At 39.6% G+C, this 144,179-nt stretch overlaps 1 long non-coding RNA gene across 3 annotated transcripts; it reads left to right on the top strand.

The window, feature by feature from the left end:
* Nucleotides 74,139-142,892, top strand: LOC110395300. Of its 3 annotated transcripts, none has more exons than XR_002436318.1 (4): nt 119,528-121,548; nt 121,925-121,978; nt 124,742-124,913; nt 133,479-142,892. It is a non-coding gene; the product is annotated as an uncharacterized LOC110395300 (long non-coding RNA). The 3 variants fall into 3 exon arrangements; XR_002436317.1 differs by having other exon boundaries at nt 119,528-121,580; XR_002436319.1 differs by lacking the exons at nt 119,528-121,548; nt 121,925-121,978 and adding an exon at nt 74,139-74,978.

Here is a 144,179-nt window from a genome sequence, read left to right as displayed (position 1 = left end):
GAAATCTTTGTTGCACTGGCAGTTTTTGACTTGTATGCCCCACCCACAAGACCATAGCCAGTGAACTGACCATAACACAGTTGCTTCAGCAAGCAGCCAGATGTCATCTAAAACCAAAGTGTTTAGCTGTATTTTTTTTTATGTCCAGAGAAGATGCAGTCCTTCAGAGAGTATCATCCGAAGCTCCCAGTCTCTCCGTGGACTAGGTAGAGCTACTGACTGGAAGTGTTTGCTTGGTTAAACTGCTATAGTTGAGAGAAATATGTTCAAAACATACTTAAATAACTGGCATCCCATAACAAGAATAAAAACAAATTTAAAAAGGTCTTAAGTGGCACCAAACTCAAGCATGTTTACTTTAGCACAAGCATTGTGTTCCTTTGTGGGCTTCACATTAACAGAGGATGTATTCAATGTCAAAGGAATCCTTATAGGAATCAGACAGGGGTTGCAAGTATCACAATGGCGCAAAAGAGAAAGACCAACTGACACTGTGTGGCAGCTCAAAAAACAATTTTCCATGTTAAAAATTGAAAGTAGAATGATACATTACTCTGTGTATAATACAGAAAGATTAACGAGCATGGACTTTTCCATTCCTTTCTCAGCTAAGCATTTTTTTTCAGTGTAACCTTTTGTTTTCCTGTGGTTCTCTGGCCTTTTTCCTACTGGGCCCTGCATAATCAATTGCTACACAACCCTTTCTCCAGATGGACAGGTCAACTTCTAACAACATGTATGTTCTTCAGAATGGAAATGAGAAATATATTTTAGTGTAAGAACGTGAAACAAAGGAGCTCTTTTTAAAGAGTTGATGGAGTGCACACTTTTTTTTTTTTCCCCTGAATACTTCACATCAAAAAGCATCTGCTGGTGGTGTCTCAGGGAACATACTTGGTTTCTCACTATCCTGTTCCATCTGGTTAAACTGCTGTGTTGTAACTGCAGGCTGTCCTTACACTGGAAAAAAAACATGGCCAGGAGGCTTCATGAGAGTTAGTTTTTTTTTTTACTATGAAATTACTTCAGAAATTGCTCTGAGTAATTTCTGAAGCATTCTCTGGAGATGTCCATCTCTTTCCATTGCCTATAGTAGGAATTAGAAGAGGATGATGCTTCTAACTTAGGCCCCACAATTAGGTGTACAGTCTTAGACAAGCTGCATTGAAGCGTGTACTAGGCTCTCAACACAGCTTCTTTGGTGTTTTTTTACTTATATTTTTGTATCACTTTCCCCCTCTTGGTCTTTCCTATGGCCCTTTCTGTCGTCTGGTGTTGTCTCACTCATTGACTTCTTTTTCTCTTGTTAGTCTAGCCCAAGTAAGATTTCTTAAAAGGTCAGAAGTACGTATGAAGGTGTGGAGAAGATGGTGATGTTCAACAACTCTCATAATAATATGAGCATATTGTGCGCTTGGAGTGTGCTTTCTCTCCAGAGCTGAGAGCAGAAAAAGGCAAAAGGTGCATGCCAAAGAGGGAAATCTGTGTGTAAAATGGGTACCTATTTCCTCACCAAAAAATGAAAGTCCAAGAGATGTGTAACAAAATTTTGTAATCAAACATTGCGCCATAAATTTCCACCAGAACAAGACTCCAGGCTTGAAGTCACAGGGAGTATTTCCATGTGGTGTGGCACCAACTTCAAATTTCAGTTTTTGTTCCACTGCTGTGTAATGAAAAATGAAATCTGTTTCTTCCTAAGACAGTTTTGGGGGACAAGCATTTGATTTTTCTGGAACTTCATGACTGCTATTGTTGCCCTGCCTAGATTCCGTCTGAGAAACTCACCTTTCTCTCTTCCCCACTGTGTCTACAAACAATTCAGGCAAATATTCTTCATACATGTTCCTCTTTTCTACTGATTATACAAAATGTATCATGGCCCATAACAATTACAAGATGCCACTGATTGAATGTTGAATTGTTTCAGACTCACCTTCAACAGGATATAAGGCATTTGAGGAGGTGACTCAGTCTTTGTATTTCCTTTCACCTTCCTGCTCTTTCTAGCTATCTTCAGTTGGAAAAGCGATAAGGTTTGGGGTACAGTACAAAACACAGAATGGTGTGGGTCAAGAGATTTCCTGGTAAGTGAGAATTTTATTTTGTTTTTAGGAGAGAGAGAACAAATTTACTTGAACTGCCCTGGCTCCAGGATGAAAATTACACACATTTCAGTTTAGGAGGAGCTTTTACAAGCAGCAAACAAATACAAGACACATTTTTTTGGTAAATAGGGAGTCCAAAGAACTACAATCGCAAAATAGGGTTCCTTTTCTTAAAATGTATTCATGCTCACGCTACAGATGCTGCTCTCTTGTCATTTCTTCGGTTCACCTGTAAAGTTGTAGAAATGTGGACTTAAAGCAGCATTTACACAATTCATCATAAAAGAGAGCCTCAGTTAATTTATCTCACAAACATCTTTGTCTGCCAGGACCTGTCAGCTTCATAGCAATAGCATTAATTGTAATTCTCAGCCCAGTGTGTAAAAGTAAATTGTAGATTTATCTGTGTGTATTGCTGCTGCTGGATCCGTTCTTGAGAGAGAAAAAAACCCTAATCCTTTGCTCTCTCTGCTTCTGCAGGTTTTGGGCAAGGGTCTGAGCTTTCTGCAAGCACTGGAGGTATCATCTCTCAAAGGGCCTAGGGAAAGATTTATAAAAATCGAGAGATGGAGGGGAAAACTCTTTCTCTCCCTCTCATCTACAGGGCACTTGTCCACTTGTGTGCCAGGAATGAAATGATTTTCTGTTTGCTCTGCCTATACAATCTCATCTGCTGAGCGTATCTGTGCCCAGATCCTTAGCTTGATTGGCACAGCTCATCTTAAGTCAATGGAACTACTCCACTTGGGACCAAGAAGCTGCAGATACAGCCTTTAGTTTAATTCATAGGCTCTCTGGCATGCTGAATGCAGGCAGAAACACTGTGCTGATCTGTGCACTATTTGACTAGGTAAGTTGAGCACACAGCTATGAAGCTGGAGAAGGGATGCCCTATTTTTATGTGATCCAAATCCTAGCTATTGTTCTGCATTCACTTCAAGGATGGAAATCTAGGCTACTGAGAAAGAGTTAAATCAGATTTTAGGAGTATGATAGTCTGAGTTTGCACACTCTCTTAATTTGTTTAACCCTTTCTTCTCTCTCCTGATGGAAGTTAATCTCAAATCTGGATTTTTCTTTTCATTTGTACATTTGTGCCAGAGTTTCTGCCAGATTACACCCCATGGGGACTTGAATCTTTAGCCACATAATTGAGGAGTGGGCTTAAGAATGTATACAATTTCTGCACCTTAATCGTTCTAAGGACCACAAAATTACATCCAATACATTTGTAAACCAGTCACAAGGGAGGGAAGGTCTGGAACTATTGAGCAAACTGAAATCACTTGCTGAGTGTTTGGAGAAATTCTTCCACTTTTTAGGTGGAATGTGGCAACTGTTAAACAGTACATGGCAACCACAGAGACAGTCTGGGACAGGATGGGAAGCAGGAATACAATATTCTTGTGGGAACTGCGGGGGAAATAGAGACAGAATGCCCTGTAACATACTCCAGGATCTGTTTGTGCAGAGGAATGCACAATTGGAGAGGTGGGGGATGGAAGAGAAAAGAGGAATATGAAAAATAGACTTCCCCTCCATGAAATGGATATTATTTAAAAACAATAGCTGAGAATTTCTCAAATTACAGAGAAATATGATGCAGAAGAATACAGAGACAAACACAAAAGTGAAGAGGAAGAAAGAGAGAGCAAGAGAGAGCTCTCAAAATCAGCTGGATAGTTCTTGTAATTTCAAGACTACAGGAAAAATGCTTATTCTAATCTGTAAGGCTTCTTGATACTGTCTAATTAAAAAGTACATGGAAGAGAATTTTGTGAAAATTGTTATCACAGAACATAAAACAGTGGGGTTTTCCACATGGGGACTTCCTAAGCTGAACTTTAATTAGGACCTTTTTTTTTTCCCTCTTTTTGAGACTGTTGCTTTGCACTTGTAGTTATTTTCAAGGGTAAATATTACTTTTGAGCCTACAAGCACATAACTAGAGGCAAGTTCAAAAGAATTGTCCTCCTACTTTTATCCAAGGATATGTGACAACATTTCAAAATCTTTCAGTGTACCTTTTAAAAAAAGTGGAGCCCTAAGTGTCTGGCCTTAAGTTTTCGGTATTGAACACTTACAAAAAATCAGAGCCTTTTTTATCTGCTAAATTAGGCACCACTTGTGAGTAGCAGAGCATGTGAAAAATTGCTATTTGCTCCAAGTGTCCAAAAGATGCCACACAGCCTCTTTTATATGCTCTAGGTAACACTTCATCTGAGACTGTACATCACAGATATGGTTCGTTGCTGCTTAATTTTCTGATTTGCTTTGTTCCTAAGGGCTCAACCTGTGAGTTTATGAGTACTATTGACAGGTGCTGAAATCCTTCCAGTTTAACTGGAGGGTACTCTGTGAGTCATCAGCCCAGATCTGGTGGCGGTGTCCTGTCATGTGTTTGTCCTTCTTTCTGGTACCGCTGGAGTATTTTTGTTGTTTTAATTTGGAAATGAATTTAAATTCTGTTTAATGGATTTAACATTAATAAATTTAAGTTCTGGAATGACTTTAACATGAGGTTTAACTCAAGATTTTTGGAAGTGCTGCTCTTGCTGGTGAGAGGCTACATTTGAAGAATCTAGATCCATGTGGCTGAACTTCTGAGTCCCTGTCTACTTCAGTGAGCACAGGAATCTGCTCATACAGCTCAGGCCCTAATTTCGCAACCAGGACTCTGTTTCATTTTTCCATAATACAGCATGTCAGCAGAAACATGACAGAGCTAAGGAATTCTGGCTCCCAGGCTCCTGCACTTTCTCTGGACAATAGTTTTCCCTTAGAAACCAATAAGTTATAGACTAGAGACTGCTCCATTTAAAGTTATCTTTGTCTTTTGCCTAGAAGCGTTTAATATAAGAGGAGAGATTACTAAAGCTTGTTACTGATGAGGAAGGGAGTGAGGACAGTTAAAACTTACAAGAAGGCTTTGCTTGCAGCAGAAAAGCATAGTAGCCACTTAAAAATATCTTTGCTAGTGTTTTTATTTTAAAAATGGAAAAAGTGAGTCAGCACTGAAGGCTCTGCATTCACTGCTATGTCCAAACTCAGCTGCTCTGGAGACTCTTGGTGTTCCCTCCCCCCATCTATGCTGTTGGCACAACAAAATATAGCTACTCCCAATTTAGCAGTGTGCAGTCACTACCTTTGCATGGGCTCTAACAATGATCCTGAGGGGTTTGCTGCTGCAGGATTATTTTTTTTCCTGGGCTTCAAGAAATGGTGACCTCTGGGTGCAAATAGAGGGAAAAAAAAAAGGCTGGAATCCTTTTCAGGTGATGAATGTTATCTGCAAGATTGCCTCCAGACCACTGGGACAAGAGAGCAATGCTGTTGGAGTATGGTTCCACGCCAAGAAACCCAATGGATTTTCATGTACGCTTGTCCTCTGGAGGGTAATGCACTGTAATGGTAGCTTTGGCCATACCTACAGAGAGAAATCTTTCCAAATTTTGTAACTCCCTCTGAATGTTATTATTACTAGTTCTGTGCTGTATGATACACTGTGGTAAGAGGAAGAATTAGGTGTGTTAGAAGGTCTAGCAGTGATTGGGTCCATAGGAAATAAGTAAGAGTAAATTGTTTCCTAAGATAAGTAGACACTGTACAAATGTACGTGTGGGCGCGTGTGGAACCTACTGTCTTCTGTCTGCTCATGCAGAAAGTTTCCTGACTGGCATGAAACTTTTTTTTTTCCTAAGGAAAAGCTATATTGAATATTTTTTTCTTTGATATCTCTGGTGGGTCCCAGCCTGATGGGGTTTTCAGCGCACACTGCAAGCCTAAGCAAAATACACTTGTGCAGTGAAAGAGGTGCATTGCATAAGAGGCCTTTGAGGCTTGCACAGCATGGGGCTGCAGTGCAAACTGTCTGCGGGGTGGATAAAAACCATCTCACAGCCCAGGATTAGCGCTGATTCTTGTCAGGGGCTCTTGATTCGAGAGAAGAGAAGGAAATTTGTTTTAGCGACTTTTACCAGCTATATAAACCACAGTTAGAAAGTCTGATGTGTATCTAGTCATCGGCATGCCTGATCTGTGTAGGATAAAAGGGCGATGAGCTCCAGTTATGCGGCCCTCACTCCGTTCTGTGCTGTGGCTTGCTGCTTCTCTGCAGCCAGAAAGCAAGCAGGGCTATTTGCATATAAATCCCGAGCACTTGGCAACTTCTGCTGCAACGTGAGAGAAAGGGAAAGAAATGCAGATTCCCCAGAAGTTAGTTTGTGTTTCAGCCACACTATAGAAGATTTAGCTTATCCGTTCCATGGCAAACAATCACAGCAAGTCTGCTTTCTGGCTGGAGCTTCTCTACTGTGGCCAGAGCCCACTGCCTGGAAGACTCTGAAGTTTCTGGAGTGAGGAAGGTGGTTGCAGTTTTAACTGCTCAGATACAGAGAGGTTCACTTTGTGCAGAGCATGAGAGAGCTTTCCTGGAGGTCAATCTGGAGCTCCTGAATGCTGCAAGTCCAGTTTCAAAGCACAAAGGAGAATTAAAAAGGGAATTTACAAGGAAGAAGGTAAAATAGAATAATAGAATCATTTGATTTGGAAGGGAACCTTAAAGGTCATCTGGTCCAACTCCCCTGCAGTGATCAGGAGCACTTACAGCTAGATCAGGTTGCTCAGAGCCTTGTCCAACCTGACCTCAAATGTCTCCAGGGATGGAGCAACATCTTACAGTGCTTGACTGTAAAAAGCTTCCTCCTTATACCCAGTCTAAATCTTCCCTCTTTTAGTTTGAAACCATTTTCCCTTGTCCTGTCACAACAGACCCTGCTAAAAAGTCTGTCCACTTCTCTCTTACAGCTCCCCTTTCAGATACTGAAAGGCTGCTCTCAGGTCTCCCCAGCGCCATCCGTTCTCCAGGCTGAACAGCCCCAGCTCTCTCTGCCTGTCCTCGTAGGAGAGGTGTTCCATCCCTTGGATCATTTTTGAGGCTCTTCTCTGGACACACTCCAACAGGTCCATGTCTCTCCTGTACTGAGGACTCTACATCTGGATGCAGTACTCTGGGTGAGGCCTCACCAGCACAGAGCAGAGGGGAAGGATCACTTCTCTCAACCTTCATGATCACCATACCATATTTTTTCTTCAAATTTTGTACCTCTGATGTGCAGAAAGCTGTTACATAAAGACATTAGTAGGGAAATATGAATGTCACCTCCTGATACACAGTGGATGCTTTTAGAAAGTCTATAAGCTGGCTAGAAAGTGTTGCAAAGCATTGCCTACTGTGTATCACAGCCTCACCTCTCAAACTTACTGGCCACTTCTGGACTACTGTTTTTTATAAACACATCTCAAGTAGAAATATTTCTTTCTCTGTAGGTTTATCAAACTGTGGTTTGCTTAGAGTTGCAGTTAGAATTTCCAAAATTTTATCAGCCTAACCATCTTCAAAATATGTTTTCTTTCCAAAAGAAAGGCCTACACACTAGCCTTTTATGCCATGGTGTACTTGTAGCTTTACAGTTTGTACCATGAATGAACTGATGACAAAACACTTTGCAGAGGCATTTGATGAGAGTGAGAGCCCACTGGGTGCGGAGACAGGTGCTGAGAACCTGCCTTGTTTTCTGTTCTTGCACAAGAGAGGGAAGAGAAAGGCTTCTCTGAGTTTGGGAATGTGTCACCTCAGGGAAAGGCTTTCCCTCCACTGCTGCAGAGCTCTGACCCACATACTGGGCCTCGAGCAGCCCCCTGCGGAGAGGTGGGACAGCAGTGGGACAAGGGCTGAGCTGCGCTGTGGCAAATGGCCACTTGAAGCTTTCCAAAGACTGGTGGGCCTACTGGTGCTCCAAGGCAAAACATGTACAAGCCTCACTGGTGCTCCAGCAGCCAGCAAGCTTGCTGTCTTCTACTTCCACTTGCACTGCAGATGGCATATGTCCAGAGTGGTTGGGGGCCACTGTGTAAATCCTGTCTTTGTCATCCAAGGACATAATAACATATTTTGCACCTTTGTCTGCCCCTCCTGCACTTGGTTCACAACTATGTACCCTGGGGCTCTTTCTAACATTGGAAACTCACTATGGCCATGGTCAGCAACTGCTCTTTTCTGAATCCATCTGGTTTATTGAACTCCAGTGCCTGGAGGAACATCTGGACCAATAGTAGAAATAAGGCTGTTATCTCACAAATATGAACGATTAGGAAAGATTGCATATTTTGCTAGTAAAAAGGCAGATAAAAATAATTATTAATGGAAACTATGACACAGAATATTTCAGTAAATCAAGCGTACTCAAAATAATGTTCTTTATAGAAAGTTGTTACAAGAGGAATATTTAGGGTGTAAAAACCTAGTAATTGATTCTTTACAGCTTTGATATTCTTTTATTTAGAACTCAAAACATTTCTAACACTGCATGACTCTTATTTATTTGATGTGTGCAGAGCACGTGGAACAATGCTTTGCAAAAGTTGCTGGCAATGGAATGACGTGCCCAAGCTATTAGGGACAAACTAATTCATCAAAGATCTCTTCCCCACCTTCAGGTATCTATCTCATCTGCCATACAAGCATGTGTATCAGTCGGAGTTTGAGTGCATTTTCAGGATTCTGTTCCCATTTTTATAGGCAGATTTTCAAAAGTCTGTATCCAAGTAGCTGTGATAGTAAAGGCAAGAACTTTAGAAGCTCTTCTTTAGAAGAACTACTGACAGCAGTCAGTAGTTGTTTCCTGTGCAGCTGTGAAAACCTGGTATGTAGACAGTATCAGCCTGTACTCAGAAGCATCCTCCCAGTGAATGCCTTGTAAAGGTGGCCTTGAAGCCATCTCTGGAAGTGACTCCTGCATGTTGCCTATGCCACTTTCATCTGGCAACTTGCTCTTAATTACTGTCTAACAACAACAGGGGGAAGCAAGATCTATGTCCCAGTTTCTGTCACACTGAGCATAAATCCCATCAATGAAGAACCTGGAGGACAAGTTCCCTCTCTAGTGGGGGCATGTTGCAGTTGTCAAGTTATGGAAAGCTTGCCTAATTTGTGTTGTTTCTATAAAGCAAAGCTTTACATATTGTACTTGCAGGGTTCTCTCCCAGAGAAGAAGAATTCCAGCTCCTTTCAGATGGAGGAAGGCTTTGAATGGTTATCTCTTGGGAATATGATTGAGAGAAAAAGGCAAAATCTTGGGAAGAAAATGTGCAGAAGAACCTCTGCAAAGTGGGCCCTAAAGATGTCTAGACTCTGGAGTAAAATTACAGGTTTCTGTTTTAATTTTCCAGTACTTTTAGCAAATACTAGCAAAACAAAGTATTCAAATAATCTCAACCCATTAAACTGCCACCCATACTGAGGATAACACTGTCCTACTGTTGCTAGTGGGACAAAGCAATCTTAAAGATATTTGAAAAACCAAGATTTTTTAAAGCAGGATTTTATTTACAAAATATCTCACAAAACTATATTATCATGACTGTGAAATCAAGCACCTTTTTTTGAAAGAATGATAGAATAAAGGTTATCCTAAAAGAGCCACAAGAAAGCATGCATCTCTAGATAAGGGAGTTTGATTACTTTGCATATGCAGGCAGATCTGCAGGCTGCTGTTGGTAGGGGGGTATAAATGACGCAAACTGTAAGCCATAAATGTCTGTTGCCGTGAAAGAGTGGGTGCAGTTTTCGGTGAGCTGCGGTGTGATATTTCCATCAGATACTTAGAGCCAGCCAATAGCAGGAGGTGATTGGAGGCCAAAGAGCACAACATGTTCCAGCAGCACCTGAGGCTTGTTCTCGGTGGCACAGTTACTGTGTGCTGCACAGCGAGCCTTTCATTGCTTCATTGCTGAATTTGGTGCATTCAAACCAAAAGAACCTCCCTTTTGTCCTGATCTTCAGCAAGGAGGGACTGGTTCCTGAGAGGGATGATCCACAGCACCAAGAAATAGTTCTCAGATGTGTCAGCATTGATTCTTCCTTACCAATTATGTACATGTGTCTTTTTCATTTGCTTTCAGGAGTTGTGCTCTCTGTCAGATTTCACTCCCTGCCCTCTGCAATAATTACCACAGATGGCCATTTCCATACTTTGCCACTCTATGTTTTTCACTGTACAATTTAGAAAATCACATCTTCCTTGATCAGGCAATGAGTAATATGTCTTGTGCTACATGGAATGCCAAGATGTTTCTCTTCCCTTTGTGGAAAAAGAGAAAGTGTGAGCAATGTTGTCTCAGGAACAGGATATGCACCTACCCACATTGTTTTATTGCTTTTAGTAAGATATACTCTGAAGCGCTTGGGTCATCCTCAGAATGTGCTTTGGTTTAGGAATGAAACTTCGTTGCTGCAAATAAAAGGACCATATATCTAATGGTCCAGTTTTTTGTTGTGTTCATTGTCCGTGTTTGAGAAACTGGACTGAACTGTTTTAACAAAGGTGATGTTATAGTTTGGCCTCAGGGTGCATGGTGCTGGGGTGCACTGCTTACCTCACAGGGGCCCCAAAGGCAGTGGGAAGCACAGAGGTTGTTTTACATGTGTACCTGGAAATCCCAAGGGAACTTTCGGTGACAGCTTTCTGTATACTGAGTAGTCTGGAAAGGAGTCACTTGCCACTAAGTCCAAGCAGAAGTGGTTCAGGAATTTCAGGTGGTGAAAACTGCACTGTAAATAAGAGTTTTCCATCCCCAAGAGGCAGACAACAAATAGAAAAAAAAGCCTATCAGTAGGAAGAAACGTGGCCTATGTGGTTGTATCTCAATTTTGCAGAACCATAAATATGAATAAGAAACTGGTTAGGATTTGTACTTAGATTTATTTTAGGACTAGTTGCTGCCCACTGTACCATGCAGTCAAAACCTCCTCACCTCTATGAGGCTGCATTCCTCTAGGCTGTAGGTGCTCATAAGATGCAGCAAGTATGACCCATTTCTTCAGGAATTTCTCATCTAGATGGCTATAAGATCCTCTGGATTTTGAGGGTTTCACTTTCTTTTCAGTTTTAGCGGTTATGTTGGTTTGTTATGAAGTTCTTCTCCCAGTAATGCTGAATTCTTCTACAAACTGTGAGCAACAAGAGAATATAATGTCTGTATTTAATTTATACTGCCTAATTCTATGTTGATATACACACCTTTAAATCTAGACCGTACGTCAGAACAACTGAGTGAGGAAACCTAACTGCAACTCTCATCTTCTGACACACTGTAAGAATTATTTCATCTGTGATATATCTGTGATCTAAGGAATCTAACCATCTTTCTGTAGTTAATACCCAGTTTTGGACTCCAAAGTAGATCAAGGTTGTGCCCCAAATACCTCAGATGTAGGTGTTACTATAATTAGGATATAATTTGATATAATTTCTTTTGGGTGGAAGTTCTTTTTTTATTTTTGTTTTTGATGTCATCATGTATCAGCAGAATTTGGATCCACATTTTGTTTGCACAGTACGAACAAATTATAAGTAATTAAAGACAATCTTTTTTAATTGGCATAGAAAAGGAAAGTATATATATATTTCAAGTGCTTTCCCTAAATAGAATTTTGTGACTCACAAAGAGAAAATGAAAATTGATTATAGATGAAAAAGCAATTTGATATACTTCTAATGTATGAAATCTTCTGACTTGTGCCAAGAGAAGAGAATGTAAAACTTAGCAGGAGGGTGCAAAGCTGAAATGAGCTTTGTGTCTTAACTTGCACACACTTCTGTGCCATTGTCAGTTGGTTTTAACTCCTCTGTATTTTTCTGGCATGTTAGTCTATTATGTACAGGGAAGCTTAACTAAAGAAAACCTGTAAGATTTTAGGTCAGGCCAAGGCTGACAGTTATGTGAGTGTGAAAGATTAAGGACAGAATGGAGTTGCTGTGATTTGTTGCTATGTCTCTTCCTTGAAATGCTGTGTGTGCTGATGAGCTGCTTATACTGAGCATCTTTTCCATAGGGAGTCCAGCCTGCTCCGTGAGATATGCCAGTACCTGAAAGCCCTTTGGAAGATCTGCTCCTTTATGCTCAGAAGAAAAGGCCCAGGGCCCTTGTGTAAGTGGCTCTGGGCAGTGGAAAGTAATTCCTGCTAATCTGGTTATGCTGTGAAACCACATAAAGGCCAGTTTGTTGCCTTGTCCTGGACTGCTGTAACTGTATGTTATGACCAGTTGTGAAGAGGATCAGCTTGCACCAATGTCATGCAGCATCCAACTTTTACATTGCTTTAGGAACCGAACTTCTCACCTTACTACTTAACCCTTAGCACAGAGGTAGATGGCTTAGGAATTTAAGACCAGGGAGGCACAGTTTTCCACAATCTTGCTCTGCATATATTGAGTTAACACTGCAGGAGTAACTTGCTTCTGAGTTATATGTCTTTTCAGTTCATATCATCTTTGATTTCAGAAAAGTCATGTTTTCTGTGTTCTTCTACTGGAGGAATCCAAATTTGTGGAAACAGAGTGGAAGACAAAGCACTGAAAATTAGAAACTAAAACTCAAGTCTATTTATAGCTGAACAAAAGTAGAAAATATTTAGTGTATTTACCGTATGGTGTTACTGTAGCTGTCAGAAGAGTTTCAATCATTACTCCAAGGTAGATAACTAATGTTGCTGTATCTGTCAGATTCTTACAGCTAATGCCTGTGGAATAAGTGAGTAACGAAATACCCGGAACAGAAGAGAGAATGTTCTGTTCATGAAACATTAGAGGATTGGTGGGACAATACTCTTTCAGTGGAAATGACTCAGGAAAAGTAGTTCCTTGATTTCTTACTGTTTGATTAATAGTGTAGGCCAGTAAAAGTGATTGGAGAAAAAGAAATTTGTGGATGATAGATACCTTAGGATGTCTTAGAAGCTAGTAGATACAAAACAAAACCTTGTTCTTCTGGAGGGGCAGCTGGAATCCTGGTGGAGTCCAGGCAGCTGGATCCTTCCCTAGATAACTAAAAGACAAAACCTGTGGTGTTTTGAAATAAGGCACGCTTGGAAAGTGGGCACACTTTATGGAGATACCAGTAATCTCCCATTTTTCTTCTGATAACTTCCAAGAGGACAGATGAGCTCCTTGGAGTCTGTTTACTGATTCTATAAGGTTAAATTCAAATTCTCTTATTAATTGTACTGAAAGAGGCTTTGAAGTGAGACTTTGATATTTAGTGCATAAATAGAAATTGCTGATTTGTGAGGTATGCAAAGTTGTCTTTATAATATATTTTATGACAACTGGATAATGATTGTCTACCACTCTCCATATATCTCCAGTTAAAAAGGTTAAGATTTGTTTTGAGGATGTTACTATTGATAGGGATAGAAATTTTAGTTTTATTTGCTTGTAAATATTGATTTTTAAAAAGAATAAAGCATTACATATTTACCGATTGTAATGTTTTAAAAATGAAATCCAAACCGTGAAATCTATAGTTGTTAATGAAATCTAGGTTAAAGCAGGAAAATGATTTAAGATGCTTCAATAAGTTGAGTTTGTAATATGAAAATAACATTCCTTTCATTGTTGCTAGACAGTTTGTTCCTTATCAACAGGAAAATACTTTTTGAAGTTCCTTGGTAAAAGTAAGGGAGAGAATATATGTGTTTCCATCCTTACTTGTATCATATTTAAAATGGTTACAAATCGGAGTTGCATGGTATTACTTTTAATAGGTAGTTCTTGTCTTACCTGGACAACAGCAGTCATGAATGATCTTGGTTAGATACTGCTTGTGAATTCATTATGATCATGCATTAAATGTGTTAGGCACTCTAGTTATGATGTGTTCAGGACATCCTTCCCTTCACTACAGCTATAGTGATCTGTAAGGCAGAGCCTAAGAGGGCCTGCTTTCATAAACGGGAGTTCGCGTTAGTCAAAGCAGACCTACTCTGCCCATACTTGAGTTAATAAACTGTCTGCTGGTCAAGGCATGCCCAGGAGTTTGGTTCTGTCACTTGTGCTGATCGCACTTCCAGACCAACACTGGGGCCTCAAGGAGTTGTGACTGAATGTATAGCAGAGATCTTTTTCTCAACCTCCTATGTAATGGTGGAGCCATGCTAACAACCCTCTGCTAAACATCATGGTAAAAATGCTGCTGGCATCCTGGTTATATCTGCAGCAAAACTGCCCACATCTTTCAAAAAAAAAAACCCTATTATCTCCTGAGTTACAATCTTCCATATCACTTTCTGAACTAGTCTATTGGTTGGCCTAGATTAAATTACCTCCTACTGCAATATAGCACAATGCATCTGAGTATGCATATCCTTAATTTCCTACAAGTTGATGAGAACTCCCATTACACAGTAGTTCTGGTGGAAATCCAGAGCTCTCATCACATGGCAGCCAATAAGTTAAGAGCTTTTGGGGCTACTCTGCTTGATAGTTTTTCAGATGTCCTATATATTTATAGCACTGTGTAAATAATAACCCTTACTCTGGCAATATTGCCCCATTATAACTATAAACATATAACAAGAAACCAGACTCAACAGCGAGGAATATCTTTAAGAGAGTTTTCCCACAGCATCAGGAAGATACATATTGATTCGCTGTTGAAAGGAGACTGCTTGTGAACATGTGAGTAGTTTCCTCAATATTAGAATTTAAAGTTTATAGTGGATTTTTGGGCTAGCAAAATATTTCTGTAAAGCAGAAAGCCCCACATTAATAACTGAAGTAAAAGCAAATGATGTTATCCGTCGACTTTAAACCTCACTGCTAGTGATCTAGCACTGAGTGTGTGGCAGTAGTGAAGCAGACTGGATGCAGCTCAGCTGGTCCCCGTTCCCACATCCAGTGATGGCACCACAACTCTCACTGTGCACCTCCCTTGGAGGACAGCCAGACAGGAGTGAAGAGGAGTGAGGAAAGTGGTGTGCAGACTGGTCCCATCCAAGGACAAGGTCAGGATGTGGTGAAAGGGTGTGCCCTACCCTGTGGGAACTGCTGTGCCCTCCTCCGTCCTGCTGCCTAGCTGCAGCTTTTGAATTTCTTTCTCCAAAGAAGGGGGAATACGAACTCTGAAGGACTGGGGTAGCAACAGGAAAATTATATTTTAATTAATTTCTACTGACAAAAGCAAAGTTTGTGTTTATAATGTGCAACATATTTTTTAGTGTCTCAGGAACTGGGATGATAAATTCTTTTCTCTTTGAGAGGTAATATGTTCTGCTTTGAGACTCCTTTGAGCTGAAGACTTCATTGTGTGGCTTTACTTCTACATGGTATATAACTCAGATCTGAGAAGAAAAACCACAATTTGACAGGGTTCTGTAGCTGAACTATGAAACGAGCTTTTCTAGACCTTCCTGTGGGTGTTTAGGAAGCTATAATGCAGTGACTCCAAACTTTGCACTTAAATTGCAGTGCATATTCCTGCCTGAGAACCATTTTCTATTGGGGTTGTGCACAAATGCAAGATGAGAGCCAGCTGATTTTGGTGTAGAACTGTGCAGATGCAGCATGTTGTCTTTTCACAAGACGTTTGGAGCCAAATGGGTTCTGTGCCGGGTGTTCCTAACAGTATGGCGGACACAACACACCTTGTGTCTTACAGTCATAGCTTGTCCTTTTTCAAGAGTGGGGAGGTTTTTGTCCCCATTCACCAGTAGCTTGTTGAAGCTCTAGAAAAATTATACAACTTGCTGCAGAGTTTGTGGCTGAGCTTGGAACTGACCCAGCATCTTTGTGTCCCAGTCTATTGTACCAGTCACTCTCTGTTCTTCAGGGTCTGAGTCAGCTCTTCTCAAGCATCCTTTTTGCCATTTTTCATTTTTTTTCTGATTTTGTGTTCTTCCCCCTAAGCAAAATTCTGCTCCCCCTTCTATTTTTCCCTTCTGCCACTCTTCATTATTCAATCTTTAAATATTCAGAAAACTCAATCAATGGCAATGTAACACTGCGGAAAAACAGTTACAGTTGGACGATGCTACATAATCTCATTGCTTATTGTGTTACAGATAATTTATTCTGTTTTATCTTATTGCAAATATGTTACTCTTTTCCAAAATAAGGATTTTTTTTTTTTAAGGTCATGATTGATTCTGTAAGTTCAGTAGTATTTACTTTCATTTATTAAAGTTAGTTACCTTTTCAGGGGGAAAGTAGAGGATACTGAGTTCTCTCTGGGTAAATGTTTAGGTTTTGTCAATGTGCGTACTGTCCAAGTTCAGACTGGAAAAAATGTGGTAATGATAAAATGTCCTCCATGATAGACAAAGAACTGAGAGATTCCCTTTAAACATGATCATAAGAAGCAGAAGTCTTTTTAAAAGATGGTCTACCCAGTTCTATGTTTTTGGTGGAGGTCTTATTAACGTAGAAGTAACGCTCCAATTGTAAACTACTGGTGAGACCAACTTTGGAAAGAAGGAATTTGCCTTGGAGGGTGATTTTAGGCTCAAAGGCATTATTCTCAGAGCACACTATATTACTAGTGGAAGGAAATATTACACCTCAATTGACATCATTTCATTGTTTCATGAACTGTGCTTTTGTTTTATCACTGCACTGGTTTGGGAACATCTCTTCTCTGAAGCTTAAAATTATGACGTGTTGGCATTCAGCTGGCATCTTGATTACTTTGTTAAAAAACATGGTCAGAACAACTTTCGTTGAAGGAAAAAATTGATTTAATGATTCTGGCACTAATATTGTACATGAATGTATTAGCAGCTTTTATGCTGTATGGCTACATTCAGCTTGGTGAGAATTGTCCCAGCTCATTTTTCCATGTGTTCTCATTCAAACATTGCTACAGAGACATGTGTGGTGCTGTGCATATATTGTGGATGGGAGTGGGAAGAAGAGTCTCAACTTCTCTGCTTTTTTTGTTGTCTCTTTTATAGACAACATACTGATTTTACTGCAGTGATATCAGCTTTCAATTTTTCTTTCTTTCTGTCCCATTTTGTCTCCATGCAAGTTGGACATAGGAAGCAGACATTTATGTCTGTCATTTTTTTACTCATTATTCCCTTCTAGATTTGATGGGGAGCTGCAGTGTTAGTGCTTGCTAGCAATAGTAAAATCTTAATAAGGTATTTGGGAAATCCCAGTGGAGGACCTGACACATGTAAAGAAAATATAGAATAAATGCAGGAAATATACAGGCCAATGCTTAACTTTATGGATTGTCCTGTCATGCATCACACAGAATGCCATTTAGTCATTTGTATGACTGTCCTTGATGAATGTTTTTCACATAATTACACCTTTCCTCGCAGAAAAGTAGTAGGTGGTTTCATCCGGGCACCTGATTGGTGTAGCCCAGCCTTTTGAGAAAATCCAGATCCATTTCGGAGATTTATGCCAACATCCAGCTGAACAGATTGTGGAGTACCTTTTGTGTTAAGAGTTTTGAAGAAACCTGTTCTTTCAGAAGACACCACTTCTGCTGCTGTTGCTTTGATTGGCTCCTCAGACTGACAGCATGGAAGAGGCAGGACATGAAGCCCCCTTGTTCCCCATCATCTTGTCTCCACACTTTTCTGATGCTAATTTCTGGACTTTGGCAATGGCAGTGCTGTCAGCAAATCAATGCATGTTAGCACCGCCAAAACAAGAAAAGCGAAGCTAACTTATGCAGCAGTAGTGCTTCAGGCAGTCTGAACAGTGACTTACTTTCTGTATCAGGGTTATGCTCACACTGCTGTCTACAAACTGCGAAGGTAAACGCCCAAAGAGGGAAGGCAGTAGCTGTAGGGTGAGCTGTAAATACAACAGTCTGTGAATCAAACCACTCTCTCTCTCCCACCCTTTCTAGAAATCTATCAAGCTGGCAGGCTGCCCTGCTTGAAATAAATGTGGAAAATATTATGTAACTTTGCCCTCTGCGCTACGCCAGCAGCGTAGGCACAGGTTTTAGTTACACTATCTGCTGTGGCTATTTTTGGTGACCAAAGGCTCCTCTCATTAAATTTATGTCTCTATTTCCTTTCCTTCCCCCACTCTCTCGTTTCTGTGTGCTTTTGTTTTTTTCAATGACAGCAGAAAGCAACTCAACATCTGCAAATGGGAAAACAGCATCACCAAAGATGTTCGAGGGCAGACTATTCCATGTTTTTTATTTATTTTTATTTTTTTTAATTGCCAGAGGAGGAATATGCAGCTTCTAACTGTAGCCAAGTACTGAAACAGTCTCTCCCCGCTCCCCTCCCCTGAAGTTATATGCTGTGTCAATACCTCCCTCTACTGAAAGCTCTACATTCTTTCATTCTCTCTTGACTACTTTTTCCCTGTGGCAGGACTTGCATAGATGAGGAGCAATTCATGATCTATAATGGAGCAGCCTGCTTGCTGCAACACAGCCTCCCTACCAAGATTATATGCTATAGAGAGTGCATAATTGTAAATTGTTTGTCTTTCCCCAGCATGACTGCTTGCAGATGAGGATTTGAGACTAGGAAAAGATGAAAATTCAGAGTCAGACAACTTTTAAGAATACTTTATAAGGAATCCTTGTTCTGGAATTTAGCTATTGTCAAGGGCAATCCTGTTCAAAGACAGTTTTACATGTGCTTCTGCCTTTAACTTTAATTATTTTTTTTTCCATCAGTTTTATTCAGTTAATAAGTTTTTGTTTTAGAAATAGTAAAATTACTTTGTGGTTTGTGATCTATTGTGCTGCATGAAATACCACGTAAGATTTTCAGTGTTGTGCTTCTCAGAGAGATTGAATTGTCTTAATGGCTGGAAAATCTGTGAATCATCTCAACTACAGCTGGTACGGTTATTAGGGGGCTCAAAGTCAAGAACTCTGTTTTTCAGAGGCTGCAGGATTAGTGACCCAAACCAATCATTTCTCATCTCAGAAAAAAGAATTTGAAGTGGCCAACAGATATGATTTTCCTTAGCTTTAGGTATTTCAAACAGAGGATAGTGATTTTGTTAAAAGAGGTGACTAATTGAACTTAGTGGAGAAATGGATAACTTCAAAGCTAAGTCTTGAGTTAAGCCTTCAATTTTCTTGAATGACTAGAGGCAAAAAGACCTGGTTCAAAAAGGGTATTTTCCTTTATCTCTGCCTATCCCTCTAGAAATTTTGAAATTGTTTCAGGAACGGTTAATATGCTGCAAAGCAATAGCTAAGCTGCAGCATTTCACAGCTTGCTTTCATTAACAGTTCTTAATATTTCCTCCTGAAGTTCAGCAGACTCAGGGCAGTTGAGTTTTCCCTCTCTTTGGTAGCAGATGGCAACAACCATGTTACAACAACCTTGTTTTGGGAGAAGTACAAATCAGGCCATTCCTGTTAACTCTTTCAACAGCAGTTTCTAATGTCTTTGGGGACTCTTGGGGTGTTAGGGATGAGAAGTAAGTCACACAATCAAATAAATATCATAAGGAAAAACAATAAATTCTGTGTACAGACAAGTAGTCTTGATTGGTTAAGAAAAACACTCACAGGCAGAGAAAGGGTCAAAAACAGACAATAGGGTGCAGGAAGGAGCACAGCTGTAGGGAATAATAACACTCAGGGAAGGTTGTATAAGGAGGTGGAATTGTTACATGGGTGAAGTTTTCAGGAAGGTGCTATTGTGTGGAGACTTGTGACAAGATCTGACCTTATAAAGGAAGAAATAAAGAACTACTTTTCACAAAAATGAGGGTAGGAATAAAGCACTGGAGAAAGAAATGGTGTGTGGCTGTAAGTGTGGTAGTGGGGCTGAAGCTTCATGGGAAGATGTCTTCTCCTAGCAGGAGGGGCAGCCAAGGAGGTATGGCATGGAGAATACTACCCTGTGTTAGTAGATAGATGCGAAAGAATTGTCAAAGATATCTTAGTGATCCATTAATTATTAGGATGAAGCCCTGTTTTTTTTTGGTGATTTGATCGTGTTTAATTACTGTTCATAATATTGTACCTTTTGGGCCTTATTTCTTCAATATTTTAAATTGATAGAAAAAATACTAGCAAAATTACCGGGTGTGTGGAATGAAAATATTGGCTTGTGTTTATGCTTGATCTTTCCTCAAAGTATGATGCAATTCAAAGTTTATTTGGCTATCAAGCTTCTGATATGCCATTTCTATTGGATAGTGAATGTAAATGTGGCCTGTTGAGCTTAACCTGATAAGTACTTTTGCATCTCTCCATAAAGGGACCTGGGAGAAGGGATCCTTACCAATGCCTTTGTGCCCTTGAATGGTTTTTGGATAATGACTAGATTTCTACTATTTGATTGTATGCTATTTCTGAAGAAAAATGTTTTTTTTTTTTATTTGGAATATTTTTTTAAACGGAGGTGCTCAAGGGTGAGTATAAATAGAGACATGCAGTTTTGTGATAGAATTATGCAGTAATTAATAACCTATACATGTTGCTGAACTTCTTGTCAGCTTGTGCTCTGAGTTGGTCTAAGATGGATGTGGTTAGGAGACAAGGTTCCATTCTGTGCTTTGCAGTTTACGTACATACTGTGAGCACACAGTTAAATGTCTCTTCTAAACAGAGCTTGATTTAGATTGGCGTGGAGGGGAATGGACAACAAAACGCGCATCCTGGATATAATAGGATAGCAGAAACACATCTGTAATGCTGTGGGTATGCAGTTGTTCATACTCGGCTCTGTGACAAAGTCTAAAGCAGTGTCTCAATGGGAATATACTGCTGGCTTTGGGTATCCAGAGCCAACTCAGTTCTTGACTCAGTTCTGTGAGCTCTGGAAAGCTCTCCAAGACTCCTCAGGGATGAAAGTCCTTAATGGAAGAAAGATGAAACGAGGATGTGAAAGGGTCTGTACTTATAGCATAATTGCAGCTTGATTATTTTTATCACTATTTCGGATAACAAGGTACGTATTTCTGTTGGCTTTTTTTGGCCAGCACACTGGCACTAATCTAAGATGCCCCCAAGTGAAACTATGTTTGAAGTACCAAAATTGTCTGAACAATGTTTACAGTATGTTTATGTGCATTGTGCTCCTCAGAATCTGTTCTCGAACCCTGCATTTTCTGAAGGATTTCTATACAAATGTCTTCTGGTGAAGTGCATAACAATACTGAGAAGGAACGTGCTCTCTGTCCTTGAAGATTGTTCCTTTTCTTTTCCCCTTCAAAACAAAAAGAGAGCTAAGAGAAATACAAAGTTTTTCTGGTTGGTACTGAGTGGTTGATCTTCCCATGAATGAAGAAAATTAACTGCTTATAAATGGTGACTTTATTACTAGATGCAGAAGGGACCATAATTCTGTAGTATATGTCCAAACCTTATGTAATTCTATTTCTACTGGATAGTTATTCCTGATTTATGCTGCTAGGAAACATCAGCCCCTTGCTTGGTTGGGTCTAGCTTTATATGGCATTATTTGTTCTTCACTGGGGAACTAGCGTGTCTGACAGCCATGTCTCTGAAAGGACCTTTTTATTTCTTTCCAACTCTGTGTATGAAAATAGCATCTTGAAAGTCGCTGAAGAAACAGCCAACAGTGAATCCGCATTAAATTCCAGTGGAAGAATGTTTTTTTATCCTCCTTTTTTTTTTTTTGAGGATCTTGAAGAGAAAAAATAGTTTGATGGAAGAAGTGAGGGATTTTTTTTCCTCATCTAGTTTGTCATGTATATTTATCTGGCATAACTTGAAAAGATGCAGATGAAATCTGTGATGCAATGTCACGCTGTTACCCTGATGCATTCTAATACTAACAGAGGTACTGATATTGTTATTTCATGCCTCAAGTTCTCTGTAAGCGTGTCCTCCATCTTGCTGAGTATACATTTTCTTGCTTCCAAGTGGGAATGTGGCAATAGATAAAGCTGTCAGGAGGGACTGTGAGGTAACAACATCTCTCTGTAAAAGATTCTCCTAAGTTAGCATGCACTTAAGCTAGCCTGACTGCTCGGTAACTGACCAAAATTGTTCGTAGAATCATAAAACGGCTTGAGTTGGAAGTGACATCAAAGATCATCTAGTTCCAACCCTCCATGCTGTGGGCAGGCTTGTCACCCATTAGATCAGGAACCCGTCAAGTCTGGCCTTGAATGCCTCCAGGGATGGGCATCCACAGCTTCTCTGGGCAGCCTATGCCAGTACCTCACCACCCTCTGTTTGTCCAGGAAATGAACTCCAGCAGGGGGGCTGCTATTGAAAGTATCTACCTAGTCTTCTGTAACAATGTGAACTTTCTGTGACTGTATTGTTAATAGCACTTATTTTGGTCCTGTGGTAGCTACAGCTGTTCTGTTCTTGATTCCATGGACTTGCTCTTCATTAGGTTGGAAAGGCTGAGTTTAGCTGTGCCTAGGATTTGGTAGTGAATTGCTACCAAAGTGTTTATAAATCTTGCCTGAACATCTTCTGAGAGGATGAAGGGGAGGTTGCCAAAACATAAGTTGGGAGCTCATATGCTTTTGTTTTCTAAATAGAATTGTCGCTATTGTATACAATATAAATGTGTAAAATGTCTAGAGCAACTTGCTACTGACTTCTTGCAGAGGCCGAGTGTCACGTGTTTATGTTGCCCAGCCATTGTAAAGTAAACGAAAAAACTCAAGGAAATGGAACATAAATCTGAAGGGATCATTATCAGTTATGCTCAGTGAAAACTGAGACGAGTCAAATCTCAACTGGTTTCACGTTTTCTTACAGTCGAAACTCAGATCAGGTTCCTTGAGAGTTCACAAATTTCTGAGCAAACCTAGACCTGCTGAATACTTAGAACTTGAATAGCAGTTGTGCTATACATTTTCAAAGCACTTTTAATAAACATGTATAAATTCCCTGAGCACCCATGTGATTTAGGGTGTTTAATTTGCCTCCTCTTCGAATTCAGCCCAAAGACAAAAAAAGAGGCAGATGCATTAAGGGTTTTAGAGTGTAACACATCAGTTCATTATTTCCATTGGTTGACTAGGTTTCTACCTGATTTTTAAGGACCCGACATGTAAACTTTTAAAAACGTTTTTTTCTGAGCAGGTTATCCAAGACATCTTGGTTAAGTCTAGCTACAGTGAGAGCTAGGTGAGTTATTTGCAATAAATTCTTTGTGACAACAACTTAGGTCCTTTTCTGGTTTATGAATTGTTTTCTATTTTAGAACACTTGGCCATTATGCAGACTGTTAGGTGACAAATTACGGAAGCATTTTTGGATACACTGATTTGCCCTGTAAAGGCTATGATTTGATGCTATTGTTGCTGTCTCTTAATCCAATGGCTGCAAAGCTCTCTGAGAACTCTTGAGAGATGTGGAGTGTTTAGATGTGAATATTTTAGTGAACACATACTAATGTACATCTTCTGCCAATTTTTTCTTTTTTGGCAGGGTTCCTATAGAGAAATGTTCTGCGTTATTGCATAGAGTAGTTCATTATGATGCATGTGAGTCTGTGCGCATGCACATCTCCTCTCCGCTTAGTCCCCAAAGGGATTGTACAATGTACATGTGCAAAAGACAGGATGGCCTCTTCATTAAGTTACTGATCAGGAAACCAGCAGAGTTAACTCCTGTTCCTGGCTCTGTAAGAGTTTCTGCCGGCAAATCTGGGAAATTCACTTAGGAAATCTAGGACAAGTTAAATTTATCAGTGAAATGGGAGACCAGAGTACTTTTGCTGTTATATGTGAATGCTTCAAACTGGTGTGAAAAAAACATACAAGTGTTTAAATAATACTGTAAGAGCTGATTTTGATACCTTCAAACACATGTGCCCAAGTGTATATATAAGAAAAAATAATTAAAACTAAAGCAAAACAAAAAAACACCAGGTACAAAAAAGCCCCATAGACGTACTTGCATTTCAGCATTACAGATCAATTTTAAATGTGTTCCCTCCACTCCCTGCCCTCCCTCCCCCCAAATAATTAAAAGAAAGAAATAACCTCGACCACTTTTCAGTAACAAAAGAAAACTAGCAACATCAAAAGACTGATCTGTATCAATTCTGTTAATTGTTCTTAAAATGTTTGCAGACCTCTCTGTCAAAATGTAACATTTTTTCTTGAAATGTCCCTTTTTGTAATGTGCGGCAAATGAAAAATGCTGTTTGTCCTCTGGCCTTTCAATGACTTCTTAATTTGTTTACAGTCTTAGCATTCTGCCAACGCAAAATATGTGTGTCCAAAACCACCAAAGAACTGAAAGTCCTCTTATCCTTTGTTCTGATTAGTTATATGGTCATGCTTTTACTGCCTGCAAATGCTTTGGATACTGCATTCTGGCTTTCGTGTCAGTGCTTTACCAAGTCTCTACTTGTTTCATGGAGTCAGATTATATTCAAGTATGTATTCCTATGAGTGCTGAGACTAATGAAACCTAAAGTCCTATGGTTATGGCTTGTGCAGTTTATGTGCATAAACTTTATCTCTTTTCTATACAGATTTCTTACAACATGTCATCTTGCTGTTGTTTTTCCATTAAAATGCTGATCAGGAAGCGTCCTGGTTTCCTAAAGGGAATGTCCCACATATAAAAGGACAATCTTGTGCTAAGTCACTTCTCCTGGTTTCTTGTTTGTTGCTCTAACAAAAAGGTAGGATGTTTAGCAGATCTATTTGCTCTACCAAGCTGCTCATTTTAAAAATAAGCTTTGGAGTCACCAGAGTCAGTTTTGGCAGTGGGAAATCTTCCTTAAAACAAAACAGATCAAAACAGAACTGTTGGATTTTTTTTTTTTTTAAATTTTATTTCCTTTTTCCTGAGACACAGAGAGAAAATATTATAAAATATGTGTATAAATTCTTACTCAGCATTTCAGGAAACCAGTTGCTTCTTCTAAATGAGAAATCAGGATAGGTATGTAATGGATGACATCTCACACCATTTAAATTCTAATTGCACCTGATATACTTTCCTTCTCCAGAGCTTCTTCCAGCTGTGCAATGTCACCATGTTGGTCCTTTAGCAACCAGGGCTTTGGGTGCCTATTTCTGTGCATCTGCTTCTCTCAATCTCATGACAAATCCAGCTCTGCTCTGGCCAGCACTGAGTGCTACAGGGTGAAGCAATCAGTACCCACCTAGCCAACACCAGTGTGTCTGTTCTGTCCAGGACGAAGAGCTGGGCTGCCTTTGTGTTTGAAAACCTTGACTGATAACTGCACCTGTGCATCTGCCAAGGTCAGGCTGTCTTTGGAAGAATGTTAGATCACTGTGGGCACCTGGCTCGGTGTAAGATTTAGGGACGTGGCCCTAAATCTGATGACAATGTTCTGGCAGGCTGAAAAGACTTTGTTATGAGTTGTTGGCTTGTGAAGTCTATCCAGGAGAAAGTTTTGCTTTTGGACAACTATCAGGAACATGGAAGAATGTCTAAACATCGCTTAGCGCATCAGTAATTGATGTTATTACCTGATAAATGATAATGACTTGTATCCACTGATGATATGCTGCTGCCGAGGGCGAGTGGTAGAGAGGTTAGAGATTTCTGCACTGTTGTTATTTTATAAAGCAATACCTACAGACAGTACCCTTGCAGGTCATTATGCTTTGATTTGAGGGAAGGGGGATGGCTGTGAATTCAGACCAGCCTTCATTCAGACAGGTATTCAAAACTGGTATGGACAAAGAGTGTAAAGATACTTTTGGGCAGCCTGCTTCACTGTCCTCATGGGGGAGGCTGTTTATTGTATCTAGTCTGAACTTGTCTTGTTTCAATTTATGCCCACCATTTTTATCATCCCAACACACACCATTGTGCCTGGCCTCTCTCCAGCTGCTCTGTAACCTCCCCACAGGCACCAGAAGACAGCTGTTGGTTGTCCTTCCTCGAAGCCACCTCAGTCGCAGGCAGAGCAAGGCATGGTTCCTCAGTTTGTTCTTGCTGGGCAAGAGCCCAGCCACTGTGGCCCTCTTGTTTGTATCATCAGGGAAGAACTTGAGAACAGAGGATTTGAACCCATAAAAGTGAAACTGCAAGTAAGAATAGGGTAGCTGGAAGGAAAAGAAAATACTCTTTCGCTCTCAGAGACTCTGTTAGTATCCTCTCACTCATGGGGAAAGTGGAAAGATTATTTGTGTAGAGAGACTGAACTGGCTGAAGCTTAATGCATTGATTGCAGGTGGTCTAGCTAGGAGGTGGAGCTATGAAAGATAAGCAGGAGGGAAAATGCTCACTGTGCTTCTTGGTAGGATGAAAGGCAAAGTGAAGAAAGCTATGGGATGGATGGGTGCGGTTGTCGCTCTTCAGGACTTTGTAAGACTGAGCTAACACAATGACTTCATCATAGTTGATAATCTATTTGAGATCTGGTATATTTTTAAAGCAGATATTTACCTTACAGTTCTTTGAGATATTTATTATCCTTAGCTGTTGCTTATTGAGACTAACGCTGCATAAGTTTACATGCTTTCTCTCAATTTTTTTGGGTACAGAACTCTTCAGTGAGTGCTGAACTCTAGTCTTTCTCCTAATCCTACAAGTTGGAGTTCCAAGGCACTGACATAACTTAAAATAAGAGACTTGCTGAGATTGTCTCTCAACTGTTCTAGGGTATGTCATGTCTCTGCAGTGACAGTGATATGTTGAATTCAGTGTTCTGCTTTTCCTACTGAGGACTATTTCAGTTAGAATGCTCTGACCTACAGTAATACAAATCAGTATGGTTCCTAAATGCTACGTTGCATCAATCTGTCTTGCAGTACTTTGAGTTATGCTTATGCTGAGGGTAACCATTTCAGAACAGAACATTTTATTGCTAACTCTGGTTAAAGTAGGAGTTACATATGTTAGGTTACGTGGTATGTTTGAATTTTTTGTGGTTGTTTATGGTCCCTTGATATCTATAAAACCACTGCTTGTACTTGTGACAGGACTGCAAACGTACATAAATAATGTGTGGTGCTCCTTTTTCACTTCCTGATGAGTAATTGGTGTATTGCCCAAAAGTCCAACTCCAGCAGAAGCAGTACATGAGGAAATCTTCCTAGTGATTTGGGTAATAAAAGTGTCAATCAGGCTTAGGCAATGATGCAAAATCTCTTCTATAGAAGCTTGTGTCATAGAATAAATATGAGTGTTGGTTTTAACCCACACTGTTTCAAAGAGTTCCTTTGGCTGGTTTAGAGGAATAGCAAACTATATTTGGCCTCCATGTATGGATTTGGGCAGGAAAAGGATGCTGAGGCATCTTTATTCCATAGATTTACAGATTGTGTGTTTTAAGGCGAAATGCAGGAAAGTTTTAGTTCAGGTTTCAGACATTGTTAAAAGGTCTTTAGCAATCTCTTGTTACAGTGTCTGGATTCAAACATGTGGACAAACAAATTTCCTTTTGGCATACCTGACTGTAAGCACAAAATGTACTGCCATGTCTAGAATTTTCATCTATATTATTCAGAACGAGACATAATTGGGAGTGAATACCCTTTTGCCACCTGTTTTTCTTCAAACTGTGCAATCTGTTTCGTCCCCTGCTGCTCAGTCTCCCATTTGGCTATTATTTCTCTCTGGAAAAACATGTTGGCTCTGTAAACTTCCTTACTCCCTCGACTGTATGCTTTTGTGTGTGCTTTTGCATCTTGATTATTTGTGTATTAGAACAGTCTTATATTTTGTCTGGTTGTGGAGGTGATGAGAACTGCATGGGGATTAATCTGACAAAAGCAGTTCTCAAGCTTTGATGGGAAGCTTCGTGACATTCTGAAGGCCAAATTCTATTCAAATTGCTGATCTGAAGCCCTAACTGCAAAGATTTCAAGAAGCATAGAGGACTTTGGATAAAGCATTTGAATTCTGAATTTTATGTTAGGTCTTTGACTTCACTGAAATTGCTACTCTTCCCTTCGTAATGTAAAATGAGTTGTATCAGTACAGCTGATTAATTTTATTCCTATGCTGTAAAATCTGGTTCTTCACCACATGCTAACAATATTTATTAATATATGTGTCAAATATTTTATTCTTTTTCCAGATAGGAACACTGCAAGATGGTATACAAAAGAATGACAGTATTGATGGACCGTACAAAGACTGAGTCCCCATCCTAGCCAGTCTTTGGGTATGACAGCCTGCTGTTGTCAAGCATTTTTAGATGCACAATAGCTAATCTTGCTAACAGACACTTTGTAGTTTCAGAGCACACAGCTGCAAATTTGCAATCTGTCCTCCCTTCAGACAAAGTGAGGATGTCTCAAAAGCTCAACTGAAAAGAAATTGGAACAGGAAGTAAAAAATGAGAACTAATGCCCTGGTGTCATCTTCAGTCTGCTTTACATCTAATAGACCTGAGTATGTTTCCACTGAAGCTGATGGAAAAACTGTTTTTTGCTTCATGGAATATATGTCTTAATTACATCCTTGTTTTAATGATAAGTTCTGAAGCAATTATCACCTACTTGTAGAAATCCTGAAGCTGGTGAGACATTTTATGTGCTGTTTACTGGAGAAAAAAAAAAAAGATAACAAAAGCAGGACAGTACCGCAGGCTGCTCATACTTTCAGCACTGTCATTTAATAAGAGGATGAACTGGAGGGAACAGTCACCTCCCATGTTCCTCATCAGTTCTCTGGTTTTGAGGGGGGAAAGAATTAAGAGCCTGGACCAGCTGCCTACTTCCGCTGTGTTCTAACATTCATATTACATGCTTGCCACCAACTGGTGTAGTTGTAATTTGTATCACCTGTTTTGGCGGAGACTGAAAGAAACAGTGTGCACCTTCACAGTGTTGTCCATAGCTCTTCAAGAGTGACTGTGCTGTGAATAGCAAGGTGTAAGTATGCTGCATTTTAACATCAGCCCATTACATCAGAAGCGCAAAACCGCATACGGAAACCAAATGGGTACCAGGTTCAGAATGTGCCTTCCTGTTTTTCTAGTACGCTCTGAATTGAGATTAGTGTGTAAACAGACTTTGTTTTCATTCCTTTTGCTTAGCGCATGTCTCTATATGGCTGCTTTCTCCACTCAGCTATCAGCAGGGAAGAAAGTCTTCTTTCCTTGAACAACTCTGTAAATGTCGTAGGTTTCTGTCCTTTAAAAAATGTGGTCCAGCCTCAAGCTCTTTAAGGAAAAATTGACAGACCTCAAGTAGGAGTTTCGAGTAAAAGAATGCTTTTTTTTCATTCCAGTGATTATTTGAAGCATATTAAATTGTTTATTCTTCTGCTATCGTGCTGCAAAATGATAACTTAAATTTTGATCTGACACCCCAACTCAACATCTAAGTGCTAGGGAATCAAAGAAAGTCTATTTAAAAAAAAAAAAACTCACTTTATGAAATGTGCATTTTTCAAGTACTTAAAAGTAGAAACAAGCCTGTGATGCTCACCAAAAGGAAACTGCATCATATAAAAGCTCTTCCTATGGAGCTGTCTGCTGTTATTCATAGAAATATAATATTTTTAGATAATGCTAGATACATCCTATCTAGCTATATCATACCTATGCTAGTTTTCACTAACTGGCTTTGTATTCATTAACACTGGAGAACTTTGGCAAGAAAAACCAGAAGCTGGATGAGTTTGTTCTACAGTATGAAATGCAAAATTGCAGTGAAAATATGGTTTGGTCTAAAAGCAGTTCAGATAATGATGCATAGGATCTGTCATCGGTTGAAGGCTTAATTTGTGTTGGTTCCCTTTCTGAAAAATATGCTTAGTTTAGTTGTATGTTTTGGACTCGCAGCAGGATTTTCTGGGTAAAATTCTTCTCAGTTTATGCAGAATGTCAGCCCAAGTGTTTGCTGCACTACCATCAGTGTGTTGTCAGCATGAACTGAAAGAGGAGTGCTGTCTTTGTTCTGCAGATGAGATCTGTAGGAGAGACTTTCCTGAACTTCCTGTCTCTTTCATAGTTAATATTCTTTTAATGCAGATAATTGTTTTCTCAATAGTGGGACTTTGGAGATACCTTGGACTAACTGGTAATTGGAACAGATTATTACTCTGTGTGGACAAGTACAAGGGTGGACTGAAATCTGGACCATGCTAGTCAGTTCCACCAATAGTGGTGGATGTGGAAAGAAGGGGGAATCTGTATATTCAGAGACATATTTCAAGCTTTGGAGGAGACCAAACTTAATTCAGCAAGTCCAAACTCTTTTGCACAATTTAGACATAAGATTTCTCTTGTCTTTAGTTTATTCTTAACTTGCTCCTAACTTTGTGTGTCAGCCCATGGCCACCCACTTGTTGGTTAACCTGGCTGCTGGGCTCCTTGTACAACTCACCTTCTTGTTTTTCATTGATGCTTGCTCTCAGATCACAGATCCTTTCTTGGATCTCCTCTTCAGATAATAGGTTTGTGTCCTTTCACTATGTGCTTCCCAGCCAGGTCTAGTGTTATTTATTCCTTCCCTTGAATCTGTTATAGTCCTCACTCTCTTTATTTCCTTGTCCACTTTCCCTCTCCTGTATATTTTTTTTTCCTCTTTTCCCTGCTGGTCCTTAGACTGTGCTCAGTCCCCACCTGTCTTAACCAGCAGAATCCTCTGCTACTTTAAAACCTGAAAAACATCCTTTCTCCAGACCAGAAAATCCTAGCTCTTTGGTTGCGTCCTTCTGTCCTCACCTCAAAACCTCTTTCTTTAAATGTCAAGGGAGTATTCTTCAGGCATTATTTAAATCTCTCAGGAATTCACTGGTTTACCAAGAGCAGGCAAGGTCCCTGTTTTCACCTTCCTAGCCAAGGGAAACCAAAAGAAGTATTACATAAATAAATAATAAATCTTTATTCACTGTTTCTTCTCAAGCTGGAATGAATTCTGATTTTCTGTGGCGAAAGTTGTAAATGTATGGTGCATGTTAAAATTTCCTGTTTTGAGTAGTATGTGCAAAACTTGAAATCATGAGAGAAGGAAGTTTGCTAAATGAAGAGAGACAAGGAAATACTAATTTATAAAATATCTGTAGGTAGAAGTAGAGACTTCATTTATTTTTTTTTATTTGCAAATGCTTAGCCTGGCAAAATTTAGATGTGTGTATCCATGAATCAGAAAGGCCAATCCTTGATGCAAAGGTTTCTCTTACAGAATTTAACTTCTCTAGTCTTAAATCTAGAAACTTTAGGTATGTTTAAGGAAAAAGCCCATAGAATTTGAACTTCACAAAACAAATTTATTTTTGCCTCAATTCTTAGAAATAGTTGGACTGTTGACTGAATGTTTTCTTCTTCCTTGCTTTCTCCTTCCTCTTTCCTCCCTGATTTGGTTTAGTCAAACACAGGGCATCGAGAAACTTCAGCTTGGTAGTCTGACAAGTTCCTTTATTTATTTATTTCATGAAATGTTGATCCATGACTCCTCTTGACCTTAGATTTGGCACCCAGCAAACTCCTGGTGACTTTAAAGGTTGTTCTTTTGGACAACTTCAAGATGAAGAAAACAAAGACTTCCTGGCAAGTCACTAACACTTTTGGTGATATTCATACAATGGAATGTTTTTTTCACTGCTGTGCAAGATTCAAATAGACAGCATCAGTAAACAGCAAATGAAGTGTCATTTCTTTTCCCCAGAAAACTGCAGTGCTGTACGGTCAGGAGATTTAATGGCATGTGGTCTCTCAGAGTTCAGCATTGTTTTATTGTGAATGACACTCTTGGATATGAAGAAAATATATATTATCTGTTGTTTCAGGTTTTCTTTCTCTTCATGCTGCTTCCTTTGGTGTTGATTAATTTAACGGGATTTCTAGAAAGTTAAGAATGTGTTTCCAGGGAATGCTGGCGAAACTTTGACAATAATAATTTTAAATATAAAGAGCAGCTGATTTAAATGTTCCGCAGTAATCACTGTTAAATTGCAATTCTAACACCTGTGGATATTGATTCTTCAGAGACAGACCATAAAAATGGATTGACTGTCAGTCATTTATGACCCTTTCCCCTTATTTAGGACCACTTAAAAAGACAAGAAAAGCCATTATAGCTGAAGTCTTTCGGGATAAAAGGATGGGAAGACACTATAACTGAACTGTTTGGAGAGTACAATGTTACTGTTACAGTTTTGCTGTAATTGATCGCAGTTGAGAAATGCCACGTGTTAATATCAGCATCTGTAAGTTTACATCAACAGCCACATTTTCTTGTGTTCTTGGATTTCAGTTTGACAGACAGCCTATGGTCTGGACTGATACTTTGCTAATTAGACTGCAGTCCATGAAACTGAGAATTTATCTTAGTTCAGTTACAAACCCTAAGGGAAAAGGGCAATTTGATCTTGCAGAATGGAGGGGCAGCAAGCTCCTGTGGCCCCTTGGCCAGAAACATGACTGTTACCTTATTGGTACTTGCTTCCAATGTTTGTACTTGAAAACATTGCCTCTTTCTTTCTTTTTTTTTTTTTTTTAATTAGCTTTCTTTTTGAGTTTCTCACTTATTGAGATGCTATTCTGAAAACCACTGCTTTCAAATGGAATAAGTTATAAGAATACTTGTAATTATTCCCTCTGAGCCATTGCACTGCATGGGCAATAACAGCTATTTCTATTAATATGGGGGAGTTTCCCCAAGGCAGCTATTCATACCTCTGCACAAATGTTTTTAGAAAGTCCTGCACTTTATGCTACAGTAAAAGTTTGTGGTTTAAACCTCTTAGTGGATGCTTATAGAGAACTAGACTGAAAATCCCCTTATATGAATGCTGTTAGTGGCCAGACAAGTTATTCGTATTTTTATTGTGAAGTTAGAGAACTGCAATGAGGTGCTATTTGGCAGAGATGCTAGTTAAGAAAAAGGTTTATAACGCGTTATGTAATCCATTCAGAAGCAATGCTTCCCTAAATGTCTTCTCTGGATCTAGGAGTAAAAGTCTGTTTCAACAGCTTAAGTTGAATTCATGAACTGTTGAACTGAGGTGCTACTCTATTTAACTATATAATCTAGAAATGAACTGTTTGTTCTAGATTAACACAACTGAATTTTGTCTGTGAGAGACCAAAAAATAGACTCTGGGAGTAAATTTCAGTAGATCATTATCTTGTGAAATGGCTTCTCAGGAGATAAAACTAGCACTAAACCGTAGTTCTTCTAACACTTGTTACAACACGTTGCTCTGATTTCAGCAGATGTGATCTTGATTTTTTTGTTGTTGTTTGAGATACAGGGGAGTTGCCATCCCTGTAGACGGGAAAGGATTTAACAGTGGTAAGACCAAGAAGGTCCCAAAAACATTAGCTGTGACAGAGAAAGACCAGGATGAATCATGAATTCTAGCTACAGCTTTGCTACTGATTGTCTGTGAACTCAGTGAGAAGCTTTAACTCTTATCCCTTTCGTGTCTGTTAGCTGGCTTATATGTATTGGCCTTGTCTCCAAGATTAAAATGTACCAAAGTGAGCAAAATGGGTTTAATTAAAAGTGGTAAGCTAAGTGCATACTAAATATGTTTCTGTTTATACATATCTAACCTCCATTTCCTTGTTTTTGTTTTTTTTTCCTCCTCTCATCTCTTTTCAGTTTTACCAAAGGTCTCAGCAAGAGTGAAAAGCTGAGCTGAAGCCTATGGATTGCCCTTGTGTAGTGGCGCCTTTCCTCTGAAGAGGGAAAGTTGCCCTGAGATTTATGCAGCTAATCTCCTGGGCTATGTGTCAGTCTGACCTCTGAAGTAAAGGCTGGGTAAACTTGCAAAGATTTCAGAAAAACAAGAGCAGGATTGCTAGGTCTGTTAGGGCCAATGATAATAACCTGAGCCAAAAAATGCCGTCCAGTTCAGTTATGTTACACTCATAATCCCAGCTGTGCTTGCCTCCTTGAGCTATATCTAGTTTCCTTGCGCCTTGCCTCCTTATGGGAGGTGACTGGCAGGCACATTTTGGATAGTGTCACCAGATCCTACTGTAATTCCAAATTATCTGAGCAATGTTGTGTGTTGTAGAAACATGCTTGAGAAAGTGAAAGAATGGTTGTTTCAGTTGCCAGTGGCTATTGTGTGAGTGTTGAGAGAGGGTGTATCTATGCTCTGGCCTCTGTGTCTACCTGAGGAATAAGGAGACTGCCCAAGTGCTACCTGTCAACAAGTACCAGCTGGTTGAAAATAACTCCTTCACAGAATATTCTCAGAAAAAAATTGTGTTCTTTTCAGTTCTTTCAAGTGCATTTATCCAAAGATGTTTTTTTTCTGGGCTTAGAAACAATATATCATTACGAACCATTTTGTTTTGTGGAAAATGTTCTTTTTTTTCCCTCTTTCTGTGGATCCCACTCCTGTTAAAATTAAGGTGGCTTAATTTTGAAACTAGTTTTTACTCTAGAATTATTGTTCAGCTTGTGGGGCGGGGGGAGGGGGTTTATGTGGGGGTTTATTTGGATTGTTACTTGCAACAGTGAGAGGTAAGTGAGCTTTCTGAGGCTATTCCAAATTTAATTTTTACGTAAGCCCCTCAAACCCATAGCAGCCGACTCCCATCTCACATTTTCCACTCAAAGTATTGCTAATATTCTATGTGCCCCATTAATAGCTGTTTATTGTGAAATCAGGCTCAGCATTGCTCTTTACTGGATATGTAACTACTGAATCAAAATGCTAACACTGTAAAATACTGTAGAGTGACAAGAAGGACAGTAGAAAAGTTTATATTGATTTTCACTTAATATGCCTCACTAGAGGATTTGGCAACTTCTCTTAGCCTTCACAGCAACAGCAGTGAGAAAGCATTTGCCTCTAGTAGTGATATGATCTCACAACATCAGACAGGAATATAGAGCGAAGAGGCAAAACACCCTGTACTAATTTTAGGCTCCATTTCAATCTGTTACAAGTCTTTAAACTCATCTTTGCAGCATCCTATCCTGGGTTGAATCTCTTCAACACCATCTCGTTTGAACAGATCCCCAGTGAACAGCACAGCTTTTTGGTGCTGCTTCGCTTCCTGTTTGGTAGTGGAACGCTTTTAGATTTCCTTCAGTGATTTCCTCTGCTGACTTTTTGCAACAGTATCAGCCAGAGCAGAGCATCACTCAGACTTTGCATGTAGAGAGCCACATGTCTGAGCTGCCAAAGACCAGGTGACGTTTCAAGTGGGTCCATCCTACTGTTTCAATGCCGTGTTTTAAAAAAAAAAAATGCAAAGACATAAATGTACACTTTTAAAATGATACTTATATAGATTAGCAGTTTGAGTCTACACTTTGTCTTTAAAGGTTACTTCCAGGTGATTCGTAAAAAGTGAATGCAGGATTCTGTAGCTTATTTTGTAATAGTGTTGGGTGGAAATTCTGAGCCACCTCAATACTGCAGCTGTACCCAAAGCTGATCTAGCACCTCTGCTGCTCTGGTAGCTCAGAGAACTGTGGCTGACTGATTTCCCGCACTGGGGATTCCCCAGGCACAGGGACTCTGCAGCTGCTGCTTGCTGTGCATCACTGTCCTACAGGAGCTCCCAGCTGCAGCTGCTCATTGAGGAGCTGTCAGGACCAACCTCCAGAGAAGGGGGAAAAAAAAAAAAAAAAGAGAACTCAGATGCTTACTCAAGAGTTGTGATTTCTGTAGTCTGTCTGAAGCCCAAATGCATTAAAAACCCTGCTTGAAAAAGGAAGGTGGTGGGGAGGGAACAACCACGCATTTTTGACTGCAGCACAGGTGGTTTGGATTACTTGTATATAATCTGAACTGTTTGAGTTATACAAGAAATATCTCTCTCTCATTCTGTACAGAATAAGCCAAACATAAAAGCTGAGATTTTCAGAAGGACTTAGGATGTTAGGCACATAAATCCCATTGGATTTTAATGGAATTTAGGGTATTATTTGGTCTCTCTTGAAAAATTATTTCCAAATCTGTGCAGGATTAGAGAAAACTCCCACTGCGAACAAAACTTCTTTCCAATAATGTACACCTTTTCCTGAAGCTTCTAGCTGCTGTTACAGTGCTCAAAATACCGCTTCGTGCCTGAGGAGCCTGGTAGAAATCTTTTAAAGTTCCCCTCACTTCAATATCCCGCACGCTGTTTTAATTTACAGCAGCAATTCCTATTGCCCCATGAAACTGGACGTGCCTTTCATTTAGGTTAATAGAATGAGAATTTATGTAACTGTATTAACAGTTGCTTGAGGCAAAGAATACATGAGATAAAGGCTACAACAGTGAGTTTTCCCCTTCCTAAAAAAAAAAAAAAAGCTCTTTCCTGATATTGTTTAAATTGGCGTACTATAAAATGTATGGTTTTGTTAAAAAGTGTACATCTTCCCTGTTTGTGACAACACTTCAGGCTTCCCAAATCCTGGGAGTTACAATAGTAGTCTTAGGCAACGTCAACTATATTTCTTCATCTGAAGGCCGCGTTGCTCCACCCAAACAACTATCAGATGTTCTGCCCTGCAAAGCCTGCCTTGGGCCTCTGTGACAGCCTCCCCTGCCTCTTCCTTTGGAGGTGGGGCAGATGGTAGGTAGAGTGCTGCAAGAGTCAGTTGCCAGCTATCTTTCAGCTGCAGAAAAGTGCTCTGTTCCAGAGCCGCCTTCTGTTCCCTTTCGCTGTCTGCTTTTAGCTTGCAGCTCTCCCCATGCATTCTCATCTCTGAGAGGAAGAATCTCCTGGTGCTATTTGGCTTCCAAACTGTTTACACTGAAACATCCTTGTAGAAATGGAAAGAAGCAAAGGTCACGTTAACAGCCCTGTGTTAAAGGTCAGCAATACCATGGTAACATTAGAAATCCATCCAGCTGCCTGTAGAAAAGTCGAAATCCTTCTGAATAGGAAATAGCCCAAATAAACAGGGAGGTAGATAAAAAGCAGTATCTTAGCCTTGAGCCACGTGTCAAGTGGAAACCTAAGATTTGGGAGCTTGTGGGGTATTTCCTCTCTTTAACGTTGAGCTCTGTTGCTCAAAATACAAAATTGTAGCAAAAACCCAGAAAAATAACTGCCTCGTAAATGCTCTGCCTCTCAACCTGAGGCACTTTTTTTTTTTTTTTTTACTGCGAGAATGTAATGCAGCCAAGTGTTGTTTAGTATCCTTCCTGTGCCTTCAAGTGTGACTTTTATGGGTGACGTTATGTTTATGGGTCTTTGTTCATCCTCGGCCTCGTGTACCCCACCGCTGCTTCCTCTGAGGCCTTGCCGCCACACCGCAGGGTGTTAATTTCCTGTTTTGAGTCTGTCACAGACAAATTCAGGGCCTCGATTAAAACGCAGCACACACAGATACATGCTGCTGACAAAGGCACTAATAAAACTCTAAAGTTTAAAGGTGACCACGGTGTTTCCTCACTGAGTAGCACAGGGACCTTTCACCTCTCGGAGACACGCTGTTTGCAAAGGTTTCTTTTCTTTTTAATTAGGGCTTGCCCTGAATGAGTTTTAGCAAGTTAGCCTAGCATTTGGCATGTTTGCTTTAAGGATGGATTGATTATAAAACATGCACAGCTCACTTGAGCTTTAGGGGAAAAAAAAGTATAAGTCAGCCTTATGAAACTTACAGGAACTGCAAGGGAGGAAAAAGGGCTTAAACAGAAAATGTGTTGGTAATAGTGAGGGGCCTGGTATGTATGGACTCAGTGAGGCATGCATATGGGCATCTGAGTTTCCTGACCTCCTCTCTTCACTGAACAGACAAGGGTATGTGGCTGGGGCTAAGCCAGACTTTCTCGCTTTTGTAAAATCCCTCCTTCTGTGCTCACATCCAGAAGTGCAAGGCTTGCAAAAGTCATCCCCTAGGCATGAATTTCTGCAGCTTCTCCCCCCTTGTTTGTGTAGTGCAGTTTCTAATGTCTCAGCTCATGTGTTTTGAGACTACAGAGTTTCAGATCTAACAAGCAAAAAAGCTTCCTATTACTCAGTGCATGCTTTTTCTCTATAGTTTGTTGCAGTGTTTCTAGCATTTGTAAAAGCCTTTGCCCCTTTACTGTATGCATGTTTACAGGAGTAAAGCTTGGATTTCTTCTAATGGAGGCCTTGCTATTTTCATGCAGTGCTGGAACCCTTTTTTTCCTTTTTTCCTCCCAGTAAAATTCTCTTTGTTTCTCTATCCTAATGAACTTTAAGAAGTATGTCTGAAACCTGAATTTTCTTACCTAGTCATTCTGATGAGTTTCACTAGTTTGCGTGTCTGCTAGAGCTACTTAGAAAGCCAAATAACTCCTCACATCCTCCTCACAATTAGGAGGAAAGCTCTCAAGTTTCTCCAGTGATCTTCTTCTTTCTGAAGAAATCTCTCTTTCGATATGCCTGAAATTTAAATACACTTGAGCTAATTATATCTGCAGAACAAATTTTGCAGCCTGATTTCTTGCAAGTTCAGCTGCATGCCTTTCCTTCATAGCAAAGGAAATATTAGCCATGTGCCTCTCCATAGTTGGCAGGTAGAAGTTATCATTAAAGTATTGTATCTGACTACTCCTCAATGGCCATCTCTGAGTCTGAAGTACTTTCCTTCCCCCTCATCTTCCATTGCATGTGCCTGCCCTGAAGCCTTTTTTCTTGTATGTCCTGTATGCCCCCACCTCAGGGGTGCCCTGTGCCCTGCACCCACTTTTCCTGTCCTCAAAGCAATTCCCACCACAGATGTGTCACATTAGACTTGATGCACGGAGATAGCTCCAGGCCTGGCAGTGTGAGAGTTCACATGCTGCCGAAGCTGCGTGTGACCTTGTACACATCACTTGCTAGGGTCAAGAAAGTTAGTCTCAAACTGCACGCTTCTGCCTTTCTCCTGTGATGTTTCCACAGATCAGGTCCATTGCCTTATGTTATGCCTGATGGGTGCCTGGACACTGTGCATATGCTACATCTCAGTGGAAGAAATTACAGCTGCAACTTGCTAATCCCTATTATCTGCTCAGTCAGGTCATAGTACGTTGCTGGGGGAGGCAGGAAAGGTGGTCTGAGTCACACCTCAGTGGTAGGACAAGCAACACTGGTGCATGTAAGGACAGTCACCTTGCCAGACCCTGTGTGCCAAGGCCAAGGACGTTATTTAAGCACTGACCTGGGCCAAGCATACAGTTGGAGTCCGCAGGTTTTTATCTGGATCTGAATGAATCTTGATCTAATCTCTTTGAACTGCTTTAACTTGATGTTCTCCTTCCTTTTCTCTTCTACAGCTATAGAAAAAAACTTATTCCCCAAGATTTTGCCTCTTCATCTCTGCCCAACTTGCAGTTTGTTAGCATCGATTGTCTGCATGTTCAACGGAAAGGAGCACAGTTCTATTTTTCCAGTGCTCAGGGCTTAGCTGTTGAAACAAACTTTGAATTCTGGTTCTGAAACTCAATTTCCAGCTTCAAAAATTTTGTCTTACAAGTAAGACTAATATTTTGCTTAAGGGGAGGAAGGCTTCGGTGCTGCTAGCTCTCTACAAAACACTGCAAAAAGTGGCATGCTGTAATATGTAGACATTCTCGTTGTGTAAAGAGAATCTCAAAGATGAATTTTGATGTAACAGCTCTGTGCTCCACAAGCTGTAACTTGGGGTAGGGGAATGAATCTCCTTAGGGCTAAATTAGAGCATTCATAAGGCATCCTTAACACTCTTCCTGGGGGTGGGTTCAGTGCACTTTAAAACTCTTGTCTTTACTTTTACAGGAGTCCGTTTCTACTTTCAGGATACGACATTGTTGCTTGCTATGGCTGAGCTGACATAAGAACTGGTTGGAGAATTAAGCTGTAAGTCTTAAGTGAGGTGGCAATTCATTGTTTGCCTCTGCACTGTATAAACATCACTATGGGTGGCAGTTCATAAATGAGATCTAGGCATGTGTCCTATATGCATGATACAAGTGTTACATGAATGTTCTGCATTGCTTAGTCTTTTCTGTTCAGAAATCCTACATTTTTCATCAGTCACACCTTCAAATCTTCAACTGTGGGGAACAGTACTCTGCAGCGATAGGTTTTTTTATTATTATTTTTAAAGCTGGATGTTAACTTTGCAATAGCAACTGCTATATATCTGGGATGAGCTGTGCAAAAATGAGAAATGTGAATCATGTTTTAAGTGAGTTAAATGTGATGCATTCCATATGTAGTACTGTATATTCTTCTCTGTGCATTATGAGTAAGGCACAGATCTCATGCAAGTCATGAGTTCTGTGTATTAGCAAAACATCTGTGACTTCTGACCTTCCCAGGCTTGTGTGCATATGACTGTGTGCACTGGTATGATCCCAAACTGTGGAACAAACTTCATTGAGAATAACTGAATAAATCTTGGAATGCACGAGGAAGCTAATGGAGAGCTGGAGGCCAGTGGCAATGCTGGGGGACACAGAAGACCACACCAATTTCCCAAGGCATTGGGTTGTATAGCTAGACAGACTGAAATGGATGCACTGTGAGGGTTTCTCAGTTTTCCAAGTTGTGCAGCTGACTTTACTAAAGTAATTAAAGTACAAGAATGGTATGAAAGTGATGCTCTGAGACTGTTACAAATTGTTCTACACTAAAATTATACCTACAGAAGCTGTCTGCAGTGTATATGCTCTTGACTAACCCATGAAACAGACTTGAGAGTGTTGGCTGTCAGTGCAAGAGATGCAAAATGAAACAGCATTGTTCAAATCCTCTAATTTTGCTCCCTGTAGTGAGGCATTAACAAATTCCATAAGTGTCAAAGGTGTTTCTCTATCCTTATATTCCTAATTTTAACTGCTCTTTGCTCTTGGATCCTTGCCTTGCTTGTCTCCTAGGTGCTCAGAGCTGCACTTTTTCTCTTGCTGCCCAAGACTGCACATTCTTTTAGAGTCCCTTCCCCGTCTTGCTATTTTTTTCACAGTTAAAGCTCCTTTAATTTTTCTCTGTTTCTGCTCTCCTCTCACTTATTTTTTTAACTAAACCCAGCCACCTCTTTTACAGCTTGTCTTTATGTTTCTATTTGTAGCTCTCTACCTATTCCAGCCTGTGGTGATCATGCTTTCCTACTAAATTCTTTCCTGATGTTCTTTTTTTTTTCTGCCCAAGAGCCTCCAGCCTATTGAAGGGAGATTGCTACCATGTTCTTGGTGTAAAACAAAAACACAAAACCCCACCAAAATCTGAACAAAAACAGAGCAGGAAAAAAAAAAAAACAAAAATAAAAAACAACAACCAAAAACTCTTCACATGGTAATTCCCTCATATCGCTTCTACAGAGACCTTAGCACTAAACACCCCAGTGAAAGGAAGTGTTTTCTGTGGTGTATAAACAAAAGCACTAAATGCTTCAGAATTCGTCACAGCTCTGCCATATTTGCATTAGGAGAGGTGCAGTCTTGACCTACTGTATTTGCAATGGGTCAGTTGACAGGTTGAGGTTTTTGTCATTCAAGAGGTGAATGATTTGTAGTATATCTTAAAGCTTGACTAATATAGTGGAGATGTAGCAAAGCTGCAAGGATTGTTTTGTATGTACACTACAAGAGTGTTGCTGGATATATTTCAATCCATTAACACCTTGCAAGCTGAATTTAACAAAATATTGTTTTGTAACATCCTAAATAATGGTACAAGATAACAGCCAGGTGCCAGGAAAATCATTGAACTTACAAAATAAATCTGTTGAGAGGTAGGTTTTCATGGTTCCTTGCTTTGATCAAAAGCAGGCTGTAGAATGGTTGCAACTGCTGTTCTAGAAGCTAGAGGAAAAGAGATCCTAAAATGATTTGACTTTTTTTTTTAAATAGATTTTCTATTGTAATATGGTATGATATAGAAAAGGTTGCAGCCCCAAGATTCACGCACTCCATCTGCCTGATTGGAGAAAACAATATGGCTGTTTAGGATACTTGATAAAGCCCAATAAAATCTTGCCAATATTGCTATGGCAGGAGTCACTAGATGGCAACATTACCTGTACTCTTACAAATCCATGTGTCTGAGCATTGTTCAGCCTTTTGAAGAAACATGTCTTGTTCTGTGGAGCTCTCACATGGGAGCTTGGCAGCTATCGGGGTGAGGCTTTCTCTCCTTCCAAACTGTCTAAATGGGTGGATTTCTTGAATGTTGTTAGCTGCATGTTGTTCTGGCTGCATGCAGAATGTCAAATAAGTAGCTCTAATGGTATATCCACCAATTGTTTATGTTACTGTGCCAGAGGTAAATGGTGATTTAAGTGTGTATGAATCCTACTCAGCTGTGCCCGCTGTCAGCTGGGATGTTGTAGTGGGAAGTGGTTGGGAGGGAGCAGTCAGTTGGAGGTGTTTCTGTGGTGCACACTTAAATCTGCCAGCAAATGTGAACCAAGACCCCTTTTAGTGCTCTGCCTGGAAGTTGTACAGCCGGGGCTCCACATCTGCTACCACTCAGAGAAGCTGAGAGAGTCTCTTTTCATTTTGGACTCTGCAGAGTTTGCGCATGGCTCCAATTTTGTGTGAAGTTGTTTCTAGGTATGCACCATGCAGTTAATGTTAATCAAACAGCAACAACAAAAAAAGCGAAAAGATCCTTTAGGGTTTTAATACCTTTGTGACAAATGTGCTTAGGAATGATGCTTGAGATTTAGCTGCTAAGTGGTTGACTGAGAAATTGGCTGGTTAGATCATTTGATATTAATAAATGAGAGCGCCTGACTTAGCTCACTTAACCTCAGTTTCTCTGCAGCAATATTTTAACAAATAGTTTTAAACGTCGCAAATTTTAACTGACAAAGTTTTGACAGTTTCACACTGCTTATCTGGAAATCACAGAACTCTTCAAGTATGCAAAGAAGTCCTGCCTTATTTTTTGAGGGGGGAGGTACAGATGTCTTTTCTATTCTTACCAAGTGTTTGAATGAGAAATATCATGAAAAAAATCCAAGGGGGACCCCAATTCACAAAAGTCTTGATGCAGTAAATAGTTTCCTCTTAATTTACACATGAAAGTAAAATAACAAATATCAGACTTCTGAGAGTAAATGTAAGATGAGCCACAACTTCCCCCAATGACCTTGTATTAAAATATCACAATCGGGGGATTTTTTTGTTTAAGTGAAACTTCTAGCAACTAAAAAGAATATTATTTGGAATTGATTAGTAATTTTCCTTTTATCCATGCTGTTGAATATTCCCTACTGCCATGAAAACATCGTAGTTTTTGTTCTTGGAGCTACATATCCTAACACAGGACAGCCCATCCCAGTCTTACATTTTGGACAGTCTTTTCTCAACTTGATCTGCAGAAAAGTGTGAGAGATGAACTTTCCATCACCTGCTTCATGATTTTTGTGAACTGATTCTTCTAGGAGTAAATTGAAAGACCTATTCTAAGTATCATACACTTGAAGAGCAGAATAAGAGTAAGCAATAGAAATGCAGATTTTTTTCCTCACTGAGGAGGAAAATAATGTGCAACTCCTTTGGTGATGGTTGCATTTTATCCCGTTATCCTGAAGCAAAGGAAACTGTTGTAAAATGTGAGCTATAAAGTAATACAGATTGATAAGCACACAGCTGTGCTCCTTTCTCCTTCCACCCCCTTAAGCTCATATCTTGTTCATCTCTACAGGCTCCACATATAGACCTTTGAATGCCAATGACATTATTCGAAAGTATTTTCTACTGTAAAAGATGTGTCAAAGCAGGATAACCGATGGCGATGAGAAGTATTGATTAGTATGCTTTTTATAGCAAGTGGTAACACAGGGGAAAATTGGTTGCCTGATTTATTACAGCTTTTTTGGAGGGGTAATCTTTTCTTGAAGAGAGCAGAAGACATTTTCACATTCATTAGCAACAGCACAAGTATGGGCTACATGCCCTGTACTTTGTGAGGTCTGACTGAGTGCCCATGCTGGGGACTGCCAGGACAGCTTGCTTTGCAGAGTACTGGGTTTCTTCTTGACTCTTGTTTGCACTTGACAAGGGCCCCCGGTGAGCAATAGTGCTGCTGCTCCTCATATTGAGTGAGGAAATTGAAATGTACTCGAATTAGAAACAGATGACTGGAATTTAGAGATGAGTTAAAACTGCTCTAAGCAAAGGGCAAGAGTGATATAATTAGTCTGGCTTGCAACTTGTTTGCTTATGGTATGTATTAGAGCACACTTTTATAGCTTTAAAAAGTAACAAAAGAAAACTGAAATGGGTGTGAATCCAAACTTTCAGATTTGAGCTTTGCAGTTCACTTTTAGATCTAAAATGCCCCAAAGAGAAATGCCAGAGCCTGATTCTCTGCTAGTCCAAGTCTTACACATGGACAATTTCACTGGAACCAGTAGTGATTCTGAACTGAGATGGGCATTGAAGGGCAGCAGTAAAATGGCTACCTCTCTGCCTGCTGAAAATTTGGATAGCCTTCATGCTTTAATAATCAGGGAAGCAAAATATTTAACAAACCATGGATCTTCTTCCTTAGTTTTGAGAAGTCTGAAGAACTGTGTAAGCCACAGGGCTTGGATACATCTGTTTTAAGAGTTTGAATATGATGATGGACTTCTTTGTTTCTGCAGAGACCTCTTAGCTTTATTACTGGCTCTCTTAAAGAATATTAAAATGGAAAAACTCCTGAAGAGGTGGGTGGTCACAGTGCTTTTTGCATGCTTTGTCTGGGGCTGGCTATGTTCCAGGAGCGTGGTGCTACTGACATCCACCATACTGAAGTGCTGGTAGGTGCAGCGCTGCTGAATGAATCAAAGAGTGCCTTGGTTTTCAGAAGGCATATAAACAATTAAGACCAAGAGAGAAACAAATCCAGTAACAATTTAGTTCAGGTGCTAAAGGCACCCTCTCACCATGGCAGGGAATTTGGAACTAGATTATCTTTAAGGTCCTTTCCAACCCAAACTATTATTCAGGCAAGAATTTTTGTACCCAGTGCTTGGTTTTTACCTTGTCCTGCAGGGTCTCTAGCTGTTGGCTGAGATGGTTTCTGTCCAAGAGTTTTAAATAATATCAGTATGAGTGAGTCCAATAGGGCATCCCCACTCATACTCAAATGAATGCAAGCCTGTAGGCAATTAAATCCTGTTACTCCTGCAGGAGTTGAAGAATAATTTGTGCTTGAGTATAGCAGAAAGGCAGAGTAGTTATATTGCTGGAAACACCAAAATGTTTAGCATGTTCAGGCTCCTTGCTTCAAAAAAGCCTAATAGAAAAAGATAATGGCAGCATAACAGCACAACTGTAATATGCTCCTGAGTGTGCCACAGGGACAATTTGTTTGGCCAAAGTCAATCAGTGGAGAGAATGTAGACCTCAGAAGTGACTATGATGGAAGAGAAGCATGTTTCTTTCTATTGTATATCGTTTATTTTAAGACATGGATACCATAGGTAAGAAAATAGCTCCAGAATTTAATGGATTTCATTCTATAGGGGCTATTTTGACACACAAGTCATGAGGGACTGTTACTCCTTAGAACTTTTTCTTATGTATGTAAAACATCAGGACATGTTTAAAACAGGTTGGAAAAAATGTATAAAATAATTCATAAAAATCAAACTTTCTTTGCTTTCCAGGACTACAAAAAGAGCTGCTTGAGTTTTAATTTAAAAGAAAAAAAAAACACCCAAAAAACCAAAACAGGTGTTTTTGAAGATCTATTTACCAAAAATAGTTGTCTGTTAATGGACTGTTTTGCAGCTATTTATTTTGAACTTGTTTTCGTAAATTGTGGGAATTTTTTACATGGTGGAAAAAAAGTTGAACTTACCAAAATTTATGAAAAGCTTTGTCTTCAGAAGATCAGATAGACTTTGTAAGAAAACCTGTAGTGCAAAGCAGAAAGATGATACTCTCTCATGTCCTGTTTCCCGAAGTGGTCAAATAGTTATGTGCAGTAAGATGTGAGGTTATCAGAGGATTTCTGGTTAAAAAACAAAACATGCAAACGTGGAAGCTTGAGAGTGTAATTTTAGAACCGACTCTAGGTCTAAGCTTTAGGACTTTTTCTGTTGCTGTACTGTGTTCTTCACAGATTTTAGTCTAGAGCACCTAGATGTTACTTTATTAGCTCCAACAGTTCATTACAGTGAAAAAATATTCATTTGAAGTATTTCTTTGAGAAGTGAGGTTTTGTTGAATTTGCCATCTTTCATAGACACATAGAAATGTCCCAAGCTTGTCAGTGTTCAAGAGGCATTTGGATAATGCCCACAATAATATGCTTTAACTTTTGCTTAGCCCTGAAGTGCTCAGGACTAAAAGATCCTTGAAGGTCCCTTCCAAATGAACTGTTCCTTTTTAAGTCTTGAACATTTTATTTTTTTGCTAGAGGAAAACTTATTCCTCTCCATTCATTGAAATGTCTTTATTATTTAGTACTGGGATATGATTTATGATTATGACTTTTGTTTCAGATCTTCCTAGAATGCTTAAGCACTTTAGCTTCTTGATTGGAATCTGTTATTTGTTTCTCCTATTGGAAAATAAATTCTTATTTCTGACCATCTTTCTGTATAGCAAAAGAGGGCACCCAGTCTCTGTGTTCTAAGAGGGCTGTGTGTCTACATAGTGAGTGGAAATATTTACTTCTGCCCTTGAATGTATAGGGGTTTTCGATAATTTATGACAAGACAACTTTGTGTTGACAAATGGGTTACCGCACAATGTGGCACCACTGACTGGTGGCAGCTACTCAGGAACATCTGGACTACCTGCTTGTTTCTAGGAGTAATAAGGAGTTTGTGTTTCAGCTTTGCTGGGAGGGAGAGGGACGATTCTGCCTAGGGAAGGGTGGGGGTAAAGTGAAGACCAGAAGCCTGTCCATGATGGATGGTTTGGCTATCTGGCTGCCACTGAGCTCACTGGCAAAAGGCTTTTAGTTTGAATACCTGGAAGTCAAACAACCACATTATTTGTAAAAAATCTTTTTGCGTTGCTGAGGCTTTCAACAATATCAGAACTCTTCAGTTTCCTTCAAGAAGTGGCTTTCATCAGAATCCAGGTGGAATTTCAGTAGTATCCCCACCTGCACAAAATCAACAAATGCACTGAGCCTTCAAAAATGTTTCTGCTTGTGTGAGGGGGACGGAGGGGACAAGTTACAGCTTGTTCCTGCTGCTAACGTAGAGTTTGCAGTCTCAATGTTAAGCTGCCCAGAAAAAAGGTGTTTGGGTTGCATGGCAGCAGTGCTTAGTGAGATTGCTTGCATTTCCCCTCTACCTTTCTGACTGTTTTCTGTCCCCAGTTAATCAGAGGTGCTACCAGGTTATCTTCACCCTGCAGCAATAGCGTCTGTTAGAAAGAGTCACTGAATTTCTTCTCTATTTTTCCCTGCCTGGACTAGAGCACAGGGCAGCTGCTATGGCCTGTTGCAGCTAAACTTTCCCTGCCCTCTGCTAGGAGCTGGAGGCACTATCAGCTTTAGGACAGATTCAAGTTTCTGCTGTACAGATGACGTGAAAAACAGCATTAAAAATGCTGAAGATCTGTATGCTTGGCTATTATGATTTTTCTAAGTAATTACTAATGTTTGACATGCACAAACTGCCAGGTTTTGAACTGCTTTGTTGTTACAAAATTATAATAAGAAATGACTTTGTCTCCATAACATTCTCTACAATTGAAAGTACAATTAACAAAAAATCAGATTTTCCAGTTTGATGCAGTGAAGCATCTGCAGAAATACTCTAGAGGACATGATGATAACCACAGACTGCAGCTGTTTTATTGAGAGCTGATCTCAGATCTGTGGTCAACACTGATTTCAATTTTTTACTTCATGTAGAGATTCAACTTTTACTTACTAAGTGTTATTCCAAAACTTTGTATCTGCTCTTTGAATGTGGAATGAACATGAGAGTCTAGAAATAAACTTGTTATAAAATAGGTCATTTACTGAACAACTCTTAATTAAAAATTTCATCACCATGATGCTGCTTTCTTGCCTTCAGGATCTCAAAACCAGAACAGCAGTTCAGATAGTATTACACTGTGATTTGAAGTATGATTACAGCTCAGGGGCAGGCTGTGCTTGAAGAAATGTTTTTAGAAGTAGTGGTTACTTCTTACCATTACTTATCAGACTGGAACGTGGTGGTGAGGTGTTTTCCACCTGAGAGATTACATTCTTCAGTCTTTCATAAGTATTTTGTAATGATGGAGTTCAGACTTAAGGATTCCAAAACAGAGAGAGCTTTAACTCATCCTTGTACAATTTAGTGTCTGGGTTTGTAGCATTGCTAATGATGATTACAGTGTTACAGACTACCATGGAAGGGCACCCACCAGTCATTTGGCTCCTTTTGAGAATCTCAATCCTTGTGCATAGCTTTCCACTAGGAAACATCTGCTCCTCAGTGGTCTGACTTTGAACCTCAGCTTCCTATTGCATCCAATGCAAAGATGTCTCCTGCTGGGGCTTATTAAAGAGAAGGAAAAAAGCTTGGTACATTAATAATGCCATGCTTTGAGGATTTCAGTTGTCATCTGTGGGGTCATGAAAAGGAAAACTTCCCTGTGATAAGTTATAATGCCTTGTGTTTTTTTGGGGGCTCTCTGGTCTTTCTCTGAAGCACAGGAGACTGACCACAGTAAAAGATGGGATTTAGGCTGGCTACATTCTTTCTTTGAGTGGCATTACATTTTCAGTGATCTGGTTCATGGTGTTTTTTTTTTTTTTTTTTTTTTTTTTTGCAAACATGTTTGGGGGTCTATGGCTGTCATTTTCTGAGTCAGATCTCTATTGACTGTCAGGGTTTGCTGGATTTTTTGTTTTCTATGCAGATGCACTGGACTTAATTCCTTGAGTAGGTAGAATGCCACTCCTATTCAAACAGATGAATTAGGTGTCTGACTGCAACTCAAATACAAAAATTTGATCCACAGCTTTTAATCTGATGTTGAAAATGAATAAAACACTTTGCTACAACATATGTATACTGCAGCTCATGAAGTCTGACAAGTTCTTTTTCGTTCTGAAAAAATGATGTGAAAAATACCTCCATGGCAATTCTGATTTCACTGCCAACCACATGCAATGTTGGTTCAAGCCTCCAGGATGACTCCCTTAACGTGGTCTGAAAACCCCATGAGTTACAAGTGAAATAGTGATTAAAATATTTTGCTACTCTAGAAGGAAAAAAAACACCAATAGTAAAACAGGAAAAAAAAATCCCAGAAGAAATGATGTTATGATTTGTCAAGATTCCATGAAAATGCCAACTACGAGGTGATAGTTACTTCTGAAATTCTGGTCATATAGGTACAGAAACAAAATTCCACTGCAGGGGTGATATTGTAGCACAGTTTGCAGGAACTGAGAGAAAGCAAAAAAAGCTACAGTTAATGTTTTTGTGTCATTGTATACTTTTGTTCCCCTACAATAAAACTTTCCAACTTCCTGTTGGAAGTTCAATAAAGAGAATCACAGACTCGCAGGGGTTGGAGAGGACCTCTGGAGATCACCTAGGCCAACCTGCTGCTAAAGCAGGTTCCTTACAGTAGGTTGCACAGGGAAGTGTCTAGGTGGGCTCTGAATATCTCCAGAGAAGGGGACTGCACAGCCTCTCCGGGAAGCCTGTTCTGGTGCTCTGTCACCCTCAAAGTAAAGAAGTTTTTTCTCATGTTTGTGTGGAACTTCCCGTGTTGCCCACAGCTTGAACGTGCCTTATGTAAAGTGTAAAATAGAATAGAGATTAGCGCTATAATTCTAGTCTCTAGAAGCCTCCATGTAACCACTTATATGAGAAATAGTGCTGTCCCTTTGTTTCAAAGCATGGTGAATAAGTGAGCCTAATGAGTGTATTTATTTCTGAGGATGTCAAGAATCTGCAAGATTGATTCAAGATTCTTTGATGGAGTTAGATGAGTGTATTTTAAAGTAGTTAGTGCTGATTCACCTGTTTCTAAAGTCTGTGAAACTTTTGCCTTATTTAGAAAACCATCATTCATGTTTCATATCTCTTCAGTAAGAATTTGCTTCTGCTGTCAGTGTGATGTTTTTCCTACCATAGTATCTCATGAGCTGCTATTGATGCTTGAAGTATAAGTTACTTGGGAGTATTAAATCTGTTGCAAAATGGTGGACTTTAAATCTGCCTGAAAGCTTCCACCTACCTCTAGATACCTCACTCTTCTAACATCCAGCCTTGTGAGTGAGCTGCATAACTGTTATAGAGAAAGACTAGAATAGAGAAGATGTGAAACACAGTGAACTGAACAATAGTGAACACCAGAGTTATTAGTTAATGCATTTGAGTTGTTTGAATTGATGATCAATTATGCAGCATAGTAGGGTTAAAAGTTTTTTCTTTTTTTTTTTTTCTTCCAGATATAATCATAGAATGGTTCGAGTTGGAAGGGATCTTTAAGATCATCTAATTCCAAACCCCCTGCTATAGGCAGGGACACCCCCCTCTAGACCTGGTTGCTTAAAGTCCCATCCAGCCTGGCCTTGATTGCCTCCAGGGAGGGGGTATCCACAATCTCTGTGGGCAACCTGTTCCAGTGTCTCACTACCCGCACAGTAGAGATTTTCTTCCTAATATCTAGTCTAAATCTATTCTCTTCTCATTTAAAGCCATTTTCCTTTGTCCTGTCACTACATGCCCTCATAAAATTCCCTCCACATCTTTTCTGTAGGCCCTCTTCAGGTACTGGAAAGCCACTATAAGGTTCCCCTGGAGCCTTCTCTTCTCTAGACTGAAAAGCCCCAACTCTCTCAGCCTTTCCCCATAGGGTAGATTCTCCAGCCCTCTGATCATCTTCATGGTCCTCTTCTGGACCTGCTCCAGCAGCTCGATTTCCTTCTTGTGTTGGGGAGTCCCAGAACTGGTTGCTGTACTCCAGATGGTATCTCACTAGAGTTTTCTCCTAGTGTAGTTCTCTCCTTTGCTTTGTACTCAAAGTTGTGCTGTACCAGTATGCCTGAGATATTACATGAAACAGGGAAAGACAAAGCTTGCGTTTAACTTTTGCTCTTGTTGAACATGTTAGTCTCAAATGACTAAACATCCTTGCCTTGATCATAGGGGGGTCAAATCCTGGAGCAGCCCTTGCTTAAGGAAGAAAAATAATCTTAGGTCATTGAGCTGAACTCTGGGTTTCGTGAGAGAAGACTCTTGTTTTGGTTCATAGGACTGTGCTGGAATCAAAAAGACTCTTGGTGCAGTATAGGGTTCAATAACAACTTTGAGATTTGGCCCCTAGGAATTTCCTGTTTAATGAATGCTGGGCTTGGCCATGAACTTCGTTAGATGCAGCACACGCAAGGCCAGATGCATGTTTTTGCTCTTACAAATCTGAAAGAACTGAAGACAACCCTTGATTTTAGCAGGATCTGTAGAAGCTCTGATATCTAATTGATGTGTGTCCATACATTGTGAGTTGCCACAATAACCTGTATAGTACTGTATAACAATCAAGCTTAATCTATGGCTTTATTAGGAGAGATGGAGCTTAAATCTTATTTTTTTCTTTTTATGTCTGTTTTAAGTTTCTCTTTTTTGGTTTATTTCTGATGAACACAATTTGTGGATGTGGAGCAGAAAAGCCTCATCTTAAAATGTTAATTTAGAAATTGATGTGCAAGCTTTCTGTGACTTTTTTTAAAATAAAGGAAAAAGAGTTACTTTCTGCAGTATAATGCTTAGCCATCTAAACAGGTTGGTCCTGAGACGTTGCAGAAGACACTTCATGCTCATGACTTGGGTATCTAATTCTGCCTAAAACAAAACTTTGATCCAGTTATGAAGAATATTCCAGGTATTTTAATGCACAGCTGCCATAGCTCTGAATCCAACAAAAATTTAGACCGAATCTGCAAAAGATAAAGTCCAGGAGATATCATTACCCACTGGAATGCTTTGGCCCCGGGACAGGAGGAGATGATGGCCAAAAGCTCAACATCCAGAGGGACTCAGGCCTTGAGGTGCTCATCTTGTGCTTCTTGCAAATGCCTGAATGTGGAACATCACAACCTTTCCAGTCTACGTGGAGGTATTAGGTGCGTGAACTTCCCTCAACATATATGTGACGTGCACTGTTTTCCAAGAATCACAGAATTGTACGGTCTGGAAGGGACCTCTAGAAATCATCTAGTCCAACCCCCTTGCCAAAGCAGGCTCCCTAACCAGGTTGCACTGGTAGGCATCCCAGTGCGTTTTGCATCTACGTTAGCTTATTCTAAGATAGAGACGCTGTTGCTGTGGGATTATCCAGGGCCAATAGTCAGTGAATAGTTGGGGTTGGGCTGAACAGTCTCTCTGTAACTTGGTCTGGTTCACATTTCTAATGCTTGTGGCTTTCTTTAAAAAGCTTTGCATCTGTCTTGTAATTATTAATGGGCTGAAGTAAAATCTTACAAGAGCTAGTGTTTGTGTGTGTATGTGCAAGGCACATGCATACAGTGTTGTTGTCTTATGGATGTATCTCATTACCCAACCAACAGAGGAATTTAGAGTAATGTTACTTGGCTTATTCTTGGAAAAACTGTACCAATGTTCCCTAACCCACATCAATCACTCCTTAGGCCTGTGGTGTCTGCCAGTGTTCTGTGTGGACATTTCTGAGTAGTCCACAGCTGTTCTGTCTGACTAGGTGGAAGTAAAACTTTAGGAACTGGTCTGACATGTAGGATTGTATGACTTTCACCATTGCTGGTAACCTTTTCTCTTTAAGACCTGGGAAATGAGCATTTTAGATCTCCTCACACATTGTTTCATTGCCTGTATGAAATACAGATGGATACTAATCAGGCCATAGTTCTTGGTGCCCTCCTGTGCTGTCTCTTCTCTAGTTTTGGATCTTTCATGTTTCTTACCTAAGGGCCTCTTTCTTCTCCTTTGTGCTCTTGGAGCCATTTGAAATTGCTGAAGCTATCTGTGGAAAACTGAATTGGTCCCTGCAGGCTGGAATTAATTTATCTTGTCTAAATATTTCAAGTGTTCTGGCAGGTATTTCTGCTCCCCTTTAAGTATTTTAACAGTTTCAATCATATTTTCTACTGCTACCCCTTTGTAGAAGGAGGAAGAAAGCTTTGTCTTTGCGGGACAGTGATAATAACACAGTCAGCTCTAGTCTAGGCAGATGTAATTTCCTTCTGGCTGGAGGTGTTTCAGGGCTGTGAATCCAATTTACAGATAATCTTCCTCAGTCCACCTTCTCTGCAGCATTTCCTCATGGCTAACTTCTGACTTTCTGCCTCGCACTTTGTCTGAATAGCCATATTTGACACCATGTTCCTCTGATGTGCTCCACAGAGAGTGCAGGGGCCTGAATGAGGTATTTGAATTTCACTAGATGCTGATTCATTTTTAAGCACAGAACTGAGGATGAGCTCACTTACTGTTGAGTCAGGCAGCCCAGAAAACTATGCCACCATTGGATTAGAAGTCTTATCCACTCTATTCTTAAAATTGGCAAAACTTCATGACTGTTAGAAAAGAAACAAGTAAACAACAACAAGTCCACAAAATCTCTCATCCAATTGTAGGATGATGAAACACTATAACCTGTTTGGACCAAACTGGGTTTCCTTTTCCTTACGTGGAATGACCAGCATCTAATTACCAAGATTTCCCATTGTCTTGTCCTTGCTTACAAACTTTGCCAGCATTGACCGAGAGCTTTAAAATATGTTTATAACAATTAAATAAATAAAATCCAGGAGCTACGTTGGGAAAACTGAGACTAAAAGATGATGGCTGAAAGTCCATTTGCCACCGCTGCATATTTTGTTCAAACAGTGATGTATGTGTAGAAGGGGTCCTTTTAGAATGTGTCAGCTTTATCGCCATGTAAAGGATTGGAGTGGACAGACAGAAACTCTGCTTAAACTATATGAACGTGAAGTATGGATTATGCAATGCTTCAAAAGGGCTGCACTAACTTGGCTGAGAAGGGCCCCCTTCCTCTCCTTATGAGTGTGCATTCCAGGTTTGATTACAGATAATGAAATAATGGCACTGCACTAAATGTAATGCAGCACACAGAACTCTTATGCATTCCATAAGCAAAACCAATTTAAAGCAGTGGCATAGTTAAAAATAAATAAATAACATTTGTAAAGGGGGCTGGGGTGAAGACAGAATTCAGTTCCATGGCTTCTACTGCACCTTCAGGTGATTTTTGTAGTATATGGGAATATGGGCTCAGGCCTCCTTGTTCCTATAGTGATCATCAAATACACAGGGATGCGCAAGAAATGAAAAACTGGGTCAATTTCATTTATCCTGCTAAAATCTGAAAAGAAAAAGAAATCAAGGAGGAACAGAGCTAAAGAAGGGAAGTTAGGAACAAATATAAAATTGCAGAAAACATACAGGATAAATGTCAGTAAAAGGACGAGAATGTTAGAGATGGATAGGATGAATGGATGAGAATATCCACATTAGTATTTTATAAATCCTTAAAGGTGATTGATGGTATTCATTAAGGATGGCACCCTCTTTCAGAGATGTATGCCAGTAAGTACTATAATTCTCTCAATCCCTACCCCCTTACAGGAGAAAAGTAGTGAAGTACAAACTTCTGGAAAAATCTTGAGTATGGCTCTGAATTTATACTCAGTTTTGTTTGCTTTTTTTTCTTTTTTCCTCTTCAAATTTTAGCAACATGAGACCTCTCTGCTGTGAATGTGAGATATGGGTAGCTGAGTCATACTGAAAAAAAAAGGAAGTAGACTTGACCTGTCATTGTTAATGTAATTGTAATGCCCTCATTACAGCTGTTTTTGTTACCCACATGAGATCTTTTCTTCTTTATGCCACACTATCCCTGCCTAGATCTGCAGGCTAAATTGTGTTGAAAGTTGGTCCGCTTCTGTAAACCATCTCAGCATTCACAGTACAGAAAACTACAAGCAGACTAAAAGCCTAGATGCAGATCTAAAAAGTACTAAATATACTTATGTACTTATGTCCTACTAATGTAAGTGACACTGGGGATCAGAGCCCTGTTGTGAACAGCAAAAGTAGAATCAGTGAAATTGAGCTGACATTATCCTACACCTGAATAATCCTGAGGGCAATGATAAATGCGTTTTCCTACCTCTTTTCTGCCCCTTCGCACAATCCCAGGTCTTGAGGACGAATCAGTCTCACATTGGGATCCAAAGAGGAAAGGGTAGTGGTGATCTTCAGAGATAGATTCCTCCCAGTGTTGCCTACAGTTCTTACAGTTACTGCTGCTAATAATTCTGGAGAGACATGCCAGTGCTTAGAGGTGTCTGTCCCTCAAAAAGTACTGTGTTAATGGTAAGGAGTGTTGAATAGGTGGAACTATCTAGTTCAGCTGCGTGTACAGTGTCTGAAGAAACAAAACTTTGCTTTTTTGTTTGATGCCTGTGCATTTCTGAGGACTTGAGCACCTACCCTATGGGGACAGGCTGAGAGAGTTGGGGCTCTTCAGCCTGGAGAAGAGAAGGCTCCAGGGGAACCTTATAGTGGCTTTCCAGTACCTGAAGAGGGCCTACAGAAAAGATGTGGAGGGAATTTTATGAGGGCATGTAGTGACAGGACAAAGAGAAATGGCTTTAAATGAGAAGAGAATAGATTTAGACTAGATATCAGGAAGAAAATCTTTACTGTGAGGGTAGTGAGAAACTGGAACAGGTTGCCCACAGAGATTGTGGATGCCCCCTCCCTGGAGGCAATCAAGGCCAGGCTGGATGGGACTTTAAGCAACCAGGTCTAGAGGGGGGTGTCCCTGCCTATAGCAGAGGGACTGGAACTAGATGATCTTAAAGATCCATTCCAATCCATTCTATGATTCTTTGTGCAATCTATGTTCAGATCTGTCTTTAGATGGGAGGAGCTGGGAAAGACCACAGACAACACCAACCCTAGTTTTACTGCTGCTTGTGTGCAATTCGCCATGTATCAGTGACTGCAAAATATCAGGTAGTCAAACTGACCCCTTGAGAGAAGAAAAGAGGATGATGAAGAAGATGAGTCATGTTATTGCTACACAATAATATTCAGCTAGCTTCCCTCAAACTGATAAATGGAGATTTGGTCTGAAACGCAAAAAGTGCTGTGAGAGATTAAAACAAGATCTTACATAAATATAAGAATGATTACAATGATATTTTTGACATAACAATTTTATCTTTCTTTTGGATGCTTTGCAACAAAGGGTAATGAATATAATTGCTGATTCAATTTTTTTAAAGCTTTTTGTTCATGCTTTGTAAGTGATTTAATTCCCTTTTGCATTTCTATCTTTTTGAAAGACTTTAAGGGTGAAAATGGTGTAAAATTAGCTGCTGAACCTTTGGAAGGAAGCTCCAGGAAACAGATGATATGCTTTCAGGCTAGACTTTCAAAACACTTCCTCAGCAGATCAGATTTATTCAGTATTGGATATTCAAAAGGGAAATAGTAAATTATGTTGCTGTGTCCCTTGGCTGAGGAACAAACCATTTTGAACTGAATGCATTATGCTTGAGCAGAGAATGAAGCATTTCTCTGGGGTGGGCTGTAGATGAAACTGTTCACTTTGTCCTAGATTTTGGAGCGAGCGTGCAGAGGGATGATTTCACATAGCTCTATTGTAATGAATGACATTTGGAAGAAGCTCCTTTAGGAATGCTAAGAATATCTTGCACTTCAGCCTTTTTTATTTTTCCTCTCTCTGTTCTGAAGAGGTCAGATTTCATGACAAGGAAGAATTTTGAGGTAAAAAAAAATAAAATAAAAAAAGAAGAGATGCGTACTCTTGCATCTATATTAACGATTTAGGAAAATACTGCCTAGAAGAATACCTTTACTTTTACTTTACACCTTTAGCTGTAGTGGCATCTTCATTGCTGTATTAAGAGCACCTTTGTTCTTTCCTTAAGTAGGTATGCTAAGGACAAGGTTTTTCCCTGTCTCATGTTTTTCCATGCATTAGTAACACCCATACTCATTTGCAATGTCTTTCCTTCCATGCAACATGACAGTGAGTTGTTATACTGAATCACTGCATCATTATTAGGAAGTAGTCAATGTTTTATGTGCTCTGTTTCTGCCCGTAAGCCTCTCAATACAACTAGAGGTCTGTAACTACTGATTCTGGGCAGATGGGATGAAAGTATTCATTCCTCCTTTGAAGTAACAAATGATATAGGAACCAGCATACTGATTTTTATGGATCCACTTAGTACCTGCTTAGGAGGGAGACTGCAAGTGAATGTAAAATTCAATGGAAGGAATAAGCATATATGGAAGTAAGCTGGCATAATGGAGTTGTTAGTCTGATTTAAAGTAGAAGTAAGAAAGGTAATAATCTCCAAACTGTTGGAGGCCTACGTTCCATCCTCTTGGCACATAAACCCATGTCCACTCTGACTCATTTTTTTAAATCTCACAATTGTCGATATTTACCATTTTTCTGCGTGTGCTTTGACTTCCATAGAAACATGCAAGCCAGTTTTGTGAATCTTCAGATTGATCTTTGTGACTCCATTTCTTGATTTTTTTTTTCTGCTGTCTGGAAGCAGATACATGAATTATGAAGATAGAAAGGGCTGCTGGGAATGCCTAATCAGATTTCTTATGTAAGACTTCCTTGAATTATTTCTATTTGGAACTAGAGGAAGTCTTTCAAAAAAAACAATAAAGGCAAAAATCTTCCAGTCTTGATTTAAGCAGAGGGTTTTTTTTGTTTATTTTTTTAAATGTTGCTATGAATTGTTAAGTTTTAGAGTCATTCAATCTGTAACATTTTAAGGTGGTTCTGTTCATGGTTGTAAATTATAATCTTGCTATCAAAGCTGTTTTGTGAGAAATAGGATTAGGAGAGAAAATGTACACTATTTATATGTGACCTTTAAAACAGCTTTTCCCTTCTCCTTTGGTACTTCTAGACATCTCAGTCAAGCAAGGAGCTATAGTGCTATGCTAGTTCAGAAGGCTGCATGTGTTTACTGCCTAGATGTCAGGTGGACCTGCTGCTTCAGGTTTCTGCCTTTCTCCTCTCAAGTGGAGAGTGCTAAATAAAATCTTAGACACCTCCTCCAACTCATACCCCCTACTTGATCTTTGAGATTTCTGTCTAGCTTTTAAACTTGAAATTGACCAGCCAGTTCAAAGCTGAGAGAGAAGGGGGTAAGCAGGAAGCAGTGAGATGGACAGTTTGGTGATGGTCATGTCTAAGGCTAAACTAAAAGCTGATATAGTTTAAAAAGCTGGAAGTGTGAAAGACCTAATTGTTCTAATTATGGCTTTGAATTCAGTCCACAGATTCAGATGTTCCCTGACTTTATATTTCATTGGTGTAAACTTTGCAGCTGGCTCCAATTCACGGAGGATGTGAGTGTGATTACCTTTGGGAAGTTTGGAGTTGAACTTAGTACATGAGGCTCTCTTTAATTGAATGGACTGTGTCATTCGCTGTCAATGCAAGATGATTTTTCCTATTTGTCTTTATTTCATGTCAAATGGAATATCCCATCTTGATAAATTTGTTTTCAAAGCCAAATATGTTGTGTCCTTTCATTTAGCAAACCTAACATAAAGTGAGAATTTAGTGCCACATGGTCATGATAGACATAGAATTTCAAAGGCATTAAGATGTTTTATGCCTTTTGGATTTGCTGAGAACTGTAATTGTAAGAGGCACCAGACATTAATGATCATGGACACTAAACTTCTGCTATGTTGTGGAAGGAGAAATTATTCCTCCAGGTCATGGGTGAAGTGATGAAACAACAAACTGAAAGGAGTCGACAGCACATTGCCCACTGGCAATTACTTTTGGAGCAAGGCTATAATGATTTTCCGTATGTTACTAAAAAGACCTTCCATCTTTATTATAGACAGAAATGGCAATAATAATGAGAATTCATCTCATCATTGAAAGTAGAGTCTATTTGGTCAGTTATCAACATTCATTTAAATTCCTCTGCTGAAGATTTAAAATGGCACAGACAACTATTGCTGAGGCTGTAAGTGTGAGCTGTACTTCTCTTGTCCTAAAATGGCTATCCAGTCGGTCGCGCTGCGTGTATACATGCTGTTTTTACAGTCCTGTCTATTGTTGCCAGTGTCTATGATCAAGAGCACTCCTATCCAAAGGCAATAGACTCTAGGAATGCAAGCTATTTCATGAGTCTTTGCCTTTTCACACACAGAAATAAAAATAATAATAGCCTTGGCTGGCTTATACAAGGGACTATTAAAATAATCAAATAGAGAACATTGAACTTGCATGTTGGAAGCTTAATTATGAATGGAAATTTATTTAAAAAAAATAGTTGCTGTCCCGTCCAAAATAGAAGAAGGAAAATAAGTGTTTCAGTCACTGCTGTTAAATGCAACAGCATACTTCAAAGTTCTACCATTTAATCCAGTGACAGGGAGACAGCCACATTAAAAAGGAACAAGTTCTATCATCCACTTTCTGTCAATGACTTCAAATTCACACGTGAGAGTTGTACTGTGGTTTGAAAGGGAATGTGCTTATGTCAAGGATGTGTGAAGATGCAGTTCTAGATTTGGTCCTATGTATGAGCAGGTAAGCCATGCTATGAGTAATAAGATATGTGAGAAGATATATATGTTCTGACGCATATGTGGCAAACTTAGTGATCTCACTTTGCAGGGATCCAAAATGCATTATCCTAGCATAGAGACGTTTGTTCTTTGTGAATTTTGGATTCAAACTGTCTTTTGACATTGAAGAAAAATATGAAGATATTATCTTGATATGAGGCCAGATTCATGATAAATTATGATCGTAAGCAGCTTGACCTTTTCTGGATCTATCTGCATTAGGTGAAAACAGTAGTATTCCTAATACTTCAGCATGGTCCACCAGATGGGAACTGTAACGTCTGTAGTTCTTTACTGACACATGACAAGAAACTGGCTGGCTTTGCTTGCAGCTGTGCTTATGTGAGTCTTTCAAGCTGATATATCTCTAGATCAGTAACTGGCAGCATGCAGATGATGATGAACATTGAAAGATGCTTCCATTTTTAGCTTGCGTGGCTCTTAGCAAAACTAATGCCTGGCTACAGCTTAAGCATCTCATGGTTTCTGTTTGAAAATCGTAACTGAGTTAAATCACCAGAAAATTCATCTCAGAAGTTTAGATTTGACTTTCAGGTTGGTATTAAAATGCTTGTATAATTCAGGAATTACTTTGAGGCAAAAAGAACCATAACTCATGCCTCTGCTTTGTGCTTGCATGAGTGTCTGGGTGGTTTGATTTTCAGATCCTGTTTGCCACACACAAGCGCAATGCATTCAGTCAGTGCTAAGCAGTATATAGGTGTGAATGAGCAGCCCGGAGCAGAGAGGGCCTAAGATGACTTCTGCAGTACTGTTGCTGAAGATGTAACCACAAGCTCAAGTTTGTACTGCTTCTGGTAAAAAGCTCAATTTCGGAGATATTTGTCTCTCCTTGCATGGCGGCTATTGGAGGGAAGGCCAAATACGGTTTAAAGGTACTGCACAATTCAAAGATACTCTATACATTGAATTTGCTAGAATTATGACTCTTGTTTACACAATTCCCTTAAAAGGAAGGTAGGGAAACAGTAAAGATGAGATAATTCCAGAAAGTGACGAACTAATTGAAAGGAAGGACTTCAGAAATGGCATCCCTCTGAGAGCAGCCCTGAGTAAAGTTTGAAGTAACCCTAATTAATCAAAGAAATGCTTTGAAGAAATGGGATACAATTCAGTAGGAATAAGTGTAGTGATGGGCTGACTTGGGCAGGAAGCAGTACAGATGCAGGACAGAGAATAATGTAGGTAGCTGTTCAGGAGAAAAGAGCCTACTGCTATCATGGCTCTGCAGCTAAACAGGAACTAACAGAGTCGTGGGATTGCAAGGAGAAAAAACAGCAGACACTGTAGATAGGTGTAAAAAGACAGAGCTTTGCAAGCTGCATAATGTGAGCTTTCTGATCTTACATTCCTCCTGGGTTCCAGTTCTGGATGCAGGAATAGGTGTTCAAGGGAAAAGAACTAAGGTAGTCAGAGGTTTAAGGGGATGGAGGGAAAAATAAACAAAAAAACCACCACCAAAAAGCTTGCATGGAAAGACTGAAATAATTAGGCTTTCTTACATTACATAAGAGAAGAATAAGAGAGGAAATTACAGTTTTCAAGTATGTACCAAGCAGTTGTGAGGAAGAAAGAATCAATCTGATGACCATATCCCAGGTAGTTAAGACAAAAAGTTAATGGGCATGAACTAACATAAGGAAAGCTCAGATCAGTTTTTCTACTGCTAGAGACAGAATGATGGTAAATGGCTGGTATAAATTGCCTGGAGAAGCTGTAAAGGACCTCCAGTGATAGAAATCCTAATAGATAAAATGAATATTGGTCTGGACAGGCACAGGTAGAGTTCCTCTTGCCTTTGGGTGGTAGAGTAACCTGGATGATCTTTTGAAGACTTTTGCGGGTCAATTTTTCTGTTATTCTGTAAAAAAAATTGCCCAAATTCTTTGAGAAGTGAGGTTAATGCACAGCCGAACTCCTGAAAAATACAGCTTCATGTGCATTTTGGTGGAGATGTAAGCTAGTAATTTACACATATTACAACTGATGTTCGCCATGTGTGCTGATTCGCACATGAACGTGTCCAGAAGCAGTGTCCATTGATGCCATAAAAGCAGTGACTTTGCATACATGGAAACAGCCAAAGTGTTCATACAATGTTTTCTTTCAAGGCCAAGAGGATCAAAAATGAATTTGTTACTTTTAGAATTGCTTACAAAAATGTCTTTTGGATTTAGGAGTTAAACTGAAAAAAATCTTTATCCACAAATACTTGTGTACTTTATCATTTCTGTTAGTACTTTATAAAGATAACAACATGTCAAGCCAACTGCAATCCTGTTTAATTTTGAGAGTGAAGAGAGTTAAATAGTGAGACTGAGAATTGTCACAAATACTTAATTCTTGAATTATGCCAGACTGATTTAATGTGAAGAATTATCTGACAATTCTGCTTGCATTTTGTTTATATTATATTCTTGCTCAGCATTTATTTTTGGCAGCCATCTAGATTAACCTCTGTGTGGAGGCTTGATGCTGATGTGAATAAAAATGGGATGAAATCTGGAATTGTGCCTGAAGTATGAGATATTGAGGATGATGGACTTTGCAAGTATTATATTTGGAAAAAAGATGCATGGAGGGGGAAAATGGATTGGTTAGACATGAGAGAATATGGTGTATATGTAGTGTTCCTGTCTTAAAACAAAAAGGCATGAAATATATAAAGGCGGGAATAACCTGGAGATGGGGAGAAAAAGTGGAGAATCCTATATGATGCATTCAGATGGATTTCAAGTTAAGAACCTGTCACAACATCTGTCACATACCAAGCCATATCTCCAAGTTGTGCTATATTCTCATTTTTCATTCCTGCAGAATAAAGTTGCCTAGTTATAGCACTTGCAACACATTTATATCACCATTTTGGATAAAGGTTTGCATTCAGGATAAAAATGTGTTTGCCATACTGAACTATGAGTTCACTTCTCCATATTCCAACTCACTAGGTGGTCAAATGCTGGAAGGAAGAGTTGGTACTGAAAACTGGTGAATGTGTACATGTGAGAGGCCTTTTGCTGGAATACAGTTGCTCCTTTACGAAATCTTGTTGTTTTAGAGACACTGAACTTCTCATGTTTCGATCTCTTTCCAATATCTGCAAGTTTATTGGAATAATGAAGGATAATATACTCTTTTCAGATATTCTGTGTTCTTTCTCTCCTTGTTTATGTTTGAGGGCCTAGAGGGAAGACAAAATGGCATAGGACAGCGAGAGAATACTGGGTAGCTTAGTATGTATCCTTGGTTTGCAAGCTGTGTGTCACTGGCTCCCCTTGCCTTACACTAGAAATCAGAATTTCATTCCTTTTCAGACTGCAAGCAAACTTGTGCAAACTCAATGCTCATTTATCTTGTAGCTGCCTAATAACTGTAAGGCATTTTCTAAGGCAATGCCAAAATTTTACTAGTTCAATGAGTTTAGATGAACAAATACATATTTTAGAGCTTGCAGAACAGGAGCTGTATAGGGAGTTGTTTGTGCTGATGTTGTTGAAATAGTAAAGACACCTGAGAGGCCTGGTGAGAGAGTCTGAAAATGTTACATGAGAGAGCTGCTATCACTTGACCTCAAAAGACAATTACCATGCTGACTTTATAAGACTAGTCTGTTCTTGTAATGACAGCTGCAGGAAACCATGATGTGGCTTTGCTCATCTCTTCAGATGGTAGTCTCTTGATCACTGACTTGGAGTTGATTTAATTCTATTTCAAAATGGGAAGAAGAAATTTATGTGTTAGTGCTCACTGATGGTGCCACAAGAGAGGCTGTTCACTCAATAAAGTCTGAAGCCTCATGCTGTCTCCCACCTTGCACAGCGCAGAAGCATGTGGTCTGCAATACTGGTGTGGAAAAACAATTCTTGCAATTAGCCAAAAACTGTTGCTGCGCTTTCCTCCCCACCAAAGTAATTGGCTGAAGATTTGATTCATCAGTTGATTCATAGAATCATTTGAGTTGGAAGAGACCCTCAAAGGCCATCTAGTCCAACTCTTCTCCCATGAACAGGGACACCTACAGCTCGATCAGGTTGCTCAGAGACCCCTCATCTTGTCCTTGAGTGTCTCCAGGGATGGGGCATCCACTGCCACTCTGGGCAATGTATTCCAGTGCCTCCCCACACTTATTGTTAAAAACTTCTTCCTTATATCTCCTAGGTCTCTAGCCTTTAGAGAGCTGCTGACTGAAATTCATGGGATGTGGCCACCTCCGTCATGCTTGCTGAGGCCTTAGCTAACAGCTTTTTCCATTGATCCTAGATCTGTGAGTCTCTCCAAGCCTTTTGCTTTTTTTCTCTGCATGTTGCCTTCATCATGTAAGAAATTTTATTTTTGCTTCTCAGGCACATTGATGAAATCTCTGTAGATGAAACTTAGACACCTCTCTTCAAATGGTAGTGCAGGTTTATAGATACTCTTGAAATGAGTGGAAGATAACTCCACTCACAGCTGTTGAGCTTGAATAAGTGCTTAAAACTCAAATCTTAAAAGGTTTTTGATCCAGTTTATTTTCATCTTCTGTCTTAGTACAGTTGCCAAGAGGCCCTGAAATTCAAGGGGAAGTTCCCTGTGGTTCTTATGATACTGTCATTTTCTAATATCAACCTTTATTGCCTTCCTCTTAATTTTGCTTATTTGATGGACTGAATGATTAAACTTACATGGGCATTTTGTATTTCGTAATGAAACACACGAAGAGGGTGGAATCCAGAAGTAATACATTCGGCTGAGCAAGATTTTAAATGTACAGTACACGCTTTCTGCTTTAGAGATCTCTATGTCATTCTGAGACTTCAGTAGGCGCAACAGAAACTGCGAGTTTGTGTAATCTGCTGTGATAACGTAGAATAAATGGGAAACATATTCCTGATGATACCTGAGCAGTAGCGTGGATATATATAACAATGTATACTGACACGTATGCTCAATATCGAATTAGAAAAGTGAAAAATGTTGCAACTTTTTCAAGCTATATGCGCTCTTACTGTTCAGCAGGTACATTTGATGCAACACACTCTTGAGATCTAAGTGGAGATCAGCAGATTTTAAGATGTACCTGACATTACTGCAGATAGCTTACGCACAGTGTGGTTTCGAAAAGCTGTTACCGAGCTGCAGATTAGAGTTCATGAGTCTTGTTTGTTCTGTGTGTGGTTTTTGGGTGAAGTAAGAAACTGGACTTGTATCTAAAGCCACACTAATAAAATATTGTTACATTATTCTTTTATTATTATACTTATTTGCTTGTCCGTAGATACAAATAATCAGGACTAATTACTAATTATTTGGGAAAAAAACAATAAAGGATAAGAAAGCAAAAAACAGCAAAAAACATCTTATCACATACGTGCAATGCCTCTTCTCCTCTGCCCTCCTCCCACTGTCTGTTTCCCCTCTCTCCTCTCCTCCAAAAGGGAAGAATTAGGGATATGTTCTGAAATGAAACATTTCCTTTGATACCCTGTGAGACTTCTAGTTGCTGTGAAGATGGATGAACATTAAGGCACCATTCATGCCAAACTTGGTGAATTCAGGCAGCTTCTTAGACCTCTGTGGGACTATTTCTGTGCTCAGATTTATCCACCTCTATTTTTGGTGCAGTACTTGTCAGTTTGTCTACTTGTAGGCGGAAAGCTATTACAGTTGCCACAGGAGAAACAGAAGGGCAGAGGCAGTATCTGAAGTGAAGAAATAGGCCGATGTAAATTTCTTAAAGACTTTTCAGAATAAATGTAGATGACTAACACCTATGACTGTGTGGTGAGGGGCTTAACTGTTGCTTTTCAGTTTTTTATGTTTTAGTGATAACAGTTGTGAGTGGATTTTGCTTGTGGTGAAATGCAGGACAGAGTCAGTTCTCTTTCCTTGTAGCGTAGCGTAGGCCAGTGCAGTGTCAGTACAGCAGTGCTGAGTTATACCCAGAGTTCTGCAAGTTGGACTGATTCACAGGCACAGTTCAAGCTGTAGGTTTAGAGCATGGAAAAAAATTTCAGTGTGCTTAAATATAATTCAATGCAATCTGTCAACTGGGCTTTTCTGTTTATTAGAGGGAGTGCAAAAAATAAATCCTTCTCTTGCTGGGAATAATTATCTCCAAATTTGGAGAAATGTAATTGAAAACTCTGAGCAAGATTTTCACTTAAAATAAACTTAAGTTACTTTTCTCTGTACTGTTGGTGGTTTATCTAAAATGAGTCACCACTTGCTTGATTCTTGTGGCTAGGAATAAAGTTGATAAACAAGTAGATTGATATATATATGTAATGATGTATGTACATGAACATAGATGTATACAGACACCATCGAGACAAGATTCACGCAGCCAGTTCTGCAAATAATTTGCAAAGAGATTTCTCACTTTACTCCATGTCAGACTGGTCTGTCAGATTTTCCAGATTGCTGTTTACCAATGAATACTTTGTTGTGACATCCAGTTGTGATCCTTTCATTTTTTAAATGTTGCCCAAAGCCAAACTAAAGATTAAGAAACTACACAGATGTGTTGTTGAAGTGGAAAGCCTACCTCTCATACTCAGTGCTAGATCATGAAGTGTTGTAATGATCTTGCTTGGCTGCTTTTCATGTTGCAAGAGGTATGCCATGCCACTGCATGTGTTGCTAACATGACAGACTCAAAGTCATTTTGGTAAATTTCTGCCTCCTCCATAATTACTTTTGCTTGAAGGTATGGATTTACTGCATTTGTTGACTCCTTGGGTTACAGCTGGAGGTGATGGTGTTTGCCATGTGCTGTGGCTGCAGCTACCTCCAGTCAAACAAGAACTGAATTTCCTCTTATGTAGGATAAAATATAACATGACTCTTGTACAACTCCTGTGAATCTCAAATCTTTAGAAGAATTTTCAGACAAGTCTTGAATCTGAATTCTTCTATGCCGATATCTTTACACCAAGAATGCAATAGAAATTTAAGAGTAGGAGAGCTTTTGGAGGTTAGCAAGGGCAGAGCTGTAGATACTGGAGACCAAAAGAAAGGAAGCTCAGGGATAAATTTCCTCTTCGCATCCATATCAAAGGTGAAAAATGTTTCATTCTTGCAGAAATTGGTCCCAAAACTGATCATACTTCATTACTTTCTACAATTACCTGAAAACAAGACTGCAAAGAGGAGGGTCAGTCTCTTTTCTCGAGTGACACGTATAGGATGCAAGAAATGATTACATGCTGTGACAGTGGAGGTTTAGATTGGATGTTAGGAACGATTTCTTCACAGAGAGAGTGAGCATTGGAACGGGCTGCTGAGGGAAGTGGTAGAGTACTCATGCCTAGAGGTATTTAAGACAAGTGTGGATGCCCCTCTAAGGGCAATAGTTAAGTGATGGGACTTGGTAGATCAGGTTTGTGATTGAACTTAATGATCCTGAGGGTCTCTTCCAACCTAAATGATTCTGATTCCATGAAATAGACTTTGTTCTTTATTGTAACCTGTAGATTATACAAGTGAAAATGCTACGTGGAACATTTCTGAATTGCATGTACTTATGAAAGCACATTCAAGGTTATAACAATGCTTGTCCGGAAATTGTTTATGTAAACCGGGTATCACCCAGATGCGTACAGCACTCCTTTAATGGCAGATGGTTGAATGACTTCTGTGGATACCAGGGGCTCAGCCCAGTTCTTATGCTTTCTGCTGGGAATCTTGACAGAAGCGATTACAGCTGGAACAGGTTATGACACTTTCTATAATATGGGCCCTTGTCCTATTTGGGTGCCATGGGGAAAGGCTTGCTTTGGTAAGATCCTTCTTGTACTTTTCCTTCAATTCACTTCTTGAATGTGAAGTCACAGTCTGTCCCTCTGCATTTTACTCATGGATGTGATCAATGCAGCACTGAAAATTTTTATTTAAATGGAGTTGCTTGTGTGAGTCTTTACAAGATCAGTGCTGCAATGTTTTGTTGCCCATTCTCCAAAAATGGAATTTTTGTTTCAAAGCAAGATAAATGAGTAGGGCCACAGATGCAGACCTGAATGATGGTGCTCTTACATGCAGAGACAGTTGGAACAAAAAAGATTGGCAGCATCAAAACAACAAAAGGCTAAATTTAAATCTGCATTACTTTATTCAAACCGGTTTTGAAATATTTACCAGCAGCTTTGAAATGTTGCCAGCAGGCTGTTCAAAATAATAGCAGTGATTTCTCACTTAGAGCTCATATAGATAATAATAAAAGAAGCCCCTCAACTTTGAGCCCAGCATTTCCCAACCCCCCCAGCCTTGGCAGCAATGAACCCAGTGTCTGTTTTCTCACCAATAACTGCATTTTCACCTCTTTATTCATTGCACTGTTTCTCATAAATGATCTTTTACTGGCTGCAATCTCCTATTTTGAGAAAACAAAGAGCCTTGAAGATAATTGTTTTATTAAATGTGTACGAAATGATGTTAGGTCAGCTCAGAGGCACGCCACCCCTGACAGTCTCCCTTGACACTTCCCTCTGCTTTAAAAATAGAATTGCTTGGTATTGTGGCAAGGAACGAGTGAGGGGGTGAAGGGAAGATGTTTTATGAGACGAAGTCAGGGACATGCTTGTTCAACATGGCGGAAGGGAGATGCTGATTTGTGATGCTTTGTGTTTAAAAATGATGGCCAAAGCTGCTCAGTGACTTAGCCATGGCGGACAGGTCACTCAGAGCTGTTTCCCAAGTACCTGGAAGGAATTCTTTAAAGAAGATGATGGATTGTGATGTTATTCTTTCTTACCTGTTCATCGCCAGAAGAGTTGTTTAAATCTTGGCCAACAGCCTGTAGTGCTCAGGAAGAGTGAGAGTGCATGATATGAAGATTGCACCAAGTGCATATTTTAAACTTGCCTATTCATCTCTTTTTTTTTTTTTGACATATCATACATCCTGTATTTCTGGAGTTTATCAAGTGAAATTACAATAATGCAAAATAACCCACTGTATATTGTTTCTTATGATCTTTCATATACACAAAGCATATGCGATTATGGTTGGCCAACAGCATTTGTGATTTATTTATCCACTGTTTTTCTTTTTTTCTTTTCTTTTTAAGAGGAAAGATGGTCAGGCTCTCCTAAGAAGACCTTATTAAAGACTTTTGAAATGGCTAGTCACTGAGTAGACTGCGCCATGGCTCATTTCTGCTGGTGGGATCAGGCTTGGAAGCATTCTGTGTCATTGTCTACCTTTGGACATGTTACACTTGCCTCTGTCTTATGACCCTGAAACAGTCTATATCTAACCTAAATCTCCCCTGTCTCAGCTTAAAACCATTCCCCCTTGTCTTATCGCTATCTACCCTCGCAAACAATCGATCCCCCTCCTATTTATACGCTCCCTTCAAGTATTAAATGTTGCAAAAGAAAGGAAAGATAGAGTGTTGAAGTTTAAGGAAACACTGCAAATTTCTGGAACCAGTTAAGGAAAGCAGTTGCTGCTGGCAGTGTCCCTTTACTGGATACCACACTGGATTACAGTAGGACGCACTGAGACCTGGTTTAATTTCAGAACCAGGATCTCTGTTCTATGGGCTGTAATGGCCCAGACAATTAAAATGGTATTTGAGACTCACCTAATGTCCTGCACGGAATAAAGAAGAGGGCAGAGTTAGAGCAATTCAGTGCAAAATGGAAGAAAGTTATCAGTTAGCTGCCAAGGGATGAGCACATCTACCAGCTGTTGCAGAAGAGATACAATAGGAAGCAGATCAGGACAGGAGGTGGCCCTGGTTCCCATTTTAAATGGAATTTGTTGGCATCAGTTGAAGTTGTGATGCCCGGGTAACTCCAGGGTCTGTCTGGTTTTGGAACTAATTTATAGTTTTGAGCATGAAGCACATCTACACTGTGCAAGAGAGAGTGCTGAAAAGATGCCTGGGTTAGTGAAGATGGTGCTGGAAATGGAAAATGTGCATCTGGAGCAGTGTGGCGCCACAGCTGATCGTGGTGAAGAAGGCAGCTTGGGCTTAACTCTATGGAGCTGAGCTGTGTGGAGGTTCCAGTCTCCGATGGTACCTCAGCTGCTTTGAGCTGTAGGGAATAATCACTCTGTTCTCAAAAATATTTCAGAAAAATAGTGTATCCTGCTCCTTTGTGATGTAGGCCTTGTGGTACTGCCAGAAGCAATGCGTGTGTATTTTATAATCTAGGCCAAGTGATCTTTCTGTTTGGGTCATTGAGTCTTTTAACATATTTTTAACTTGGGGACCAGACAGAGTCAGGAAAAACTTCTTAGCTGTACAATTTGCTGTATAGTCCTTCTTGCTGAGGTTTTCTAGTGTTGTTCACTTTTGAATTTTGTCTCACTGACAGAGGCTATTGGGTTCCAGGAATAAATTATTCTCAAAGGATGGTGTCTGTTAATGTTTCTACCATTACCTTCATATGGTGGTGAGTAGAAGCTATGTTTTCACTGTAAAATGGGGATTTTTTTTTTCCAAATCAGAATACTGATATTAAGATAACTGTCCTACTGTATAAACAAAGCAAAACAGAAAATCACTCCTGTCCCCCTGCCAAAAAAATCCCCTCCTCTTCTTCCTCTCCTCCTCCTCAGCAGTGATGACAGTTTAAATGTCTGACTGCAGTTATGCATAACTTAATAAAAATAAGCCGTACGTCTCTGTTACTTATCTAAAAGTAAAATCCTATTTTGACATTAAGAAGATATATTTTACTATTATTTTCTTCACTTAAGGGAGAGCCTCTGGTAGTGCAGAGTGTGGGAGGCTGTTTTCCACAGCCCTATTAGTGACACGATGTGAAGAGATAGGTTCAGCACAGCATCAAACAAGATCTGGGCAGCTGTGGGAGTGCCAAGATGTTTCTTAAGCAAGTCTGCCTGTTAGTGTTTCCACCACGAAAGATCCCCGGCAAGCTGAATGCAACTGAAGCTAAGTGAAAGCCCAAAATGACTTGACAGAAGATGAGCAGAACATGGATGCAAACTACTTTTGAAAGTCCTGAATGAAAACAGAGGGCATCAGACACTGATAGGAAGATGTAAGGAAAACCAAATGGATAACTGCAGTTGGAAACTGCCGGAATGATGTGCTCAGAACATGTGCAAAATGAGACTAGAAGTGCTGCAGTTGGCTTTGGAGTGAGTGGACTGCTTGTAGCAGGCTCATGTGTGTGACTGGCTTTGCATGCAGAAGCAAATCTGAGAGAATAAATATGCTGAAATGGGAAACTGAGCTCACAGTCAAGTTTTGTTGTTCGCGAGTAACCACATTGTGCCTGTTCTATTCACCTCCACTGAAGTAAGATATCCCCCATCTTTCAGGTGTATTGTGAGGATGAGAACATATGTTTTTCTCTGACAGCTTATCAGAACAAATTTAAATGGCTTTAAAAAAAAAAAAGTGTGTTTACAATACGTTGTCCTTGGGGTCCTCTTCTTTCTGTGCAACCTGTGTTGTTGTTATGGTATTTCTCTCCAGAGTTTCGATTAAAGTATCTTCACAAATCAAAATGAAACTCTCTAATTTTTCCCTGCTTCACCTGGTTTTGATGTGAAACTGCGCACATTTCTCATGGCTCTTTAGATCACAGAGCTCTGCTTGAGGCTGGGCCCCAGTTGACTGAGTAGTTATGCAAACATTAGCAATTTTTCCCTTGAGCTAAGTTTCATGTTTGTAATGAAAGTCTAACACAGGCAAATTTGGTGTGGTTTTCATTGCAAACATATAGGCAATGTGAGAAAGTTATGTGTTTTCCTGTCCACCTTCTGGAATGATCTAATTTTTCATTTTTCTCAGGTCTCCTATGTTGATGCCATTGCAAAGTCATTGTTAATATGCAGTTTAATTTTTCTGTTAGCCCTCAGATGGTGCTTGTTGTAATTTTACAGGGCATTTTTACTAATTTGGGCAATTCAAGTTTGGCCAATGGTTCGCATATTGAGATTTTAGCCAACATATGAAAAAGTCTCCTTTTTCTTCTTGGCATTGTCTGAAAACACAAATGTACTCCTTTTTTTATTTGTTTGTTTACAGACATGTATCATTTGAAGCAGAAGGCCAACTGATGTGTGAATGCTTAGTGCCCTTCTGCCAGGTTTTATATTTGGGCTGGAGTGGTGAATGGCTGTTCTGTTGACTGGCAAGAATTGCAATTACACAGATCCCTCCCACCCCCTTATGGCACACTTTCAGTGTTTAGTGCTATGATTTTCAGTCCAAGGAAATCTGCCCTCAGTGCAGGAACCCTGCCAGTTCTGAGCAGTGCTAATCAAACTTTTTCCACCAGATATATTTATAAAGAGTTCTATCTAAAATGTCCTAATTATACGATGTACATAATATGCAAGGAGGAGTATAGGTCATTCTTTTGGGGTTTTAATAGGGAATTCTTTTTCTCTCCATTTCAGTTCCTTCCTTAGCCTGTGAAGGAAAAGTAATTGCCTCTGCAGATTAAGAGCCTGTGGGAAATCTTACACCTCTGCCCTTGTTTTCCCTCCTTCAAGAAAACAAACAAACAAAAAAACCCAACAACAACAAAGAAAAAAAAAGGAAAACGAGTAAACTAGAGCATGAGTCTTTAATCTTGATTTCTTGAGCTATCTTCACCTTCATGCAATTAGGGGCAGAACAGGGATTCTTCTTGGTTCTAGTCTTCAACCCCAGATGACGTAGTTTTATACAGAAAACAGGACAGAAAATTTTGCAGTAATCCTGAAGCTGCAGAAGTTTGCTGATGGTTGTTCTTGCCCCATGCACTGCTAAAGGTTCTCCTCCTTCTGCAGATCTTGAAAGGAGCACTGTGTGCCCTTACTGATGTTCATCATTTTGTCTGTTTAGCTTAAATTTCTATAGAAGAGGTTAATTTGCTCTGAAAATCAGGGATTTGAAATGATGTGGGTGAGGTGCAGACAGTTTTCTATTGTAGATTCTGCTGCAGCAAGGGAGTTATCCTATGCAGATGCATGTGCTGGGAGGCTGGAGATTTCTGTCTGGCCCTTGTAAAATAATTAACAGAAATCACTGGTGAAGTACAAGTTACCTAGAAGGAGAGTTCATTGTACAACATTAGTTTTTGAATTATTTTGTCCCTTGCTACTTAAGGATATATCATAGGAAAATCAGAGCTGTGGTTCTCCAAATCTGGCTGTTTGCATCCTAGTACACAGATGGCAATGAATATCCAATGCTTTCCAGTATTGCGGAGCAACGGTTTATTGCCCACTGTAGTTGTATAAAGGGTATATGTTTGACTCAGACTGTTGAAAGGAATCTGTGTCCTGAAGCGTAGTAGGCTTAGATTGGATATTAGGAAAAATTAGGAAAAGTGCGGTTAGGCATTCAAATGGGCTGTTGAGGGAAGTGGTGGAGTTTCCATGCCTGGAGGTATGTAAAGGACATGTGAATGCAGCACCAAGGGACATGGTTTAGTGCTGGGACTTGGTAGGTCAACTTGATGGTTAGACTTGGTGATTATGAAAGTCTTTTCCAACACAGATGATTCTATGATTCTAAAACAGAGCTCACAGGAGGTGGTCCTTTTAAAATTTATATTACTTGTGTTTTCCAATGCATAAAAACTAAATACTCTTGTTCTGCTAGTAAAACTTTGATGCCTACGCTGTGCAATGTTAGTCTAATGGTGGGCAAGTGTGTGTGCACATACATTACCGCCACAGGTTTTCCATTGACACCTGCACGATCTAAAAGCATTAGAGCTGTGACTGTGCACTGCACATGCTAGAGCTGTTCTTATGCTACTTCATCCCTCTTCCTCCCTGTGTTCACAGTGAAATGACCTTTGTCCAGAACCTCTCATGTGAATATGGTTAGTGTTTCAGTTGAATGTTCATCTGATGAAAGAGAAACAGAAAACTTCTCAATAATAAAGCTACATATTTAAAGTTACTTTTGAGTATGCAACAAATACAAAAGGCATACAGATGCATACCTTTATGCCTGTTACCTCTTGATATAGATGCATGATTTTGTGCACGGGTTTCTGTCCAAGCATTTTCTGTCGTACACTGGTTCAGCAAATGAGTGTCCTGTATGGTGAATGCAAGTGTTTAGGTGAAATAAGTATCATGAAATTATACTTAGTAATAAAGGAGAGATGTAAGAAAATTCTGTAAAACAATGTGGAAAATACTTGTTTGTTGGTAGCTGTGGAGAAAAACACAGCAGGCAATAATATGCTAGTGAAATACACGTAGAATATGTATATACTTGAGCTGTAGCTGTTTTATGAGAACCTAATTGTGCTTTTTTTATCCATCTGCCCTCCAGCTTGGGCATGCAGACATGAGAAGTGCAGCATGCAGCAGATACCACTGCAAGCACATTACTTCTTAAACTTTCCTTCAAGCACAGAGCTAAGCTTGGTTTCCTTTTCAAAGCCTGTAATTAGCGACTAGTAGATTTGGGAAAGTAGGGCCCTGACAGTTTTGCTTTGTCTGTTTGTTGTTCCGCTAATATTGGCATATTTTCTGCATGTTTGTTTTCCAACAGATCTCCCTGCTTGTTTTCTTTTCTTGTCTGAAGAGTCTCTGCCCTCGCGTTTTGCCTCCAAAGCTCAGACTGGATCTTTCACCAGTGTCATTGGAATGGAAAAATTAGAATTGACACATAAGCCTCTATGATTTCTTTACCAAACCTGGATTGTCTGCATACCATGGTGGTGCTCACTACCCTGGAAAGGGAAAAAAGAGTCCCTTTATTGCTAATGCTTTACTTGTGTTTTAACAAAGAAGCTAGAGATCTAATAGCATGTGGAAAATCTTCCTCTGTTAGGGTACATAATGTTTTCTGGCATTTTTTCATATTTGCATTGCAATTTACTGTGAGCTCTCAGAAAGACTTGTAATTTCATTTTTTTTATGTAGTGACACAGTTATGTCCACAAATTTGACTGGAAGTTTGTAAAACTCCACCAAAAGACACAAGCTAGACACTGTCATTTTCTGCAATTTTTATCCTGCAAGTTCTTTCTGTAGCTGCTCAAATACCTGGGAAGCTTCAGCACTAAATAGTTTGCTAATGCTTTTTGGTGTTCAAAGATCTCTATTAGAAGATGGTGCAAAGATGTTTGTCCTCAGTGCATGGTTTTGTTTCTTCTAGAATCATAGATAAAAGAGGTTCTAACATATCCAGGATTTTTAATGTTGCAAATTAGCATGAGTAGCTTAGTTTACCTCATGCTTATCAGATCACTTGCTTTCTATTAATCTTTTTTTTCCTGACTCCCTACACCCACTGTTTGGTTTCTATGTTTTTTATCAAATGATATTTTTTGTTTCACGTCTGTATATTTTTTATATTCCTTTGCTGCTTAAATAAGATTTTCCCCTGATTTAATATAGTAAGCAAAACCAAGGACAACATGGAAAACATCTGAAAAGATTAATGCCAGCTGCAATCATGTCAGCAGTGCAGTTTATATTTAGAGGGGAAGCGTGCTGGAGAGGAGGTGAAGAGTTCAGAGAGGGATTCAACCTGAGTGCTTGGATCTGAGGGAGGGCTGCTGCTAGGTTTGAACTGGACTTCCCAGTTTATGCACACAATGCCCCTTACTGCCTATTAAAGGAGTTTTTCCCTTTGCAGCCTTACAAATTCTGCTTGGAAAGAGGAAAACGCACCAGTACCCACCCTTTTGCAGAGAAGTCACAAGTTCAGACAAAAGAAGTTTTTCAGTGCTCTCTATTCTTTCAAGTTATCCGGCATGGACCTGACTCCCAGTTCTGTATTCTACTGGGTGCCCCACAGACCTCCATACTCACTGTGAGTCTTGCTGTCTCGATACTTACATGTTACCCGTTTAATGTGTTTTGCTCACCCAGCCCAAAATTTATGGCTCTATTTCTATAGCTCTGTTGTCGTGGAGCAAACTATTTATGGATCCCCATGTTAGAGGTGAGACACTGACGCTGACAGGATGATCCCAAAGCAAAATTCTGGCAGAGCAAGATGGGAGCAAGTCTCTATGGAGTTTTGATAGAAACAGCTGAACTTTGATCCTTTAATAGGGTTTGAACTCAACTATCATGTCAGTAGTCCTTCTTGCAATATTTCCACTTCTTGTTGATCATTTCAGGAGAAAAATCTTAGACTTTTTGAGAATGTTATGCTACTTCTGCTTCTTCTGCAAAAATTATAAAAAGAAAGTTCTTTGAAGAGTTAAATGCATACAGGCAAATATTTAATAAAATATCTAATTTAATGTCTTTTTAAAATAAGGAATGTAGTGAGATGTGTTGGTGAAGGAATGTTCTTTACTCAGAATTGTTGAAAGGGAAGATTAGAGGTTCCAGTCGGTGGAAAACTGGAAACCTTGAGATAATAGTTCTGTAATGTTATGATTCAGAAAGATGACAAGAAAATCATAGTTTCCTACCTGTTAACACTGCAGCTAGTCTAGCATTTAGGAACTGGAAAACAAAGTCATTACCTCAAATGATGCCATTTATTAGCTGAAGGAAGTAAAAGCTTTCACAGACAACCTGAAAGAAATATAGTTATGCTGCTTTTTTAAAAAAAAAAAAATTTAATTTTGCATTTGGGAAGGCTATGACGAGCAGGTCGTATGCTTGAATACACAAGGAAAGCAGCTGTCACATTCACATCAGTGTGGCTTAATGGCAAAAGACTTTATAACCACAGCAATATCTCTTACGTCTTAAATAGGGCTTTAAAAATTTCTCAGAAGATTAAATCTAAGCAGTAGCCTATACATCACTGTCTGCCAGAAGAAATAGCCCTTCCTGAGGTTTTCCTAGCATTGCCCTTTCCCACCGCTCCGCAGTGAAAGGGTTAAGAATGCAAGGGGTGAGTCTCCTAGCTGAATTTATCTTGGTAACCCAAGATCTCCATGAATGTGGAACACTGTTACTACCACAGCTATTCTTGTATTGGCTTCCCCACCAAGTCCTGACATGTTTTCGTCCATGCATGCTTCTTGAGTTTCACTCCAGGGGGAAGTTTGGGGGAGATCTGGTGACAAACAGGCCTCAATCCCTTGCATGCTTACCAAATCAAGTTGTTTTTATTTTCCACGCATCTTGCTTTTATTGTTCTGAAACAGTTATTTTCTTATATTTTACTATACTCTTGTCCTAATGAAAATTGAGAATTATTAAAACATTTCCATTAGAAAGCAGAAAACTAGCACAAACCTTGATTTTGTTTATGATCAGCATTTAAATGTGTGCAGGTAGACAAAGGAAAACTTCTCCTTATGCTCACAGGAGTACCGTGGATTGAAGCATTTAGCTATGGAGTCTTTGCAGATGGCAAGTGCAGAGTTGAATTATTGCAGGGTCGTGATGGAAGGATGAGCTTTTGTCCTAGCTTCAGCAGTTCTTGATCATCTTGGTGATCTTCCAAGGGACAAAGACTACTCCTATGAAGACGGCAATTTCTGATCTTTATCACATGAAGAAATTTTAATGTGTTCTATTTGCTGTAGATACTAGATCATACTAAAATCTGATTCAGGATATGCTGTGGATTTGGAACAAATTTAAATTGTATTTCTGCAAACTTTTGCCCCATCCTGCTCATTTGCCTACACTAAATAAACAAGTAAAAAAATCTCCCTGAACACTGGCTAAATCCTAGACCCAAAAATCTCCATCAAAATAGTGCTAAAATCTGTATCCAGCCAAAGTGACATGGCAGTAATAACTGATTTCAATCTTACCTGAGCAAACCACTACATATATATATAGCCATGAATAAATACTTTGGAAAAACATTTTGATTTATGGCTAAATAAAGAATTTGTAGGTAAATTGTTTTTTTTTAATTTAACTTGAAGACTCTGAGTTAATCTAAAAAAGATACAAGTATTTTCAAACTTAAATTTAATATAAAAAAATCAAGTTCTGAAATTTAGACACATTGAATATCTATTTGTTAAAATAAATAATGGAAGTTTTCTGTCTCTGGAAAAGCAAACCACAAGTTTAGAAGCCTAATTCCAGCCTTCCAATTCTGAAAAAAATATATATCTGTTTCCTCACCTCTAAAATGTGATATCTCTTCAAAAGTAAATATATGGACTTGCCTATATGGTTGTTTTTAGATGTGCTTTGAGATCATTGGGTACAAAGTGCTGGAGAGCTGTAGCGTATATTTGCTTTGAAGGAGGATAACTTTTTTTTTTTTTTTTTTTTTTTTTGAGCAAGGAACAGTATTTTTAAGCTGCTGTCTCAAAGCTGGAATGATGCTCAACTGCTAACACTATAGTGATGAAAGATACAAGTAACGTAACAAGAAAAAACAAGTGCCATGATGTCCTTGGTAGTAAATACATCCAACAATGTTACTATTGTTTGGGGACTTCCTTTTTTGGGGAAAAAAAAATTCTGCTCAGCACAACATCAGCAGAAGTTCCTTTCCTTCCCAATTCTGTGTAAGGAGAAATTTCACAGTTTGTAAGGCTGTGGTCTTCTCAGTGAGCTGATACAAGCAAAGCTGATTACAAAGCCTTGCCATGAGTATGTATTCAAGTTAATTAATGAAAAATACCAGAACTCTTAGTATTCTGACTAAAATTCCTTTGATTTGATTGGCCCTCCTGTGCTTCATGTGGGAACTGGAATTGAAACACTCTGAAGTCCTACTACAGTTGAGTACTTTTAAATTAGTACAAGTAGGGTGAGAAAGTAAGCTCTCAATTTGTAGGCAGATATTTCTACTGGCACTTGGGATTTCTCAGCAACCTCTTTTTGCTTTAGATCTCACTACTGATAGTGTTGTCATTCAAGGTAGCAGATTGCTAGATTGGTTTCAAAAATGTCCAGCAAAGGATGGCAGGAGTGGAGGAATGCACTGCAGTTTTCAAGGGCAATCTAGGAGAGTGCTGTTGGTTTCTGTCTTCTGAGTGTCCGTAAGATTCTTTTATCTGAGAGCTTTTTGGTGTGATGGTGCTGCAACGAGAGAATAGATTCTGGTTTGACTGCTTGCTCAGTTGGGATGGGTTGCTGACATGACACATCCATGGTTGATAATATGGATCTCAATGGTATAAATGCCAACTGATAATCAGCAAGAGTACAAATTACATAAAAATATCTCCACTTTCTGTTGCATAGGAGCAAAAGAAACTGGCAAAGAGTATGACAAATTACAATGAGGTTTGTTCCTTTTCTTATAAGTTAAAAATAAATTATGATGATGGTGACAGTCTTTATTTGATGTGTTCCTAGTGTTTAATAAATAGAAGTGAAAACACCACAAAGGATGCATAGCTTTCACCTTTGCCGGACTTGTCAGCCACTTTGTACAGAGTGCATGAGAAAGGACTTGTTCACACTTCAACATCCCGTTTTGTCTAGGTGGACATCAGCTCACGCTAAGTGGTAGGATCCATGTGCGCAGTTGTTGCACCTGAGCTGGAGTGGGGTTACTGGAGATGTGCTCGCAACAGGACAAGTGAGGGGCTAGAACCTTCTCAGGAAGCAGGGTCTGAGTTTTTCAGTGTCTCATCACATTTGAATTGAGAATACTCCTAAAAATCTTGCCCTGTGGCCTCTATTACCTTGGTTACAGACATCTACCAGCTATCACTGCAGAGCTGTAGAAGTGTGTTTTAAATTTTCTTCAGTCTTCCCAGCTCTGGAATGGCATTCTTATGCCTTGTCTTGAAAAGGACAGTGGCTTCCTCACTTTGGAGACCACTAGGTGTTGGAGTGAATATGAAATGTGGGATGTTAGGAACATGAAATCAATTGGCATGGATGTTTAGTACATGGAGTCAGTCAGTACATGAGTTGGACACGGTGATCCTTACGGTCCCTTCCAATTCAGGGTATTCTGTGATTCTACATTGAGTTGGGTTGTTTAAGTTAATCCTAGTCACTACACAATATTTTCAAAGCAGTTTGTAATGTAAAGGGAGACAAATGAACTTGTGTTTTAAGTTATTTTGAAAATACGTGCTGTAGTATCTGTCACACTCTGTATCTGCAGGGATACCGCTCAGTAAATCCATGCTACCTGCTCTCCAAGTGCCAACTTATTCTGAAAATTGAGTGTATCAGAGAAAAAAAATGAGCTCTTTAAAACATGAAAATCTCTTTTTGAAAAAGCTGCTACTGATCAGTTTTCTCAAAAGATCAGTATTGAAAAAGAGCTTATTCAATTAATCTCAGCACTACAGAGATGAGCTTAACTGCACAAAATTTGAGTCTAAGCGCTGTTGGACCAGATATTCAGGTGGATCTTCTGACATGAATATAGTAGTACCAACTCACTTCACCTTAGGAATTATGTAAAATCAGGTTTCTTCAATAGAAAGCCAAAATCATGTTCTGCTACAGTAACTGCCGTTTGAACCACAGCTAATTTTTTCTTTTGTTAGCTGTTTTGACCTCTTTTGTGAACTTGGATAATGACACTTGGGAAGGAGAAAGAATGAACTTAAAAAAAAAAAAAAAAAAAAAAGAAAGAGGAAAGTAAACTAAACCCATCTATTTTGAAATGATAGGAAACAGCTGACTTAGTATTGCCAAACCCTTGTTTTAGAGCTGATGAACCACTCGTCTGTCCCTAATTTCGTCTTTGTTTCTTCCTTTCAAAATGTTCCTTTATTATTGCAGTGTGTGAGATCATGTACATTCCTGTAGTTCTATTCTTTGCTGATCCACTATGCCATTCCTTCAAGAGATGTTACTTAGACCTTGACGCACAGGATGCCCCTGTGTAGGTACTGCCTCTGTTCTCTCAGCCTCCAAGCAGGTTCTTCTCACTGTCTTCTGGACTTGTTGCTAATGTACTGGAGCAGAATTGCATCCCAGCTAGCCGGTTAATGCCTCCTCAGGTATAGAGTGGTGGAGTAACTACTATACTCTCTCTACCCAGCCAAGGAAGCAGGAGGGTCTAGACTGGAAATGTTTCAGAGCTGACACCATTTATATAGTTCTCTGCTGGCTTTCAGCTGATGTACGGTTCTGGAGTGAGTGCAGCTAGATGATGGTTGTTAAAATAGCCCTTGCAACTGAAGAGACATGAGCCCCTTCCTGGCAGCAGCTGAAATGGCTGAAGAGATTTAGCAGCACAAGCTTTGCTCCAATTGCAGTGAATAACCCCTGCTGAAGGCTACACACTTCTCTGTTCTGCTAGTTGTGCTTCTCTTGAAACCATTCCCAATTAGCAGTTTCAGTCAAAATGAGCTGGACTGACACAGACCAATAACTAAGTTACTTAAATTATCTAGGCTTTTGAATGAAACAGGATGGGGATGACCACTGAAGCAGCTCATCTGAGAAGATAGTAACCTTGGCAGAAGGGCTATGAAGAGTAACTGGTGCTGGGTTAGAGGCTGTAGTCCCCTCAGCTGGCACTCATGCAACTGGAAGAGGATGGGCATAGACAACTCAGTCTGTCCAGCTTCTGCCAATGAGTTAAGAGCCAGCATTCACTACAGGATCCTTATCTTTTCTCTTTGGGGTAAGTCTAAGAGGAGACGCTGGATAGTCAGCTCTCTGCTCAGCCTGTTCACCAGGCTACAAAATGCAGCAGTCCCTTTCTCCTTTCTTAGAATAAAGACATCTTGTGGCAAGCCTTTCATGCACTGCTGGCAACACCTAAAGTGTGTGCAACACAAATACCTTTTTCACGTTCTTCCTAGGATCACAACCCTTTGCATTGCTGCCTGGCTTCTCAGTGAGAGGACAAAAAACATTTATCCCATCTCTTCCTTTCACTTATTAGCTGGTAGGTAACTTCTCATTAGTAAGCAGTTACTTCAGCCGTATCCCCTCCAGAAATATAAGGGCTTATCTATAACTCACTGGCAGTAACAGAAGAATTTACAATTTGAGTCTCTTAAAATGCTTAAAATCACATATTTGTGTGTTTTGTTTGTGTTTCTCTGCAGCAGACTGAAGAAAATCTTTAGAATATGCTGTTATCTCTTCTGTTTCTAACAGCTTCTTGGGTTTCTGCTCAAACCTTCCAGCCTTGCTTTCTCCTCACTTAAACAAGAACAAAATCACTAAGATTTGCAAACATTTTTACTTAAGCTGGTTGCACTGATAGATTTTCTGGCATCATTTTAGTACACACTAACCTGTTCTCACTTGCTTGGGCTAGAATGATCCCCGGGGAGTGTTTTGCAGGTTGGGATTGGTGGATGTGTATTGTACTCACCCAGCTCAGCTTCCCTGCCCTGGAATGCCTCCCCTCTGCAGCCAGCCTGAACAAGACCTCAGCTTCAGAGGGGAGCAGAGAGTGAGCACAGCAACTGCTGCTGTGAGTCCCCTTCACAGGAAGAGTCTTCTTCATCCATGGCTAGTTTCTCTGCAGGCCATGGAGAGTGCTCAGTACTGAGTGTTTATAAAAACAAACAAACAAAAAAAAAACAAAAAAAAAAACAACAGTCAAACCAGGGTTGGATTTGAAAAATTTTTGTTGAAGTTTTGTTGCTAAAAATGTAATCCTCATCTCAAGTGAAATTAATTAAAATGCTGCTGCACCCATTACATTTTTTGAGTAGTGTGGCAGATTTTGTCTACAAATAGAATTGGAAGGGTCTCTGTCTCATGGGCCAAAAGGAGTCTCTGGATTCTCTCTAGGGCAGACTAAAGCCTGAACTTCTCTAGATAACATGTGGGATACAAAATAGTTAGATATAGCCCCCTAACTTTGGTGCATGGCAGAGTGTGAATAGAAATATTCTGAGGCTTCTAGGCTCTCTAGGAAAAAGTACTTTGCTAACTAGATGGCTTTTAAACAAGCTTTATTGGTGTCACTACTATACATAACTACACACTCAGAATTGGAGTGAAAACCAGGATGCAAAAGGAAGCGAGAGTGCAATCATGATATTTCTTAGCTAAAACAACAGATGGAGATCAGCTCCAAAAAGGGCAAACGTGTCCAAGGTCATTGTTTCACCCTTGGCTGACTGAGATCCTTAGGGGAATTTTGGTTTTGCCAGAGTGTATTTAGAGTCTCTGTGAGTTGCACATCATTTCCCAGGTGCATCTTGTTTTCTAAAGTCTGGTTTGAGTCTCAGTGCTCCAAACTGCTGCTTTCATAATCAGCTTTGGCAGACTGTGCCAAGAATTACTGTGTTTTCGTGGGCCCTCCATACAGGAGAAAAATCTCCGTGTTCCTTAAAAGGGACAACAGCTGAGAAGGGTGCTGGTGGAAGTATGGGCATATGTTACCAAATATTCACAAACTCCTACCAATTTCTGTTTAGATGATAACTGCATCTCTGAAAAGTCTATAAGAACAAACGTATTTTAAAAGGGAATCAGCTGTTGCACAAGTTCAGCTTGTCTTGTTTAGGGCTGAAAGGAATCTCACTCTAGTTTCAGAAACTGCCTCAAAGTATTGCAGTATTTTTTTTCTCCACCTCTTCCTATCTTTCTGAATAAACTGCTTCCTGCCACCCCAGAACGGTCAGTGCAACCCCTTAATTTACAGTTAGGAATGCAGACATGAGGAAAGGCGAGGGGATGAAATACGGTGTCAAGTTTGTATCTGCTCACATTTCACACACTAAGGAGACAAGCCCCTTTGGCCAGTTGCCATGGGGAATTTTCTTGCAGAAGTAAATAACTCAGAACAGAAAGAACTCAGATTCATACTACCCCAGCTGCAGAATGTCATTAAGTCTCAAAGGATGCTGTGTGCATTGTGTGAAAGGAATTTTGTAATCTGGCTGTAACTGCAGTTGCAAAACTATGTTTGAGTTTAAACCTTTATTTTGAACTCTTAATTACTGGTGTGTTTCTTGTGCGCTGATTAAAGCACACATTGTCTTATAAATGGTTTCTATTTTTAAACCCGGTTTAGATTAGCTGTTTCAATAGTGGGTGAGTGGGTGACTTTGTTTTGTTTTCTTGTTTCTTCCTATGCCAACTGCACTCTAATCTCCATTTCCTAAATCACATTTTTAAGGATGCTTCAGAAGGGAATTAAATCTACCAAGGCACTCAAAATATCTTGTAGACAGCTTTTCTTTCTTAAGTCTCATTCATTTTTATGATTTTGTGACCAAAACAACCTTCACAAAGTTGCAGGATAGGGGAAAGGTGATGGCTTTTTTGGTTTTGTTTTTTGAAATGTTTGGGAAGAGAAAGCACAGGCACCTTCTTTCCACTAGTGGTCATTTCTTTTTCAGTCTGAGTTACTTCAGTGTGGCCTTTATGATGTTGTTCCTGGGGCCCTGGGCAGCCTGATCTGGTGCTTGATCTAGTAGTTGGCATCCCTGCCTGTGGCAGGGGGATTGGAACTGAATGATTTTTGGCTTTCCTTCTATGACACTTGTGTCAATGCCTGTAGCTACAGCCATTAAATCACAGGTTTCTGCTGTACTTCCAAAAATGTGTTGAGCGTTCTGTGCGATGAAGTCTTCTTGACTGAGAAGGTTTTGAAAGGTCTGATTGCTGAGACTGCAGTGAAAGCAGGGCAGGAGATATGTCCACTGATGGGAGCTGAGAGACCTGTGCCCTGGAGGCTCCTTTCCTCTCATCTTGCAGAAGGATAAGGACTTGCTGCTAGGTCTGCCTCAGATGCATTGCATTGGAGGGACTAAGGTCTGGCTGCATCACGTGCTCCCAGTCCCATGTCTCCTCCAGCAAGGAATGTTCTCTCTCAACAAAAATTTCAGTCAAAGCTTTAAACTGCTTTGCACTTTGTGAGAAAATGAAAATCAGGCTGGAATCTTCCAGCCCCTAAACATCCCTTGTGCTACTATGTGAGTCTGTCAAATTTCTTGCAATCCAGAGAAAGAAGAGCTGGAAATAAAAGTACCATCTTAATGGGAGGGAGAGCTTGTGTGTGTGTCATTGTCCATCACTGCACTTTGCACTGGAGCTGCACTTTGATGGAACGTGTACTGAGCTGCGCGCCAGGAGACAGTACATCCTGCTCCCAGCTCTTTTTCCTGACTATTTTTGTGCTCTTCACAACTGTTATTAGGCAAGACCATGGAGTATTTTTACAACAGAAGCAGAAGAGGTCTGTCCTGCATTTTAGGACTGTGATCTGTAGATAACCCACGCAGAAATGTAGTTATGTGCAATATCTTTACGTAATCTGAGGAATGTGCCCTGGGATAAAAAAGAATTTGGATGACGTTAATGTTGTGTTCAAAGTTTGATCAGATTAACTCATTATTGGATTCCATTTCCCTTCCCTCCATCTTTTATTCAAAGAGCAGCACTTGGAATGATGTTTTACTTCAGTTTTGGTGTAGCATGGGTTGCCTGGGACATTGCAGAGCGGGCACAAAGCAGTGAATGCTGCTTGGTGTTTTGCTCTGCTGAGGCTGTTAGAGCCAAGCAACTGTAAACCTTCTGACCTCAGCATGGTGTATCTGAGGCTGTGCTTGGGTCTCTGCTCTCTTGAGAGTCTCCACAGTGTCATCTTTATTAAAGCTGACAAGCTGAAGCATTTCTTCTGGATCCAATTACTATCGTTATAACACTGGAAAAATACAAAAATGACAAATTTTTAAAGGTGTCCTTGTGCCCAAATTTGAATAATTTATGTTTAAGCCACTTTTTTCTTGCTGTATTTCCTACAGACCTCTACTTTTTGTTGGAAATGCATGATTCTGTCGCAGATTTCAGCAAGATTATAAGAAGTGTTGTAATTTGAACTTTAAAGTTAGCAATTTCTATCCCGAGTTATTTCCTATACATGATTCAATGTACACAACTGAATGAGAAGCCTCATACTAATTTCCCTATTCCATTAAGCATTATTTTTGTGTTTTGTTACCTATTTCAGACTCTCTTGAAAACACTGAGTAACTAATTTCCTAGACTCAAAATTTTTAAGGATTGCATTTCAACAGGGAGATTAGGACCAGATGATATAGGTGAGACAATGACATTCATAATTTATGGAAACAGCTGAAAACAAATGAGGTTATGCAGAGCGTGCACTCAGTAGAGTGCTCCCCGGGACTGACTTGGGAACTTGGAATAGTATGCTCAGGACTCTTTCTGCGCCTACATTTCACGTTGTTCAAGCCTCTCTGCAGAAATCCCTTTGGCTGTTTAGCTGTGTGTTGCAGATACGTTGAAGACACTATTGCCTCCTTTTGGGAATGCAGTGGTCCAATTTCTATTATTATTATTTTTTTTTTTTTGCGTGTGTATCCGAAGTAATGTCAGATTAAGTGACAGGAAAATGTGAAGTTGCTTTTTTTCCTCAATTTTTCCCTGATCTCATGCCCTTTTCAGTTGTGCTTTTATTCTGTCTAAGGGATTTCTGTCATTTGGAAACCAGGGTTTTGAGGAAGATGGGAAAAACAAGGAACTAAATAATCTTAGATTTATTTTTGAGTATACTTTAAAAACACAGAGTAAACAAATGTGAAGAAAAAGGAAGTTCGTATGAAATGAGTTGGACCATGGATTTTGAGAAGCAGGAGCTGAAATGCCCTATAGCAGATGAAGCTGTTGAAGACTTTTGAGACTCAGTCAATCCCTTTTCAAGAGACTTATATGGATTCTTGATCTGTTAGCTGAAGAAGAATTGTTAAAATGGAATTAACTTGAATTTTTAAGAAGGATGAACTTTAAAAATGCCAAGGCTGGACAGGAGCCCTCAGGGAAGCCATCTCTGTTGGGAGGCGGCCACCATGCCTGGCTGGGTGCTGCCTGGCATGTGGCACTTGGCCTGTGTCACCTGCACAAGTCACATGGCTCTTATGACTCTTGGGCTAGTCTGCTCCTGCCGTTGAGATGAGTATGTATGTGCATATCAGTTTCTGTGTGTGTAAGTGCAGCAGGTTAGGAGCAGATGAGAAGTGGGTTGGCTGGCAGCCCACAGGGTGAACTGCAGGCTGGCTGTCTACCTCCCAAGCTTACACAAAGATATATGGAAGGGGAAAGTTGCCTTCAAAACTTGCAGGTTATCCTCACTGACTCTTTCCTCAATATGTGAACAATCCTGTGCCTTCATCGTGCCTTGGTTTTCTTCTCTAAGGAAGAAATATGCTTGGAGATGTGTGAATGAAAGGCTTCTGGGATGCCTAACATTTGTGTGTTTTCATGCTAGCATTTAGGGCGAGAGAGTATTCATTTAACTCCTAATTGTTTAATTTGCTTCACTTTGTTCCTTATGTTCCTTTGCCTACAAGCTAGTAAACTGACCTGGGACCTGCTTGAGTACCATTAAGCTATTTTAACAATCAAAGAGCAAGTTTATCAACAAATGCTAAATTATATATTTCCACCAATTTAAATGAAGGCACTACAAGCACTGAAGGTCTGGCCAAAGCTGAAACAAACAGGCCAAAATCCCCTGGTTCTATATTTAGGAAAACCTCAGAGTTTGTATTTTGAGAGTTCACATGGAAAAAAGCAGTTAATTCATGGGACTAAGGACATATCCTGAGGCTAGAGAGTAAGAAAGGAAATGGCAGAAGAAGGCTTTTGCATCTCTGCTGTGACGCTGGGCCTCTACACGGTTGGTATCCCAGTGTGGCTGTAGTAAAGAGCATGCCTGTTTGTGGACAGAGCTGGACTGGAGGAGTTGTAGGCGTGGGGGAAGTACACAAGTCCTTTCCTTTCCAGGTCCACTCTTCCACCTTTTCCCTTCCTGGCAGCAGGTGTGAGCCTCACCCCCTCTGCAGAAACCTGACTGACAACCATCTCAGGCTCCCCCATTCCTTCCTTTATCATCCTCCAAGCTCTGCTGCCAGGCTTCCGTGATCCCTGCAGGGAGACCAAGTTATTTTGTCTTCCCCCAAGCAGCAGATTTGTGTTTTGCCTCCACACTTGGCATGGCTGCTCTGGCTCTGCTCCTGCCTTGGGTGTGCTGGAACTACCTGGGGAGGTGGATGATGACTCCTGCAGGAGTCATGATGAGGCTCCCCAGCAACCATGGGCAGACTGTCATGATGGGAATGAGTAGGGTACTTGTATGCTGCTTGGGGAAGTCCCAGGTGATGGGAGATTCAGTGCCTGAGCAGGCTGCGGGAAAGTGTCATCTGCCAGGAGTTCCTCTGGGCAGTCCCATGGTCATGGCAGTGCAAAGCATAACCTGGTGTGCTGAAATGGGGTTTAAAAGTGACTTGGTCTGCCTTGGGTTGGGTCTTCTGACCCTCATTCCTTGCAGTCTCCATTGTTATTTTGTGGTAGGAAGCCATGAAATAAGGAGAATATCAGTGTTGTCAGTAGGAAGATCATAGGTGCTATTGTCAATAGGAAGTAAGGTGCTATTACTGCACCTTAAGAGCCACTGAGTGATAGCAGAGACTTTTTTTCAGTAGGGATAAGTCAGCATCAATTTAGGCTGCACTTTTACTTATATTATTCATTGCTCAATGTATGTTTTGCTGCTTAAAATGGCACAGGTTTTCTTCCTTCCCTAGATTTTCCCTTCCATGGATGTGAAACCTTTAGTTATCCCTGTTGAGAAATACTGCTGGGCTATTCACACCTGCTAGATTTCTGTTGTAAATAAGGATTTTTGACATAATACGTCAACATGGATTTGACAACGTCCAACAACACTGGATTATGTGTAACTCTTATCATAAGTGGCTCCCACTCCTTATGTTAGTTGAGAAAGAAAGTAAGTGCGGTGATGCTGGCTCGCTCTTGCTGAGTCTCAGGAATTAGAGGGATGGAGCATTAACTGAAATGGACTGTGTGGATTTTGTAAAACAAGTTAATGTTTTAAACATGTCTCGGTTTGTCTGGAATATGAGCTACCAATACTTTTGTTGTGGCTGCTGTTGCTAAGTGACACACAAGTGTTTCTTTATGAAGTGATATGCTTAAAACAAAATCTCTACTGGTTTGAAAGATATTGCTGAATCTTGCTTTTTGCTTTTTTTCCACTCTCTCCTCCATGCCTTTCCTCCCTGGTGCAAAAACTGGTTCACAGAATAATTTCTGTGATAATTGGTCTAGGAATGGCAAAGGGATCATGGATGATCATAAGCAGGATCTTTGATTACGACTGATCTGAGTGCTTGCAATTTTTGCACCCATCGTACACAGATGTATAGTTCAGTAGGGTACATTTTTCATCCAGCATGCTGATACCTTCAGTGCCTGCCAGAGCTCTGAAAAGTATCCTGTTTTTCACTCTAACAGCATGGAAGTCCTAAGGAAATCAATTTGTAGGGCATGTTTTCTTTCCCTTTGACAGTGGAGAAACTGTGTATTGTGTGTGTTCTTTTAACTCTCTGCCTTTGACACTTGTCCCTTGCCCGGACCGTGTGTCCCATGAGCAGCTGAGCTTCCTGGCAATGCCTGTGGAAAGATGGGAAGTGTTAGAGTGGCTAAAAATCTGGCTTTTAAAAATATTTCTGAAGGTAGGGAGCCAAGTTCTGTCCTGGGCTACACCCACCATAATCTCTATCAGCTTCAGCATTGGCAGAGCCAAGGACTGGGACTGGCTGTAGAGGCGGGAAGCCTGCAGAGAAGCCATTTCACAGCAGTGGGGTGGGAGGAGATAGTGAACCCAGAGCATCTTTTCACCAAGCTGCCCCCTCATCCAATGGGGCAGTGAGATTTTTTCACCTTGTCTTCCAAAAAGCCTGCTTGTAAATGGGACAATATTCCTGAGTATGCACATGCATGCTAAAAATACTGTGAAATGTGTGAGAGGTGGCCAGGTGATCTGGGAAGTGTCACCGACACGCTTCTGTGAATGATCTTGCTGGGGATGAAAGCAGGGTGCTGGTTCTCATAATAAGATTGAATTTGTTTTTCCACAGCCCTTTGAAATCCTTCTGGGCAGAAGCTTTTAAATGCAACGTGCTTAGGAGGAAATTTAAAGGAACTTATGGTTAGGCTACATTATATGTTCAAACAGGAGACATGTATCAAATACCTGGAAGGAAAGTACAAATATTTTGGTTTGTCAGGCAGCCCAGATTTTGCTGAGAGATGCTGTTTCAAAGCTCTAAGGCAGACACAACAGTTTTCCTGAAATAATACCAGCAGTAATCCCTTTAAACATCCCCAAGTGTATTGGCTCGCTCATGCCTTCAAATTCTTTCTCCATTTTGTTATAAAAACTAGCATATTTCTCTCCCCTTCTGCATACGAAAATCTTCTAAGATTTTTTATGAGCTTTTGTAGACTTCAGAATAAGCTTTCCTTCCCCTCCCCTTCCTTACTTTCTAATCCAATTTAGTCAGATAGTTACTTCAAATCCCTCAGAGGCCTGTAGTTTGTTCATTCTCCCACAGTGCTGAGATTTCCCTCCAGCCCAGCTGGCAGGAGTTTTTAGAAATAACAATATCTCAGGGGGAAGGAGCTGAAGATTGAATGGGGTCTTTTGTCCAGGTCTCTATGAAGCCAGATTAATTATGCATTGCAGAACACAGTTTAAAGCTCTGAATTAGGTCCTCATTGCAATGAAAGGAGAGCACAGGCTTGAAAACTGTGAAAGAATTCCCATTTCCATCAGAGGGACAGACATATAATGACTGAAAGCAGGAAGAATTTTTGAAAATTGCAATTAAACAGTATTTTGTATTTACCACTCAGTAGCAGTTGTCTTAAGCATTTACAAAAGTGATTCTTTGACATTTTTTCACATGATTGCTCCATAGGTGGCTGGACTATGAGGATTTTCAAGTCTTTTCTGTGTTACTAGGCTACTCTTGAAAGTACTTGTGCTTTGATGAATGAGACCAGGTTTTTTTGGCCAGCACTTACCTGAATAGAGGTCTTTAAAACCTCAGCAGTACAATTAGCAGTCAGTCAGATGATACTGATGGTACTGGAAAGAAAGCGAATGGTTTTCTCCTTTACTTCTGGGGATTTTCTAAAGCAGTCTGACCCAGTGTGGTGTGCAATAACAACATTTTTCTTGGTTTCCTAATGCACTCTAATTCCAACTTGAAGAAAGTAGAACTCTTTCACGGATAATAAGTCCATAATGTTATACAGCTGCCAAATAAAAAGTTGCCCACAGGCATTTGTATTCATAAGGGCAATTTCCATCAGGGTGGGGAATTGTGTTTTGGGTAGAGAACTGGGGCCAAAAGAGGGATAAGGATAAGGAAAAGGTTAGTTCTGAAACCTCTTACATTAGAAATTCTTCTCAGTCTCAGATATGACCAAGCTGGGGTAGATGGAGTGAGTAAAATCAACCGTTTATTTTCCTTTTTTATCATCCTCTCGAAATCCCATATATGGAATAACGCTGTGAAATAACTGTCGCATATTGAACTCTGCAGTTCAATTAATTTTAATTAAAAGTTATAAGCTGTAAACACCTAAAAAGAAGTAGCCAAATACATATTGGAAGGATAGTAGTGTTTTGGGGCTAATTCCACATTGAGACAGAGTAAACAATTTACTGAATTAGTCTGGAAAACCCACAAGAGAGGAAATTATTACAGAAATTATTTGATATGAATATTATGCAGGAGAAGCATTTTCTGCAGAGCAAACATATTAAGTCACAGCATTTGTTACTGCTTAGCGTTGTGTGTGATGAACACGGGTATGGTCTGGTAGCTACGATCTGTCCAGCTTTCTGTCATACTCTGACAAAATGGCAAGTTTCTTGTTGTTAACGTAGCAACCTGAGCACAACTGGAATTACTATGTTAACGTGCATGGTGCTGATACCATGGTTCTGTGGGCAAAAGTCCCGCAGTTGTCCCTCTCCCAGGCATGCCAGGTATGAGCAGCCTCTGAAATAACTGCGGAAAGTAATAATGCGCTTGGTTGATATCCAAGACACAAGGTTCATCTTAGATCATCTCCATGTTGCTTCTTTTGAGGTGCAAAGTATTCACTGAGAGTTATGTGCCAAAGAAGCAGTTGCTGTCAGAGGGAATGGAGGAATGGGCACCTTCATCAAGTCTCCCACGGGTTGCCCTGAAGCAGGCAGAGCATGGGAGTGAATGTGTCTGCGTAACCTCAGTTGACAACTTGTGTGCAGTTATAGAGGAGCTAATCTCCAGTGGGCCTAATCCAGAGTTCTTCCATCTTAGGGGATCAGAATAAGTCTAGCTGAGGGGGAGCAATAACGTGGTACAATATCACCTCTTGCTGAGGCACATCGAAGGCAGATTTGCCATGTAACCTCTGTTTCTCTTTTCTTCAGCTTTAGATCTGCTTTGTTCTTTTGCAACAAGAGAAGAGCCTTGTTTTTATTCTCTCTGTGCTTGTCCTGGTATGAACCAGAGTAATTAGGATTTCCCAAGTCTTTTCCAAAACTCAAATTACAATAAGGTTTCTGAGATTTGAAAGAAATATGAGTACTTCTATTGTCATTTCATTTGCAAGAATCTGTGCCAGAGCAGGGTGGAAATAGTTCCCACTGACTTGAAATGCATGGTGAATAAGCGGTGGTGTAGCTCTTAGTATCTGCCATGTGAACATTCTCACTGGTAGGCTTTGGACCACACACCAACTCTGTCCAGGCTTTCTCTAGGAAATACAAACAAAACTCAGGTTTGTCCAATAACTTCCAGACTAAGAGTAGGACTTACCACACTAGTTATAGTACTGCTCACAAGTGATCGTTTCTGTACTACCAGTCTTGAAGTAAAACAAAAAAAGCTGTTTTTGAGGTAAGAATCCACAGCTAGAGCTATCCAGAGACTTCCCCCACAAAACATCTTCTGTTAGAAAGCTGAACAGGATGAAACAAAGTGTACTGCTAAGTGTCAGCTTTGATCTGCCAATAAAAGCAAAAAAGGCTTGCTAAGGAAATTTGCCTTTTTCTAAGGAAACACTTTCAGTTGTCTGCAGTGCTGCCTACACCAAGCCAGTCTGCCTGGGAGCTGCCATAGTTTGGGACCCAGGAGTCTTGCCTGGAAACGGGAGCTCTTGGGGCTTCCAGGTCTGCATCAGTGAGTTAGAAGGCTTGGGCCCAGCTCCTCGGGGCCCCAGGACAGCCAGGCTCCCAGCCACCAGGCTGAGAGGGGGAAACAGAATGTCAGAGTGCTCCTGAAGCATGTGCTTCTTTGAAAATCTCAGCTGGAGAGTTGTGTGCATGGGGGAAGCAAAACTATCCAAGATACCATAGTAGTAAAATACATATATTTACATTTTTCAAGTGGACCTTGACATTATGTTCTTTGGCTCTGTCAGAGCAGGTGACTTAAAAACATAACTTTCACTGTAAGATCTCAGACCTTCAGTGCTTTTGGAAACCTGGTGCTTTTGAAATTGTGGATGTCGGGACTCAGCTGTTGTGTTCAACAGTTTTGGCCCAAGGGACCCTTGTCTCTTAGCTGGAATATTTGCTTTCTTGTAGAGAACCAAGCTATTGCTGCTCCAACCCTTTTTGAGCTCTGAGAGTTTTAGGCATATTGCTCTTACTGGGTGAGATTTCTACATATGTGCAGTTGTAAAGAAATCAAATACTACAGCTGGAAACTGTGAGATCACTCTTGTGCTGCCCTAGACTCCCATTTAGCGTGAAAACAAACATAGCTCTTTCCTAATGTCTGCCAGCCGGAAGGCGGTGGGGAGGCAGGGGAAAGTTTTGTTGCTTTTTTTCTTTCTTTCTTTCTTTTTCTTTTTTTTTCCAAAAAAGAAGGTCAACTATTTTGGGAAACTAAAACCACACAGCATTTAGAAGAATTCTTTTCTATCTGCTCTGTGATTAGCGAAGTCTGCTGGCAAACAGTAACTGTTGCATACAGCCCTGTAGATAGACTAGAGGTACATACATCTTTCTCCTTACAGAACCATGCCTTGTTGAAAACAAAGTAATGTTGTATTTTGCTGTGACATCAGTTGAACTGTAACACGGACTCTATAGATCACTGTACTGGATAAGTTGGTTCTTCAGGTACAATTAGTCAGTGTCGAATGCAGTGACTGATTTCTATCTGCTGCTTCTAACATGACTATGTATGTCACTGCATTTCTTAAGGCCGCATCCATCTAGGACAGGGGAAAAAAAAGAGATTTGGGAGAAAATCTTGCTTGCAAGATGCAGAGAAAAAAAAAGGAATTAAGACAGTAAGAAACCTAAACTTCAAATCTAGGAAGTTCCTCATATGTCTGAAGAAACTGCAGAATGTTTGGTCAATGACATCTTGTTGTGGGGTGCCTTGGTCTAGCCCTGCATATCCTGTCTGGAGTTTGGGTGTTTCTGCACTTTTCTGGCAAACAGAGCCTCAGTGGAGTCTGCAACAGAAAAATACACACAAGTTTCTTGTGACTCTCTTCTGTATGTTTGTGAATATCCTTACTTTCCATAGATTTCACCTCACGAAACCTGTATTTATATTTTTGAAACGGCCTATGAAATTTGCGTGGTCTTCCGTTCTTCTAATGGAGTTTCATAAAATGAAGATTCCTTCAAATTTTTTAAAACACTATTCTGCAACCTAATTCTTTTTGTTCAAGTTTTTTTTTTTTTTTCCTCAATAAGTGTGTTACTTTTCTGTGCATACATTTATATTTGGCTTCCATTCTCCATGTTTACATTGCAAATACTATCAGACTGCTGTTTACAGTCCTTTCTGTGAGAGCTCTTGGATGTCCTATAAATGTGTTTATACAGAATATTAAATAAGCATTACCCGACTCGGAAACTTCCCTAGTTCTCATCATATGGATCTGGTAATGTGATGCTCAAATGGCTGTAGTATTCCATAAGGGATCATATGAGAGCCGTATAAAATTAGACTGTTAAAATGTCTATTCTGCACTATCTCAAGATGCATATGTGCGTGCAACATGAAGTTGTACTGATCTTTGCAGCTGTGTTGCAAGCTGTTGCATAATCGGCTGTCTGCAGTCACTCCTAGGTGTCCTCTGTTCTTTTTTTCCTTGAGCTTTTTCATCTGATTATAGGCATACATGAGGATGTCTTCTTCCAGATGGATTCAACCACTTGTGTAGCATTCTAGTGGCTATGCCTCCTTTGTTCTGTAGTATCTGTGGAAAGTGTACGTTTCTGCTTCTCCTAGATAATTTAGGGAGAACTATCTGACTCCTTCTCTCCATTCTTTCAGAAAGGGTTTAGACTGCCTAGGAAAGAGATTCTGATTTGAATTCTGCCTGATTTGAATCAGCATGACCTTGCTGTTCAGTGTACCAGTTGTGTCACATGGTCACCAGAGATGGGTGCTTCAGTGCAGGCCTCTCCTAAAAGGCACCATTGTGCTGCACCAATAAGGAGTTTGTCACCTCTTGTCTTAACTCGAGTTCCTCCTGTGCTATTAGTGATAGTCCTAGCAATTGGATGTATTTCCTTTCTCCATCTTTGAGATAGTGTATTTTGAGTAGGAATTGTTTTATAGTTGAGATTTATGATGCCCTCTCCATTTGCCTGCGATACTGTGCTTGTTAACTGGCTTTACGGGCAGTGATCACTCTTATTCAGACAGGAAATGCAGTGAGGCATAGCCAGGTAGAGTCCCAGGAGAAAGATCTTTCCCTGGAGTTGGATGTGAACAGCCTCCTCAGGCCATGTTTGCAGTAGGCATTTACTTCCTAATGTTCCCATTGTTTTAACCACCATTTTTACTTCAGACATGGTGTTATGAGAATCATAGAATCATAGAATTATAGAATTAGCTAGGTTGGAAAAGACCTACAAGATCACCTAGTCCAACCATCCACCTACCACCAATAACCCCACTAAACCATGTCTCTCAACGCTATATCTAAATGTTTCTTGAACATCTCCAGGGATGGTGACTCAACCACCTCCCTGGGAAGCCCATTCCAGCGCCTGACCACTCTTTCAGAAAAGTAGTGTTTCCTAATGTCCAGCCTAAATCTCCCCTGGCGCAACTTGAAGCCATTCCCCCTCGTCCTGTCACTAGCTACAAGAGAGAAGAGGCTGACCCCCAGCTCACTACAACCTCCCTTCAGGTAGTTATAGAGAGTGGTAAGGTCCCCCCTGAGCCTCCTCTTCTTCTTTCTCCAAAAATTCCTTTGCCTACTGGTGATTTAAATACAGCATTTTCCAACCTTTTCAGAGCAAGTTGTGATAACGTTTGTCATCCTTATGTTAAATATGACTTAAAAAAATTTAAAGTATTTAAAAATTTTTAATAATATAGTATATGCTATAGCATAAATCCATATTTTTAGTAAGAAAAAGAAGTTATGTGTCGTCTGTAACATTTTTCTGCCAATAGAAGCATAGAAAGGAGGGGAAAAAAAAAAGAACTTGGGAGATCTGGTTTGTCCAGAGTCTGAGCTTGCTGTTTCATTTTTATCAAGTTGTTTTGAGATCCCGTGTTCTCATTATAGAGTTAAAATGCTTTGAATGCTACAGGAGAGGGATGGGATGGATTGTGGCCAAAAAACAGATAGTTTTCTCTTATCTAACAATGTTTGTGCCTCTCTGTCACCAATCACAAAATCATTAGATTATCTAGGAAGACAATTAGTGAGGCTGATGCTAGCTGTAAAATTCTGCATCACTTGTTGAGATTCCCAACTCCCAGATTATTACTTTAAATTGCCTATGCATTAGTTCATTCTCTTTTTTGGTTGGCTCTGTGATGGAACTGCAACTAGGCAGGATTGCTACTGGATGGTTTTGGAGCAGATCCAGTCAAGGGTTAAAAGATGGCTATTACCAAAATCCAAAACATTTATTCTTTCATTGCTCATCTTCTCTTCTCAGATGTCATCCTATGAATGCAGTATGACACATCAAAAAACCCCAACAAAACCCTCCAACAAATATTTGTTCACAGTAGGTGTATGATTCATGTGGCGCTGTTCTGCCAACATATGGACATGCTGTTTTATCCTGCTTATTATTAACTACTTGGAATCTTACAAACTTCTCTAATATTGCTCTTCTTCAGTGTTTATTTTGGAAACTACATATTTTCCTTTGTTTGTGATGCTATAAACAATATAATTTCACGAATCACCATGCCATAGGGACTGTTATTCAATGTTCTTAATAGAAGGCACTGGCATCAGTAAGTTGTTTCTCAGTAATGGGTGGAGACTTAGTGTGGGTTCTCTCACCATGACCTAGGAAAGTCCATGGCGTTGTCTTAGGTAGCCGGATCCAAAGTGGATGCCTGTCAGTAAAAGTAAAATGTGTTTCACCATGTCTTAATGGTCTAAATTTGGATTTAGATGCACATGAGTCATTTACTTCTATTTTAAAACCATTAATAGAAAACAGCCCATGTCCAGAGTGATTCATCTGAACTATATAAGAGACCTAAACTTGGGATGAGATGATTGCTTTCTGGTAGTCCTTAACTTTCTCTCTTGAATAGTGTGGATAAATCCTTGATGAGGTTTGGGGTTGGGGGAACCAACTTTTACACATGTAAAAGTAGATGACATGAATCTTTCCTACAAAGACAGCCATATCATTCAAAGAAATTTAGATTCCACTATTCCTTCGCCAACTTTTAAATGAAGTAATTAATATTCAAAGAGAGGGGAGCTGACATACACCACTGAAATGATTTTTGGCACATATTTCTGAGACATGCAGAAGGACTTCTGTATAGTTCTAAATGAAAAAGGAGACTTCTCTGTTTAACATGCACACAAATGCAACAGTACATTATAATTTATTGAATAGCTACATGAAATTAATGTGATTAACTTGGAATATAAAATGAGTCACAGAACTTGTGATAATTCTCTATTGCTACTTTCTCAGTTTGCTAAAGCTTCAGTTTGGAAGAAGGCATTATAGTGAAATTCTTCTGTTTCAGAAAGTAGGACTGAATCTTTATCAGGAACGAGACCTAGTAATGTTCTGTTGTGATGAAAATTCTTGTAGTGAGATATAACATGTTGGTGGCTGAAATACTGGGTGGAACAAACTTGTGAAAAGTAGCTATTTTCACTATTGTACTTATTGCTAGATACCAATGTTTCTTAAATTCTTTGACAACATAGGTTGCTCTGAAAGTAATGCCTTCTATTTATTTCCATGGAAATCATAACATCTACAACAAGCACAATGATACTATTTGATAGAGCACATTCTCAAAACACTCTTTTTCAGCATAGTCACCACCATTAGCTATGGATTTTTACCATCAATGAACAAGAGCCCAGGTGTCGTGCTAGTAAATACCTACACCAGCGGAGGTAACCCAGTTTCACAGCTGCTATGATGACATCGTTGCTAGGAAAATATTGCCCATGCAGTCCATCTTTTATCAGACCAAACTGGGTTATAGAGTCATAACTAGCTTTCTTACTCATGTCAGCATCTAGGTTTGTTAATTTCTGTTTTCTATGACAGTATTTCATTTTCTTCACATTCCAGTTTGACAGTGAAGTGACTTGTGGTTGGTAGTAATGTCAATATCACTAGGCCAAGGTAAGTTACTATATACCCTATTTAAATTCAGGGTAATTCAAGGGTACCAAGCAAGTTTTCCAGTCTTAGCTAGCATTGTATTGGAATTCTTTCAGTTAATCAAAAATTTGTTCAAAATATACTCCAGAATTAGTGCTTAGTACTTGAAGAATATGCTAGTGCTTTCCAGTACATGAATTAGCAGTGTTTGTATTTTTTTCTGTCTTGCATAGCCAACAAAATCTTCAGCAAATTGCTCTTTTGCATAGATTCATACACAATTGGCATTATTTTGCAAAGCATGTGCAACATAAATGACTCATTAGTATTTTGAAGTTTAATATGCTGGAGGGAGAAAAGAAATCCAATTATACAAACCTTTGTAGCAATAAATATTTTATTTTGCTTATGTTGTGATGTTCATTGACTGTAAGCCACACAAATCAGAATTTCTATTCTTTGCTTATCCAGCTGCTGCGTTTACTTCTTTCATTCACAGTGCTTTTGCATGAAGCAGCAAGCTGAGACTTGCTGTGTATTCTATTCATTTTTCTCGGAGCACTAGATTGGGATGACATAGTTTATGAACCATGTTTGAATCTATGAACTATGTTTGATTTTTGTAGGCAGAGATCCAGAAGCAGTACATCTTTGTAGCTGTTCTGATCTGAAAAAATTCTAGGCATTTTAAAAAGAGATTAGTACGGCTAGCCTTATTTCATAGTTACAGAAATTGAAGCAGATCTTGTTTAGCCTTGTGTCTCTAGGTCATTTAAGCAGCATTGTCTGGATTTCACCCATAACTCACAGAAATAGGACTGAAAATTTTTAATTCCTTGTATGATTTGAGGCCTGAGTGACTGTGGGCAGTTTTTGTTGCTGTGGTTTTCCTCATTTCTAAGGTATTTCTTGTAACTAGGAACTTGAACCTGGAGTACTTGAGTTCTGACACTGATTCTCACTTAACTGGAAAGATAATCAGTCTTTCTGTGGTTCAGATAGGCATAAATCCATCTGTTAGTTTCACTGCAAGAATAACTCATGTTTGGAGTTGTTCAAGTTAAGTGAAAAGAACCTTAATTAAAGTTCACCTTCCCATGTTCAATAGTAATTTTATGTGTTCCGTTCATTGAAATAGAAGGTGTTTTTCCTCCATGTATATGGCTTGAGGCTTTTCAGACCACAAAATAGTGGAACGAGAGTCCTTGTGAGCTTGGTCTAACAAGAGTTGAAGACTGAATTCAAAATAAATAGGGTCTGACAACTTTCTATTCCCTTCCTTCTAAGACTCACTTTTAACTTTAAAGGAAACGAAGTAGTAAGGACAAATAAAATTTGTGAAATTTAAGGTATTATAATTGAATAAAAATTATTTTTAAACAATTAAGCTCTTTAAAAATTACCTATGTGAAAGAATAACAAAACTATCTGTTGTTTTAAAGTAACTTTCATATTCTTCCCCTTCCATCTCCTTTATTTCAACATACATGATGAAATCCGCAGAGATTTACATACAGATATTTTATCTGTAAATCTATCTAATTGTGCTTTGAAGGTTTCTATCAGTACTCTTTTCCAGTACCTTGTAAATCATTACTTTAAACACATCTTTCCCAGATATCCTTGCTCCAAACATCTGCGTGGAAGTCTGTTGAAAGAAATGGGAATCCTTTGACTGGCTGTCATGGATCAGATCTCCCAAAGATACTTTGGCCTAAGTTTCATGTTTGCTTAGGCACAATGATATGAATCACATTTCACACTTCTTTAAAGAATGAGCTGCTTGTTAACTGTAGTCACAGCTATGCTAGAGACAAAATAGTGAGGGAAGCATAGCTTAATAGCGGTTGAAGTTTAAATCTGAATTTTGATGAGAAAAGTAATAAGTGCAGTTTATACTGAGTCATAATGCGATGTGATTTTCAGAAGATTTTAAATTTCTTCTACCTAAATTTTACCTTGGAAGCAAATTGCTGTTATTTATGTGCTGAAATGTATTGAATATTATTTTTATGTTCACATACTGGCATAAAAACATTGAACACACATTGAAAGAGAGAGCTGTCCTACCTGTTTTCCATTTTATGTTCTCCAATTAAGATACCTTAAATAATTACATGCTCACATCTGTGCCTGATAGATTTTAATGATATTGGAGTGACTGCAAATGAAATTCCGTACTCCACAAGTCATCCAGTAATTATTTCTGTGAGAAGCTGCAGAATTTAACTGAAAAGTACCTCAAATATTTCCATCAGAGGTGAGTATGTTTCTGGGAGGCAGGTTGCTGTGAAATCTAAGTCTTGGCTCTGAAAATTTGGTCAGAAAATCTACTCCGTCAATACAATTACAATGTGATTATTATACTTTTAATTGTAAATCTAGCATTTATTTTGCTCACAAAAAAAAAAAAAAAGAGAATTTTTTTAAGGATAAGCAAGGAAAAACAGCCTGTTTCAGAGGCACGGGGAAGGAAAAAACTACGCATCCTCCTTTATTTTTCTTTTTCTCTGGAAAAAGCCAGTGTAGGGGTTTAGGGGAACAAATAGTCTCTTTAAGAAATGAGCAGAGATCATTATGGTGGAGAGAGAGGGGAGAGAAGTTTGAGAGAAAGCACAAAATGCTGTTGTTGGAGTAGGCTGAGGCAGTGGAATCAGGGTGATATAGACTTTTCATTATCAGGAATAATTACTTCAGCAAGAACAGCGTGAGACTTCATGAAATGTTTTTAAACTTGGTCTCCTGATAGGAGAGCGTTACATAACTTGTGCTTTGTGAACACTGGCAACCTGCAACCTACAGAAAGACACAGCCAGAAGCAATGCGCTCAGCTGCTTGCTTAAAAAAATAAAATAAAATCTGAGCCAAGTGTAAAACAGGCAAGCTTATCTTTACCCTTCCCCCATTCTCTCCATCAACAGAAGCCTATTTTTCATCACAGATTAATAAGTGAAGCCTTCTATCATTTTAACATGCTTCCCACAGTCTTTTGGTAGAAATTAACAATGCTCTGAGTCAACATTGCCATGGTACTTAAGATGTCTTTGCATGTCTGTTCACTTGGAAGAGTAGTGATGGAGTTAGAGAAAGGGTTTTAAACTGCCTGAGAATACAACCTCAGAAACTTTGGGATGTTCTTGGTTGCATCTGGTTTGACAAATATCTGTTGGAGAGCTCTTGCTATTGCTTTTGTCTTTCAGTTTTATAATAACTATTATTTTTCAAAAAAGAGTCCTTGTTATATATTCCATTGTCTCCTGAAGCGACTATTTGTATCAATAGCTGTTAAGGAAATATGTGTAAGTGCTCAGGAATTCTAATTAAGCAGTCTCAGCTGGAGTGAATAGCTGGAGGACTTCACAAGACTGTTTTGAAATTATAGGCAGGCCAAAAAAACAGGGAAATTCTCAAACTTTGGAGTTCTACCATGGTGGACTTAGCCACTAAATCTTACTTATTTACTTTCAAATCAATGGATTTGTACACCATATTATTTCATAATCCCTGTTGGTAGTTGTTCCTCTTTTTCACTTTCTCTTCCATATGCCCTAGAAAAGATGCAATTTAGCCAAGCAAGCAGAACCACTTTTGCATTTCTAAGAGAAGAGTTTGTGGAACTAAATGCCATAGAACTTATTTGGGTTAACATGTTTTATTTATGAGAAAAAAATTTGTCCTTAGAGGTAGAGACAATCAATCTCAAGAGAGGAATTGAGTTGTAGGTAATTACCAAATTTATGAAACTTTAATAGTTAAAGCTAATCGTAAAGTCTGCTGTGATATATTTTCTGTGTAGTATACTCATTTAAAAAAAAAAAAGAAAGAAAGATAAAGATTTTCTGTGTTCTGTAACTCTTTATGTCTTTGTTTGTGTGGTAAACAGTTCTCTGTTTTGTTTTCCAAGGGCCATCATTCCCTATCTAATCCACTCTTGCTAACAAAAATTACAACAGCAAGCCAGGGAGCAAGAGGATTCTCTGTCCCCTTGTTTTCACTCTGCTGGATGAACACGTGTTTTTCCCTTTGCTTTTTCTCCTTTTCTCTTCAGGTAAAGGAAGCCGCTTTTATGTTACATTAAGGAAAAGTAATTGAAAAGTGGAAAGACCATACTTTTCTCTTCAGCAAGCGGAGATCTGTTTTCAGTCTGATGCTTGGTGAAAGGAAGCTTCAGAGCTGTGGGCCAGCTGCCAGGAATGTCTGATTTCCTTTCCTCCCACTCCTATGATCCTCCCTTTTGGCAGTGATTACCGATGACCACAGCTGTCATGCTAGGTCATGGTAAGCTGTCAAGCAAGGTTGTACAGGAGTTGTACAAGGCCCAGACCTTGATCTGTGCTGAAGAACAGGATCTTAAATTGAATATAGTGTCAGGCAGTATGCTAGTATACCACAGCAAGCAGCACTGGACTGATGTCAGCTTATTTTGATTTCTTGAGAAGATGGACAAACAGAAGTTACTTCTCTAACAAACAAAGCTTCTTCACATCTTTTTCATAGCTAGTGATATCTCAAAGCAAAAGGAAGGGTTGTAATGTCAGAATCAAAGTGAATTGTTCCTCCTTTGACGAAATTGGTTAAGTTCTCCCAGCCAGCTGAAACTATAACTAGCACTTTGGCTTGCTCTTGCTCATAAAAATGTAATAACACAGGAGAACTCCATAATCTTAAGTCAATAATCAGAACAATAGAGTTCAGGTGGCTGTGCTGCATACAACACTCTGAAGGGGTGACCAATGGGTGACCAGATGTCATTGCTGTGGATGTGGCTGAAAATCACAACAGAATTGCAGGCTTTGGTTCAGAAAATGATGAATGCTGTTGTCAGGGACATAATTTTTATAAAGAGGACTTTTATTCTATGTAAGGTAGTATTTTGTTAGGCTTCACATGTTCAGTGCCAAGTGCAAAAATGTCTGCTGAAGAGGTAGTGCTTTACTAGGTTTTATACTGTACTGGCTTCATAATCAGCTTTTTGCTGAAACATCTGTTCTTCTAGCAGTGTATTAAATAACGTGACTAAAATCCATTAGGTGTTTGTTCTGTATGTCTTTCTCAAAAGGTAGTGGCATCTGTATGGGAGCATTTATTTTAAAAACATACAAGAACAGGTTGTTTTCTGTTTTCCAGAGGGAAAAAAAAAAAAAAAGTTTAACCCTTGTGGGGCAGGAGGTCATAAGCGCTGGGATTGCCCATTGTTTTTGTGGGAGTTTATAGCAACTTTAGGCTGGCACAGCCAAGAAACTTGCCTTAAAAATAGTCTTGAGGTATGTGAAATGTAGGTAATGTTGATTTCCTACAGTTCTCTTTTAAGATGACAAGATCTGATCCTTGGAGGGATGATCCACCTTAGCAAGTTCCATCTGAAACTCATTTGGGTTTGATTTACTTAGGTCACCCTGAGAGTAATGCCTTCTTTTTTATTTCTTTGGAAGCTACAACAGCTACAAAGAGCACAATAACACTATTTGTTGGAGCAAATTTTCAGCTACAAAACACTATTTTTTCAACATAGTCGCCACCACTATCTGTGAAAGATCCTGCATGCTGTACTCGTGAAAGTCTACAACAGCAGAGGTGACCCACTGTTTCACAGCTGCCATGATGGTGTTGTTGCTAGGAAAATGTTTCCCATGCAGTCTGTCTTTCATTGGTTCAAACAGATGGAAGTCACAAAGCACCAAATCTGGACTATATGGTGGGGTGGATGTGTTAGGATAGTCCAACCAAGACTGGCAGTGTGCTCTACAGTCTTCAAACTGGTGTGGGGCCTGGTGTTATAGTGTTGCAAGAGAAAGGTCGTCTTCTTCTATGGCCTGACTCTGCAAGTTAAAACCTTCAGTTTAGTCAGCATCATGATGTAGCGGTCAGAGTTGATGGTTTGTCTGGGTTCCAGGAAATCCAGTAGGATAATCCCAATCCCCATTTCCTATCCCAAAAGACAGTGCTCATCACTTTACCTGCTGGGGGCTGCACCTTGAACTTTTTTCTTTGATGGAGTGGTGACGTGAACTCCCCGTGCCATTTTGACTCTGGCTCATAGCAGTGACGGTGCATCTTGTAACTAGTAAGGCTGTGATCCAGGAAACCATCACCTTCAGCCTCATATTGGTTCAATAGGTCCTGACTAACTTGCATATTGTGTTCCTTCTGTTCCTGCATGAGCTTTTGTGGAACCTACCTGATGCAAATTTTGTAATATTTCAATGTTTCCACCATCATTTCCAATGTGTTGAAGCCAATATTTAGCTCTGGACACAGTTCCCTGGTCATAATCCACCAATTTGCACAGGTGAGCTAATTGAGATGCTCTTCATTTCATGGTGTGACAGCTGTGTGTGGCCATCTGGAACATGGCTTGTCCTTCATATTGCTGTCGCCACTGCTGAAACACACCACACACCGCCTCACTGTGCGCACATCCGCTGTTTGGTCTCCATAAATGTTCAGCAAGGGTCAGTGAATATCAATAGGTGCCGTTTTTTCTACATGGAGGAGTTCAGTGACACACCTGTGCTTCATCTGCATTTCCATGTCAGACACCATTGTGTCAGACTGTCCCTCTGCTGCCATCTGTCGTACAACAGCAAAGCATAATGGACTGTTGGTGGGAAGGTTCAGCCTCTACTGCCATACCACCAACATCCACCTCTGATGTCGTGGACCAACATCATAAATTGACATTCAGATCAGCAATTGTACTTCGGAACAATAAGCACGGTTTCACTCCTTTTGCCTTCTGCTCACAAAAAATACCTATGGCCTAGTAACAGATCATACATAAAATTAAATTAAATTTGATTTTATTAAGCTCTTACACAAAGTTAGGAGAAAATTCCAGGAACTCCCTGGACAAGTGCCAGTTTCTTTATATTTCTCCTGGCCAAACAAGGCAACTAATGACTGCTTTCACAAGGCTGGGGAATCCACAGCTACAGTTAAGAGGGGTAAAAAAAAGCTGTAATAAATAAGCAAGTCCGTTCACAAACCCTTCCTCAGGAAACCAGCATGGGAAGCACAGGCATTTAGAATGACAATCCATCATGTTCTGCCAAAGTGCAAGTTTCCAAAACAGCTGTAGAAATGGCTACAGTTTCCTTGAATATCCATTTCAATAGCATTAATAAGCTCAACTATTTATGTGTTAATCTAATTGTTTTGATACTATCAATTGTATCTATAGGAATTCTATAAAGTTTTAAACTCGCAGAAGTAACCCTCAAGAGGCAGCGACAAATCAGTAAATGCTACACTGTGAACTCAGCTCCTTCCAGTCACCGTTCTTTCAGGTACAGTTGCTTTTGAGACTGTGACAGAAGCTGTTGTTCGGTCTCCCTGCAGGATGCCACGTTTGCTTCATTTCTACAGAAAGCTTTTCATAACTGTCCCATGTCTCGAGCACTCAGGAATGAATATGCTTCCTCTCTTTGAATAATGGCTGAACTCCCAGTGGAAGAGGATGTATTTAAATAACCACGTTGCCATGTGGAGTATCTCATGATTTCAATCCTCAGAGTCCCTGAGCTATCTGAGCGCATATTTATAATCAGCCTGGTGAGCACTCTCTCTGGCTATTTATCAGCTGTGAGGCTGTGTTTCCATTTTACAAGTGTAATTCTATAACGTAAGAAGATCGTATGTTTTGTCATTAGCAAATTTATTTATGTATTTTTCTCCAAGAATGGAAGGTTCCCAGTGTAGGACAAACAGCCTTCTTTGTGTAGTATTATATTATTTTCCTTCTTCCTTTGCTGTCTTGAAGAATGGTGGAGCATAATATGCTGAGACATTGAAGAATTTCTGTATCCAGGGCTTGCTGACATGTTAATGAATTAAGCTTTTTTGCAAGTATTTGCAACTGGAATAACCTATGCCCACACTGCTGAACTCTCCTACACACAAACCAGACAAAGCCTTGACTTTTGGGAGCAGTCTCTGGCCTATACCAGCTCCTGAGCTGTGGTGAGGTATTAGCACTCTTGCAAATGCTAGCTGACACATACTAAAACTGTGTCAGTGTTGCTCTACCACTTGAACAGGAAAGGCATTTGGTGTTGCTTAATCTACCCGTACAGGTGCAGATCTTGGCTATAGTCAGACTTGTCTGTCCTGGTCAAAAAAAGGGATCAAATTCCTAAAGTGAGATTCAGATGCTGACATTTCAGTTCAGGTTAGGAGCCCATAAGGACAACTTTAACCTTGATGGTTTCTGAAAGCCCAGAGAAGCACACAATTTTGTCAGTAAATTCCTTACATTGCATCTTTCTTCAGGAATGATACCGTTTTGGCAAGACTGAGTGTTTTGGCACTACAGCATCATTAGAAGTCACAAAATGGGCTTTCTGAGTTGACATTCCTGAAGGGCTGGGTTTGGTAGGTCTGTTTGTGGGGACAGAAGTGGGTTGAGCACAGAAGCAAGCAGCTACAGCCACTTGTCTTCAGAATCCTGGGTTGTGATGACAGTGAAACCGTATCTGTGTTGGAGCTCCTACCCAAATGATCAAAGCCGCATCTTTCACCTCAGATAAGAACTAGCAAAGCTCGTTGTTGCCTGGTTGCCTGTTTTCTGCAGAAGACTTCTGTATTCTGGGCTGTAGATAAGCTGAATGGTGATATTAACACTGGCTGTGTTTAAGAAGCTCTGCACTTTAAAGAAAGGAGGGATTCCAGATGTGTTTCTCTGTTTGGCATTTTCTTTAGCGGATGTGTACTGTCTGTGGCCTCTGGCTGCTGGGGATCCCATTGTCAGAGATGTATCTGCTTCTATATGGCACAGGAGGAATTGCTACCTGGACTGAGGCTGTACGGCCCCCTCTTAGAGTAGGGTGCCTGTAGCAGAAGCAAGCATAATGTCCCCATATGGTGGTCTCACTGAAGATGTAAGCATAACTGTGGAAACTGAAGGCAGGTATCCTCAGGTAATGATTTACCATTTGGTTGTCTGCTCTGGAGTAAATTACATAGCTGTAAATAGAAGTGGAGCTTTGAAGCTAGGATGTTCTTGTCTGTCTCAGCGGAACTTGTGCTAGCAGGAGAAGGAAATATCTCATAAAGTGCTGCAAAGAGACACTTGCGTTCTCCACTGATTAGCTCTGCACGTGAATTGTCTACCTCTTGCAGCAGTTGTCTGCATTTCACTTGTCTTGTCAGCCAGTCTTTCTTGTCAGCCAGTTTGAGAAATATTCATATCTCATGTTTTCCATAGGGGTGCTTCATAAGGTTCTTTAATTGTCTGCTCATTAGTACAGACATATGCTGTATCTCGGACTTACCTTTCTATCACAAATGGACAGTTAAATATCTTGATCTTCAGGAATCCTAAGAGGCAGGAGATTGATGTGACCTGAGTGTCCTGGGTAGAGCTTTCAGGCTGACTAGAAGTTACCTTCTGCCACTACCCTATTACTTCTCTTTAATTTTTACTGAGGACAGCTGAAGCTACTAGCATCTCCCTGCGTGGTAATGAGAATGTACTTTGTCTTGTGGGGCACTTTTTATCTACTCTGGCATGTGGAGTAAGTTTCAAAATAGGAAAAAAAAAAAAAGAATTCACAATAAACAAATAAAAATATTTTAAAAACAAACTCAGGAAATGCAGAAATAAATGATTTTCTCAACAAAGTCCATCAAGCACTTCAGGGTGGATTTTGTACTCAGAAGTTTCCACTGATCAAAGCTCATATACTACTGATGCAATAACTCCATAGGATATCAGATAATATTGAACTTCCCACTTTTTGGAAGCTGCAAACTGGCTCATATTGGATAATCAGAAACCAGAATCAATGCTCAATATTGAAAGTTTAGATTTACAGTTGTAAAATAAATCTTCCCACTTCTAGAGCAGTATTTTATGTGCATGGCAAGGAGGGAGTATTAATTTAAAACTGTGTATAAGAATGACACATTTTGACAACAGGAGCTGTTTTCAAAAGTGGATCAACCCAAACTTGTTTAGGAAGATGATCAAGCAAAAACATTAAAGCAAAAACCTATTAAATGAGTGTAAAATTATATTTTGATTGCTGTCTGGAATGACATTCAACTAAGGTTAGGCTTATGAACATTTATGTATAATACTTCAATAGTTTGACAGATACTCAGGTTAGGATGTGAAGCAGAGTTACCAGAAAAGTGCTTAACACTTTGCAAAGAAGCACATTCTGCTAGAGTTCAGAATTGGAATAGAAATTACTGTATTTCTCTGGAAGGAGACATCAGGCATGAAGCTGTATTCCCCAGGGTGCTGGGCAGCTGGGGCACTGAGGCTCATGAGGAGCACTGCTGACTCAGGCTCTGCAGGAAGGCACTGAGGAAATCTCTGCCCTTCACATCACTGCTGACCGTCACATGGGTTTTCCTGACTGGAAAGGAGATGGGAGTCTGAGGTCACTGGGGAGGAAACAGAGCCCAGGACCACTGACTTCCATCTAAACACAATACAGAAAAAGACAATAAACTCCAGGAGGAAAAACACAGAAGTGATTTACCTAGGAGGAAGTGAGAATATTAAATTCTTTCAAGTAACTTCAGGAGGTGTAGTAGAGGAAATCTATTGAAAACACACAGGGAAGGCAGCTGTCTGTAGCCAGCAAGCCACGTGACGTGCTGAAGTGGTGGTTGTCTGCTATACAATTCATACTTTACAAATGACTGAATCTGCGAATGCTGTGGGATTATTGAAATTGTGCATTTGCCTTGCTTTTCTGTGTCTGGAAAAGTAGAAAGGTTAGAAACTGTGATAAATTCGTCCTCATTCATCTCTTCATCTCAATATATATTCCAAGCAGCAAAATTGTAAACCCATCTTTCCAGTGCTGACAAAGATGTGGGTCATAGTGACATGTGATGAGTATCATCTCCTCTGCTTTATCCATTTCAGCTGCTACTACCTTTCTCTCTTCCATATATCCAAAAATATGCTGTGTCTAATGCAGAGTAACAACTGTAACAATGAGAGTTGCCAAATAATTTGTTGTTTTCCTTTTCTGGACAGCTTTCTTAAGTTTGTCACCATGGCTGTAGGCATTTGCAAGACTTGTTTCTGCTGCTTTTCCTTACCAGAGTGTGAGAAGATCATTGTTTGATCAGGCTCATTTAAAAAATAAATAAATGAGAAATTGGCTGGAAAGTCAGTTTGAGCCACTGAACAAGTTATAAATAGAAACTTACAGTATCTCCCTCTAAATAGAAATTATTTGATTTTATTTGTTACAGTGTTATATTACATCAACTCTGGTTTCCATATACCAGAAGTGTACATCATATCCTTAACACATCCTTAAGTTCTTACACACAGAGATCAATTAACATGTGTCAAGAGTAATTCTTATATTCTAACTGTGCCTGGCTGACTGACAGCACCTACGCATACTGAGGGGACAGAATGCCAGAATTTAGGTCTCTTAAAGGAACTACATCCCATCAACTGCTGCTTATAAAATAATGGAAGTACTCTCTCTCCAATCTCTTAAGTTTGGTGATTTTACAGATTGTACCCCAGACTAAATCTTCACTTCATTTTGAACTTGAAAAAACATATGGTACTCTCTCTTTTATAAAGTACATTCACTAGTAAGCCACTAGAAAACCATGGATTTACATCTTTGGAGTGTTTCCTTATGTAAGAAAGTGACATAAAGGCAGCTAAACCCTTCCCACTTCCCTGGCCCAAGTCAAACTCTAGCAACAAAGCAGGTGCAATTCTATAATGAAGCGAAAATAAACTTTACTCCCTTCTCTGAGCTGATGCCATACTGCCGGGTAATTGCAATCTGTTTTGTATGTGTGCCTAGGACATTACGCTCCCGTTCAGTGCTGTGAAAGAAAATCCAGTAAAATTCCATTTTGCTATGTTGAAAGCAGTTGTTTCAAGGAAAATAACTTCTGTCAAGTTGACAGTTATGAGTAAGTATGCCCAAGCAGAAGACATACTGAATAAGATGGCAGAGTTGAAAGTGTCTTCATTTTCTGCCTATTGCCCCGAGCACCAGGGAAAGAGTACCTCAGAAGTTATCACATAGCATATGGCTAAAGAAGGTACATTCCAGCTTCTTGCTCTCAACATGTTTCATTGTTCCATGTTTGGGTACATCCTTTTTTTAAAAAAATTCCCTGTACTAATATTGTAAGTGACTGAACATACGGAAATATATCTGACCATGTCAATATTTTCTTGACATTAACAGTCTCAAGCAATGATATCATAAAATAAGGAACCAAGAAAAGCTTTGAAAAAGAATCTTTCTAGCTTTGATGCTGTTGAACCAGCCAGCAATGAGAGTGGTTACACATTTTGTTGAATGTTTGTTCATCCTGCATCATTAAAGCTATGTTCAGGGCAGCTAGTTCTTATAACTAGAAGAATTCCTGTGTGTAGGAGTAATTCTGGAAAAGCAGCAGTCTCTATCAGCAAAAGAGATTGTTTTGTGTGGACACTTGTCTCTCTTATATTTTGTTTCCAATCCTTTTAATTTAGGAAGATCTAGATATCAAATACATAGGAATTTTGTGTCAAGGGTTTTAGATTCAATCTAACTGTGGATTTAATTTCAGTAATCTATTCACTGCCCTCTAAATGTCCTTAGAATTGAGATTGTCCGCTGGTGTCCAGCAGGCTGGTAGAGTCTAGTAAGTGGCTAATCCTGACTTTATTAAAGCCATTATGTCAAGTGTGAAGGTATTACGAATTTAAATGTCTTTAGGAAGTTCCCTAATTCTTCTTCAGAGAATATAGTTATTTTTCACCTCTATGAGTGACGTTGATTCTGAATCCTCATCCAAATGAATGATAACTAGTAGGAATACTTCTGTAATTGTAGGGTGACATCATAAATAGGGGTGAGAAATTTCTACAGGTGTTTGCACTCAGGTTCATAGACCTGTAGTTTCACATTTTTCTGGTGCACTCTGGCAGCACTTGCTATCTAAATGAGTCTGCATCAGCTAAAAACAGAATTAGTTGAAGCGGTGCAGCAGACCTGTGACTACATGCTGTAGGTAATGGACCATGGTCCCAAACCCAACAGAGGACTCATTTACCTATGGCATCTTGGTGAAGAGGGCTTGAGCAGGAGGAGGCTGTGATGTAGAAAAATGAGGTTACCTTTGGGAAGCTTGTGTTGCAGCAGGCCATGTGCCCTACAGCAGGATCTGGATGGATGTAGGGTGAACATTTGATCAGAAGACTGAAAAAACAAATCAGTGTACACAGGGCAACTTTGTATGCTATCAGTTAGTTACCTGCTTTCAGTAAGAAAGCAAGTGGAGTTACATGCTAAGTCTCCTGCCCCCTTTACCATTCATCTGTGTTGGCATTTCTTGTTGTATGTGTAGAAATACATAACCCTAATCTGTAACTTGTGACTCTCAGTTTGCTCTCTGTTTCAACTGGTGAAAGAAGAGCAATGTTATGGGTAAATTCTGGAGAAGATAAAAGCAAAATAACCAAGACATAGACAAAAAGCGAGCTGAGAAATTTGTGTGGGAGGGCTGAAAAGTAGAGCCACAGTGGTGGGCTGGGTAGCATGCTTGTGACCAGTGCATTCCCATTTTGTTTCATCCTTCTTAAACCACTGGCGCTGTTGAATAGACAGTGTGTAGAGCACACGCAGCTTTACTTTTGATTCATGTAACTTTCTTCCTTTGGATAATCTAAAATTAAGTACTCTGGTCTCAACTGCAGATGCTCAAATTGTAAATCAATCCTAGCTACACACGTATAATAAATGTCCTGCTGCCATGGAGCAGCATGGTGGCACTGGCACTTGTTGCGGGATGTTTGGTATGTTAGCAGACTGGAGAAGGGTGGGAAGTACATGGGGACTTATTGGAATGTATCTGAAGAGTAATGGCTTATAAATACTTGCAATAAATAATAATTGCCCAAGGTGATATTCATTTTAATTAATGTTTTACTGATTTCTTTTCCCCAGTAGGGGACTCTCAGACTTCTTAACATAGGCACAGAATGAGCTCTTTGTGCTGTGGCTGTTTCCCTTCATCACTTTGTTTTCTTCTCGGCTGTCCCTTATTGCTGGCTGCCAGCGCCTCACTCTGTCTCAAGCTGTGAGGGCAAAGTTTACAGTGTCTTCAAAACCTGCTGTTTGTTTTCCTTGGTTGGGGCAAGGCTGTACGAGGCACAAAGTGAAGTGTGTCTGTCCCTTGCCTACTGGATGGTCCCGAGCAGCAGGGAGAATGTTCCTGTGGCTTAGCCCTGCCCCAAGCACGGACTGAGAGTGGAAGACTCAAGGCTGTGTTCGCAATAACGCAGTGCTACAAGTTATCTTGGTAGCACAATGAAGATTAGCTGGATAACTTTAAAACTATCATCAAAGTCACACTTCAGACAATTTTGCAGGGAAGCAATGTATCCATAGGGAGTATATTATCCAGGCTCTCTCTGTAGCCCATCTTTGTCTATAGATTCTTTGCTAGATGCAGGTTTCCATTTTTTTCTTCCTTTTTTTTTTTCTTCTACATTTTCTGAAGGTACCTTGCCTGATGGGAAGCAACTTCATGTTCTGCACTGCAGATCTACCAAATTCCATTGTATCACAAAACTGGAATAGTGGTTCTCTATCAAAGTGCTTTGTGTTCAAGTTCCATCCTACCGAGAGATTATGCCTAACCACCTTAAAATGGTTAAGAGCTGTATTATTAACTGGAGTTAGAATATTTCCTAAAGAAACCTAGAATCTGGGATGGAGTCCAGATGTACATTTGAGATGACTAAAATGGAAAGTCCTGGCTGTTTTATTAGGCATGCCATTCAGAGAGCAAAACGAAGTGTGAGCAAAGAAAGCATGTTGGCATGGCAACAGCAAGTATAATTTAATGCAACAGGTTTCGATTCTGATCTGAGAAAGGAGCTATTTGTCCTGAGAGTCAGCTTGTAGCCCATAAAAGTTTTAAAGCACAGCAACTCATCTTCACTAAAGACCAGCAACTGGAGAGATGGATAACTCCAAGCTCTTTGGCCAACAAAAGAATCTAATTATTCTAATGGATGTTGTTCTGGCATAAATGTGTAAAAAGTAATTGCTTCAATTGCAAGCTATCCCTTATGCACTGTTATTTTCAATAAGATATGTGATGTTTGTAAAAATATTAAGACATAATGAGGTTAAGAGCTTTGCAGAAGATGCACAGAGTGTGAATGACCAAGTAACTAAAATCCCAAATCTGTGATTAATCTACTGGATTGTACCAAAGCTCAGAAACGTATCTGTTTGTGTCCACTACTTGTTACAGCTATCCAACTGAAAAAACTAAGAGAAGAAATGCGCATGGGAAAGAAAGCTGTTTTCTAGATTAGTTTACTGAGACCGGAACTGATGGCAGATAGCTTAAACTGCACATGTGATACCAGGTATTTGGATTTGAATGACGTGTTAATTTTCCTTTCAAGATTAGCTGCTCTGGATTTCTGAGAGAGGAGCTGGCTCCACAAGCCTCAAAAACATTTGACTTTCATTCCATCTGCCACCACCTCATCTGTCTCTATGGGAAGAAATAAATCTACAGGAGTGAATGGAGTAATTAACCACTTTCCTTTTTATTTATTTATTTATTTTTAATTTTTACTCACAAAATGAAATAAGAAGCACCAGAAATATTAAGAATAATTTTGATCTTGCTGGAATGGCAATTCGTGTTCTGGGCTAAAGTCACTGAAGAAGTTTGGCTAAGGGTAAGATACAGTGATCCAGAGGGAATGAAATGTGACTGAAGACTCACAGTGGAGAGGACTTAGGGCATCCCACTGGAAGGCAGGCAAAGCTTAGGCATCTTTGTGCGCTCATAGCCTGAGGATCCTTGTATTGTTTTCACCTCATTGTTTGCAGTTGTCTTCACAGAACAACCCACGTATTCACTGAGGGCAATAAAATCTTACACTGTGTAGATGCCTGTGAAGTAGAACTTTTCCAGTTTTCCAACACACTATGCCAGGCTCTCACTCTAGACAAGTTTTAATAGCTGAAGGTATAGTAGCCTCTATCACCGCACTGTGATTTGTTATTCAAAACTGGTATGACCCAGTTGCATTGCTCTTTCTGCAGTGGAGAAAAAAAATCATCAAAAAAAAATACAAGATTTGAGCTTCATGCAGTTCTACATTACATTTGGAATGTGCATTCTGTCAAACACTGGCCTATATTAATAGTCTGCCTACTTAATATTTTCTTTCATTTAAAAAGAAAGGTATTTACAATGTTTTCACTGTGGTAAAAGCCTTCAATATATTTGCACTTTAAAATGCATGTTATTTGTTTGACATTCCATTGACATTAAGAAGCACTGGAAAGTTAAAAGCACTGTTTTTCCATGTCTTTTGATGGAGTATGGGTCCAGAACATGTTGAGACATGAAGTGATTTGTAGCTTTCTTTTACATGGTTCTTCCTTTTCTATTGTTGGTGAATCTGCTGAAATGCTCGCCACTTAATGACGGAATTTTTCTGTTCAGTAACATCACCTGGAGCCTGTCTTACTTCCCACTGAAATCAATGGAAACTAATGCATCAATCTCTTGGAAATTTCTTTGCAGTTCTGATATTATTCTCACTGCTGCATTCTTTCTTGTTAAGTGTATTTGGAATATAGCAGGAACTAGTGATAAATTCCTCTAAGCACATGCACTGTTAAGTGCTCCCCACGTACAGTACATCAGGTAGATACTACCTTGGGCTTCATCACAGCAGCCTAGCGATGCATGATGAAAATACTAAAAAGATAGTATTATTTTCCTTCTATTTAGAGTTTGCCATATAGTGCCTCCTTTGGAGGAACAGAGTAGTAATTATCATCTTACCACCATTTCCTGAGAGCGACTAGATTAACAACAGGTTATGGGGGATCCTGAGCCAGGGAATTAAAACTTTGTTACCATTTATAGTTTCCCTCTCTGTCCTATAATATTCTTTCGCATTAGCTAAGAGTGCCATTTCAGGAAATTGCTTTCAAGTGTGTGTTTTGATGTGGGGAGAAAAGAAAGCTGTTACCTTATTCTACTGTAACAGTAGCAGGTACTTAATAAGAAGCAGGTATGTCTTTCCTTTATCTGTCAATTCTTTTCCATTTATCATTCAGTAGCATAGCATCTTCAGAAAGTTCATGCAGGCCACTGCATCTCATCATTTTGCAGGAAGTCTGTAATGAGGTAATAGAAAGAGGGAAGGGATGGCAATAAATTGCCCAGTTACAACTTCCTAGTGGTGCTAGTTGCTAAATTTTATTAGACAGATACTGGAATATTAGCCATATTAATTAATCATGCCTAAGTGGAAAGACATTTGCATGTTATCCTCAGGACTGGTAGTTGTACTAAGATTTTTTTATTTTGTGCCATTACTTTTCCTGACAGGATAACTCCTCCTGCTCTGGAATAAAAGAGTTAACAGTCCTGAAGGCCATGTCTACTTCGAACATCCCTAAAAGACCTCAGTAATTTTGATTTGTGGTTTGAGAGCTTCACTTGCTTCTGTTCCATGTTTATTGAATTTAGAAATTCATACATGTCTAGTAAAATAATACAAGTGGACAGGTTTGATCTCAGCCTCCAGTGTATTTTCTCTTACTCTGTATTTTTCACCTTTTTCTGCTTCTGCGAATTCAGGAAGAAAAATGTTATATTTTTACATAAAGTACTTTTAATCCAGAATGAATGAGATTCTAGGGGAGATTCAGATTTCTCTAAAGAAATCTGTCAGTTGAAGCTCTGGATAAATCTGCAAGGGGATAACACCATTGATGAATAATTCCTTGCAGAGAGAGCATAAAATAACACCAGAAGAGGAAGGAACTGTTTTAGAGTGGGTCCAGAGGAGGCCAAAGAATAATCAGCACCTCTCCTATGCAGAAATGCTGAGGAAGCTGGGCTTGTTCAGCCCAGAGAAGAGAAAGCTCCAGGGAGACCTTATAGTGACCTTCCAGTATCTAAATGCATCTCATAAACAAGATGGAGATGAACACTTTATGTGGTCTGATAGTTAAAGGGCAAGGGGGAAAAAATTTTAAACTAAAAGAGGGGTGATTTATATTAGATATTAAGAGAAAATTCTTCATTGTGAAGGTGGTGAACCAGTGGACCATGCTGCTCAGAGAAGCTGTGGATTCCCCATCCCTGGAAGTGTTCAAGCCTGGGTTAGGTGGGGCCCTGGGCAACCTGATCTGGTGAGAGGCAATCCTGCCCATGGCAGAGGAGAGGAACCAGATCATGGGTGTCAAATCTTTTGGCTTGCCTGGGCCCCACTGTGTGAACAGGATTTGTCTTGACTGATTCTTATTATTCTTATTCTTAACTGATTCTTATTAATGGAAAAAGTGATCAACAATTTGATTTTTATTCATTATGAACAGTTCATTTTTTACTTTTTTTTCCCCTAGTAAAAGCATAGAAAGCCCACATCTGGGCATAGAGTTACTCCAGTTAATTAATCCATTACTCCATTACTCCACATTAATCCAGACTGTTAGGATTAATTGGGTTTTGGAGAGTTGAAATTAGAATCAGTTGTTCTGGTTTTCTGTGTCTTTATTTCTCATTTTGCATAGTCTAACAATTCAGCATCTTTATTTTCAGGGGTAATTCTGTTGGATTCTTCCATCTGAGTGCCTCCTAGTCTTCCACATGACTTGACTTCATATGAAAAATATATCATGTATCTTAGTAAAAAATCTAGTCAGAGATATTGTGCTAACTCATTTTTAACTGGATTGTAATTTGACAGGTGTGTATTTAGATAGCCTATATCATCTGACTGATGCACAAAACATATATTCCTCCAAAGAGACCGCGTATCTGCTGCACCCTTTCCATCTCATTTATGAAATTCTACAGATACTGCTGGCTGTTCAAAAGATATCTGTATGAAAATGATGACAACAGATTTTTTTTTATAACCAGAACATGGCATGACTGGAGCAAATCAAGAATGCTTCAAAGCCTGCGTGCCAGACCTCCTTGACAAGAGCAGGTGGTTGAAGAGTCAACAGTATGACATAAGTGCTTTGAGCGTAATCTGAATGAACATAATTGATTCACTACCTCATGATACCCATACACTTTATAGAGGGCTTTATTTCAATGAATGACACATTGAGACATAAATCAGCAGCACAGGGAGATGTTTCTACTAGTGCTGATCAATGAGATATACCATTTATGCATGAGATGCACAGTTCTGTACTCACTCAAGACTTGCTACAGATGCTGCCTCCTATAACAGTGGTATTTAGGAGTATGATTTGATGAAAAAGGATTCAAAAGTATTTTTTTTTTGCTTGAAATTAAATTGTACCTCGAGAAACCTGATTTTCAGTTGCATATTGTACGATATAATCACCAAAATATCTCAGAAAAATTGTGACATGAATAGCCTATATATTCATAGGCAGCTAGAACACAGCATGCAGAGAGGGAATAGCAAATAATTTGTCAGGAGCAAATTATGACAAAACAAAGTAACTTCCTGCTATGACAAGGTAACAAGTTCACAAATACAAGGGATACAGTAAATCTGTTCTGATATTATTTATGATTTGGCAATCTCTTGAATAGTATTCTCATAGGAAAGCTAAAGAAACAATCTTGTTCAATATTCAGAGTAAACGCAAAGCTGAATGAAAAGTGAATCTCAGAGAATAGTAACCTAATGTTATTGTTTAATTGAAATGTATTGTGAATTTTCTATGGGGAGTTGATCTTGATTAAATGTTTTTAAATGTTCTCATGAATTGTCTGGAGGAGAGAATAACATGATATGCAGCAAATTTGCATATGACAGGAGATGGGGGATTCTGAACATGTGGGAAGCAGAATTAGAATCCCAAATGGTCTTGACAAATTGGAGAGATCATCTGAAAAAAAACCAGGATTAAGTCCAATAGGGACAAATGCAAAGTGGTAGGCAGAAATAATTGATTGCACAAATACAGGATAGGGTAACACATGGGTGTCCAACCTTTTGGCTTGCCTGGGCCCCACTGTGTGAACAGGATTTGTCTTGGGCTGCGTATACATAGGGCGCTCCTAAAACAATGCCTTCTAATTATTTCCATGGAAGCTACAACAGATACAATGAGCACAATATCTCTGTTAGACAGAGCAAATTCTCAGCTACAAAACACAATTTTTCAACATAGTCACCACCATTAGCTATTCATTTTTGCCAATTATGAACAAGAGCCTGCATGCCATGCTCATCAAAACCTACACCACTGAAAGTGATCCACACTTGCTTTTATCACTGCTGAAATGCAGCACCCACAGCCTCACTGTGCTCACTGACCACTGGTTTGGTCTCCATAAGAGTTCACCAAGCACCAGTGAATGTCAGGGGTGCAATATTTTTCTGCATGGAGGAATTCAGTGTCACACCTTTGCTTCACACAGTCTTCCATGTCAGATGCCATTGTGTAAGACTGCCCCTCTGCTGCTGTCTGTCACATGGCAACAAAATATAATGGAATATTGCTGGGAAGGTTCAACCTCTACTGCCATATCACCGGCAACCACCTCTGATGTCATGGGCCAACATAATGAAATAGGAGACATTACTTTTGGAGCAGTCCTCATAAAGTATATAGTATAGCTTATGTATATAAGTAACAAAACTTATTGTAAATGGTAATCTTTTTATTAAAACATTTAAAGAAAAAGTAACAAAATCTGACTGCAACGTAATACCTTACGTTTGAAAATTTGCAGGTAATTTATTTATGTCAACTGAAACTGGAATCACAAATATACAAAAAACATTTTGGATTTTTTCCAGCAATCTTGAAACCTATCCTCAAATTCCTTTATTAATATGGAAAGCCCAGCTGCATGTTTTTTGCTGTTAACAGGACTGTGTTTAGCCAGTGTATACAGTGCATACAATCATTTGCCATAACTTGAGTTAACACCATGCTGAGCTCTCCTCGTGTTATTTTTTCAGCCCAGACAGAATTAATAGCGCACTGACTTACTGAGATGAGTGTATGCCCAGGGCCAGGCCGGGCTGCTTTGTGGGGAAGAGCCTCTCCCTTTACAGCGTGGAGTAGGGGGCAGTTGCATTGCGAGCTGTGCCATGCAGTGGATTGGACATGCCTGACAGTAGACAGCAGTTCTCTTTGGAAAAGATCTGGAAATGAAAGTGGATCAAATTAAACATGAGTTGATGGATTATTAAAAAGCTGAGTAACCAACTAGTATGAACACAATAACCAGAATGCAGCCTGCAGAAGTAATCTTCTGGTGCTTTGTTGAGTAAGGACTCAGCTTGGAGCACATGGTCGAGCACTTTGGCTGGAGCACTGTGGTAAGGAGAACTTGTCAAAATTTGAGTTATTATGCTCTCAAAAACAGACGGAAGTGTCAGAGCAATAATTAAGATGTAAAAAATAAAACCCACCCTGTTGTAAAGAGGGAGTAATATGTCCTCTGTGTTCATGGCAGACATGATAAGAAACAACAAGCTGAACTATGCCAGAGAGTCAATATAGTTATTAGGAAAAACTTTCTAAACATAAACACAGTGAAACTGGGGACGTAGTGAAGTCACTGTCATTAAGAATGTACATCTGTCACATGGGACACAAATACTGATTCTGCCTGAGGACAAACCAGATGACCTTTTCATGTCTCTTGAAGCCCTACTCAATTTTATATCGATACAGGAATAGGTTTTGCAACTATTTCTTCTCTTGAATAGTGCCTAATTCCATGAGGAGAGCTATTGTGTTACAGGAAAAATTCTTAGTCAGCAAGAGCAATGTTAACCTGCATACAAGGACTACATTAGGTGAAGCTGTTTGACGTTCTTGCTGTGTGAATTCTTTTGCTAAACTCAAATCAACTTGTACCTGGAAGTATTTTAACATCAGTTTTTCAGTATTTCAGGTTAGTACAAGTATAATAAAAGAAATTATAACTTCTGAAATGAGTTGAATGTGAATATTCAGTAAAATCAATTCTTGCTCAGTGTCATGGTTTTATGATTTTCGGTTATTGGTATTCCATATCATAACATCATGTAGTGTATGTACCTGGTTCTCAGAAGAGAAGGACTACTACATTCCCCAGGGTACTTTGCTCCTCTGTTACCATTTCCAGCCAGAGGGAAAAGATAAAAACTTGCAGATCACGAGACCTCGTCCGTTCTTTCCACCCATCTCTCGTCCTGGCAGCATCTCAGTCCCCAGCCGTCTTATCGTTGGTAGTAGAGTCTATCACTGCTGTGTCTGGATGCATCAGCCTCAGAAGCTGGTGGCTACAAGAGACGCTTGCAGAGCACTGCATGCTTTGGCATTGTGCACTGTGCTCATGACCTGAAGCTCAGCATCCTTCCCAGCAGAATGGTAGAAATGAGTTGGACAAAGCTGTGCGCTGGCTTTTTACCATCAAGGCTATGTCTTACATTATTCTCTCAGGGCATCTTTTGTGCAGTGCAAATGGAAAGACCAAGGGGCCAAGGAGCAAAGTGTACAAATTCGATTCCTGTGTCTACCCACAACTCTCTCTTTTGGTAGAGACTTGATGTTCTGAAGTGTTATGTGTGAACTGCTCCCAGTTTCTCATCTGTTTAGGCCAGAAATTAAATGCTTCAAAAATGCAGTGGGACAGAAATATTTGCCCTATACGGAAATATAAGTATTTCTGAATATTTAGCATTTAGTGGAGTGCTTCAGACCTCTCCACTCCTTGATGTCTGTGGTAAGTCTTTTGTATGCTGCTTCCTTCCAGCTTTATGTACCACATGATACCAAATTACTGTAGCAGAGATTGGGAAACCTCTGTTTAGCAGGTCTGGTTTACGGTTATGCTAAAAATAGAGGCAAAATGTGCAACTCATTTCAAATACAATTTCTTCACTGAGATCACAGGATCATTTAAAGCTGTCCCAATACTTAGGGTGAGTGTCCAGATAGTCTGGACTTTTTTTTTTTTGAGTTTGGAAGTGGGACAACTTACTCACTGTGGATGATTCATATCTTTATGTCCTAGTTTGAAGTGGTTCATCACGCTGTGATCACAACTCCAAAGGTGTCAGGTGATCATCAGACAGTACCTATGCCTATAAGATGCTTTGTTTTTTTCCACTTTTCTAGAATTTTCGTAACTTACTGACCTCTACCCCAAGCCCAAACAATTTAGGTTCAAGAACAATCATTAGGAAACTCTTTACAAAACAATTAATATATTGAGTTCCTTAATAGACAAAGCTCTGAAAGCCAAAGCTCTGAAGACTAAAGTGTGGAGATATTACCCTTCCCATGGATTCTTAAAGCACTTTTCCATACTCTTTTGCAAAGGTTTTATCTTTTGCAGTTTTAAATCTTTTTGTCTAGACAGCAGTAAGTAACTGGCATACCTTTCGGTCAAGAATGGTGTGGTTAAATCTTTCAGATAAATATAGCTAGATATTTAAATACGAAAATAAATGTCTAAAGCTCTACTTATTAGTAGCATCTGTCTCGTGCTTGATGTGTACTTCTCAGAAATATTCTAATACCTACAGTGGCTATATTTAAGCAACCTTGCTTCTGCTTTGGTGATCACATGTCATGCCATGCCTATATTGTTGATTTTGTTGCTAAGCCCCACTGTGAGTTCTAGTTTCCAGTGTTTCAGATTACATGTTTAAACCCGGCCTTCCAACTGTTTCACGCTATCCTGCATGTCCTCATCTACCGAAGCTGATACTCTGGAGGCCCTCTCTTTCCACACTGGTCCACATTGGCATGAAAAAATAAGTGGAAGGAGGAGTTAGGATTACAGATTTTTTGTTTATGATCGTTATTGACTTTCCACTTTGGAAATGTCACTAAGAGGAAGCCTTAGGAATCACATATTGGGAGTATGTGGTCAGCAGATTGGCCTCTGCCACCTTCCCCCATTCCTGGAGAATTTCATGTGCTCCCAACGAAAAAATAAGGAAAAAAGCCCTGGAAAATATGAACCTGAGAGACATCAAAGCTGAGAAACTGAAGACAACTAGGAGGAAAAACTCTACTTTATAACTCTTTTCCATAAGCCTTCTATTTGATATTTTTCTTTAGGACAGATAAAGAAAAAAAAAACGATCTTCTGCACTCTTCTTTGGAGGATTACATTTAGGTCCATCTGCGTTGCTGGAAGAGAGCTCTGTACACCTGTGAGGTTTCAAGTAACTTACAATATAAAGTGGTCAGTGACTTACGTGGGACTTGGGCTATCCCAGTTAAATTCTGTGCATGATGACACATCAGTCAGCATGCGGGGGCTTAATTTCTGCAAGTAGAAACCCCTTGAGTGCTGTGTTATGGAAATTACTGTTCTGTGCCAAGAAATTTTATGTTACTGCATCAGGCACAACTCCATTTATCTGACTCTCTCTGAATGTTTTCTGTATGTGCTAGGGGTAGTTGGTGTTTCATCAGTGAAATAACTCTAGGCTCTGTGTAAGTGTCTTGATGCATTGTACATTTTTTAAGCAACATGTAATTACTCCTTTGATTAGAGCAGCCACTGTTGTTTGTTTTTATATTTAGAGCAAAGAAACGCAAACATCCTTACCACCAAGGCTAGGCGGGGCAGTACTGAAGGTAGGTTGTTTTTAATCTCTGTACTGCCTGTATGCTTACATTCATGTGTGCCTATTTTGCCCCCTGGTTCAGAAAAAGTTGCGGTTTTTCAGGATGGAATAGCTTTTGGGGATAAGGAGAGAAAGAATCCAAGCTGAACAAATCCATATGCTGAGGTTCATTTCACCTTAGAAAAGTGATTTTGATTTCCATAGTCCCACAGGTTCAGTGATCTACACACCAAATGGAACTGGTTGGTTTTGATTTACAGATTCTACATTGTTTAGGAGATTATAGTCTAATTCCGCTGCCGCTGTGGCTAGTCAGGGCATGAACTGCAGTCATAATGATAGGCACTTTGTTCCTGGATTTTAGCATGCCTGGCAAGGAAGTCACATCAAAGTAAAGCTGAAACACGTGGAAGATGGGATTGAAGGGGAGAGAGCTCTAGGAGGTGGAAATTAGATTGGCTTATTAAAGAGTAGCACACACTGGTAAATCAATGAATTTAGGCAAAAATTAAAAGGATAGGATAGAGTGAAAGTGATAGAAATGGCTCTTGTTGGTGGAGCTGGTGTGAAATAGCAAACGTAAGAAAAAGATAACTGGAAAATTGATGCATTTTAATGGGAAAATATTTTATTGCCAATGGTTGCTTATTATTTGTATTAGCACTACGTTCACTGTCTGATTTGAAGTGAGAGGACAGGGAGGAGTCCCACTGCACTTCTCACTGTGCATGTGTCTAATAAAAGATTATCTGTCTTCAATGGTTCACAGCTCCCACAGAAGTGGGATAAAAAGAGTTCCCACTTACAGAGAGAATCAACAGCAGGAGCTTGACTACTAGACTTTGAAAATGCCATTGAAATGTTTTGATAAAATGTAGTTTATGAATGTGTAAAGCTGCTTGAGGCACTGCGGTTTCATTCAGATTTTTCTATTTTTTTCTTTTCATTTTTTTCTTCCTCACCCACCTCCCCCTTTCTTCCTCAAGGCTGGCCTGAGATCTGAAGAGCCACTGTAGTTTAGACCTTTTTATTTTATTAAAATATGTTTCTTTCTAATTTGTTACCTCCAGATCACGTCATGTACCATTGCAACACACATAAAGTACAAGAAGCCCTTGGTTGGGACTCTGGTTATTTCTTTGAAACAATTTGTTTGCTACATCTTGCCTCTTTACAGCCAAACACAGTCCTCTTCCCTCTGATATTTGAAATTATTTCCTCAGTCATTTCTGGGACTAATTTTTGGGTTGCTGCTTGCTCAAGAGTAGTCTATTGTGTGGTCTACTGACAAAATTTGAGCCGATTAGGCTTGCTAGTTCTTGCTTCTATCTAAAATACAGAAGTGTCATTGTGAAGGCTCTGTTTCTGACATAATATTTACAATTCTGAACTTAAAAGTTGTTTTCTATGCATTTTCTTCAATAGTCAATTAAGGTTCTTTGTTCTGGTTTCAGTCAGTAAATTTGCTCATTAGAGCATTTTTATGCAAGTGCCTTTTGAATGAGACATCTGTGGAAAAGAGATGGTGAAAAAGTGGTAACTAAAGGAAAGGTTAACAAGTTAAACCAGACTCTTAACTTTAAAAGATTTCAATTTGTGAAGCATTAAAGCTGTCTTAGATGTAAAATAATTTAGACCTTGATTCACTCATTCATCTTCCTCCTGCAAACAGTTCAGGCTGTGGACTACACAGAGATTTTAATTTAGGTGTGTGTTTCTGCCCTGTTGGATCAGCCCAAGGTTATTTTGCTCACCTGGAGATCTACATCCTATTATAGACTAAGGCCAAGTTTGTTTTACAAATGGAATATTAATGCATATTGAGAAAGCCAGATTTTTTAGAGGAAGCGTGATTTAAACTGGAAGCCAAAACACTTCCAAATGGATATGTTTATGCCGTGGCTGCACATGTGTGCATTCTTTGCCTGCTGACAGCGAGGCATAAGCCATGAAGCAAAGGTTGCTCTGATGTCGGCACAGCAGAACCCACTCTTTCTCCTCTCCTTCTCTCCCCTACCCTGCAGTTTGGGGTTCAGTTTGTCAGAGGCTTAGTGTGGGTATTGAATTACATTGTTGTTACTATTCTGGAAAATAAAATGCTGGCTGAGAATGTGAAACCTTTCTTTCTCCCCTTTTTGAACAGTAGGCAACCCCACAAGTGAAGTACACAGATGCAGCTGTGGTACCTTAACCACTGTAGAAGTGTGTGAAAGACTTTAATCTTTTACCTGTTATATGTGATACAATAACATTAATATATGTTGAGCAGCCATTTGGGACTTTATATATCAGAGTCTCTGAGTATTTTGAAATTTAATCCTTGTGAAATATTTGACATCCTGAATGGGATAATTGACACAGGGATGCTAATTAGGGGGTTGTAATTCAGAAGGTTGTGATCATGTACTTTATACTGACATGTATATTGTCCCCTTGGTAACAGTGTTAATGGTGCCTAGACATGTGCAGCAGGAGAAGAGAGCATACCCCTGGGAGCTCTGGAAATCAATCTCCTATGTAATACCATTTTTATAATGCTCTGGAAGGACAGGATTTACACATTTTTCCATTTATTAAGCTGATTATGCATAAAGTGTCCTGGCTTTGGAATAGTTTGACTCAGTTCGTGTTTTCCTTTTTAAAACTCTGCAACGAATAATATCTTTCCCTCAAACTGAGCTTTTCAGGTAAAGAGTTTTGCAGTTCTCAGTGTTCCCTTAAAATCTTATATTCTATTATGTTCAGTGAACAGAGTCTTGTTTACCTTCTGCAGGGATTATTCTAGCAACTCCTGAAATGCAAAACCTTCTGTGGCAAGAGAGAAAAGGCAGTCTTGTGACTACGGCTCTGACCTAGAGGACATGCTCTCTCCAAGTATGACTTCATTCAGGTAGTAAGACCAAGAACTGCATTAAAAAACAGAAAGATTGGCCCTAGGCAGACAGGTGAGCTCATTTTTTTCTCGCTTTTCCTCCTGGCTTTGTGATCATGCTACATGTGTAATCAGAATGTCTGCCTTCCTCAAACAGATCATTTTTTTAATGGCATTTCAATAAATCCTACAGCTCTTGGACTCAATTTCTTCATATTTATCTGGGTTTTCAAACTTTCTGCATGATAATGAGGCTTAAGTCAGGAAATAAAGCATTTATCTTCTATATTTAAGTGAATACGGGGAATTTTTAGTTAATAGTGCTTAAGGTGCACTACTATGGAAGTACTGCTTCCACTGTGAAAGACAGAAAAGTGTAGAATGGACTAAAATCCAATGAAAATTGCTGGAGTCTAACAAAATGTAATTACCAAATTTAAAACCACCCTGGGGGTATTGATCTCATTCCTGAAATACGCATATAAGGATTCTTAATTTTTTTGAAATTGAACATTTTTTAGGTCTCCATGTGTGCAGCTTATCCAGAAGCAGTCTCTTTTTGCAGTACAGCGTGTCCTGTGATACTCTTGTTTGAATATTGCTTTAGCAATGACTCAGAGTTCCAGCTATTGTTTTAGAAACACCAATTCCTGCTGGGCTGGGGGTTTCCCCTGTCATCTCTTTCCCAAATTATCAGCCAGACCCAGCCCTCTTCATTTCACAAAATCTATCAGAAGGCCCCATATTGTGGTAGGATGGCTACAATATACTAATTATGCAATTCCAGAGTTGCAGCTACACTGCAGGAGAAGTAATGGTTATTCGTCTTCATATCTGAATCCAAGTGAGCATCAATGAGAGGAACATTTATTGCGACACAGTGCAGATGGTGGCACTTTGTTAAAGGCTGTGCTTCAGTACAAGTACCTCCTTTCATAATCAGTGTATCATGCAATTCTGTAGAGCTTCTCTCCAGAAGAGTCACACTGTCGTTTCTATATCTTACTTGGGGGATAAAATGATTGATAGTACAAAAAAAATGACTGATGTACAAAGATCTGGGGAAGACTTTTTGCTGTTTAAACATAGATGGGCAGCATAGATGGGCAGAGACAATGTGTCTTGGGAACAGGACATCAAGTGGTTTGCTCTACTGCAGCTATAAATTCAGACAGTACAGGGGACCAGAAAGGGCTGAGGATGTCAGTGTTGGATGCCTGGAGGCACAAATAGGTAAAAAGTAAAAATGGACATGTGACCTACAGTCTGTGCCAATGTTTTAATATCTCTGGGCCACCACGGCCACCTACTGGAGCTGGAACCTGCTATTGTCTGGTCTAACACTAAGAAGTCCTTCTCCAAATTGAATTTCATCTTATGACAGCTCTCATCTGTGCAACACATATGCTACTGTGATAGGGCTGCTAACATGACATGCTTCTGATAAACTTCTCATCAAGGCTAATGAGAGTAGCCATTGTGTGTGTTCGGAAGTGTCCTTAATGGCAATGCCACACCTCATATGGTTGCAATCTTCCTTGCATATGGATATTTCCAAAAGACTTTTCTATGTTGTTTTTTTTTTTTAAACCCTTCATTTATGTCCCTTATGAAAGACAGAAGTTATTCATTTACTCTGTGTACATGCATTTCTCTGAATTAACATTTCCACATATTGGTGTTATCCCTACATTTTTTTCCTTATCTCCATCTACAGTTATTTAATCATCTGCAAATACTGATTATAATCTCTTCTTAGAAGAAGCTACATTCCCTTTACCTTTCCTGAAAAGGACGGGGCACTCTGAAGTGTCATAAAATAACAGTACTCATCTTAAAATACTCATATAATTGCATCTGTTTCATATGCCCTTAACCTCACATCTCATCATCAGTATAAATTCAATTAATTTACTATTTAGTTCTATCCTCAGACATGGGTTAAGAGTTAGAATGTTGTCTCTTTGTCTCTGTTGATATTTTGCTTCATTTGTGATGCTTCAGCATAAGACATACAGATTTCCAGTTATAAGGCTTTTGCAGGCACTCATAGTAAATTCTGACAGTAAATCTTAATCTTTCCAAAGGCTTTTTTTTTTCTTTTTTGCTGCTTACTGTGCATGGACCCTTAATATAACATAGAACAATGCTTTATTAAAACAAGCTGCTGTATTAAATGTATGCTTACTCAGCTGGAAGCTAGTTGACCATTTCTGCTGCTGCTCTCAAGTTCCCCAGCTGCAGATGGAGTTGGGTTAATGTAATATAACTTTCCCAAGGGCCTATGGTAGAATTTGACATATTCTCTGCTATATATCCTCATCTTCCAAATTAACTTGAGGACAAATGGGATTTGTTTATTTGATACTTCTCTGTATCACAATGTGTTTGTCTCTCACAGAAGTTTCTGCCTTATATTTTGAATAGACCTCATTCCCTAAGAAGCTGATTAACACAGACAAAAGAATACTCTATGTGCAAAAATGTCAAAAGCACATTTCAGTATGCAACATAATGAGGAACAAATCTTTTTTTCAATTTTAGTATTTCAGCAGAAAAAAAAGAAGACTACGAGAGATAGTGTGTGTGCTTGATCTTTGGTTCAATGTCTTCTCCGGGCATTTGACATTCATTTATGGGTACAGAAACACAGAAAACCTGAACAACAATAGCAGCAGTGTGGAAATCAACCCATGTTTCCATATTATTGAGTTGTTACAGAAGTGTGGGAATGCCTACTGATGGAAAAGTTGATTCATACTGCTCTCCCCACCCCAAAAATATAAGAAAACATCTCCTGTACCCAAGCATATTTGGAATCTGCCCACTCAATATGCCAGCTCCTAATGAACATTACTCTTGATAATATTTTTATCAGGAAAACAAAATGCAATATTCAAGAATAAAGCTCACGGAAGTGCAAGGCTAATAACTCTGAGCAAGTAGATCAGTCTTTAACAGCAATGACTTACAGTAGATACTCTTCCTCTCCATTTGTCCCTGCAGACCGACAAACACACAACTGGCTGCAGGGCTAGGCAATGTTAGGAAATCATTTTGCACTGCAGATACCAATGTGACACAGTACTGTGTGTTAGAAATAAATGAACTGGCTGGCTGAGGGTTGAAGTTAAACAGGGATCTTTAGTTGACTCTGTCAGAAGCCATGCTGATTCATAGGCTTCGTGTTCTTCATAGGTGAAGGGAGCGGGTGGCAGTATCAGAAGTAGTATCTTTCACAATCTAAAATTGGATTAAAGCAAATTAATTTAAGATAATTAAAAAGCAGAAACAGTACAAAAAGATTGCAGGTAGCATTGTGTCCATGGAAATACGAGAACAAGTTTGTTCTCCCCTCTGCTTGGGTGTTGATTAATAAGCTGCTTTCTTTAATCAGTGATGGTCATGTTGATGAGGTGATGGTCACTTTTTTGATTTCCCTTCTTTAATGAGATAAACTCAAAGCACTATTGCAAGTGGTGAATGGTGTCAGTAACAGCAACATCAAGAGTGATAGAAACCAGAACCACTGTATGATTTTGGTAATGTGGGGAGCAGATGTAACTTTCAGCTTCCTAGAAAAGATATTAGACTTATTAGCAATAATAATAATAAAGCAGTGGAACCCTTGCTATTCACTGAGATAAAAACTCAGTATGGGTGCTATGGTTTGGTCTGGATTACAGAAGGAAGTTGAAGAATGCGCCTTCAACTCCAGGATCTAACAGGCTGTGAAAGAACAAGACGTGAAAGATACGCACAAACAACACATGTGACAAATTCCTCTGAGAATGTTATTACTCTCTCTTTTCCATTTCATTTGGAATGAAAAGAGAGTCAAACAGCCTATTCCGTTGTGTTCACATTTGCTAACTGTTTACACTTTCTGGTTAATTGCTTTCTATAGTTTGATGGAAAGAAAACCTCAAATGCCTTGTCTTAAAAGCTTACATTTGCCATACCAAAGAACTCACAAAGTTCATGCTCAATTGTCCCTTTCAGTGCAAATAAGATCTTTCAGAGATTTAAGGAAAGAAGAGCAAACACCTAAACAGACTCTCAAATGCTACTCATGCTGAGACAACATCAGAGAGGAAATGAAAGTTTAACAGTTCAAATAGGGAATATTTCTTCAGTTTCTGGGGCAAGATAGACTTGCTCAGGAAGCGTGGCAGTTTGCCAGAAGAGGGAGCCTCCAGGAACTGAAACAGAACAGTACTGGTGACCCTTCACTGCCTTAGACCAGCTGTTGCAGAGAAGGCGAGCACTGGTGTGTGCACTGCTACGTGAAAGGAAAGAAACCAGAGTACATGGAAATTGTCACATCAGCATTAGTCTGGGAATGTGTATCTTTGTTGGTGGGAACGTAATGTTTTCAGGGTTTTTTTCATAATATTTTTCTTATGATGTACATCTGCCGTGATACATTTTTGTTCTAAAATGCTGCCTATATTTGTGCAGTTGGGGGAGTTGGTTTCACCCTATGTACTCTAACTAATGGAGAATGTAGACTGAAGAAGAATCAGAAATAGCAGCTGCAAAATTCTGGAGACTTAAACAGTGTTCAACCAGGCAAGGTGATTTCTCATTCCCAACTGGACCAGCTCTGGCATCATCTGTGCTATAGCATGCAGAGATATGAGCTGAGTAGTAGGGACCAAGTGCACAGTGATTCAGCTGACTAATTATTGGATATCTGCTCTCTGTACTGGTTGAGATGGAGGGAAGGCATCTGGGCTGCCCCTGCCTATATTATGCATGGTCAGTGAAGCCTAGGTAGAAGCCTATGAAGTGATGCTGGCTTGTTGGACAGACCAGAGTTGTACTGGGTTGTTTGACCTGCCACTTCCCTGGACACCAATCAATGTATTTTTGCCTCTCTATTGATGGGCTGGGCAGAAAAAAAAAAAAATGTAGCTAAGAGGAAGTTTATGACATGCACATTGTGATATTGCAGATAGGTTCACAGGGCATGTGAGGATGAGAATATTTCAGTCAGAGAAGAAAAGGAAGAGCCAAATATTCAGAGGAGGACATGCGTTAAGTTGCAGTGCTGATACACAGTGGAGGGCTCCACGGTACCCTTTTCAAAACTTGCGTCAGTTCCCAGTACGAAAAGAAAGAAGTATTTGAGTACAGAAGAGGCACTCAGCAAGCCTAGAAGGAGCAGCAGCTGTTGAGTCAGCTATGGAGAGGGCAAACCAGAAACACTGAAAGCTGAGCTCAAGTAGATGAGAAAGGAACAAAGAAAGATTAGAAGACAAAGCAAAAAGATACAGCCCCACGGGCTGTCTTGACCTCAGTTCTCTCCTAATCCACAGTGACCAGAGGTTGGTGCTACAGCGGAGTGGGAAGTTTTCCTAAAACTTTTTTAGCCTTGAATGAGTATCTGATTCCAATGTTAATTGTCTTAATTTTCACTGAAGCACTCCCATTTATACCACTGAGGAATTCTGTTTTCAACACACTTTTACGACTAGAAAGTAATAAATATCCAGTCTGCCATATAGTTATGTTGTAGGAGAGGAAGGGGCAAATCTACTACAAATAATTTTTAAGCATTTCTATCCACACTGTCTGGATGAGAATGACAGAACATGGCCTTTCCTGAAACTCCACTCTTCTCATCTATATGGGCATAATGTTGCTAGCTTGAACACTTTTCCTCCTGTTTTGAAATACATCATGTGGGAGGATACTCCCAGTGTTATTGTCCAAATTGATAGAGCTCTATCCTACCCTGGGAGTCACAAGGGCTTGCTGTATTCTTCTCAGATATGTATTTGCAATTAGTCATCCATACAAGAGGACTGTTTAGGACAAGCCTTTCCCCCAAAGCAGTTAATTCTTCAAAATGAAAATAATCAGATAATGAGTTCATTTCCGATTTCACATTTAATGCCAAACATTTTTGGGTAAACAAGATATGCTGGCAGAGCTCTCCTCTCATTGTATGTTTTTTATTAACTGGGAAACAGACAGTTGATTCTTATCCTCTCTATCAGCTCAAATAAATTACACATATTTTAGAATGGGAGACTTGTGCAAACTGGCTGGCTGGTTTCAGTGTGGGAGCCCAGCAGCCAGGCTGTGCATGCTGCTCTGAGGTCAGCTGCAGCAGGCCCTGCTAGCGAGAACCGAGAGCCTCCAAATGCCCAGCTTGGGAATCTCTCACTTTTGATGGAAACTTTTACCAGAGTAACTTGTATTTTTTGCAGTGTGAAAATAAGTAGGGCAGCTGACAGCCTGTCTTTGGCAACTTTATCATATAAGACAACTCCAATATCTGAGCTGCTGCATCATTTCTGCTGACAGCCCCTTGGTAGTGAGGCAGTGCACCTGAACAGCATGTGTGTTTCTGCATGGCTCCATGCTATTCTTGAGCTGACATGGCCTTCAGCTGCTAGTGATGCACAGGGTAACAGACATTGTAAAGTTTTTGGGGCAAGGTGTTTTAAAAAGTTTGTGTAGAAAGGTGAGAATATAACAAAACATGGGATGAATAAGTGTTAAATACATTTTTCCTTCCCATGAGCTCCACTTTGGACTTGGTGTAGTTTTGCAGACCTGCCAAGGAGAACAGAATCTGGGGCCCCTGAAACTTTCATAATTGAATCTTCTCAAGCAGGAGAAACTGAGAAGAGAGAAATTGGGAAGATTTATTTGGAAATGGTATTTATGTCACATGTTATGTCAAAAGCATTTAAAGAAGCTTAGAAAAGATATCACAAATTTCAGTTAAGAAGGTAAGCATTGAAAATCATTCTTAATTTTGAACACTGTAGATTAAAATTTAGACTGTTGTCTCATCTCTCTTGTATAGAGAACATTCCTTCTATCTGAGTGTAACAAAAGCTAAAACGTCACGAAGAGAGCAGTCATTCATAAACAAGGGAAAGCTGTCTTCTCTGTTGATGCTTTATATTGGTGAAGCACGGAGGCTTATGGTGCTAGCTCCTGTCCAAAATGAGAATGTAGAAACAATCTGTGAGCTAAAGAGCTCACAGTCTAAACATAAAACTAAGAGTGAGAAGATGGAGACAGAAAATACGGGAGTACAAATGGCAGCGATATCCATCAGCACAGTCTCAGTTCAGCACTAATCACACTGCCATTAAGATCTTAAAGGTTTATTGCGGGAAAGGAGCATTTCAAGGTAGGATTTGAAAGGAAGTAATGTGGTTGTTTTTATCGAGCTTTATCTATTAAAAAAAATAGTGAGAAGTACTGTCAGAAGAGTGTTTCTGAACCCAGGTTGTTTTTAGGAAGTCATAATTCGACCCCACAAGTCTCTGATACAGATGTTGAATACAAAGGATAAGAGCTTATTAAGATCACTTTTTCTGATGTACAAAACCATACCCATGACAGTGAAGGGTGTAGCAGAGCTACATGGGTGCAGCTAGAAAAAGACTTTGGCTCTGCAAGCTCTGTACAAATCCTGCTTTGGGAGTTCCACTGTTCAGCTTCTTGGGACCTGCTGAATAGAAGTACCGTGGATTTTTGCAGGGGTATAGAGGACAGGGAGTCTGGTGTCCACAAAATAAAGCCAACAAACACTGTGATTTCTGGGAAAAAATAAACAATAATTGCAGCATGAGCTCTAGACAGGAGAAGCTGGGGTATTAGTAACATGTGACTGGAGACAGTCTCAGCAATGTAGTTCTTGCTGTCAAAAGGATAAAGGAATGTCTTGAGAGAAATGCTCCCTTCCAACCCTCTACTTAGAGGGGAAAAAAGTGCAAATATTTTTCTTTCTGCTGTCATTCTGATGATGAAGCCACCATTTGGATTTTCCTAACCCAGTGTTTAACTTTCAGATGACAGAAATACAACAGTGCACAAGAGCCCAGTCTCAGCCCTCACACATGTGCTACTTAACACTTTGATGGCTGAGTTAAATTCTAAGCAAATCTAAGTTGCTTAAATAATAAGTATGAGGCAAATTATAGCTTCCCCACAGCCTTAAGAAGGAAAAACACCAAATATATGTATCTCTACTTTTTCTTTTTTAAAGCCCATCTCAGATTGTTTTCTTTCTCAGTAAAAACCTGATTTGGAAAGTTATTGTCTGGAGATTGTATTTGCATAACCACAAATAGAGTCAACCTACATTGTCCAGTGTTGAGGGAAAAATAACCTTCAGAAAAAAAGGAAGGCAATTTGCCCTGCTATGAGTCATCAGGCACTGTTGCGCTGAAGGAGGAAGACATTTTTGACAAAAAGGTTACAGGCATGTATCTACTGCAGGGGAAAAGCAGCATATAGTGTGGGCATGGTTTTACTAGAACTGTCAGCGAATTGGGTATGTGCTCTACTTTTATGTTCCCAAGAGCCTGGTCCTTGGTAGACTGATAGGGGCAGATGCCTGTTGCAATGCTTTAAAGTTATTTCAGCCATTTCAAGCTATATACCCAGTGTCTGGGTTTCCACAAGTTTGAATTTAGTTAGATATCAACCAGTTTTCTATACAAGCAATGATAGGCTCTGGGCCCAATATCTCCTTAATCAAAAGGTGCCTTCTCACTCCTCCTCTGAAATTTCTGGTTCATACTTGTTTTGGAACTTTTTTTTTTTTTTTTTTTTTTGTATTCTATTTGTCTCACATTTATGGCAGCTTTTATACTATGTTTTTCAGGGAAAAAACTGTGGTGAAGGGATATTCAGAAAATCGTCATGCTTCTCTGCAAGGTTCTCTGAAGAACTCCACTGCAAGAAAATAAAAATGGTATACTTGACTGGGGAGATATTTTTCTAATGGATCTTGGTGCTTCATCGTCTGGTTTGGCAGCCCATGTCAGCCATGAAAGTATATTTGGTATGAGCACCCCATTTCATCAGATAGGAAGTAACCATGTGTTATAACCTTTTGTTGACTTCTACACCGTGGTTCCTCTGGAAAATATGTAGTGAAGCTGTTGTTCCTGATATTTCTTGAGTATGGAATTTCCCTTAGGAATACTCAATTTAGACCAGTCCCCTGACCACTCTGAGGTTTGTCACAGAACAAACGTCTCCCTTGCCCGAGCAAGATGGCCCCCTCCAGGAAAAATGGCTCCTGAGGAACACTACAGCCTTCAACTAAAACATAACTCTAGTTCGTCCTTCACGTGTGAAGCCAATAAGGATTCTCTACCACAATTTTTGAACGTATTTCCAAGTATGGCAGGGTGCAGTGGCAGGCACATAACAGGAATTTTGGCATGTATTAGACGGTGCTCAACAACTCTGTTCTCTGATCCAAACATGCCCACCAAAAATAACTTCAGTGAACAGCTTTTATTTTAATTATTCCAGCGTGGGACTCATGAAGTTTTGCCAACAGTCTGGTTTGTAAAGCTTTTTGTCTCTAAGCACAGAAACCCATATTGTGTAGTTAACTCCCCACTGGGATTTTCCTGATCCATACATAGGTCTGTTCTGCAACCTCATCTTTCTTTACCTATCACTTGCTTTTCATGCTGTTCACCCCACTGACTCCTTGAAAGCTCCCCTTTCTTTGCTTTTGTGACTGTTCTTTCCCAACTCTCTCCTAATTTTCTGTTTTCTCATTCAACTCCACTTTTAGTGGCTGCTGGTGGATATTTGGTGGTTCCCTCATAGTTCTGATCTCTGCAGGGCTCTTTGTGAGCTCTGTGTGTGGGTTCCCCTCTCCCCTTTCTATGCTCTCTGCCCTACCTACTGAAACTATAATAACAGAACAACTACATTTTTTGCTAATGACTTGAAGATCTGCCTTTTCCTACCTGATCTGTTTCCTTTTGTCACCGAATCTTTCTGAGTTCTTCCCTATTCCCTCTTCTTTTCCCCTTCCCTTCTCACCCATGTCATAAACCTCAAAATAAATGTAAGAAAAAAGCATCCCTATGGTTTCGCGGTATAGACTTCTCTGTTCTGCAGAACCCTTCCATGGCCCTGAGTTGACCGTGATCATTCTTCTCTCTTCAACTATTTATTTAACACTTTCTTTGTCCAATTCTAATTTGCTTTGTGAGGAATCATATGCAATTTGGAACATGGCAATGGTGCGGTATTTAAGTGGTTTCTATTACCTTGTAAGTAATCTCAGATAGGCAATAAATTGCCCCTTTCAAAAAGAAAAGACGTGAAAGAGAAAAAAAATGGAGTCACTATGATGTTCAGTTTTGATTAGGTTTATTTCCTTTGGTTCATTTCCTAAACATGACAAAAGAAAGAGCCTTGGAAGGAAAGAGTGGGAACTTCCCAGATCAGGATAACATATAGCCTGGCATTTCTCAGCACAGGCGTGGATAATTCAGATCCCTTCATACCTAGAGGGAATGGAGCCCAGATCTCCTGCAGTGGGAGGGAGCATCCCAGCTGTAGTCCTATTGCGCAAAGCTGCTGGCAGCACCAGCACCTTCTTCTCTCTTTGTTTTTGTGGAGGAGGGTGGAGATCTCTGACTTGAGATAGGCAACAAAATTCCATAGAGGCTTAAGATAATTCCAATTTCCTGAGCATTTCCTAATGGCTAATTTGGGCAGCTGCTGTTTGGGATGTTTGCATTCTTCAGTGCCCAAGGTCTGGATCCCAGCAGGCAGGTACACACCTAGGAGTCAGGAGCAGCAATTTTTTGGCACTGTGGGGCCAAAATCCTGCTTGTGTCCAGACCAGAATACTTGTCTGCACTTCATTAAATGTTTAGCGCTACCATGCCTTGGTCTTTCTTGCCTTGATAAGTACTACTAATATTAACAATGTGGATGACATGATATTTGTTTTCAGCATTTCTGTAACTTTCACATGCCGTCTGTTACAACATCTATAATACAATGCTTAAATGTGTGGAGCAAAACCAGAGGAATAGCTTTGGAACAGCTAAATTCACACACTAGTGCCGTTGAACTAGATGATCTCTGAAGATTCCTTCAAACTGAATATTCTGTTCTGTTCTATTATCACATTGAAGCTAATAAAAAAAGCCTACAAGTTTCAAAAAATGTGAGGGTATTCTCCTGCCACATGTGCCGTATGTCCCTAATAAGATGTAATGTTTTGTGAGAATTCCTTCTCATTCAAGATATTTTCAAACTGCTGGATATTCGTGTGCTGCTCTGTATTTGACTCAGCCTGAAATGAAATATCCAGCACTGGTGTGTTCATTTTGTCTCACCTTTGGCCTGTACCTTGGTTCTGCTACCTTCCTTTCTGTGAATATGAAGTGGAGAGTATGCAGTGGGAGACTGTCAAAAGTCTGGAGGTCCTTCAGTCTCAAATTGCTTTTGAAATTCTACTTTAGCATCTCCATAAGGCTCACAGATATTCTTGGCAATTTCCAGTAGTCCTTATCCAGAAGCATTTAGAATATAATTCAGATGTAGAATAGTAAAACTAAAGACAGAGAGAACAAAAGAGTGGAATAACACTGCATATAGTTAGAATATCAGTGACTATTAGGTGTAAAGGCTTGGATAGAAGGACACAATTATTTTTCTTGATTCACTGTGACAGCGTAAGAAATCTTTCTAGAAGTCAGGTTTGAATTAGAGGAGGGTTTTACACAAAGTCTGGATGCTTATTAGAGAAAGAGATGCAAACACTGGACTTTGTTATCTAGCATAAATAGTGGGAAAAAATGGTTTGCTGATCTTGTTCTCATCAGTTTATTTTCTCCCAAGGTACTGGTGCATTTTCCCATCTGTGATTAAAAATATAGATAACAAAGAAACTGTTGCCTTACAGTAAGTGTAAAGACAACAGAACCAGAAGCTGTGCTTTATAGGAAGCAGGGGGATGCTGCAATATTTGAGTAAGTATTAGCCAGCAGTTTTTTGTTTTGTTTTGATTCAGATCATCAGAATTAATGAAAGAGCTATTACTTTAAAAATTTTCAACTCTTAAAAAACAACGACCTCAGATCTTGTCAGTTTGGTTCCTACTCACGGGAAAGTCACCAAATCTCCCTTGTTTTGCTTGGGCCTCACTCAAACATAACTGGCCTCAAGCTAGTAAGCAAGCCAGCAAATGTCCTGGCTTGTAAAGAAATCTGATCCAACTCTGTAAACTGAACCCAGACTAAGAGCGGTGGTGAGGGGAACATATGGAAAATTAATGACAGATAATAGAATGGTGGGACAGCCTTAAATGAAAAAAAGATTGTTATTAAGTTTATGCAGCAATTCCAGCTAATGGTCTTTTGGCTGGAGGGTCTTTTGAGCTAAGAAAGTTACAGAATAGCTGAGCACTCCTTTTCACTTTGCCAGCACCAAAGCTCCAGAAATGACTGCTGTACTGCCCTTACCACTTCTGCTTGTTCTTAATTGATACCTGTAGCAGAATTACTTTATAAGCTGGTTCAGCTGCGGCAGCAGTTTGGTAAGTACAGCAGTTCTGGTCCCACCTGTTTAAATAAATGGGAGCCTCAGGAAAAGGAGTGGATTGGCATTTGCTTGGGCTTAAACAGTGTATGACAGCAAAAGCTAGGCTGAGAACTGCAAGCCTGGCCAAGCACTAGCAGGAGGTGGTAAGGGTGGAATGGGTGTTTTCTTTTCTTCCTCCATGGACCTCCAGGCATTTTGCAAAGATAAGCTGCTTGTGGTATGGTGTCATGAATGGGGAAACTGTCCCAGGGAGCTCAATAGTCACATGGCCTCTCTCTGGTGATGGGAATGAGTTTCACAATGAAAAGGAAAGAAGAAGGGATCACTTTGAGGAAAGAGTGTATATTTCTGGAATACTTGTGTCTTGTTTATTTGGCTGTTGGTCTGGGGTGCTCATCTAGCACAGACATGAAACTATGGTGCCACATAGTAGTCACTTTTTGCTAAAAAGTGATTTTTATTTTATTTTATTTTATTTGCCCACACTTGAATTACTGCAGACCAGCTAAGATGCCAATTTTCTTCCTGGCTAAAGCCTAAAACACCCTTATTCTTTCCCTTTCTCTTCAAGATGGAGGACTATGAAGCTGCCTTTACTTGCTGAGTAACTCAGGTGTGTCTCCATTCCTTACCCCCAACTCCAGCTGATCCCTCACCTTGAAGAAGGTTTTATGTATGTCTGAGGAAAGACAGCAAGGGCTATGCTGAGGTAAAAGGACGAGTGGTGGTCTCCATCTCTTTGCTGCTGTGTGACAGTCTATGGCTGCTAGATTACTGGTTTTGTTTCTTGGCGAGTAACTTAGAGGGAAGAGCAGAATTTATGCTCCTTCAGCTGTAGCCTCAGTACAGGAGAAAACTTGTTATTTAGTCTTAAGTTTGTCTCTGTTCCCTTCATAAGGTGTTTTTCTTTTATAATCTGAAGTGAGGACTGCATGCTGTGATCCTTGCAAAGCCATTCCCCTTTCCCAGGAATATACCATAACATTAACACAGTGTCTATAGTATTTCTCATTCTTTGCTCATACTTGCAGTATGGAGTATGACACACCCTGTTATCTAGCAAAAAGTAAAGTGTCAGCTGAAATGGAGTGGCAGCAAAAAGTGTTTTATACATGGCTGTGATAGAGGAGTAGGTCCTCACCCAGCTGAACAACATCATTACCAAATGCATTTCTGGCTTCATTTGCCCTGCTGCGTGCCAGCAAATGTTGAGCTTGATGTTGATTTGCCCACTCAGAGACCCTTTATGGCCAAAAGTGGAATAACTCACCTGGCAGTTAAAATTTAAAAATAAATAAAAATCTTGTTGCACTATTTACCATACCTTTCTTTTTCTTTCTGAACCTGTTATTTTTGTGCCAAGAGAATGTGCCAACATTTAGTCATAGAAGACCAAATCCACAGTGACCCTTCCTAGAAGAGCCTTGAGAAGGCTCTGAAGAGGGCTGGGCTCATGCAGGATGTGTAAGGAGAGGTCTCTGACATCTTCACTCTGCCCGACTGCTCTACTGGGAGAACGTATTTTTCAAGTCAAAGATTTTCATTTGTTTTTCCTCTTTGCATCTTTACTGCAGTTTAAAGATGTAATCTGGGATCAAGAACCCAACAAAAATGTGTATTTTGTGGCTCACATTACATAGATAATCTGATTAGATCATCACAAGGTTTCATATTAACCTTAAAAATTGATATCTATAAAGTAACAGAGTTGCATAACAAAAAATGCAAATTCAAAACATAAACATAAAAATACCTTTTAAAAAATATTATATACATACAGAGTGGCAGCACTAATACCAATAGTGAAGCAGAAGTATTTAAGAGGAAGGGGGAGTGACTTAGCAGGCTGTTTTTTTTTCCCCGAGAAGCAACTTTTAAATCACTTTACGTGGCTCAGCAATTGGGAATCAGTATCAATAGGGAAGGAAAGAAATAAGAAATGTTTAGAAATACTAATGCTTCCAAACATAAATATTGCCATTTCTGTTTTGATAAATCTGTTCAAATCCCTTCACATTCCTGTGGAGGAGTAAAACAGCCTAAAGGTAAGACTTATGATGTAAAAGAGTGTTTTCTGTGACCTTGGCGAACCTATGAACCGGCCAAGAAAGGTGATGGCTCCAGAGGGCACAGCATATGTTTTGCTTTTCTAATGTCCAGAAGATTCAATACATCTGAAACATAAGAGAAAAATTTCCTGCAGGGCAGTAGAGATATCCTACTGACAAGAGGGAGCTGTATTCTTTTCTCATCACCTCATAAACAGTGGGGTTCTGACGAAGGATGTTAGGTAATGTGTGCCATATACAGAACTCAAAGGGGGTATTACTTTCATTGTATAACCCTTTAAGATCTGAGCCAGTGTTGTTTAACAAAGCATACTGTTTTTCTCTCTTGCTTTTACTGAGCTTTGATGCTGATTTTAGAACTTGACAGCTCTGTTTAGACTTGTCTTACATCTCCCATATAGAGGAGTGGGGGAAATATAGATGTTCAGGGCAGCAGGCAAAATAAACTGCATAAAAAGGCAGGATTTGCCATGGGGAATTGTGGGATATGTCTGCAAAGCTATTCTTCTAGCCGTCCTCCTTTGGGGAGGAGTTCTCAGACCTGTACTAGGTGCTGATCCCTTATACACTAGTTGGGAGAACCTCGTGTCTCAGGAGGGGATTTGTTGCCCCCTTTATGCCACTATAGAAAATATTATAGAAGGGTCAAGTGTGGTTAGGTGTCATCCTTCATAAGGGTATTTGTTTGGGATTGTGATCCAGAAGAATTAAGAGACCCTTAGGGCAGTCTGATTTTCCTTGTAGCATTCCTCTTTGTGACAGTACTTAAGTATGAGTATGTTGTGTGACAAAATAATTATGGTGGAAAAAATATCCATTATTAATGGATTCCAGAACTGAAAAAGTCAGAACATAGACTGCAGTAGCTGTAGAATGAAACAAAAATGTCTTTTGTCATTACTTTCAAATCCCTAACATCAAACTAAATTTAACTTGTAAATAATATTAACCTGATAAACCGCTAAAGTTCATCTTTTATAGCTTTTGAGAGATGTGTAAAGTTCATGTCTGTTCAGTAGCTGAGGTTTTTCAGATGGCCTATCTTTGATTTATTTGAAAACAGTGTGGACATTAAGTATCTAAAACAGATGAAAACTGTGAAGTAGCCCCATTTCTGTAGATCTCCAAGGAGAATCTCTTGAAATATTTCAGAAAAATTCTACAGTGAGAACCATGGTTTGGAGCCAAAAAAGGAGAAGACAGAAAATCTAGGGACATTCAAAGCTCTAAGGAAATAGAAGTCAGACAGAATCCTGTTAAATGTCAAAATATCTTTTTTTTTTCTTTCTTTCTCTTTACTATTCTCTGTAATAACAGAAGACTGAAGAGTATTCATTCTTCTCAGCTACCATAAAAAAGCATGGCACTGAGGTCTCTTAGTGAATTGTGTGGCACAAAATTTATTTGTTTTTTTTTTTTTCTTTGTTAGTGAGAATAACATTTGCATAATGTTTGATTAAGCCATAGGTCACTCGGGGAAGAGCTCCTGAGTTTCAGCAAGATTATATCTAAAGGAAGATGCAAAACTGCAGATCACTTCTGATGCTCTTCATGTGCTATGTGTGCATGTTCTTGTTTCAAAGCCTGAGTGAATTTGTTGAGCGTGAAGCCTTTATAGCAGCTTCTCTGTAGGAATGCTACCTCCCAAGACCATAAGCATGTCTATTCTGTGAATACACCTCCCTCGCTCTGATATGGAATGTCTTCACCTTCATTTTAACACCTTTTCTTCAGAATTCATTTGCTTTTGGCAGCTGAGGAATAGGGCCTGATGAGCAACCCTTGCCATCTATTGCACATATTTTGAACACATCTTTACCTGGGTATCAGAAACAAGGATAACTTAATATTTGCCTCCATTAACCGTTTCACAACTGATCAGTTTACCAGAAATGTCAAATCAATATACTTTTATGCCAATAGATTACTGTCTGTGAATGGCTGGTATCACTTCTATCCTCTATAAATGGAACTTAGCATTTCATAGGTCTTACTTAGGCACTGAACACGGAACCTGTAAGTATTCTCATAGAACAAAATATATAACAGAATTCTCACTTCTGATCTAAGATGTTACACAAACATCCTCTTTGTTTAGCCCCCAATTTTGGGCCACCTTAGAGATGGACAATTTAAAAAGATCTCAAACTATTTTGCAATAATTTAGATCCAGACCCAAACTTCATTGCTTGAAGTGGTCTTCAGTTCCAAGCCACTGTCTGGTAGAAATGTCTGGAATGTGGAGTATTGTATTTACAAACAAAGCAAAAGAGTCCTTAATAGCCGCTCCATCATTTAGCTAAACAAAATCCTGTACCCACGCTATCCTGGAAGAAGGGAATGGTAAGGATGGGAGGAATTATGGGAAAAAAAAAAGATTGAAATAAAACTGTGTACATAGTGACCAGAATTAATCATTTTGAGGCTTAGAACAAAGGTGAAATAAATAACTAATTAAATAAGTAAAATAAAACCTCTGCCTTCATCCCATAAAACTCTTAAAAAGCTAGTAACAGAATTCAGAGGGTCCAGTGTTCAATTCCAAAGAAAACTCTATGAAAGGCCAGGAAGCCATTTCTGCTTGGTTACCCTTAAGCAAAGGATCAAAGCAGAAAGGTATCTCTTTTCCATATATAACTTTGAAATATTTTAAGAAGCAAGTCAGAAAATGGATCTTAAGAACAGTTATTCTTAGGCTGACTTGCATCAGAGGAATGATTAAGAAAACTATAATATCTCTTTGGGAGATGTGCCTTTACCGTATTGCACAGCAAACTTCATCTGTCTCTTGTAATTTTGGGTCTGTTTGAAAAAAAAAAAAAAAAAAAAAAAAAAAAAAAAAAACAAGAAAGAGCGGGACAGGTTTTTATTGCCCTCTCTCATAAGTCTTCCATATGCTTCCATGTCCATGTTTTGTTTTCAATTTTAGTGAAGGTTTTTATTTGGAGACTCATAAAATTCTACTTTATTACAGCTTCTTTTTATAAAATGGAGGGGGTAGGAGGGAAATATTGAGATAGCATGTGCAAGGCAACCTCAAGGAATGAATTCGTGAATTTAAAGCATCATTCAGCTTATCAGCCCCTGCTTCAGTTATTGGCAAATACCTTTCCTCATTCTCTAACCTGTGATTATATATTCTCACTGTGTAGATAGAAAGTCTAAGTGACTTTACAAGCATATTAACGTACATTCTTTTTTGAGGGGTATGGAATTCAAGTGCTGGACCTCTAAAAATCTTAAATAGGTCATGCTGGTGCATAATAGGTGTACTAAGTGATGGTAAAGAGAACTGTCTCCTGAAAAATATCTCTAAAAATCACATAGTCGTGTTAAAACTTTACGATCTTGTGGGGCTGCATTACTAGCTGTCCAGAACCTCATGCAGCCTAATGGGCCATGTTTTGGACGTGCCTGGTCTAGATGGGTTGAGCCTGGTGGGGAACAGAGCACTGAGTGCTCTTGAATGTAGATGGGGTTGTGCTTGACTTGGTCTGCATTGTCACATTTGTGATTTGTTTAGATAGCAAAACTAGTCAACAAACATATCCAGGTTCACCTGCAGTACCTGATCCTGCTCTGTTTTCAGGAATGGGTCATGGTTCAGTCTCAGCCGGAGATCTTGTTCTGGAGCAGGATTTCTACAGAAGAAAACGAAGTACATTTCCTATTTACTATCAGCCTACTTATTTTTCTCTGCTGTTCTCCAGTATTAAATTGATTAGCATCAACCAAAGCCTCATACATTAAACAGTGAAGAAGCCACGCTCTAATGCATTACTGTGGTTCAAAGTTATGATGAAACTTCAGGTAGTCACTGACTTCAGTAGCATGAGCACATATCTTTCAGCAAGGAACTATGTTACTTTTACACATACACACCATGCACTGCAATCACCTTAAAAATAACTGTCCAGAACGAATGGGGTATCGCACCAGCACAGCCTATCTAGAAGGGGCAAACAGGGAGGTAGTTTAAAATTTTGCAAAAACTATGCAAAAGTATATTTGATATGTTCTGTGTTTGATAGACATGTAAGCATGTATGCATACACACATGTGTGTTACTTGAATAAATTCCTGCTTCTGAAATATTTTCCACTCTGATCCTGGACCTGAAATTATATATGTTAAAATATGCCAGTAATACAGCACTGCTGTTGCATAAGAGTCTGGAGGGCAGACCCTCCTGGGAAAAGTTCATTGAGGTGGGTCAACCTGAGCACTGAAAGGGAAACTCAAATCCTGCAGCATGTTTGAAATTTACTTTTGCAAGGGCTGTAAGGAAATATGAGAGCTCTACTGGAGAGAAACTGTTGGGTAATGGATTTTTTTTCCCTCTAAGTAAAACATAGAGTAGGCTTTTAGCTGCCTTTTCCTCATCATAGATATCGAACCCCATTCAGTGATGTTAAGGGGGAAAAAAAGAAGATTCCATGCAAAATTCCTACTGAGAGTAAATAAATATATAAATTGAAACAAACTGTGCAACACACACCCTTTTCTTTCCTTCCTGTTTTGTTTTGTGTTTTCTAGCTCTGCTTTTTGGACAGCTGAATGGGGGCTGGGAAAGTGTTTACAATATTTTCACATGATTGAGATGGCAGAGTTCTTGCAGTCCATGAAAGGCCTTCTGTTTTCAGATGGCATTGAAAGTTTACCGTCTTTCCAGACAAAAGGAAGAGAGCCTGTTGCCAGCGGATGAGTAATGGGCATGGCCTCCAGACAATACCTCCTATCCAGTCCTAAATCTACATGGTGTTCTTAGGCTTCCCGGCTTCTCCAAAGCAACCTTTGTCTCTGCTCTAGGAGACCAAAACTGCTCGTTGGGCGAGTGGGGAAGCAGCCAAGAAGGGAAGGCTCGGTTACAACAGTTGCTCAGTGCTCTCTGCCCAGTATCTGCCTTCTTGCTATGCTGCTATAATAGT

The sequence above is a fragment of the Numida meleagris genome, chromosome 3 (genome assembly GCF_002078875.1).
Source record: "Numida meleagris isolate 19003 breed g44 Domestic line chromosome 3, NumMel1.0, whole genome shotgun sequence".
NCBI classification, from domain to species: Eukaryota; Metazoa; Chordata; class Aves; order Galliformes; family Numididae; genus Numida; species Numida meleagris.
This window is presented reverse-complemented; position numbering and strand designations above follow the sequence as displayed.